The following is a 144,179-nucleotide window of genomic DNA, read 5'->3' as shown; positions in this document are numbered from 1 at the left end:
ACCACGCTTCTCTTCATTCATCTTTAAAGGAGGAGTAACTGAAGATGCTTCTGTTGGAACTTCTGTGATTGCACTGACTGCCCTGGATGAGGATTCTGGGAGAGATGGGGAGGTGCAGTACTTCATTAAAGATGGCAGTGGGCTAGGATTCTTCAGCATAGAGGAGGAAACAGGTACAGGGACAAAGAAAAAATACACACACACACAAAGTAGTACTGAGGGTGCATTGGATTTCAAACCTGGAAAAAATGCTTGCTCAATATGACACATTGTAATTATCAAGCCATAAGGTCATGCATGAGTTTAAGTCCTACCTAAAGATACATAATCTGTCCAGGAACATACCCGTCCAATGTGCTGTCTCAGAAAACATCCACATCTGCTGTGTGAAATTTAAACATCTCATGGCATTAATAAAACAACTGCTTGCTAGTACTGGCCAAAATTTAGCTTCTGAACCAAGAAGCATATTTCTCTGCTGAGCATGGGGTTGGGATGTCTTAAAAAAAACATATGTTGTTGAAGTGTCGGCAGATTTGAATTTGTCAGAACTGACTGAGGGTATTCATTTTGGCCTTAAGGGTTACATTTCATATTTTCAAAGAATGTGGTATTTGCTGCAGCTTGGTAGAATTAGTGTAATGTTGTAAATTAGCATTACCAGTACCTGAAGAGCAGAAGCATGCTTTAAGTGTCTTGAGACTAATTGTTTCTTTTTACTCCTCCTGCTTTGCAGGGATAATCCGGACCGCGGTCACCTTGGACCGGGAGTCCATCCCTCACTACTGGCTTACGGTTTATGCGACAGACCTGGGTTCTGTGCCTCTGGTCTCCTGGACTGAGGTTTTCATTGAAGTAATGGACGTCAACGATAACTCTCCAGTGCTATCCTTGCCTGTTTACTATGCCTCCGTTCTGGAGAACTCCCCCAAGGACATGTCCATTCTACGAGTTGAGGCCAGCGACCCTGATTTCAGCTCTGAGGGAAAACTTTCTTTTCACATCACAGATACCCAGCGCGCGTTTTTCACAATAAACCCCAAGACAGGTAAGACTAACAGAAAAAAAAAAAAAGAAACTCTGAGTGGATTTTAATTTGGTTTTGTATCTGTTACAGTGTTGTTAGTCAAGTGTTACTCTGTTTTCTTTCAACATATCTTTTAATATGTCTAATGTCTTTTAGTACTTACAGGTCCAGTAACTATCTTTCAAATACCCCCCCCCCCCCACCCCTGACGTGGATTGTAATTTGGGTTTTGATCGGTACAGTCGTTGTTAGTCAAGATGTTACTCTGTTTTATTTCAAGCATATCTTAATATTGTTATGGTCTTTTAGTTACTTACAGGTGCAGTAACTTATCTTTTCAAATACCCCCCCCCCCCCCCCCCCCCCCCCCCCCCCCCCCAAACCCCCCACCCCCCCCCCCCCCCCCCCCCCCCCCCCCCCCCCCCCCCCCCCCCCCCCCCCCCCCCCCCACCCCCCCCCCCCCTTCCCCCCCCCCCCCCCCCCCCCCCCGCCCCCCCCCCCCCCCCCCCCCCCAAACAAATAATGAAAAACCTACCTGACCTCTTATAAAGAATACAAACAGATGAGGACTGTTTTAAACAGCCATGACAAAGCTGCTTTCATGCTTCTTGCTCTTGAAATGGCTTGGCTATGTTCACTGAATGCAGGTGTTGCCCTCTGTGAACAGAACAAGAGTAATTTAGATTAATGACACAAAGGTAGAGTCGGGACAGGTAGATTTAGCAGGGGTCTCCTTTTTTTGGATCACACAGCCAAGCTCTTACAGTGACTCACTTCCTTCAGCCTCATCTATAGAAAGGAATGGGAATCTGTATACAATTTGGGGAGCGTTTTGTAATATAAGCACAACATAATTTTTATTCTACATTCTTATTTGTTTGTTTGAATGATTATTTTTATTTTTTTACATCGGGGATTATTTGCTGTTCACAAAAGAATCCAAAAACACTAATCTGCGTGAATTTTGAAATTTTCACCTGAGATTAATTCTAGCATTACATTTGTTTTGCTTGTTTGGGGGACTCTGTTGCTAATTGAAAACCTGAAGTGGGTATCGTTCTTGGGTTAAAAGAAATAATACGTGATAATTTGGAAACTACAAGGAAATGGTCTGAAAACAATTCTCACTGAAGAAACTGAAGATTAAAAAGTTACTCCTGGTTTACTTAGAGAGGGCTAACCACCTCTCCTGTACTTCAGTGGATGCTAGTTCAGCCTGCCAAATCAATGCTGAATTAAGCAATACTGCAGGTCTAAACTTGTTCCTCTCTGAGCCTACACAGTTTCTTTAAGACTTTGCTTATTTAAACAGCTCCACCCAGGCCAACACTGGAAGATTAAGCAGAAAAATTAATATTGCTATAGTGTCAGAAAAGACAAATTACAAAGCGCTACACATCACCATTAACATAATCTACAGTACAGAATGCATAGTGACAGCTTCCTGCTAAATAAGGCAATGTTAAAAAAGCACCAAGTACATGATTATAAAATGTGCTGAGAGCGCAGAGTTTATACCATTTAGACTGCCGTCCTCAACTGGTTATTTTGAGATTTTTACACTATATTTGACATGGATTGAAATTGTCAGTATTGCACTGATGTACGTCGTGTAGACACTGGAATTAGTGCAGTCAAGGAAGAGCTTTTTTTATTTTGTTGCCTTCTTTGAAGTGGCCTAGCTCAAATTTGCAAACCATTTGGAGCCAAGTGATATTCCTGAAGCTGCACAAGTCAAATGAAATAAATAAATAATTTGAATACATGTTATACTAATATTCACTGTGTCTCCTCTCTCGTGGATTATCATCTTCTTCACTGTGCATTTTAATTACGGTGATGACTCTTTCCTGATACCATTCAGACATTTAGAAAAGTGCATCCCGGTTTGAAACTGTGTTATGCTCTGTAGTAGACAATACGTGATGCAAAATCCTCCTCTGTGTGTGTGTGTGTGTGTGTGTGTGTGTGTGTGTGTGTGTGTGTGTGTGTGTGTGTGTGTGTGTGTGTGTGTGTGTGTGTGTGTGTGTGTGAGTTTCAAAGGAAGTTTACAAAGTTGTTGAAACATTGTAGAAAAAAAAGAAACATTACGTTGTCAGATTCCAAGTTGTGTTGGCAACGGTTTTGAACTGCAACCAAATTATACAGCAGTGGCTCTGTGTGGGTTTTTGTTGGGGCTATTCAAAGTGAATGGCTGTTGCAGTGTGGCTACTGCAGCTTTTATTCACATTTGAGCAAGACAAAATAATGAACACTCTTTCTAACAGATCTTCAATGGTAAAACAGCATAGCAGTGCTCTTAAAGAAGGGTCTCCCAGTGCATGCAACATGTGGTGTGTTTTCTAGAAGGGTTTCTTTAGGGTAATTCTGTGTTGTTATAATGGTGTTCCCTAAAAGTATTTTGCTGCAGGGACAGTGAATGTTATTTTGGTTCATAGCTCTACAGGGTCTATGCTCCAACAGCCTCCCCTGTGTTCAGCTTGCCCCAGGTGTTCTTTGAGATCTGCTAATGCAGGGCTGATTTCACTACCGCTGAATTGATTTTCATCAGTATCCAAGCATTCTTGAAGGTACACACTCCTGCCTTTGGAATGTCTTTCCCAGGGCATTTGAAGAACCTGATCCTCCCTCAGTTTAAATCTAGATTAAAATGTACTTGACATCTGGATTTTATATCAAATGTTATTTGGTCCTCAAGTAAAGTTCACTGGGATAAGTTTGCATGAACGGCATGAAAGTTATTGTTGACATTTAGAGTAAAAACATTTATGCAACAAGCCATAAAAAAATGAGGGTCATGTGTCAAAATAAAGAAAAAAAGCTATATGCAATTAATTCAGACAAGTTACCATAATCCACCCTGAGGTTCATAAACAGATTCATTTAATTAATTTGCAAAGAATACTATTTGTTTACTACCCAGCAGAATAATGCATTCTGCTTTATCAACCCTAGAAATGTTTTCTAGAATGAAGCCTCATGCCCAGATGGAGACAAACTTTAGAAATGGATTCTAGAAAGAAGCTGAGAAAATACAAGAAACAATGTTGCATTAGCTAATTAATGCTGATACATCTCTCAAACCTCTCATTGTAGGAATATGCTTCTGATAAACCTTTAACAACCAAAGAACACTACAACACTGTACACATATTCTCCTGTATGTCTAGCCAAATTCTCTAGACTCATTAGTCTCTGTTCTGTCAAACATACTGAGGTAGAAAAATATTTGCAAACATGTTCACTGTAAAGTACCATCGTAAAAGAAAGCAAGGCTTTGTAAAAGCATGACCCCCCATCAGCCTGGTAAAGAACATGACCTTGTGCAGAATCAGTGCACGGTAATGGACGCAGGTATACAACAAATGACTTGTGTAAAGAGCTGAGCTCTGATTAAAAGGTTTGAATAGATCATTACCAGTTGTGTCTGTAACTGCATGACCGTGAGATTATCATTCTCATTATTATTTGTTATCTATTCGGTTTGCATGCTATGTGTCTTGGCCTCTATCCTGTGTGACCTTATCAGTTCCTTTGCCCAGAAAAAGTTTAATGAACTGGGGCCCTTTGTCTGCTGGCTCTGTGTCAGAAGACCTCCCACATGGTGGGGACTTCCATCACCATAGTTCCTGCTTGTCATGTCTTATTGCGTAATTAATCCTGATCTGTTGACCTGTGGGCTTGTAACGGATGGGCTTGTGTTGTTCTTGCATCCCTACAGGTGTGATCAGCAGCACGGCACTCCTGCTGGATCGAGAAGAGCGAGAAGAGCACATCCTAGAGGTGTGGGCTGCTTTTGTTTAATAAAAAAAAAAAAAGCTCTGAAAGAAAGAATACCCTTTTCTCTGTGACCAACCGAGCCAGTACAGACACATCAGCAAAATATCTTACATTCTTTTCAAAATAAAATAAAGAGCTACAAAATGATTGCAGATCTGCTGTACATGAAACTTTATAATATGCCAAAGTATTTAATATAGTATTGTCATAAAGGAATCCAGGAGTTTTAGGTGATGTTGTTATATAGCAAAAGTATATCATCACAGTCCTCTTTTAAAAGTAAAAATCTCACAATGCTGTATTTAAATTAATCTGTCATCTAAGGATGCTATTTCCTATTCCCCTGTGGTCTTAACAACTGTTGCTGTCCCTTTTCTAAACTTTTTTCTTTAATAGGTTGTTAGGTCAAATATTTAATAAACACATCAATGAGATGTAGAACTGACTGACGTGCTATCCAGTGAATATCTTCTGTTCTATCCAGGTTGTAGTGGATGACAATGGCAGGCCTCCATTGCAGTCGACCGCCACTGTTGTCATCCAGGTGCTGGATGTGAACGATCAGACCCCCCGCTTCACCCACAAGCTCTCCACCGTGAGGCTCCCAGCGCGCCATGGAGTCACGGAGCCAGAAGCGCTATACAGGATGATCGCTCAAGACCAGGACCAGGGTTCGAATGCTGAGATCACCTACAGCCTGGCAGAAGACAGCGAGAAAACAAAATTCACAATCCACCCTGACTCTGGCACGGTGTGGTCCAGGAGCAATTTCTTACCCGGGGAATACAACATCCTAACGGTACAGAACTATCCCGTTCAGTTAGTTTGTTAGTGTCCATTCAATGCAATACAGTATGGATTGACACTTACAAAATACATAAGAACATAAGAACTTAAGAAAGTTTACAAACGAGAGGAGGCCATTCGTTCCGTCTTGCTCGTTTGGTTGTTAGTAGCTTATTGATCCCAGAATCTCATCAAGGAGCTTCTTGAAGGATCCCAGGGTGTCAGTTTCAACAACATTACTGGAGAGTTGATTCCAGACCCTCACGATTCTCTGTGTAAAAAAGTGCCTCCTATTTTCTGCTCTGAATGCCCCTTTGTCTAATCTCCATTTGTGACCCCTGGTCCTTGTTTCTTTTTTCAGGTCGAAAAAGTCTCTTGGGTCGACATTGTCAATACTGAATGCTTGAATTAGGTTGCCACATAGTCTTCTTTGTTCAAGACTGAATAGATTCAATTCTTTTAGCCTGTCGGTATATGACATGCCTTTTAAACCCAGAATAATTCTGGTCACTCTTCTTTGCACTCTTTCTAGAGCAGCAATATCTTTTTTATAGCGAGGTGACCAGAACTGAACACAATATTCAAGATGAGGTCTTATTAATGCATTGTACAGTTTTAACATTACTTCCCTTGATTTAAATTCAACACTTTTCACAATGTATCCGAGCATCTTGTTGGCTTTTTTATAGCTTCCCCACATTGTCTAGATGAAGACATTTCTAAGTCAACAAAAACTCCTAGGTCTTTTTCATAGAGTCCTTCTTTAATTTCAGTATCTCCCAAATTATATTTATAATGCACATTTTTATTTCCTGTGTGCAGTACCTTACACTTTTCTCTATTAAATGTAATTTGTCATGTGTCTGCCCAGTTCTGGCTCTTGTCTAGATCATTTTGAATGACTTTTGCTGCTGCAACAGTGTTTGCCACTCCTCCTATTTTTGTGTCATCTGCGAATTTAACAAGTTTGCTTACTATACCAGAATCTAAATCATTACTATAGATTAGGAATAGCAGAGGACCTAATACTGATCCCTGTGGTACTCCACTGGTTACCACACTCCATTCTGAGGTTTCTCCTCTAATCAGTACTTTCTGTTTTCTACATGTTAACCACTGCCTAATCCATGTACATGTGTTTTCTTGAATCCCTACTGCGTTCAGTTTGAGAATTAATCTTTTATGCGGGAAAAAGCTTTCTGGAAATCTAAATAAACCATGTCATATGCTTTGCAATTATCCATTATCAATGTTGCATCCTCAAAAAAAATCAAGCAGGTTAGTTAGACATGATCTCCCTTTCCTAAAACCATGTTAACTGTCTCCCAGGATACTGTTACCATATAGGTAATTTTCCATTTTGGATCGTATTACAGTTTCCATAAGTTTTCCTATAATAGAAGTCAGGCTTATTGGTCTGCAGTTACCTGGTTCAGTTTTGTTTCCCTTTTTGTGAATCGGTATTACGTTTGCAATTTTCCAGTCTGTCGGTACAACCCCTGTGTCAAGAGAATGTTGCATGATCTTGGTTAGCAGTTTGTAAATAACTTCTTTCATTTCTTTGAGTACTATTGGGAGGATCTCATCTGGCCCAGGGGATTTGTTTATTTTAAGAGCTCCTAGTCCCTTTAACACTTCTGCCTCGGTTATGCTAAAGTTATTTAAAACTGGATAGGAACAGATATTGTCCATATCCTCCTTTGTAAAAACTTGTGAAAAGTAATAATTTAATATATTTGCTTTTTTCTTCATCTAAGATTTTGCCATTTGTATCTCTTAGACATTTAACCTCCTCTTTGAATGTTCTCATGTGGTTGTAATATTGGAAAAACATTTTTGAATTGGTTTTAGCCCCCTTAGCAATGTTCATTTCTATTTCTCTCTTGGCCTTTCTAACTTCCTTTTTGACTTGCGTTTGCAGTTCCATGTACTCTTTCTTTGTGCTTTGTTACCACAGAGTATCATATGTGTTAAAAAAAAACATTAAAGGATGTTTTGGATAATTCTGCATGGTAGTTATATTAATTGTAAGGTTGCTTTTAGTATTGAAATTCGTAAGCCATAACAACCATCTTCTTACCATTAAAAATATTATTCTTTACCGTGACTTCCTATTGATTACATGACATTCATTGACATTGTATTTTACCATAAAAAATAATTTCTTATAAATAATCTCCAATCAGATAAAAGCCACTGATGGTGGAAGCCCAGCCAAGTCCTCAACTGCCCGGCTTCATATCGAATGGGTTCCTAAGCCAGCCCCTTCCTCAGAGCCATTAGCTTTTGATGAGCCCCACTTTAACTTCGCTGTGATGGAAACAGACCCTGTGACTCACATGGTGGGGATAATCAGCACAGATATCTCACAGAGCCTGCTCTGGTTCGATATTACAGGTAAGAAAAATTAATGTATTTATGCCTAAGCGTGCAGGCTTGTTCGTTCATGGCTGTCAAAACAGTGGATGAGAAAAGATAATGATAAAGCCTTCTGTTGACTTACAAGCAGTAGATAACATAAGCCTTCAGTGCACAACAATGGGTCCTTTTCACAAAGCTTAAACTTGTGAGTTATTTAAAGTCTGCTTTTATGAATAAAATCTAGTTTAATATTCACTAAACTGTTCTTTATAAACAGTCCAGAAAATAATTATGAATATCAAACAGAATTGTATGCAATAAAATTGTTTTTTTTAACACAGAGAAAAAAAACACAGATACACAGAACTTGTGAGGTAAAGCTTTGTGAATAATACCCTCATAATGTTGAATACATGGGGTACCACATTTTAAAGGTGAGAGTTAAGCAGCTAAAAAGACTTAGAACCGTGCTTCAGCATGTTTTTCCCAGTGCAGGTAACCTGACCTGAAAGTTGAGATGACCAACTTTTACAAACTAAAATCTGCTTAACTGATATGGCAATGAAAACGCACAATGTAAAGTTCTTAGGAGGAATTGCTACTCTTTCTACACCTTCACACACAGAGAGGTTTACAGGCCGGGGGAGGGGGGCTGAAGGTGAAGGTATGGAATCTGCCGAAGGCGGAACATAACATATTTCAGCCAGTGACAACCCAATGGTGCAAAAAAAGGGTCCTGCCATGAAAGAAAAGAGGGCAAGGTCTTGTTTTCTTTCAGCATTTAACAATCTGAGAGTGCTTGTCAAACAACAGCAGAAGGGTTATTTAGGGGTTCTGGTTTAACCTGCTTTTACCAAGCTTAGCTAAATTCTGATTAGTGTAGGCATTGCTCATTTTGCAGCTCAAAACCTCTCTCACTCCTTAATCCACTGTTTAAGGAGCGACATCAAAAATAAATATTGTGGGTAACATGCTCCTCCATGAATATACTCGCTTCTCACCATAATTTTAAAGGAAAGCAAACTGTGAAGTTACAAACCTAGTAAGAAGAAATAACTGTATTTCTGAACAAAAATTCAGGAGGATTGGTTTTCGAAAAGTTTACCTTCCTCTTATTTTTTTCATAGTCAAACAAGCATATGGTGTAAGTCAATTATAGGAAAACAGAACATTTCAAAATCATCACTGAAACCACTTATTCATGATCTATCTGCTATTACAGTATTAACACTTTAAGTTGATTTCCTGATATGGGTCAAGTGTCCCAGATTTGTTACTTACTAAGGCTGCCAGTTATATATTTCTACGGAAAAGAAAAAAAAAAATCACAGTTTAATTTTCTATCACCAGTCTGAAAAGGGGGTGGGGGGGGGGGGGGGGGGGGGTCTTCTCTTCTTTAAAATAGAAAGCAAAAGGCATCAGGGGCTGATCTCTTAATGCACACCATCTGGTGGAGGAAGTGTGACATCATCCCCCACAGTGAGCAACGTCTGTTTGGATTACTGTGCCGCCAAATGTCTCCCCCGAAACAATTCTGCTTTCCTGTGGCTCACTAACAAGGAGGGAGTCTTTTAGCTGAGACCTTTCGAATCTGACAGAGACAAAAGGGGCCTATGAGATACCCATGTGTGGCTGGTCTCCATGGAGACAAGGCGAGGTGTGAGAACTGCAATAAGGGAGACAGCTTTAACCAGCCTCCTCTTTTTATAGGTGGTGACAGCGAGCAGGAGTTTGACATTGAGAAAAACAGTGGGAGCATTGTTATTGCCAGACCCCTGAATGCAGGAAGGAGGTCAAACTACAATCTGACTGTGAGAGCTACAGATGGAACCAAAACTATTAAAACCCAGGTAACCTACCACAGTAAAAAATAGATCTTCTGTATACTGTAAAATGGAATATAAAGCATTCCGCCACAGTTCTCATAGAAAGGTATCTTTCGCAATACAAAAATGAGTTAAGCGTTTGCAAATCCAGCTAGTAATTTTGTGTTATTGTGTATGCAATGTTTATGTCACATAAAACTCCTCAGGTTGTTTTACTAAATAATCAGGAGCTTATTCACACATTATCTGATGAAGTTGCTCCCTCTGTGTGCACAGTCACAATAAAATATGAAATGCTGTCTGTCTATTTGCACTGCACTGTGTCCTTTAGAAAGGTTTCAGTAGCAGAAACCCACATTATCTTTGTGTTGGCAGGCGTATATTCGTGTAGTGGACATCAATGAGCACCGCCCCCAGTTCCTTAAGAGCCAATGCGAGGTGAGGGTTCCGGAAGACACACCCTCTTGGAAGGAGATCCTCCAGATGAGTGCGACAGATGCGGATGGGAGCAACAGGCTGGTCTACACCATACACAGCAGTGTGGATCCATCCAGCCTCAAGCACTTTCAGCTGAATCCCAGCAGTGGAACCCTGTTTACCACAGCAACACTGGACTATGAGACCCTGTCTATTCACACTCTTATAGTGATGGTAGGTTCTTGTTTCGACGCAAAGTCATTTTAGTAGGAGGCCTAGCGAGGAGACAGTTTTATAATTAAGATGTTTTATTGAGGTTAAATTAAAGACAGAGGGGTTATAATTACTCACTTCAAATTACAGCAATACAATATTCAGTCTGTTCTAATGGAACTTCAGCTCCCATTCATTCCAACAAGCTTTTCAGATGAGAGTGAGAAAGATAACAGTACTGTACCAGTAATGAGTAATACAAATAAATGCATATTAAACTTCTAAAAGGTATGGCCAGTGAATGCAAATTGAACCACGTATCTCACATTTAAAACCAATGCTCTACCCACTTCCTTTAAAGCAGAAAGTCATCATTTAAATGGCATCTATTGGCATTTTTCTGTTAAGCAATTGTTTGCTGAACACATTTTGCAGTCTCTGTATCATTTTTCTAAGCTTGTCTCTCTTTGTGTTTCATTTTATTTAGGGAAGAGTGAAAACAGCTCTTCGCATGACCACACTTCTTTTTTTTTTTCTCAATGTTTCCAGGTGAGAGACCAGGAGGTCCCCATTAAAAGGAACTTTGTGAAGGTTATTGTGTACGTAGAAGACTGCAATGACCACCCTCCTAGCTTCATGAGCTCTCGGTATGAAGGGAGTGTGCTCAATTTAGCTGCTGTTGGTACAGAAGTTGTACAAGTTAAGGCTATGGATAAGGACAAAGGAAACAATGCAGAAATGATCTACACTTTTCACTCAGGTAAGATAGATCGTTTAGCAAAGAGGTCAAGCAGACTGGATAATCCAGGCCATTTATAGTAAAGGGACAGCCCTTTGCAAATATTTGCAAAACTTTAATCCCAAACATAACACATTCACGTATGCTCAAACCATTCCATCAGTGAATTAGACTTTAAATTAAACCACAGAAATGCAAACTTTAACACAGAAGAAAAATTAATTGGCACGCCATGCCTTTGGGGAGTTATCAAGTTATTTATTTAAATGGTAAGATATGCTGTGGTAGCCCTTTTCTGAAGATTGCATGCAATCACTGAGTGACTTACTTCTGTACAGCACAGGTCTAGATTGCTGTCTCTTGCATTAAAAGAAATTCAATCCGGCTTCCATCTATTGCATTCAGGGAATGAGCATGTGGGATAAGCACATTTTGTTTGCTCAATTTAAATTGTACATCCATACCTGCTTACTTTTTTCTCTTTTGACTGATATTCTACTTGTAAAATGCAACCTTACCTTTTGAAGGATATTTAACAGATGGTGTGACTATTGCTCCACTGAGTAGACAGAATATGTGCATACCTGTTGTGTTCAGAGGGGAATCAGAGGGAGATATACAAAGACAGGATTAGGTTTAGTGATTATTCCATGTAGCGTTTAATGATTAAGAGAACTGATACTGTGTGATATTATGCTTGATATTAACATATTGGGTCTCAATTACTAATATAAAATGACTTTGTTTTTTTTTTTAATTTCTATTGCAGGAAATACAGAGGGTGCTTTCAGCATTGACGCAGAATCTGGAAAAATAACTGTAGCTAAGCTACTAGATCAACTCTCACAAGAACGTTACCACCTTACAGTGAAGGCAACCGACCAGGGGTTTCCTCAACTTAGTGACCTCACCACTGTTAACATTCAGGTTAAACTCTCAGACTACACACCTCCCAAGTTCTCAATGAGGGAATATTTTGCAGAAATCAGTGAAGCCGCCAATATTGGATCACCTGTTATCACACTGTCAGCCACCAGCCCTACAACAGTCAGTTATGAAATTAAAGACGGAAACCCCAATGGGACTTTTCAGGTCAACTACTATTCCGGTGTCCTCACTATCCAAAAGTCTCTGGATTTTGAGAATGCCTTTTCTTATCAGCTCCGCATAAGAGCGGCCAACCTTGCAGGATCCTTTGCAGAGGCTGTTGTTTTTGTGTACGTTATTGATGAGAATGATAATGCACCTGCTTTTCTCCAGTCCGAGTTTACAGGTCAAATCAGTGAGTCCGTTCACTTGAATAGCATGGTGATGGGTAACAAAAACACGCCGCTGGTCATTAAAGCTACTGATGCAGACAAGGAATCTAGTGCTCTGCTGGTCTATAAGATCCTTGAACCAGAGGCACAGAAGTATTTTAGAATAGAACCCAGCATGGGGACCCTTGCTACTGTAGCCAGTATTGACTTTGAAGTGATTCCAGTGTTTCATTTCACTGTGCAAGTTCATGATTCTGGGACACCCTCATTGTATGCAGACAAACCGACGCGGGTCACTGTCCATGTCCTTAATGTTAACGACTGTCCTCCCAAATTTGCAGAACACCTTTATGAATCATCTCTCCATCTACCCGCTTTCTTTGGAATAGAAGTTGTAAAAGTAGCAGCAGTAGATGTAGATTCAGATGTGACTTACAGTATCATTGAAGGCAATCTGCACAGCGCCTTCACTATAAATCCAACCACTGGCCTCATCTCAGTAAACAACGCTTCCAACCTCAGACCAAACTATCAGCTGATGGTCAAGGCTTCTGACGGCTTGTACAAAGACACAGCCCTTGTTAAGATTAATTTCACCGATATCACAGCAAGCGGTCTTGGGTTTGAACAAAAAGCCTACACAGCCTCTGTTTTGGAGAACAGCACAGCGATTCAAACTTTAGCTGTAGTCAGAGCATCAGGAAATTATCTGAATGAACCCCTGTTCTACTCAATATTAAACTCTGCTGGATGGTTCCGGATAGTCCAGACTTCTGGGGTTCTACAGACAACAGGAGTTCCATTTGACAGGGAGCAGAAAGATTTGTATGATGTGGTTGTTCAAGTGAGGGACACCAGAAAACCTGCAAGAGTAGCACACACCCATGTGAAAGTTTACATAGAGGACATCAATGACAACGCACCAGAATTTGTGAATTTACCTTACTCCATGGCTATCCAGGAAGATGCAGAACCAGGTGATGTACTCTTCCAAGTCACATCAGTCGACAAAGACCTAGGGGACAATAAGGCAGTTGTTTATTCACTAGCTGATGACTTTGCATTCTTCAGGATTGACCCTTACCTTGGGGATGTATCTCTTCGGAGGCCATTTGACTTTGAGACCTTGAATGCATATGAGCTTACAGTGATAGCTGCGGATAGAGGTGAACCTCCACTGATCTCTGAGGCAGAGCTTGTTATAACTGTGCGGAACAAGTCCAATCCAATATTCCAGAGTCTTCATTATGGTTTGAAAGTACCCGAAAATATCTCACCTTACACCACTCTTTTGCACATCCAGGCAAGGAATCCAGAAGGGTTCCGAGTGATTTACAATCTGGTTGAAGAAAATGCATCAAGAACCTTTAACATAGACTTTAAGAGTGGCATTCTCAGCGTCACAGACTTCTTGGACTATGAGACTCAGACCCAGCATGTCTTGACAGTAAGGGCAACAGATGCCGTGATGGGAACCTTCTCAGAGGCCACAGTAGAGATAGAAGTAGAAGATATCAACGATAATCCTCCACTGTTTCAGAAGATGGTCTACACTGCTGAAATATTTGAAGGATCGCCTATTGGGACTTCTGTCTTACAGGTACATGCTTCAGATAAAGACTCTGGAAGAAATAAAGCTGTTACTTATGAAATAAACAGCTCGGAATTCTTTGATATAGATGCTCTTAGCGGCCAGATTGTGACAACACAGGAGCTAGATTATGAGACCACCCACCAGTTCCATTTGAAAGTCAAAGCCTTGGATAACGGTGTGCCTCCAATGGCCAGTGAAGCTTTGGTTATTGTGAACGTTTCTGATGAGAATGATAACCCTCCTGAATTCACCCAGCCTCAGTACAAAGCTACACTCAGTGAAATGGCTACTTGTGGCCAAATTGTCATCAAGGTCCAGGCCTCAGATCCAGATGCTGTAGATGCCAACAACCTGGAGTATGTTATATTTTCCGGTAATGATGACAGGCATTTTGCAATAAATAAGACCTCTGGAATAATCTCTTTTTCCAATGTGTGCAAGAGAAGCCTGGATCCGTTCTACAACCTCACAATCTCTGTTTCAGATGGGGTGTTTAAGAAATCTGCTCCAGTAAACATAGACATGATGACAGCTAACAAGCACAGTCCATACTTTGACCAAAGTATATATGAGGCTGAGTTGGCTGAGAATGCTGAGGTGGGGACCCAGGTTATTAGGCTTGCTGCCATAGACCCCGATGCTGGGCCTTATGGCAGTGTTGATTACACAATCATCAACATGTTTGCTGAAGAAAAGTTTTCAATAGACAGCAAAGGTCAGATAGTGACATCCCATGCTCTGGACAGGGAAAATCTTACAGAGAGGGTCATTGCAATTAAGGTTATGGCAAAGGATGGAGGTGGGAAAGTAGCTTTTTGCACTGTTAAAATTATACTGACTGATGAGAATGACAACGCACCCCAGTTTAAAGCCTCAGAGTATCACGTCTCCATTCAGTCAAATGTAAGCAAGGGCTCGCCAATCATTCAGATAATGGCTTATGATGCAGATGAAGGCACGAATGCAGATGTCACTTACTTTGTTGATGAAGCAGAGGAAGTTACAGAAGAGGTTATTGAAATCAATCCTTTCACTGGGGTAGTTACTACCAAGGAAAGTCTTGTCGGTCTAGAAAACAAGATCTTTAATTTCAAGGTGAAAGCTCAAGATGGGGGATCTCCTCATTATCACGCCAGCGTGCCAGTTCAAGTCCAGGTTGTCCCTTCAGAGGTTCCTCTGCCACGGTTCTCTGAGCCTTTGTACACATTCTCAGCAGCTGAAGATCTCCCCACTGGCTCAGAGATAGGGTCAGTGAGGGCTGATGCTAACGAGCCAGTGATTTACAGCTTGGTGGAAGGGAACACTGTGGAAAGCAATAAAGAGAGGGTCTTTGCCCTGGACAAAGAAAGCGGAGCTCTACTGATCCAGAAGAACATTGACCATGAGAAGACCAAGTGGTATCAAATTGATGTGATGGCCAACTGCAACAATAATGGCACTGACGTAGCTTCCCTGGTGTCGGTGAGTATCCAAATTCAAGATGTCAATGACAACCAACCCATGTTTGAAGCTAACCCCTACAAGGCCTTCCTGGTGGAGAACATGCCCGCTGGAACCACCGTCATTAAGGTCACTGCCAATGACCCTGACACTGAAACCAATGGAGAGGTGACGTACAGGCTGGAACCTGAAACTGACAACGTCAGCGAGGTGTTCACCATCGACAGCGAGAGTGGGTGGATCACCTCTTTGAAAGAAACTGACTGCGAGTCGAGGGAGCTCTACAGGTTCTATGTGGTTGCCACAGACCATGGTGGGAAGGTGAAGCTGTCCTCCTCAACTCTGGTGGAAATTTCCATCACTGACGAGAATGATAACCCTCCACAGTTTACTGAAGACGTCTACAAGGGAGCTGTGGTTGAAAACAGCCAGCCTGGTCACGTCATTACTGCACTGAGCACGAGGGATGCAGATGTGTCAGAGGACAACAGGCAGATGACCTGTTACATTACAGGTGAGCCAAATTATATGGTCCATATATCCCACATGGCCAGTTTGGTATAATAGGCATACTAATATGGTAACTGTATTAATTGACCACATACCATGTCATTAAGGGATATTATATTTAGTTCTTGGTAATCTGCATACTGCACAGTAACTGTCTTTAAGAATGAGATGTTATCTTCACATGAAAAATACAACCTTAAAGGAATACTGATGTTATCAGTCACATATGCTTTGATATGATTCACCAAATTTTGTTAAAAGGTGTTACAATTACATTTGTCAAATGCATATGAATACCCAAGGCTTTTGAAGCATTATGCTATAAAAATCACAAAAAAAAAAAAAAAAAAACATATGCGTGAGAGTATATTTGATATGGTTCTTATCACATGCTGTATCAAAATAACTACAAGATTTGAAGATTTGAAGATTTTATATAGTATACGTTCATATAATATATGGTGGCAGTAATTGCATAAGAAGCTTTATGGGAAAAGTGATGTGTCAATAGTAAAAAATGATATTGCTAAGTGCTGCTTAAGAATAACTTTAAAAAATAAGCTTCTACTAAATATTATCACAAACGAATTGACCCCCCGTCCACCCAAGTGTTTGGCTGTTCCAACCGTACTGGCCCACGTCGTAGTCCGCATGCGACCGCTGTGACAGAAGCATCACAGACGAGTACGTAGTACGTTCAGCACTGGTACGTTCAAAGGCATATGGAAGAGTCTGTTACTGCGATGAGGCTCCGTCGGATGACGCGTACGAACGTGCAGATCTCCGATCCCTTCACCCTCCTGCTCACCTCCGCGCTCTGGAGAGTCCGTTCCGAACTATGTCGTAACTATCGTCTCTTTCGAAAGGTCCCTTCGTTTTCATAGACATGTGACTGCCACGTCTCCGTGATCTGAATCGTTGTCCTAGAATAATGCTCACCTGTTGGTGCCACTCAAATCCGCTGATGAATCTAATCCCTCCCGCGAGTGTAGACAGAATCCGTGCGCAGACCGGACTCTGTTACTAACTCGTACGTGTACGACGAAAAAGTTTGAATCTAACTAAGTCAAAACCGATGACGTAACGTCATATGTATCACTTCTTGCTATAGTTGTAATGTAGTGTGATGAATCCATCTCTGCTTTGTCTATTTTGTCAGGGATATGTTTGTTGTTCATTCTTATATTAAGGGTTTTTTTTCCCTTGTTGCATCATTCCTTGTTGAATATAATTAATGTGTTTAAATTAGATATTTGGACACGATTTCTGATAGATTTTTATTTTATTTTTGCTTTATAGTTTTTTCAGCTGTTCTTGGTGTTCTCCCCGACAGCGTATGAATTGATAGACATTATAGTTAATTCCAACATTCCATCAGCATATCTTAGAGAGAGATAAAGTATGAAAATCGAGTCCCTATACAATACACCTCGTCCAACAGTAGTGGACGAATATAGATTCGCACAATCCTGTGTCCCTGTGGAACCACGTGAAGTAAGGTACGCTTATTCTGAATGCGCACAACTATAATTTAATCTATATAACGTCTGTGCTACGCATCTCAATTATAATACCAATAAAAACAAACTATCTAAAAAAGAAGCCGACGGAGACACCCGCTGTCACCACTACGTATCGGATTCTGAATCGATCTATCTTCTGACAACTAGAAAATTAATATGATTTATTTTTTTTTAGCAGATGTATTCTTGTTTATACGTGTGTATAATAAGGATCTAATAGCACTGTACCGAACGAGTCACATAACCATTGTGTCCGTGTCTCAACGATAGCTGAAGATTATTAACGTCTTAGATAAACATCGTATAATGTAAGTCACGTAAGTATGTAAAGGAAACTATAATATCTAATTTATACACAGGATACGAGTGCTACTGTTAAATTTACAGAGTTCAAAAAGTGTGTAGTAGGTCTTACTGATTAACGAAACTCCACTCGAAGTTAGACATTTTCAGCTTATCCAGTTCTTCTGCTACGTAACATCGTAAATTTTTTGAGGTCAGCATTACGTAGTAATGTATGGAGTTATAGGCTAAAATTGTCCTGTTAGTTAATAGCGATTAGCTAAAGAGTCACACAGTTATAATAGCGTATGAATGAAAACGAAGCGTACAACGCACCCAAAGTCACACCAACATGTGTCTCGCGCACAGCGGACTTCTACGTTGGTCGTACAAAGGTTTGCGTTGAGCGGATTCTTCATAGGCACGGTTCATGCGGGCCCTACGTCGCCGTCCGGTACCCGTCAGCACGTGCATGGGTTGTGAGAAGTCCACGGGCCGGACGTCTCGTCTGTCGCCAACGTCAGAGCTATGGGGCCCTGCTCAGTCCAGGCTGAAGGGCATCAGACAAGTCTTTCCGGAGCCATACAAAAGTTCTTCAAGTCCACTCTATTAAAGTTCTAGACTATACCACGACGTTAAAGTACCACAAGCCTTTGTGGGCTGTAAGATTCAGGACAGGGCGCAATAAGTAGAGGATAAGGCGAGGGAATAAGGAAGGCTGTCTCTAGACATATCACTATATCTATATCATCCATATAATAGAGTACTCAATCATCAGATATATATCATATATACATATACTATCCCATCACTATACTCTATCATACAACACAACATACCCATCCAGTTTATCATTAAAATATAATAACTACAAACGCGTAGAGACACCTCTTCAAACCATTGAAAAGTACATTCTCTCACTTAGCTTATATATATATATATACTCCACGATATCCTATATCTACTTATATGATCTCACGATCTGATGAGCTATATATCTCATCTATATATATCATACGTATTTTCACGACACGAGACACCGCATATACATAAACAAAATATAGAGGATTAGAAGAAACATTAACAATTACATTACAATAGCATTATTATTGAAAGCATAGTAACTTTTGAGCAGTAACAGCATATGCAATGTATTGGATATGTTTTAGAGGGTATGTAAGGTGTGGTAGGGAGTCTGGCCACACACAAGCACATTAACGAAAGGTGGGTTTGGTTGTGAAAAGCTACAGTACTAATCTTTGTTAAGATTTCCTCAACAATGGGTATTAAGATGCGTTAGTGACCAAACCCCCAAGCAGGAGTAGTTAGAGGCTTGTTTAAACCGGTGTCAGTTTAAAGACTTAAGACAGATTCAAGGGAAAGTGAAATATCAACTTAGAACGAATATCTGGGATTTCAAAGTAAAAACAGAAATAATCTATCAGACATGCAAAAAACACTTTTAAAAGTTTCAAAATAACGCTGTAATGTTTGGACACCAGCCATACACGATATACAAATTATATTCAGAGGACATGGAAACACCTTGAAGGGGAAGTCCATTTTGTTGTTATATTTAGACCACAAATGGTTCCAATCTTTCATTTAAAATCTTTATTTTTAATGTCACAGGAGGGCTGTATACACTGGCTGCCTTGGATCGTGAGCAGGAAATGGAATATGACCTGGTTGTGAAGGCGACAGATGGGGGCGGTCGGTCCTGCCAGACAGACATTCTTTTGGCCATCAAAGATGTGAATGACAACCCCCCAAAATTCTCTAGCAATCACTATGTGGTCACTGTTTTTGACAACACAACAGTGAAAACACCCATTGCTGTTGTCAATGCTAAAGACCCAGATTCTGGTAAGTGAAATTGGGTTCTTCTTACAATGCAATGACCGAGACTACACTCTACCGGGGTCCGGTGGGTAGCCTCTCAAGCCTTGCCAGACAGCTGCATCCTTCTGGCCCCACCTGTCAAAGATTGTTCGTGACACCCCCAAATAATTCAGCTACTGCGGTAACACTCCAACTGTCCGATCGTCCCGCCCAGACCTTCACGTTTACACCCAAGAAGGACATGTGGAAGCGACCTGAAAACACCATCCAGTTCCTGAGTCCGTCTATACATTCTAAAACTAGAGAAAAAAGAAAAACCCCAGCCAATGGGGGGGGGGGGGGGGGTAAGATGTGATGGGGGGGGGGTGACTGGCACAAATTCAAATGGACCAGTTAGCTCATACACAAGTACCACTTAAACGTGTGATTGCACCCACTTTGAATCTGTATGTGAGGTATGCACACAATAATAACGTTATCCATTACGTCGCATTTCACGAGGGGCTAAGACCATGGCTGTCCACCCAAAGAAGCTGTCACGTCTACGTGGTAAACAAAAGTTCCAGGTTGAAGGTGTATACAGTTCTCGGGTCAATTAACAAATCGGACAGACCAATGATATTTTCACATTGTTACCTGCAACGATAGTTAACAAGGTCTTTTAAAAGCCCAATGTGATGGTTCTGCTACAACCCCTTTCTTAATTGTCACCATAGTAATAAACAGGTGTCTATGCGATTCCAATGTTGTCTGTTCGTGTAATCCGCTAGGTCCGTTAAATGGTGTATAAAACAAAAAAAAGTCCTGTTTAAATTCACCCATGGTCACCGCTCAAGTTTTGTTTGTCATTTAATTATTGTTCCATACTTCGACATCAAAGTAATCCATAATTCCCGAACGGTGCTCGTGGTGAATACAGTCCCGTTACAGTTCACCCACACATAACAGTGTTGTTACTATTATTGTCCAATGTCAAGTTGGGTGGTATTGTTGTATGTGCGCTCTAGTGCTCGTGGTAAATACAGTTCTGTAGTGCAAACAGTGTAGTGCAGTGTTGTTGATCTGGGTGTAATGCTGGCATATGGCAACAGCTCCAGATAGTGTTAGCCATCAAAATAATTATAAACAATATTATTGTCAGGCCATCCAGTCCAGGACACTCTGTTCCCTTTACACTGTGGCCTCTCAGGTTGGAAAGGAGATCTAACACAAATAATCATCTCTGTCACAAGATATATACCCAAGGTTATTTATTTAGGTGTCTGACAAATTGACCTGCTACCCCAGTGCATTACAGTCAGAGGAATATACAGTATACTTTATATTGATACCAGAGGCAAAGGTCTAGCTACTTAAATGAAGTTACATTCTGTGTAATGATTTGGGGTGATCCTACAGTTAGCTTGCATGACTTACAATGAGCTGGTCATGGTGCAGTTGCTATCAGTTAGTCATTTTAAAAAATGAACAGTTAGTCATGTTTTAATGTGCTAAACTTGTTACAACAAAAGCATGCCTACACAATGCAAGTTGCCAATGTTTTGTAATACTGGCTTGCAACGTAAATTGTAAAAACTATTTCACAGCTATTATATTCTCATTATGATTGTAGTCTGTCAGAATGAAATCACTTAGAAATGGACCAGTCATTGACAGGCCATGTAGGTTTACAGACACTTTTGTTTTTTTGTTTCTCGTAAGTGGTTCCTTCCAGCAAGTCTATGCAAGTCCTGAGCACTGGCATATATAATATATATATATATATATATATATATATATATATATATATATATATATATATATATATATATATATATATATATATTCGGAGGAGCGGCTAAAATATTTGAAAAACGTAGCAAAACTAAACATTCCCTAAACCAGGTCATGCTCAAACCGCAAGGGGCCTCTTTCACTACTTAAGACAACATCCACTTCACTGGCTACATTGATTGATATCATTTCGCTAATTGGTGCTCTTAAAGACCTCAGAACACTTCGCAGTCGTGCCTGAGATAAGGCGGTTTGCTTTGGGGTGTGTGTTTTTGAGTGTCTATGTGGCTAACAGGAACACAGAAATGTGTGTTTAAGAATCCCTGGAAAACGCTCCAGTCTAGTCAAATCAAATGGATGGTTTGTGTGTGTTTGTGTGTGTGTGTGTGTGTGTGTGTGTGAATTTGCTAAGAAGAGCCCTACAAAACTCACTCTGGGCAATGTTATTAGTAGTAAATCTTAATTGCAATCGGAAGAAAACACTAGTGTAAACTAGAAAAATGCCAAGCAATCCATCAATCCTGTGCCTGTGGCTGACAAGTGTTGATTTGATTATGATTCTTTTTAAACTTTCGCAGGTTTAAATATTTCCCTGAGGATAACTAGGACATAATCGCAGCTGCCTGCAGCTCCTTGTAGAATGTGTGGGGGTGTAGTGATTTGCTCCTCTTTACTGTACTTTATTACACTTTGATATGCTATGAAACATTAAAAAAGGTAATCTACTGTGATTGATGCACCTGTCTTGTACCATTCTCTGATTAAACTGTGCCTTTTTCTCATGTTTTACACATGTTTTATCTAATTGTATCATGTAAGCAACAGCAGTAAAGTACAGTTTCTAATTCTTGTCCTTACAGGTATAAACTCAGAGGTGATGTATTCCCTCATAGACTCTGCTGGAGACTACTTCTCAATTGATGAATTCTCTGGGATTCTTCGGCTGGAGAAGACCCTGTCTGATGAACCCCAGTCCACCTTTGACCTGAAGGTGAAAGCCAATGACCTGGGCCTGCCCCGTTACCTGTCCTCCCTCACAACGGTGACTGTGAATGTAGTGGACTTGAGTGACTACATCCCGGTATTCCTGCACAGTGAATACACCACAGCCATCCCAGAAGGGTCTGCCCTGGGTGCGGAGGTGCTAAACGTCTTTGCGCTGACCCGGGACAGAGTGCAGAATGTGGCGATCCTTTATGACATAATCTCTGGGAACGAGCATGGCAAATTCTCCATCGATTCCAAAACTGGTGAGTGTTCAGAGATGGAAATAATACCTCTTTTGCACTGTCCAACTGAGCCAGCCCAGCACAGCAGCCTGGTTGTGTTTCCACTGCAGAGCCCAAGCCATGCAGCGTGCACATTTGTAGATGATGCAGTATTAAGAGGTGCTGTATTTGAGTTGAGAATGGAGAATCCAGAGGGTATAGTTGGGTCTATCTTCATTTGCCTTCATCGTATAATACTGAATACAACTAAAATGCAACAACAGCCTGATTACATGGTCTCTTTGAATGTTCTGCTGTCACCTGTGCGTACCATGTGATAGTGCCCTGCAGTAGAGCTTCTTGATTGGTGGATGGAGGTTCTGCAGTTTCTAGTGCACTTTAAGCATTATCCCTTTGAAATCACAAAACATAAAATTCCAATGAAACATGCTTCCAGGGTTACAGCAAATCACATTTTAAAAATCTTGTATTGCTTTTAGCGACAGAAGTTGAAAAGCAGGAATAAACCTCAATGAAATGAACAGCTTACTGGTGTGATTCTGCCAATGAGTTTCCGAAATTGCTGGTGTCAGTCTAGCAGATTTTGAGCCATGTTCTTTGTAACAAAAATAAATCCTATATAAACACACACACACACAACCGTCTGTGTTATTTTTGTTCATATAATTTGATATGCACTGCAGATGTTGTTTTTATGATATGGTATATATTTGTTGGCTTCTGCACAAATCTGCTATATTGCAAAAGTGAAAATAACTGAAAACAAGCCCTAGGAAAAAAAGAACACTTACAAAAAATCTCCAAAAGCAAAAGGGGAGTTTGAAAGAAAAACACAAGAAAGGCATTTGAAGACATTTGCTCTTTCATTTTTTGTTTGCTCCGTGAACAGAAAAGGGAAACGTTAACGACTTTGAGCTGAGTCTCACCAGTATTGTTTCTACATGACTTGACAGTTAAACAGTAAAAAAAAAGAAAAAAAAGAAAGGAACAATTACTTTTTTTTTTCTTAGCTCAGCTATTTGAACACTAGACATGCTGTTGCTTGCGCTGTAAGGGAGAATGGAGGGAGTGTTCAGTCAATTAACATTTAAAGGTAGATTGGTGGGCATTATGTAAGCAGTGGAAGATGAAGATTTGCAAGTGTATTTGAAGGGTGAAATTCTGCCTGTACTCACTGTACTGAGTATCAGGACTTATTTTAATGCCGGTACTGAGTACTCCTCCTTCAACCTTGTCTCAATCGGCACTGATTTCCAGAAAAAAAAAAAAAATTACAACTTTACTGTTTTATAACAACAACCTTATTATTCCTAGATATTACAATTTTGCATATCATTTATGATATAACAGCATTGCAAATCGTTATACTCCTGTTAGATTTAGATGTGATTGGAACAGGAAAGTGAAAGTAGTTTTTGTGTTGTTTAAATACGTTAGTAACGTACTTTATTTTAGGTTAGGTATTGTATTCAGTTCTAGCAATTTATATGATTGATTAGCCTATTAAGTTTGACCTGTTTACCTGTTCACGCCTGACTTGGATATTCTTATATTCCTCCTGTGCTGTACAGTACTGCTGTACTGCAGTGCGTTATTTGTACCTGTTGTGGCCTGAGGGATTGTATTGAAGAAGGTTGCTGTTTTTAAGTTTAGTCTTGTTTTATTTATAGCGACATGTACAAGAGAGATTGGCTGTCACCCCAAAGAAGACAGATAAAAAGACTTCCTTGCCTTAAATGCCCACATTTTTAAACACCTCTGTTTTGGGTTTTGTTTTGTTTTTAGTTTGTTCTCAAGGATTTAGTGTGCGTGGTGATAACTCTGCTTCACGGAGTAGAGTTATAGTTTCTAAAGAATACGGCAGTGGAAGGCAAGAGATTCAGTGCCTGGGGTCTAACAGGCTCTGCTATCATGCAATTCATCACAACTTTACCTGTGTCTTTTAATTCAGAGTGATACAGCAATGTTTTGACCAGCTGTCAATAGGTTCAAATATCAAAATGTGTCAGTTGATCCAGCAATATAACCTCCAGTACTACTGAGCACTCTTAGCACCCAGAACCCTCCTAAACAAAAAAGAGTTGCTGCCTCTTCGCTGGACTGCAATGTGAACGAAATGGAAGCTTCCCAGTGTAAAGCATTTGCAGCCGTTAGAGTGGAACATAAAACAAAAACAATGCTGGCATTCTAAGATCTGTCTGTTTGTTAGGCACTGTTTCCTTTTTACACACAGCAGGTGATGCATATGCATTTTGGCCCTGGCTCCTACCTATTTTGAACACACTTCATCCTATCTGCTTAAGTAAAGATTATATGGTGTTTAGTTGATTTAAGACTAGCTGGCAGATTTCCCATTTGTAAAAGGTTTCAAATAAGCTAGCAATTTAAAGAACTGCAGTCACTTTTACTGGCTCAAGTCCGTGAGTAGCAATGCAATCACAATTGCAACATTATGTTTTAGACACTATGAGAGCTGGTAAACGTTTCATTATAATTGGATGACTTCTCACTGAGCACCACTTTTATTGTCTTCACGCTGCTTATTGGGATTTCAAAAAAAATTCAATTTTCACTCCCTTTTTTCACCATTACAGTAGGTGTAGAAATTTTGACTGTACAATGGTGCAAAGTAACTGAACAAAATTTACGAAAGCAATTATTTTTAGCAGTACTGCAGAAGATAAGAACAGTTTTTATCATTGGTCGCAGAAGTATACAAATATATAATAATAATAATAATAATAATAATAATAATAATAATAATAAATAATAATAATAATAATAATAATGTATTGCCATGCATTTTGTATATAAGGCCATGATGATCTTTGACCATTTCCTCGCAGGTCTCTTGTCTGTGAACGGGACTCTGGACTTTGAACAGTGTACCGAGTACTACCTATCAGTGGAGGGTGTGAGAGAGGGGTCGTCCTCTCTCAGTGACATCACAATGGTCATCATTAACATCACTGACGTCAATGACAATCCACCCCGATTCAGCCAAGCAGTCTATAGCACTGAGGTGGCTGAGGACATTTCTCTGGGAAGCGTTGTCATCTTGGTAGGTTATGGGGTTAGTTACTGGCAGCTCTATCTGAAATGTAATTGATGAGTCAGAGATGATATTTATAACTGTTTCATTTCAATCATCTTTCTTATAGATTGTTGACTTGTTAGATTCTGCGGCTGGGGGGGTGAGATGAAGGGTGGGATTGGGAGGGGGGAGTATATGTTTTGCAAGTGTCTTTCTCTGCTTTTGTTGATGTGTTTGTTTATATGTAAAGTAAGTAATATAAATAAATAAATAAATAAATAAATAATGGGTGAAGTCAGACAGTAAATAATTACACACAGTATATAGTTCTTTCTAAAAGATGTTATAATGACAAAGGCATCATAATTCAGATTGAGTCCAAGGGTAGGAATCATTCTGCACACATTGCTCTCCTACTAGGGGCACTTCCAAAAAGAAATCCATTGCATGCCCTTCTGAATGTAGCTGTGACCTGCATTCCCTGATTATTTCAGGTTTCAGCTGACGACCTCGATGGGCCACTCAACAATCAGATCTACTATTCCATCGAGAGTGGGGACCCGCAGCAGCACTTCAGCATCGACCCAGAGAGTGGAGAGATCCGGCTCTCGCGACACCTCGACAGGGAGGAGGTGAGAACCCGAATGCAAAACTACTGCAGTCAGCAAGAGAATCAAGCATTTTCTTTCTCACCTAAATGGTATTGTTTCACAGAAAGAGTAAATGGTAAAGGGTCACAGAGTGACTGTATTTCATATTCCACCGTAATACATGTGATGGTGTACAGTATACAAAAAATAACCGCACCAGTGTAACTTGGTGGTGTCATGCATGTTAGAAATAGAGCAAATAGTCACTGAAAGGAAATGCCATTAGTAGCACTTTAGATAACAGGGTGCACATGACAGTGTAATAACTGAGTAACTACCATCTGGGTAACTATCCTATTCTTACATGGTAACTACATGTGGAATAAGTATGCAATTACTGTACGTGGCAATGTCCCCAATACTATAAAGTGTCACTGTACCATTTCTGTCTGAGCTACATTACCTTGTGTGAGTGACAGTGAACATGTCTTCTCTCTGCAGCTGTCCAGCTTCACTATGAAGGTGCGAGCCGAAGATAACGGAGCCCCCCCTCAGTTCAGCATTGCTACGGTGACTGTGAAGGTTTTGGATGTTAATGACAATCCACCCGTCTTCTTCCAGCTCAACTACAGCCTACTCATCCAGGTAGGGAATAGGATCAGCACTGCTCTAGTCATGAAGAGCATGGGTCAACTGGAAAAGGACAGCAGCACAGCATGGACTCTCTTGACCCTTGACCCTTGCAATTTTTCCAAGGGGACTGAGATCTAGAAATTGGCAGACTAAGTTTGAGCAACCATTGCTCCTGAATAATGTCTCTTGGTGGTGATGGCAGGTATGGCTTCTTTGCAGAACATTCACTCCTGGACTTTGTTTGATAATAGCAGGTTTACCACCTTTAACACATTATTCCTGAGCAAAAACATATATGAAAAGAGTGACAGAAAAAAAAAAGATGACCAGTTCAGTTGCTTCCATACCTTGCCTCTTCTTGAAGCCAGTGTCTATCCTTGCCTATTCATCTCAATGAACTCGGCATCACTGTTGATCAAGATTTGCTATTGAAATGTTTCTACATTTAAGTTGTTTGACTGGAGATTAAAAAAAGATTAAAAAAAACATTACACAGTGGCTATTTAAACAGATAAACTTGAATTATGATTAGGATTCTTGTAGAGATTTCAGATCGCTGCTGGCAGGTAAATGTACAACGACTATGCTAACCTCATGCTGAGTTAAATTAGGTGTTGTGTATCTGTATAAATCATTTAAGCTGAATGGAGCTATAGCAACAACAGTTATAACAGGTTTTTTTTTTTTTTTTTTTTGCTAGAATCCACTATTTGATACCTTTAGCGCCAGGTATTAGAATGACCCTGAGTTACAATATTTCCTGATACAATGCATTGACCTTTCTCTGCCATGCTTTGTACTTTGTACTGTATTAACTCTTTTTTTAGCTACAATTGTAGAAGTGCAGTAAACGTTATTTTCTGAGACAAAAACTTGTCCTTGTAATCTGACCTCCCAAATTGGTGATGTTGGCATTATGTGTGGAATGCAGCAGAGATGTATTTAATACATAGCACCAGCTGCAACTCTAGGATAATGCGTGTCAAGCGATCAAGCGCAAAGAGTCTTGCGGGGGATTGGTAAATGTTTAACCTGTGCCTTGCTGTTCTGTTACAGGAGAGATCCCCCGTGGGCAGCAGTGTGCTGAGGCTCATGGTGACCGATAGAGACACTCCCCCAAACGGTCCCCCCTTCTCCTTTCGCATCACTGCTGGGGACATTGGGAAGGAGTTCCAGATTGACAGCGAGGGGCTCCTGATGAGCGTGGCAATCCTGAGGAGGAGAACGAAGGAGGAGTACCTGCTGCAGGTGCAGGTGAGCGTTACCAGCTACACGCTGCTTCCAAAACAGAGCGCAGTGGGACGCCAAAGGGTCAAGACAAGTGACTCCCACAAACACCTATCCAAAGGAATTCAGGGGGACATACTGCACCTCTCAACTGTTTCATTCTATGAAACTCCTGGGGAGCCAGTCACCCTGCCTCCCTGTCCATCAGATACCCAGAACTGCATCTGTTTCGCATTTTTGCACAAGTCGCCTAGAAAAAAATAAACTTGATCAGCCATGATATATTATTGCCAAGGAGCTCAATGACAATATCCAGACATCCAAAGTCTCAAAAATGTTAAATATTAGTGGCATTAACAAAGACTTCTTTCTTTCTTACTTCTCTGTATGGCAATGCTGGGCTAACCAGTTTAAAAATGCTTTACAACAACATGTTAATAAGCTTCTCTTGTGATTTTTGAATTGATGATGAGGCAAGAGGCTATTTATTTAGTAAATCTGTTTGTCTTCTTTTTACAAAATTGGTTCCAATCACACACTGTTAAAAACTGAGGGGGGCAGTGTTTGTTTTATACTTATGATTGGGGTCTGGCTGAAGATGGCAGAAACGGAAATTAAAGTTAAACTGTGATATATGAAAAGAATAATTTATTTTTCAGTGTTATGTAACTGTAGAACATGCCATTATGAGCAGTAATCCTCAGCCATCACCCACATTACTGCTTGGAAACTGCTCAGGGCAATCAGCAGTCATTAGTAGCTCTACTGCTGGCTTTGAGGACATTGCGATTCCTCTTTGGAATAAAGTTCAGATTATTTTTTGTATGATTTTTCAAAAGAAAACAAACTGAGCTGCAACTGGCAATTCATTATTTAGATGACACAAACTTTACCAATGCTGGAATGTTTTCAAGAATTCACATGTTTCTTGATTCCAGAATTACTTTTAAAATTCCAAAACCGTTCCAAACAAAAGCTTCTATGAATGCAGTTTTCTGATCTTCTTCTCCCTGTATTCCCTTCAGGTGACAGATAGTGGCTACCCCCCTCTGTCCTCCTCCACTTTCATAAAGATTAGCATCATTGAGCAGAGCCAGTACCCACCTTCTGTGTTGCCCCTGGAAATCTTCATCACCACTGCCAACGACAACTTTTCAGGCAGAGTCCTCGGGAAAATCCACGCTACCGACCAAGACCTCCATGACGTGCTTTCGTACCAATTGCTTTCGGAATCGCCACCCAGCCACAGTTTCACGGTCAGCGCTGCGGATGGCAAGATCATTGCCAGCGACCTCCTGGAACCAGGCCAGTACACCCTGAACGTGAGCGTGACGGACGGGAAGTTCACAACCCCAGCCACGGTTCACATCTCCGTGTGGGGAGCCACGCAGCACGTGCTGGACCAGGGCGTCACCCTGAAGCTTACGGGGATGACGCCAGAGGAGTTTATCGTGGATCACTGGAGGAACGTGCAGAGGTATCTGGGAAACACCCTGGGGGTACAGAAGCAAGGCGTGCACATCGCTAGCTTGCAGCAGGAGCCGAACTCACTGGTCCTGGACGTGCTGCTGGTGCTGAAGCAGCGGGACAGTCCTGCAGCCAAAGCCCACCTCCTGACCTCGATGCTCCCACGCTCAGTCCAGGAGATCGAGGATTTGCTCGGCATGCAGATCACAAAGGTGAAGCATGGTTTATGCAAGGGGCCAAGCTGCCCACCGGCAGGCTGTAAGTCCACGGTTCGGATGGATGCACAGAGTGTCTCTACATACGCCACGGCGAGGATAAGCTTCATCACCCCTCAGCATGTCTGGGAAGTGGTCTGTTCTTGTAATGGTACGTTTTTTACGTTTTTTATACTTGTTCATAAAATGGGAATGATTACAAAAACAAGTGCATTAAATACAGGTTATATGATACTATTCATTACATGTCTATCCTAGGACTCTTAGATACTGTGATACTAGATACTAAGGTGAATTGTGGAAAAGAAATTACTTCATACATCTAGTTTTTCAAATAAACAAACAATGCCTACAAGCGATCTAGCGCAACCTCTGATTGCAGGTTTGTAAATGTCTTTGTTTTTTTTTTCCATTTCAGAGTCAGCTATCAGATTCTCCGGTAACAGCTATCTCCAGTACAAGTACCTGAACACATTGAAAAACAACCACCTCAGGCTGTCCCTGCGTCTAAAAACACACCAACTGCAGGGCATGGTCATGGCCACCAATGGGACTGACACGGGGGCACTGGAGGTGAGGATCTGCTGGGTTATTGGAATCAAAGAGCACACATGTAAAGGGGTCGGCCTTGGTCCTCTTCCCAGCATATTTATAGCCAGCTACCAGCACTAAACCTGTCTTTGGTCTGATCTTACCCTCCTCTCCCTATACCACGACTCAATTTTTCTCGACACACCTAGGGGTCCTCGTGGATCTGATTTTACCTTTTTTATTTATGTCCTCCCTTGATAACTTAATGATCATGGTGTCTTTTATGAAAAACTGTTTTTTACCATGTGCTCTCCCTTATTATAAAGCCTTTGTCGTCTATGGCCTAAATCTTTGCAGTCTCCTATTATATCATTATAATACTTACCTATTTAACTTACTTGCATGACGGTATCCCTTGTAACCACCAGAGAGATAACAAAATGCTGACTTTCATTGCAGAAGTCAGAGTAGTTGCCTGCTTTCTCTACAACCAGCATGCTGTATGCAAACATCCAAACCTGAATCCCAGCCAGCCAGACATGTAGTCCCCTAGCAAGTTCAGGAGCTTAATTAGCAAGGGCATGAAGAAACAGAAAAAAATATATATTGAAAAAACATAATTATGATGAAGGAAGCAAAGGGTATCTTACTGTATATTGAGCCCCATTCACTTTAATATCCACTAAACTAACTATAATTTGAAATTTAAAATGCATGACATCATTGATTGATGTGCAGTACCACACTGACCTTGAATAGACAATGACGCCTTTGCTTTCCCTTTGCTGGCTGGACAGAAACTCAAACATCTAGAGCCTTTTATTCAAGAGCCTGAAGTTCTGCATTCAGTATATCTGTGACTGTATGATTAATTATCTTTCAAAGACTCCCACGTGACACACAGCATGCATAAATATGGCCTGCAAATAAAAAGTTACTCAGGGGTTCAAGAGCCAAAGAGCCTTTTTGCATCAAAGTATATCTTTTGAGTTTATTTTCGTTGAGATCTATGAATAAATATATAAACTGTGATGGTCCCTGTCCTAACTTGCTTTTCTGTTTGTTTGCTGAAGTAGTGTAGTCTTGCAGACTTGAAAGAAGCCGCACGTCACAATACAGCAATGTGATCAGGATTTAGCAAGGCTAGAACAGCTGATGTTGACAACTTTGCCACCATTCCCTCCAGCATCGCAGAGCATTAAAACACCCAGGAAAGCGTGGACATGCTGATCCAAGCACAACCGAATAAATAGTGAATCCCAGAGTTATTTATATTAGAAAATATCAAGGTTGCCATAGGAACAGATTGCATGTTCTACTGATTACTGATTTAGATTTTCTTTAGGCGCATATGTAACGGGGTGGGGGCTGGGCACAGACTGTTGACCCCTCGCACTGCAAGCAATCATCTTGATCACCATGCAAAATAGATGCTCTCGTCTTGTACTTTTAGAGATTTTAACCTCCTCTCATCTCACCAGCAGTGGACAGGATAGCATCCATAATGGCAGTGTATCACACAACATTGCTCTGGTACACATACCTGGTCTTTTAAAGACACTTGTTAATAATGCTTTAATTCCCTTGAGCCCTACTGTGCTTCTGTGCAGGGTGCTAGAAAGCTGACTCAAACTCAGACTTACCAATCATCAGAGCCCCAGAATCGTTCTATGTGCCCAAAACATTGCTGTCTATTGATAGCTTGTGTAAATCATTTTAATGATGAAAAAATACAAGGACAATTTGAACTGTATCGGGAGAAAGCCATATCCAAGACTGACAGATAGGGGCATCTGTATTGCTAATGGGTTGATGTGGATTGAGTAATCTGGTTAGGAGACAGGCTGGTTGTGTTTTTAATGAACTATTATCACGTGCTTTTGGAGTCTGAACACGTCTTTCCGAGTGCACTGGCAACAGGGGAAGAGTATTTCATTATTCAGACATTTAATGTCCCTGCCAAATAAGATCTCAATGAGTGCTGGGTGAAATGTTCAACACATAACATGAGGATGCCCTGAAGTCAAAGCTTCAATTACAAAGCAAAGCAGCGTAGGTCAGGAGAAAGGCTTGGATTCCTAATACTCATCTGGCTTCTTTACCGTTACATGCCTGCAACAATCCTCACGCCCCACATCGGTTGCCAAAAACAGCAGTTTTTCTTTAATTTTTCCCAGAAACTTCTTTTCTGCGTTTATTATTTGAGGTCACAATCATCTTGAATTTCAAGGCACTGACATTATCTGCGTACAAGGGTGACAGCGCTATACTCAGTCATGAAGTGACTAAAGAGATCATTGTAACTACAGTTATTAGTTAGGTTTGTTTCTTTGGTAACACTTTACATTAAGTGTCTCTAATTACTGTGTATTTACATAGTAGTTATTTAGTAAATACATGTGTGCTTACACATGATTACAATGTTATTATGCATAGTTACAACGTACTTAAAATGCTGTTTTGCTGTTTTCACATACAGTATGCTCCTAAGAAGTATTTTGTTTTTTGCACAGTGACACGTTTCTTTGATTTGATGGGTAGTGGCTTTATTTGAGTGCTGTTATTGCAAATGACAGTTTTGGAAGCTTTAGTAAAACATAAAAACACCTCAACGTGATTGATAATACATTTATGATTTTCGATTACTGTTATCAATAATAATAATAATAATAATAATAATAATAATAATAATAATAATAATAATAATAGTACCTACAGTAATGCCGGCTCTATAAAATATATAAAAGATTTTCCTGCACTCCATCTGAAAAAAAGTACAATTTATAAAACAAAGAACTGGTGTTCATTATGTTAGGAGGCAGCAGTCCTGCTAATACTTTTGTCTTTGTGTCATACCTTTCATCTAAACAGAACATTTTTTCAGAAATCTTGCATTTTGTTCAACTGGATTGATTTTTTTTTCTTTCCACTGCAGCTCAAGCACATGTTGAAATATCACACTGAATTCGATTTTCCTTTTACAACTCTCCACATTCCAGTAATTCATTGTGTTCTGAGGAAACTGCACCAGCCCTCTCTTATTGTCTTTCTAAATGCATCAACCCCAACAACATGAACACACTTTCTATTCTAGACCCTGGAACACATAAGTAGATTTACAAATAAAATAGGCAGAGTGGAAAACGAGTGCTGAGGGCGATGGTCTCGATCAATAGCATATGTTTATATATACACTTTAAACATGCTGAGAGGGTTTTTTTCTTATTTCTTGTGACATGATGCAAACCAATCTCAAAGTAACGTAAGCAGCAGGGTCTGGTTAACAGAAATATGTAGTCTGCAAGTTCTACTGCTCACATACAGTCTTCTCCTCTGTTGAACCCTGAGATCGCCTAAATCCGCACAATAGCAACTCTCTGCCTTCCACGCATGCACAAACACAAAGGCCCTGCACTAAACAAGTTGCTGCTTCTTTGGAAATGTTTGTGATCTGCTCTGTGATAGACTTTGCCTTTCTCCTGTCCTGTCCATACTCGTAATCACTGTGCGTCAGTCATCGAACTACACCAATTATTCCGCATTGATTGTTACAATTTGGCACTGCTTCAAAAACCACTGGGCTGTAATTTTATCTAGTCAATGGGCAGGGAGTTACAAACTAAAAACTGTTATTATTGATTGATAGTCCAGAAATGTTTACTAATATAGCAGCTCTGTTTGCTGTTGCTTTTAATGATTCATGTACGTCTGGTTTTTTAATGTCACGGTAAAGGTCATTTTGCATGCTTTGATAGAGACGATATCTTAAATATGTGATCACTTTGACAACGTTTTAAAAGCTTTTTCAACACTGTTTGCAGGTTATCAACGGTGAGCTCAAGTTTGAATACAGCTGTGGCAGAACCCCCCCTAAAACCCTGGGGGTGCGGAATGTGACTGTGTCCGACGGGCGCTGGCACCGGGTTCTCCTAGAGGTGAACGGGACGGTCCTGAGACTGAGCCTCAACAATATCCATTCCACCTCGATCACGCTGGCAGCACCCTGTCGACTGCTCCAGTCCCAAGGTTTTCTGGTGTTTGGGGGGCTTGTTCAGGCGCCCCCTGCTGACAGGAGCCAGCAGATTCAGGTCCAGCTGGGATTCAGGGGCTGCCTCGACGCACTCGAGCTCAATGGAGAAGCCATAAAGAGCATAGAGAAAGCAGGGGTGCAAATGCCTGGAGAGAGAAAGGTCTCAGGGATCTATCATTGCTGCTCCCAGTCAGAAAGCTGCACCAGTAACTCGTGCCGGAATGGAGGGACATGCCAGGATACTCCTACTGGAGGTAAGATCATAGGAAACCAACAAGCTTTGCTAATAGTAGGCTCATGTAGAGCAATTTAAAGGCAAGGGGGAATATTCCGGTTGACATTAGGCAGATTGAAACTTGGATTCTCTTAAGACTGAATTGAAATCTTTAGCTTTTCTAATGTGCTTTTATGTAACTGGTTGTGGCTGGAGTGTATTGCACCCCTGAGCTCTCTTGTTTTCTCAGTGCTCTGGGTTGCCATGCCGTGAAGGGCGCTATATAGAAATGTATTTGTGTTGTATTTGTGAAACAGAGAGTGCTCCAGTGTTTACTGGCTGGTTAGACAGGTTTTACTGCCTACTGTATACATCTCCCCGGCGGCGGTAATTAGCTGTTTTACTGTTCGGCTCGTTTAAGCATAGTTGTTTTTTTGTTTTTTTTGAGGTTGCAAACTAGCTGTTCTACTACCACTGGCATCTTTACAAAACACTGAAGTCCCTTTCTCAAAATCAAAGCCGTCCATCGCGCTGAATGCTGATTAGTTGACTAATTGCCAGAGAGGACAGGAACAATGAGGTGTTATGGTTTGTTTTCAGAGTTCCTGTGTAACTGCGCTCCACAATACTTTGGCTCTCGCTGTGAGATAGCAGACAACCCATGCCTGTCTAATCCCTGCTTGCATGGAAGGCAGTGTGTGCCAAGCAGCAAGGGTTACCTCTGCAACTGTCCACAGCCAGACACTAGAAACAGGTACAGTTCCAACTACTGTTTGCACATATTGTTAACCCATTGCACCAATGGAAATTATTGTTTTTGTAAAATATTTATACTGTAATTCTAGGAAAAATGTATTGGATTTGAGGTGTGATTTAGTCTACATTACTCTTGGATTTAGTTTAAAATGCATGAGCGATTTAAATATATATATATATATATATATATATATATATATATATATATATATATATATATATATATATATATATATATATATATATATACACACACACACACACACACATACATATATATTGTTTTTGACAGGTGTGAGGATTATGCTGACGTGTGCCACTCAAGCCCCTGTCCCAGCGGCTTTGATTGCAAGATCTCTAACACCACCTACCACTGCACTGAAACACTGCAGATAGAAATATCGAGCGACAATCAGTTAAGGGTGAGGGAGATTATCGAGATCTTCGCTGTCACCCTGGGAGTACTCATCCTCGTTGCCGTGTTTGTTTTCTCACGCAAACGTTACCTCCGGCAGAAAAAGCACAAGCCTATCAACATGCATGACCCTGACTGCTTATTCCAGCCCAATGTAGCCAAGAGCATGGACTGGAATGATCAGGAGCTTTCCCCCATTGAAATGAATGCAATGCCTGAGCCCCGGAACAACCTTGACCAGGAAACTGCCTTGACTCTGAAAGCCCGTGGGCAGCCTGACTTCACTCTAGGAGGGGGACAGACCCAGAAGCAACGGGGCACAGTGGTGTGCAGTGTGGCTCCAAACCTCCCGCCCCGGCCACCCTCCAGCTCTGACAACGAATCCGTCCTGAAAAACAATTGGGAGCTGGAGTACGATGGTGAGCTCGGTGCCTTCTCTGCATTGGGAATTGTTAAATGTTCTGTGCAGCTCCAATTACTGTGCTTTCCTTTAATGTTATAAATATAATAGCCTGCCCTGTTAGTTCCGGTCCAAGATTGTTTTCCTTGTGTGCCTGTCAGATCTTGACTGTGTCTGTCTCTCTTTCCCCCACAGTATATCCCGGGCACCCAGACTACTATTGCCCTCCTGTTATCAGAGAGTATGAGATTGTGGAGGAGCCCTACCCTCCGCCGCCCCCTGTCGATCCTCACCAAGTCGTTCAGTTTTCTGGCTTCCCCTTCCCCCTGGAGCGCTACGACAGACGGGCGCCTCTGCCACCCCGTTACAGCAACCAAAACCTGGACGACTTCCTGGGGCCCAACGGGCTCTCCCTAGCGGCCCCCCACTGCCCCAATGAGTACACTGCCATCAGCTACTACCCCACTGAGCTCTCCGAGGGGCTTGACAACCTAGCCGAGACAGGTTACCGTAGACTCAGCATGCGCCTCAGCGTGGCACAGCCCTCCTATGCAGACTGTGGCACCTCCCCACAAAACGTGGCCCCCATGCGCACACCGCGCAGCTACGAGGGCTCAGACATGGTGGAGAGCGACTACGGCAGCTGTGAGGAGGTCATGTTTTAACCCTCACCTTCCTTGGGTAAACCAGAATCTTGACTCCTGGTTAAAGATTGCATTAAATAAACAGAAGCACTGAAGACACATGGCACTGAAGTCCAAAAGACAAGTTCTTCCTCATCTTCTGAAGGCTCAGCCACACAGCTGATAGCTTTTTGTGGTTCAAAGGGACACACTTTTCATTCACAAGCAAGCAAAGAGCCCCCCGATAGAGTTTTATCCTACAAACTCATTGCCCTGTTTACAAGAAACAGTGATAGAGGCACCAACAGGACTCCTGATTATGATAACTTTCTTCATACAATCCATCCTGCCCAAAACAAAAAGGTTTTTAAGATCTCTGTGTTGGCTATACGTGTGCTGACTGTCTTGTATTTCAGTATCGTTGTTTTATAAATGTTCTAAATGAGTACGATAGCCTAGATAAGTCTCTGATTTGTATCAGCAGCCCTGAGATGTTCTGTTCCGTCCTTTATCTGCACTCTATCAGTGTTCTAAAGCTCTGCACACTATCATCCATTGCCTCCTATCAATCTGTCTGAGTCTAAGTGGTATACAGGTTGGAGCTGTGAATGATAGATTTGTGGTATGCTTAAAGGCAGTAAGAAAGGACTGGCTGCATTGTATTTCTTAGATGGTACCAGGTTTCTTTCCCCTTGGTATGAACATGGCAGGCCATGGCGTAGTAAAATGACGTGTTTGTAATATGTGCCACTTTGCATTGTCTTTACATGTTGTCGTTTTTTGTACTGTTTCTCTGGATTAAGGGTCTGCGTATGTGTTAATCTTATTTGCTTGTTTTTGTAGTTAAGAAATAATTTGATGTAAAAAGTTAACAAACTAAACACATGTTGACTTTTATAAACTGAGCCCTTTTAGCTCTTAAATATTTATTATGCTCCTTCGTTATTTCACGATTCCATAATCTGCAAGCATTTTATTTTGGTTATGTCATATGAAAAAGATTCTATTCCCATCAAAGTTTTGTTTACGAAATCAGAAAACATGTATCTGTTTTTCTTTCATGCAATTTTGAACGTGAAATATTTGACATTATCGAGTTTGAATACAAAAGCTGTTTAAAGTCATTTTGAATGAATGATTTATTAACATCAAAGTTTGTAAGGCTCCTGGGCCCATATTTTTAGAAGTCAGTCCCAAAAAAATTTATGCTCAAACAGCAAAATAGAAGATTTCAAAAAATGGAGCCCATTGACAATCTTAACCCACGTTAAGATTTAAGAATATGACTTCTGAGCTTCCAATATGACATATTTTCTGTATTTTTATCGAATGGTTTACTATAACTAAATAGAATTTGCGATGTCTGCTGCTTGATGCTTGAAAGACGTGATGTCATGATGTCAAAGTGAATCAATTAGAGCACTGAATGTGTCTCACTGGGGTAAAATAAGCCTTTTCATGTTTCCTTCTACCTTGTATTTCTAACCATGGTATTCTAACCACGCATGGCTACTTGCTAATAAGTACCATGGATACAGTATATAGAGAAAATCATTGTAGATTTCAATTGGACGCTTTTGTGACAGGCCAGATTTTTTTTTTTTTTCTTGGGAGCATGAGATGGAGCAACTGTTAATAAAAAAAAAGAGATTATACGGTGATTTTTTTGCAAAATGTTTTATTGTGTTTCTATCTTAATATGGGTTTCCCATGTTTACATTTTTGTTTCTCTTTAAGAGAACTGTATGATTTATATATATATATATATATATATATATATATATATATATATAATATATATATATATATATATATATATATATATATATATATACATATATATAAAGTCTACTTAGTTTTTTTTTTACTACAAGCCACAGCAGTGTTGTTTTGCTGCAGGGACCCTGTCGATGCAGATTAGTTCCACCAGAGGCCGACAAAGCAACTTTAAATTCACAAAACCGTCAAAGTACGTATACGCATTGAATCAATTTTGCTTGGCGCTCACCTGGGTTGTTTTAGTGCAACAGTATGAATATTTATGTCATGAACTTCATTCAGACTCACAGAAGGCGAAGATTGAAACAATATTGCTGCCAGAATCGAAGTATTAAATATGCAAGCACCACACGTGGCGTTTAACAGACATATATTGGCATTTGAACACAGATAATAATAATATCTGGCATGGTGGTTCCAACATTGATTGTTGATGTTTAGGTCTACTGTACTGCGCAGTCTTCACCAAACTGGGGTCAGAATGCCGGAAAGGTGTTCCGCATGTGTCTAGTCTCACAGCGCAGCAAGCGGATAAAATACCGCAGTGCCATCTGAAGATCGTCACCTGCTCACACCTGCAAGCTGGGCGTGTCTCTGTCCTCCAGGCTACAGTAACAGGATATGCTTTATTGCAGGAAATGTACTTTTATTCTCTCACACTCTTGCTATCACAGGGCCGCAGTCAACGTGCTATCCCCGTTGTCTTTCCCAGGGATGTATTAGCTGTTCGGGACTGTTTCACGCCCCACAGTTCACTGAGCTCGGAGCTACACTCAGCAGGGGACATCTTTAGGGAAAGTAAATTAATTGCTTGCACACACAAACTCCATCCACCGAGAAGCTCATGTCAGACCTGATGCATACGTATATGTATTTTTGCATTAAATGAATAGTAAGCATGAAGAAAATGTTTGAAGATCTCACAAATTACTTTGCTGACCGTTTTAGTTCCCCTTTTCATGCGCATTTCCACTTAACATATAGTGTATATAAGCAACTCCCATCATCCAGATCCGTAGCAGATGTTAATAAAACAAACTTTATTCTTGCATTATCAGAATAGTATTTTACTAACGCGTTTTGACGAACACATATCTGATGAACTAACTAACTAACTGGGCTCTGGACCATAGAGCATTGCATAACCCTGTAAACACATTGTCCTGTTGCAGTAGCAGAGCACAGCCCCCGCTCGCTCCAATATATACATACTTTTACTTTATTTCATTGGATTATAGTAAAACATATGTCCATCATTACATTAAACATATCTATTGGAAAAATCCTGCTGAGAGAATATGTTTAATGTTTTATAGCTAATGATGAACTGTTCACAAGGAAGAATATTCAACATGTGACAGAACTGGTCTTGACACAATTGCTTTTGAAGTGTAACTCGGACTAGCCCGAGGAATTAATCAAGTAAGCCAACAGCATTGTTTTAGTCGCTGCCAGAACCACCCAAACCAGACTATCTGTAACATTTAATGCAATGAGTTTCATGCCAGGGGCACCATTGGCACCCGGTCCCCTCCCCACCCACATACTGTACTATGTGTACGATTAATAATCTATTTAGAAACTGTAAACATACCAGTATATTGTATTACACCCAAAGGCTCTGAGCGCACACACCCCGCTGAAGACGATTTCCTTGTTGTTTTGAGTCCATTGATTTTTAATAGTTCTGGATTTTAACTTTGGCTGCGCACTGTGTTACCAGGACAGCTTATGTGAAAGAAACTGAGTATTTCATCACACCGATGAAAGCACAAGCTGTCTTCGACGCGATCTCCTGGACGCGGTCTTCTCGAGCGGTCACGCTTTTTCAGCAATTGTTTTGTTTATTTACATTTAAGAACCTGTTTGCTAACATGCTGATTAACGTTTATTTTGTGTTCCTGACTAGTTAATATAAACAAAAAAAAGGGAAAATAATGCATTTGTGAATTACCCTTATACAGAACCTCTTCATAGTATCTTGCCTGCTGCATGCTTGGGGCCATGCTTCAATACAATACACCGTACTACCTAGTCTCGTCAGATAATCAAGTGTATTTTTTATGCATGTGCATTGCATACAATTTGTGCCAACTTTAAAAATCGTATGATCATTTAGTCATTTACATTGAAATGAATGCTTAGCAAATATGTACTTCCAATGAAAATGCAATTTGCATCAAAATGTTTTCAAAGTGAAGGGAATGCATTAGGATGTTTATTTTACCTGCTAAACAAAGAAGCTAAAATGTACAGTATGCTATTGTTTCACCTGTTAATTGGTTTTCCCATACGCAATTGCTTTTATTCAGTTTCAGTTTACTTACTGTTGTCTTGCTTGTATACCAAGTGTGTTGAAAGATCGATATCATTCTATTTTCAGGTCAGTTTCTCTATCACAGAGCAAATCTTTTGACACATACTGACCAGGAAACTGGAGTTTTTCTACATCACACAGTACCTGACAGGGATTGCATTGGCGAAACCGCTAAACCAGTCATGTTCTAGACTGTGCTTATATCTGACATGGGCTTTTCTTTTTTTAGTCCTACTCATCTGAGCTAGATCAGTTACCCTTACATACTGGTCTACAACTTTTTAGATGTGTCCTGTGTCCTCGCGCACAAGGAAGGAATGGCATGGTAAGGCCAGCTCACAACATCGAGGGTAAAACGTTAACCCCTCATAAACATTAATGGGGTGGACATTAAATGTTCAGTGAGAGTGTTCCTGACAAGCCACGATGTCAGTACTCGATTGAGGTGTGAATCCAGTGTATCCATTCTAGAACTGTAGAGTTGGCAGAACACTTGCAGCAGTAGAGCAGCAGGCAGAGAGAACAGGGTGAAAGCACCCTCTTAGATGCCTGATTAATAATGCATTGGGTCAAAGCAAACCACATGGCTGGAAATGACCTTCGTCAGCAGCCACCACAGCCACTAAGGGCAGTTGCTTGGAACTGTGTTAGGTTTGATCCCCATGCACTTGAAACATTTCCAGCCACGGGGAGAATCATTGCACATCTACCGCCAAAAGTTTTGCATCAGCTAGAATTGCATAGTTGCAATTTGATTTTCAATGAGATACTCCTGCAAAGAAAAACGTTTGTAATTTAAACAATGTCAGGAACAGTTATTGGTAGGTGCCAGTGGATCCATAATGTAGCAATAGGTTTATAGCAGTATAATCAGTACTCAAACAGATTCAAATATTGCAATTGTCCCATTTAAACCTCCATGTTAATTTGTAGTTATTCTCAAATGTGACACAGATGTTTTTGGAAGTTGCAACATCGTTTCTAGATAATGTGCAGCTGATGCCACAAGTTTTGCATCACCCTATATAATTAATTCATTTCGCTAAAGTGGAATGAAACCTGCTGAATAATGTTACGTTAACATATTCAATTACATACTTTTGTATTTTTCCACATAAAATGAAAAAAAAGTGACATTTCGAAATTTAAGATGAAATACTGTACCACTGTTATGGCTTCTGATAGACCTTTGCGATATCATTTTGTAGTTTATTTGATTACTTGATGTTAAATAAAATATATAAATTATGTTCATATATGTTCGATTTATTTATTTATTTAATCCTAATATTCTAGATGATGCAAAATCTTTGGCCACAGCTGTAAACGAGAACACCCCTGGAATAGAGATGCTGCATCTTAATGACGCTGTCCTTCTGTCCCCTACAAATACTGGATCTGTACCAATACAGCAAACGATCTTTCAACAGATAACTGTTGACGCCTGTATCAACATAAATCCATTGTTCTTGTGTATTTAAAAGGGGAATTAAAAAGTCAAATCCGATTGAAACCATATCTGGTCACATGCATGTGGGCATGGATCCAAACCACGGTGGTAAAGTGATATTAAACTTGCTGAGCCTTTCCGTGTCAGAACAGGTTACTTACTGACTAATAGGAGAGAAAATAATTCAGATCATGAGTGCTTTGAGAACGGTAATCCATAGACTGCACCGAGTGCATTCTAAAGGGGAAAATCAACCAGAGTGATTGCTATCATTATTATCCTTACTAATACTAGTCGCAGCAGCATGTCCATTGCCTTTGTCAAATACAGGACAAACGTAAAACATGTTGTTAAAAAACAACACAAAACAACAAACGTTTTTTTTTAAAACTATCAGACTATTCACACCAATCCAAATGATTTAAAAGAGTTGTTTTAAATTATGAAATATGACATTTACTGAAACACGTGTTTTTAGTTGGTTAGAAGTATTTATAATTATGGGGTATATTATTTCATAATACAGTTTACAAACACTGAACTGTAATTCTGTTAGAATATAACAATTCCTGGCAATGAACTACATTTGTTTGATTAAAAAGAGAAGAGGAGACGGTGGTGTGTAGATCTACATATCCCGGACTGTTTATAAACCCAGTGCAAACCAGCAAAGAAAAACAAATATATACATTTCTTCGCACAATTTCTTCTGGATATCAGGACGCGAGTGGACTCCGGATTCCCTGGGTGGTAACTTTGCTGGCTACGGTTCTTATCACAACCATCGTGGTAGACATGTTAGGCAATCTGATGGTGATAATCTCGGTCTTCCGGAACAAGAAACTCAGGAAAGCAGGTAAAAACAACTTTTTTTTTGCTTCCTTTTAGTGCGCAATTGTACATCTTAGTTCTACACTTAGTTTAACCCATGTAATTAGCCAGCTGAAAATGTATACCTAAAGTAGTTCCAGACTTAAAGAAATACTTTTCTGTATTATTTATTTTTACAAGCAGCAAATCTGGATAGTCATTTGATGAACTGCCCCAGTCATTACACATTTGTAATGCAAATCCACTGATGTAGAACAACACGTTGCCCTCTGAGGACTGAGTGAAAGTGAAAGAGTTAAAATGACCACACACTCATGTGCTGTATACTGTACAGTATTCGTGATAGGAACTCCAAGCCCCCAGAGATGAAAGGATAGTGTATTAATCCGCCTTGCCTTTGTTTGATGCTCTGATAAGGGGTGACAGGGTTTAGCGAGAATCCTGAGACACTGCCTGGAATCCCTAACTTCCATTGATGTACAGTCTCTTGAGTCCTATATGAAGCTCCACAATACAGATCTTTTGAAGTATCCCCTTTAAGGGTGTTAATGGGTTCAGAAAGACTGCAGAGGTAGCCTGTAGTCATATGCAGAAGCAGGTGCAATAACAAAGGCAGCATGTTGATGTGCACTAACACCACAGCTTCAGCAGAACATGACTGAAGATGTGATGTATCTGTGTAGCTGCTACTACATAGCCAGCCTCTAGAGCACCCTCTTTGGGTGTCTTTTTAAGGACTATCTCATACCTAGTATGAGTATGATTCTTTTAGCAGAAAAGGCTGGACAGCTCCGCTCTCTACAGTATAAACAACAATAAGAAAATTTCATTGTCATCATGCATCTCATTGCTAGCTTTCCCAAGACTGGGTACAGTGTACGTCTATGGATAAAAGTTTTGCATCACTTAGAATTTTCTTAGGGTTGAGATTAAAAAAAACAAAAAAACAAAAAAAACCCCAACAACTATATAACATAATTTCAATATTTCATTGAACAGCAAAAGTCTACCGGAAGCCATAATAGTAGTACAGTATTTCATGTTAGATTTTGAAATGTCACATTTTTCAATTTGTCAGTTTTTTGTTAAGTATATGTAAAACTACAAAGTGGTATGTAACTCAATATGTTAACAATTTAAACATTAAGCAAAATCTGTTAATTCTATAGGACGATGCAAAACTTTTGGCCATAGCTGTATATGCTGTGCACTATGGTAAAACCGTAGCTGACTGTACCCACTAAAATACCTCAGTGATGCCACCTTTCCATAAAGATAGCATGTGCTTTGTTCTCTCAAGTTCCATTTATATCATCTCTGTAATCGGTCAGTCATTAGTTCCTCTGAAAGCTAAACAAAAGGAGAGACAACAAAAACAATTGACGTGTGATGGCCTTTTCAAATAGTTAACAGCAAATGGCTATAGCTCCTGTGCAGGTACCTCTGAAAAAGATCTTACCAATTTTTGGTAAATTGCAATTAACAATCCTCCTGTCTTTACAGCAATTCTGACAATGTAAAACAGAGAAAATAAAAAAAAAAGGTTTTAATTGGGCAGTCAACCAATAATCCTTTTTTTCTGTCTGCAAAGAAACACATGAGGTAACGATGAGATGCCAGTATAAACAAAGACACCACAACCCTGTCACATGGATCAAAATGTTAAAGACAATGGTTCGTGGAGATACATTAACCTCTGCCTGACCTCGGATAGCAAAGTCACAGCCATGGGTTTGATGGGTCTCAGATTTGTAAGTGTGAAAAAACTTTGTAAATGTAGGTGCACATTCCTGCCCAGCGAACACTGAGGTGTGCTGACAAGTTTCACATTATCAGATTAATAACAGTCCCACTGGAACGTGCAGATGCCAGAGGACTTTACACAGATTCTACAGCTGTATTTCCAAGGTATTATCTTTATGTCTGTGTTTTTTAATAAGCCTTTGTTTCTTTACCTTTCAGTCTGTGTGAATTTATTCCTAAAAGAGCAGGTCTTGACATTTTGGTACCATTTAACATCATGCTTCTTTTTTTTGGCATGTTTGTTCACATAGGTGGCTTATATACTACTGTGTAGTATATAAAACAAAAACATGATTGCATACAATATAGAACACTTTAACACACTATACAGCACACCTTTTCAATGATGAACAACCTGTATTTTAAACACAGTAATGATCCTAATAATATTAAAAAGGATATGCGTCATTTTCCTAACATTATGTCTGGAAGTTTGATTGAGTAGCATCATGGAATATAATTACAGTACAATAGAATCTCAGCTGTACGAACACCAAACTTGCAAACTGACCAGTCTACCCAACGCCTGACCTTTATCCAAAAGTATGCAATCACTCCACAGTTTGCACAAATATAATCTTTATTTTTATACATCACCTTTCATAGTGGACCACCATCACAAAACGCTTTACAAGATACGATACTATGGTGTATGAACTATGTATAAGCTGCAGAGTCACTTACAACGTCTCACCCAAAAGATAGAGCATAAGAAGGTTAAGTGACTTGCTTGGGGTCACATAACAAGTCAGTGTCTTAACTGGGATTTGACCTAGATACAAGCCTGTTTCTTTAACCACTAGACCACACAGACTCCAGTGCAACCAGATAGCCAGATAGGCAACCAGATAGGCACTCTTATGAAGAAGGACACTACTACAAACAAATGTATCCAGACAAAGGTGAGGCAGATTTCAAAGCAAGTTGGGCCCATTTTACTAGGAACATTTTACTGTAGTTTTAAACAAAGTTTAGGGTGTCGTGTACCCCCCCCCCCCCCCCCCCCCCCCCCCCCCCCCAAGACAAAGGAGTTGGGAGTCAAGGAACAACTGAAGAAACTATTCTTTTGGTTTAAAATAAAATTAAAATAGGTACTATCTTAACCCACATTTTTCATTGACATTAAATTTGATACGTTAAATTTCAATGTTATGTTATTTTGTACAATTTAAAGCCTTTCAAACTATAATAATATGAATATTGCATTACTAAGTTGGGTCCTTGTATTATTCACCAGATGAAAGGTGTTGATAACAGGTGTACACAGTCATTAAAACCGTGATAAAAGACCATTTCAGAGTTAGGTACAGCCCCCATTCCCATGGTGTTCATGACTCTGAAGTTCTATTGTAATCCACTGCTACATCATCCAGAACAGACAACTATATAGTTGCCTCCCAGAAAAGCTGAACACGTACAGCAGCTGTGCTGTATATTTCAATGAACAGAAAGGATGCACCATAGGCTGATCTGTTTAATAGGTCTTTACAACTGCCCTAGTTCTGTACAATGTGAAAGGTGTTAGCTTCCCAGCTTGAGTGCAATCAGGCAGTACTGTCAGAGGATTGCCGCTTCTTGTCGATTCAAGCTGCGAACACAGCCCAGCTCCTGACGCCCCTTAGCCACCTTGTCGGGGGAAATTAGCTCATTTTGAGTGACGTCTTGACATAGCCAATCAGATAACCCAGCCAAAGTCGGACAAAAGCTAACATAAAAAATGTGATACAGCATTTAATTGTTATGCTGATTATATTGATTTAAGCTGAAAATATTCCGACTATCTGTCTTGCTGACATTAAGCAATGGCTGCCAAAAAATTCAGATAAAATAGGTATGATGCTTTTGGGATTACAGAATCAACTAAATAATGTGAATCCATCTGATTTCACATTTGGTAGTTTCTCCTCTGAGCTGAAGGGTGAAATGAGAAATTTGGGTGTCATTTTTTATACAAATCTTTCATTCGAGCCACATCAGGAATGCAGCTAGCGTGTCTTTTTTTCATTTAAGAAATGTTGCTGAACTAAGATGTTCTCTTTGCAGAGAAACTGATGGAGCCTTTTATAACATCTAGGATTGATTATTGCAATGCTCTTTTCTCTGGTATTTCAAGTTGTGTTTTATCTCAATGCTGCTGCCGGAGTTTTATTTGATGTAAAATAAGAATGGTTTTCGTAACTATAAAATAACACTACTGAGCAGGAACATGGCCTGATTGAGTTCTCTAATAAGAGGGCTGTGTCCAGCTAACTTAAAATGGGGGTCTCTAAATGGTCTTTAATAACATGCAAACGAGAATAGCTCTCTAGCACATTTAGAGTGTTTTAATGTGACGAAAATACATTAGAAATAAAGACAGAGTAGCAAAGAAAACTATAATGAAGCAGTTATTGTAAAGCACAAGAATTTTACATGTACATAACTGAAGAGTCCAAACCAACCCTATAAGTCTTGACAGTATATGGTTATATAATACATATTTAGCTTGAAGCACGTTGCAAGTGCAGCACATCTCTGCTGCTCCTGCCATGTGTGAAATTGAGAATGGGGAAATAACTTCATGTCAAGTGCTGTTTCTCATCACTTTCTCTTTCCAAATCATTAAGCTGATTACAGTGCTGACCTGTTATGTAATTTCACTGAGGCACTGTGCAGCAATTGTATAATTCTTTCATTTTTTGTTTAAAAAATGAATACATAATTATTATGTGTGTGTTAAATTAACCCTCCGGTGTTCCGCGCAGCTCATTAAGAGTATGATTAACTCTCGAAACCTTGTCTGCTTTACATTTGTTTGAAAGGCGGTCTTCTAATCTGCTGCATCTTTGATATCCCTGCAGGACATGCCTTTGTGGTTAGTCTGGCTGTAGCAGACCTGGTGGTAGCCATTTATCCGTACCCTTTGGTTCTCTCTGCCATTTTCCGTGACGGCTGGAGCCTGGGCTACATCCACTGTCAGATCAGCGGTTTCCTGATGGGGCTGAGCGTTATTGGCTCCATCTTCAACATCACAGGCATCGCCATCAACCGCTACTGCTACATCTGCCACAGCCTCAAGTACAACAAGCTCTTCTCTAACAAGAACACCATCTGCTACGTCATCCTGGTGTGGGTCCTCACCATCCTGGCCATCATGCCGAACTGGTTCGTAGAGTCCCTGCAGTATGACCCCCGCGTCTACTCCTGCACCTTCGCGCAGTCCATCAGCTCACTCTACACAATCATCGTGGTGGTGGTCCACTTCATCCTGCCATTCAGCATCGTGACTTACTGCTACCTGCAGATCTGGATTCTGGTCATCCAGGTGAGGCGACGCGTCAAGCCAGACAACCGCCTCAAAATCAAGCCCCACGACATCCGGAACTTCCTGACAATGTTTGTGGTTTTCGTGCTGTTCGCCGTGTGTTGGGCACCACTCAATTTCATCGGGCTGTCGGTGGCCCTGAACCCAGGTCTGGGCCTCGTCATCCCAGAGTGGCTTTTCACTGTCAGCTACTTCATGGCTTACTTCAACAGTTGTCTCAATGCTGTTGTGTACGGGGTTCTGAACAAGAACTTCCGAAACGAGTACAAGAGAATCGTAAAGGCCATTATTAAGCTGCCTTGCTAAAAAAAAAAGTTAGAAAAAAACTATCCTGCAATTTTGTGAAAAGGAAACATTAAAAAGCAGCCATGTGTTGAGTGTAATTATAATGGACGATCATAGTTAAGAGCATGCTGAAACAAACCAAAAAAAAAAAACATTGACTGTAAATAAGAAAATACAGTATTTATGTCATGTTCTATTGTATCTTTTACCTGGTGTCATATATTTCAGTGCATTATGGGAACTTTGAACAACTTGTTTGTTATTTGGTCACCTGGCTGTTTTATGGTTGATATAAATAAACAGACAATCCTAAGTGTAAGGCTTATCAAGATGTAAAATTGTACTGACGTTTATATTCACCAAAAGCACCCCTCCCCCCCTCCCTCCTTACAACATGTTTCTACTGGTGTTGATTACAAACTCCATTTCAACCCACAAACCACAACAGAAATTACATTATAATTATATATTATAATGATATATATATATATTATATATATATATATATATATATATATATATATATAGTGCCAAAAGACATTCATTAGAACAACAATAAAAAAAGAAAAAGAAAAAAGCTAAAATTAGACAACATTTAAGCATTTTGAATCAACCATCCGAATTATTTTAAAACCACACTGAAATGGCTTAAGTGCTGCCCTTGTTCCAATCAGCACAAGGCAACTCCAGGCTCAATGAAACCAAAGTCTGATAGGGGATTCAGAAGTGATTAACTCTCTTTTGAAAGCTAAATCCCTCCAGTGTCTTTATCCCAGCCCTCCCGCTACACACGTTTCTGTGGTCTGCCTAGTTATTCTACCAAATGCCGAACTCCAGATAATGGAGATACAATTAATTTTCGATTTGTGTTTTAGCACCTTGGATTTATAAGGATAAAGCCATTCATACTGTAAGCTTTTTATGGCATTAAAACATTAGATTTAACATACAATTGATGTTGGCATATCCTTACAGGCAATACATCTTTAGTAGTATTTTTTTTTTTTTGCACTTTTAACATGCTTTTCCAATGGTTATTCTATGCATTTATCGTAGTTTACCATGTTTATTAATATGCTTTACCATACCTCTCTGTGCTTTACAATACAATTACACTGATTTATAAGAGATAACAATACCTTTAAATCAGTTCTAATCTGCATGGAAGTCATCCTTCTGCAAATGGTTGCCCTTTATAAAATTAGACTGAAAGTAGTTGAATATAACTAGATATTCACTTCTGTAATATAAAACTGCAGCATTGCTCAGTATATTTTTCTGACTTTAAGACCGCACTTAATAGAATTGCCAGTTTGCTGTGTTTATCCTCAGTCGGATTCATCAGATTCATATGTAAGGACTGACGGTGAGGTTCAGTGCATACTTGTAGTATTTATAAACATCAGACCTTACCTTTTTTTGCATAAATAATTGCATATCAAACAGATACAGCATCTGTATTACTAACTGCAAATCAGGAGAATCACAAAGAGTAACCTTTATGGTATATCCAAGTATTTATAGAGACTAAAAATGTAGTCAGGTAGAAAATAAAATAAAATCAGCCCAGCCTCCCAATCATGCAAATACAAAAATCCTTTTTTTATTGGCAAATGACATATCTTTAACTGGCAAACTAAAGCTCTGAGTGTGTGCCCCAAACAGCTAATGGCAAGTTCAGAGAAGGCACTTAAAACTTGATGACTATGGCTTCCCATATCAGGGGGTAGAAAAAGATCCTTTGACAGTGGATGCAGCAAAACATCCTAACTGATCCGAAGAATGGTATCCATCTACAAGTGTGAGAAACTGTGTATTCTGATCTTATTACCTTGACGTTGAAAAACTTAATTGAGTCTGCCGGAATCAGCTGCAAAGCCCTGAAAGAAACCACAACAAAATGAACCGGACTGTGAATTGCATTTCAACACAGCAGCACTGGAAAGTGACTTACAGGGCAGTTTCCCTACCCTACGTTTCATAGCGTGCTACAGGTCTGTCTTTTTAAATTTTTACCCTGTGAGAAATGCATGGTATAAATGTGTGTGTGACAGATATACATGTAATTACTGGAGAGCTTAGCCTCCCATTCACTTTCAGGTTTATCTGGGCTTTAGTGCAGAGAGTGACAGGCAGGACAGGCAGGTACAGTTTTCAGCACTTGAGAGCTCACAGACTCAATAGAAGGGGAAGTCCTTCAAGTCAGGATTAAGGTGTATAGGTGGAGCTTTGTGAAGAGACTATCATTGCCCTGGACTCAAGGGTATAAGAGTGTTTAAGTGGACATGTATAGCAAGTGGGACAGTACTAATCTGCACCCAACTCTGTAGCATTTACCTGCCCTCCCTGAGCAGATTTTGTAATTTAAGGATCAGTAAGTGCAAAGCAGGGTTCAAGGTAAATTGATGACAGTTAGTGTTCGAGAAGTGGATGCTAGTGTCAACCAGCAGACAGCCTTAAATGTTGGGACATTTAAAACAGCAGAGGGTGGATCTGAGTTCATCTGAGCATTTAGATTGTGTTTGGAAATTATTCTCTGCACAAGCTACAATGCATATTTTACAAATGACTGAAAGCTAGATTAAAAACCTGGACTGCTAAAGGCTCTGGGGCACAATCCAATAATGCACTTAGAAGTTCCCATAATGCATCATCTGTAAACTGGTTCCACAAAGGCTCCGACTAACCAAATTTTGATTGGTTCACCTGTCTACCATTTCTGCAAAGATCCTTGAAATTATTTTGCTGAAATGTGTAATTTAGTTTTTTCAACACTGGGCTTGCCATCTGTACTATACCGCGATAATCAACTGTATACATCTACTGCACTTATATCCACTTCAAACACTCAATTCAAAAACTCTTTTGATCAACCTATACCCTGTAGGAATAACACACACACACACACATATATATATATATATATATATATATATATATATATATATATATATATATATATATATATATATATATATCAGCAATCCCAGGAGGAACACAGACAGCGGATTGATGCAATCAATTGCTGTCAGATGCTCCAATAAAACATGTAGCTGTGGCTTATGTCAGCGGGGGAATAGGCTGATTAAATAAACTCCTAAGTCAAGTACACAAGCCATTTTGGCTAATGCTTTGATATTGAAAAATGAAGATGAGCCAATCAAAACCCTGATATTGTAGATCACCCAGGGAGGAGTTTGGAACATTGTTGCAACCATTGTATCAATGCCAAGAATGTTCAGATTTATAATATTAAAAAATAAAACAGCTAGAAGGTATCAAACCAACATATTTAAATGTTATACATTTATTTTAAATTAATCAAATTGTTAACTGCCTTTATCAGACTATAAGCTATGGCCCAGACCTCTTTGTAATATAAAGGTTTATCACAGCACACACACACAGAAACAAGACCTCAATTACTAATGTTCACCATGTTACTGTATATAATTAAACTAATCATTTAAAAAAAGTATATTGAATGTAAATATTCTAGTCACGCAAGGGCATAACGTACTTCTTTGACTTCCTTCTCAGGAACACTTACCAGCAATATTCTTTAATTGTACCATTCCCACCACCACCGTCTGTTCTCATTTCATGCTCAAAATAGTCTTTGCAATTCACCCTAAGCAAAATTAACCAAATAAGCTAAGAAGCTAAGGAAAGGAATATATTTTGCTGTCTTACTGCAGACATACACTTACTAGGAGATAAACTAGGGCACATTTATCAAGGGCTTTTACACCAAAATATCAAAAAACTAATAACAAACAATTAAGTCTTTAAATTAGTCATACAAGTTGTTTGCTACTTGCTTTGTCAACATATTACATCTCAGTGTAAAAACTTGAGAAAGATGACCGATGAGGGGAATATTTTAATTAACTCATATTTAACCTGTTTTCTGTTGCCTTTTCATTTTAAGGTTTCTACAATGAAAGATTGTGGTGAACTTAGCAGATCCAACAGTTATAGCTGAAAACGAGGCTGCATGTTGTCTGAAGACTTAAACAAGAACTTCAGCAATCTGCAGATATGACGTGTATATTTGGGAAGCCATGAAAGTGCAATTGCCTGCTTGTCTTGACCTAAAATGTTTGGTGTTGAATGGAGCACGATGGGACTGAATACTTACCAACTGCTACAAACAAATCCATCTTGCAGTTGCATTGATCAAAATTCATCAGTGACATCATTAGAAGATTCATTCAAGGAAGACCACACAGTGACATTAAAGATCTGAAGTTAATGCATACTTGTATTTATAGTTCACTTAGGCCATGGACATTACATTTCAACATCATCACCCTCTTCCCTTTTTTCAGGTTAATATTTGCAGCAGCGCCCTGCGGTACACATGCTCATCCAGAAAAGGTCTTGCAGTGTCATGACAACAAGGCGTCTTTGCTCTGTGTTTCTCTTTGGTTTTATTTCTAATGATATTCTATTAAACACGAGCAGTGTAAACAATGCTGTTTTGACTCTAGCAGACATACAGTAAGGGAATGTCTGATGGGCAGGTTTTGCATTGACATTCAGCCATTTTAAAAGTAGAGAAGCGTGAGCACAGAGCTACAGCAGCATGGCAGAAGCCTTGCTGAAAGGGCTGGGTGATTTAGACATGCCAAGCAGTATTAAACTACCTTGGATCAATCTGTCATTCCTAGTAAGCAGAACGGAGAGAGACAGGCAGTCACCGTGAACCTGAGAAACCAGGGAAGCGCTCACATAAACGATTAGACCCACAAGCAGTTTAGGGATCACAGAAAAGCCAATCCCATTGCAGTTAACTCAAACCGTCTAAGCCTACCATCTCTGGAAGTGATTACTTAATCGTGCCTGAGCTATGAAAAACATCAAAAACAGAAACAAAGCAGATACAATGTTTCAATGTCTTGATAAACGGTGACCCAATGTGAGTTATTGATCACATGATCTGATGAGTCAGGATTATACTAAGACCGTAGATAAATCCATTTGAATAAGAAGGGACAGAGTATGTGTTACCTGCTATTGTCAAAGTATATTGATGTAACCTATGATGCAAACAGAGAAGAAGGTAAGCAACAAGAGGTGTGTAAATGTGATGTTGGAGGGATGCTGTGAGGTGGGTAAATGTGATGATGAAAGGATGTGGAAATAGAGATTGGGAGAGATAATTGATTCCACATGTTTGTGTGTAGGTCTTCCTTGGAGTCGGGGACGTGCAATATTTTGAAAAATAATTTTTCTATATATATATATATATATATTATATATATCGATATATATATATATATATATATATATATATATATATATATATATATGGACAAATCATAATGTGATTTGATCATCTTTTGCTGGGAATCCACCATTAATTGGTGTTGGAAGATTATTATAAAGTAATTGAGTTCCAGGGAATATAACTCCCAATATCTCCATCCTGGTGTAGATTCAGCTTACTCATGCTACTATATTACAAACTAGAAAACACAAAAACTTGGTGGATGTTAAGTCTGAATTTTGCATCTGTACACTTGCAACTTACTTGATGCAGCCCTCCCTTTCCTAATTAAAACTGACATCTCTTGCATACGAACGATGCGTTGAGAGTCCCAGTTTAGCACTGAGCAGCGGGAAGTCTTTGCCTTTGTAAAGAGTGTCGTTCTGTTTTATTTATTTGAAGGCATTTGCAGAGGGTGTCTCGGAGCACTGCTGATTTCCACAGGGGCTTTGCTAGAGAGATGCTGGTGAGGGGGAGCTAAGCTTCTTATTGTGTCAAATCTTTCTGCACTATAATTGCCAGGTTGTTTGAGGCTGGATTACTTCGATGTGATGCGAACCCTGAGAAAGTGCAGAGCGGGGACCTTCACGGAATCCTAACAGCTCTGCTTTGCAATCATTAGAATGCGTTTTTATGCTGGCCAGAAAGTAGAAAGCAGCCCTCTTAAATCCTAATCCCCTGATTTGTCTCAGTTTCACACCTAATATGTGCTTAATGGGGCTGTTAAAGATCCAATGACTTTTGTCATAACCATTGTTAATTGCCAAGGAAAACCAGGCTGAGGAGCACAACCTGGGATTCCACGCAGTCATGATATTTTAAATTACATACCATACATGTTTTGTTGCTGGGTTATTTTTTTGGTAAATAAATTTGTAAGTCCTTGTGTGCTATTGGAGGAACTACAGTGCCCTGTGATCATTTAGGGTGTAGCCTCTATATTTTCAATACAATGCTGCCAAGAACAGAGACATTGTCCAGACTTGAGTGGCCTGCCCACATCAATGCACTAAAAGCACCCCTCTTTTTGATAACATGTTCATGAGCATGAGACAGAATGAATGTGTAATGGCTTGGGTATCCATCTGTTGCTATCTGAAACTGACAAAAGCAAAATTATTGTTCTCTGGGAATCTCAATCAATGCGTTTAAAACAAAATGAAATCCTTGTAGACTGGCAAGCTCTGACGTTTTAATGACAGGTTCCAGTGAAGAGGCCTTGCAGTGATAATTAAAATAAACATGAGCGTTCTCTGGTGATAGCTTAGAACAGGAGGTGTTGCCCTTGTCTGTGTAAATGCTGTTTTAGATCAAGCCCAGATAAATCAATCTCAGTCACGGGGGCACAGTCCCCAGCACCTCCCTAAGGATACAAGACATAACAATCAACTGTCTCAACAAAAGGAGGATGCATTTACTAGCATTATCACTGCCATCAAAAAGCATTCTGATTCTTGTCAATGAAAGAGGCGTATTATGCTGTTTGATATCTTAGGGTTTGTACTGTAGATGTTTACAGGTTTAGAAATAACAAACCAATCTGTAGCCTCTCCTAATACCACCCCCCTTGTCAAGTCTGATTGATTAGGGCTTGGAACCATTTGTTTTTCATGTCGATGTTATGAGTTGCTGTTCACTGTGATAGGATAGCGTCACGGCCAAGGCTGTTAACAGAGGAGGGAGAGACAATGTGCTGCAGTATAAAGTGGTGTTTTGCACAATTTTATTAATAAAACACAAACAAATAAGCAAGGTGCAGAGACACAAAATAAAAGGTTTCAACAAAACACTACAAATACTCCACTTACTCTTTCTGGCTGGGCAGTCGCCTTCACTAACACCCCTTCAAACTCCTTCTCCCAAACAAAGGATCTGACTTCCGTTTTACATCATGTGACTGGCACTTGATTTATGCCTAGCCATTCCACATTCCCCATCCCTGCCAAACTTCAATAAAAAATAATGAATCTTTATTTACAATCTCTACACACAGGCTTCTGTCCTGTCACACTCACCGATACAGTTTGTTGTATTTGCTGATACCAAGCAGTGTGTGCCAAACACATTGTGAATATTATGTTTAGTGCTACAGCAAAGCCAATCCAAAATACAGACTCTTTGTTTTGTAAGGGGTCCACAAAACTAAATCTAAAATACAGTCTGAACAACAGCTGGGTATGATGGGCAGTGCCTATGCTTTCATAGCACTGGGTTTTGCAACAGCTACTCCTCTCTTTGTTGAAATTTTGCCTCATGACAGACCCATTTGCTAGTTTTCTTCCTTCCCTGTTTGTTTAAACCATTTCCCCTGGAGAAACTCATTTAGATGACGAGTTTGTTTGAATTATTTTTCCCTGGGAGATCTCAAACTCAGTACCAGCAGGTCACAGTTAAATCATAAAATCTTGTGTTAATGAGACATTTTCTCCAGCTCATTACTGGCCAAAACCATTGTGTAATCTGTGGTCATTTATCTCTGCAGGGTATTACTGAATAATTAATTTGTTAGATAATGGCATTGATTGATTGTTGCTCCTTGTTGTTGGCTGTCATTGCCACAAGAAGGAATGACTGCTACCCACACCACTGTGCCAAGAGTCTGAATCAGTTAGAGGGACACATGCTATTAAATTAAATTATTACATTTTATTCTATACACTATTGTCAGATTTGTCCTTGCATAACTCAAAATTTTTAATTCTTGTAAAGTCAATATGAAGTGAATGGAATGAATAATAATAAGATAGGCATCCCAGTTAGTGAATAAAACAGCTAAATAAGGGAAGGGGGGCATTTTGCAGCGCCAAAAGCTAAATAAAACAGTAAGCTGCCATTAGAATTAAGGACAGTGGCTCATCCAGCAACTACCAGGTGGAGTCTAGGGGAGGTCACGCAATCAGGAGCTTGCTGTATTGAATCCCGGTGGTGCAGAAATTGAGATTTCAAAATGGCTCAAACTTTCACCAAAAACACTTTAATAACATTCATTTACTGAGACCTAGTTGAAATGTTCTCTTGTTTTGAATGATAAATTGCCTGCAATGTGCCAGCCCTCCTAATGACTAATATTAGAAGTGCCGCTTTCATTGTAAAGAGAAGATTGCCATGACTTGCAAAAACAAATCTCTAAAATTCTCCTCTTCGCTCTTCAGGGGCCACGGTTTTTAAAAAGGTACTCTCCTGACAGTGGTATGATCACAGTTCATTGTTGTGCAGGAATGTGTGAAGCCTGACCCGCGAGTAACCAGCTGCCTTGCTGCTTATTAAAACCAACTGAGCTGCAGGACAAATACCTTTTCAAATCCAGTGCTTCTGCATAACGATTCTTGTTTCATAATGTGCAACGTGTTTGATGTGGTCAGGTCGATGAGAAATGGAGCATAGGTACACACTGGCAAGACCCCTGCACAGCAGAATGGAATTGTTCCTGACACTCTGAAAGCAGCTGACCCAGGCGGTCTATGTGAGAGGAAAGCTGCAGCCTGACAGCCGAAGGATCACTCTGCCCATCAGTGCAGTCTCTCTGAGGTCTGCTAAGGAGCTCCTGGCTTTTCTGTGATCTCTTCTATGACTGGATATTCAGCATTGCTGTTCCAATCAGGAATGATTTGTTAAACATTAATGTCGTAAAACAATTAACTGTGTTAAAAACAAAACCATTAGAATAAAATATACAACAGAGTTATAGAGTTGAAAGAACACCCACCACCAAGCTTATAAAGTGTACATCCCATAACTGTGCAAAATGTAATACTTTTTTTTTATCCAACACTGGCGTTGTATACCCCTGCTGATCAGGATATATTCCAGGCAAATAAACATCAGTATATCTCAATCAAGAATTTTATATACATCTAAAAAATCTGCTAATCCAGTTGTGGTGAATCTTCAGATTTTCTTAAGCACAAGACAGAGTATTAGCTACTTTGGATATAAGGAGGTTACCGTCCACAATTGTATGTTTGTATGTATGTAACTATGTAAAAGCTGGCCCACCCAGTCCTGGTCTTTGTTCCAACCCTGTTATAAGTTGTTTAATTGAACCATTTAAACCTCCATCTGGAATTGTACATGTTAAACCTGGAGTGGAGCAGCCCTCCAGGACCGTGACTGGACACCCCAGAACTATGTCATAGTAAGATGATTTCAGATCAGAAAACCTGCTTAACCTGTTGTGATGAAGTGTGATGGTGACATTGGTTACAGGATGTTATTGAGAGGATGAGAATCTGTATATGGGAAGAAACTGTCTTACCATGCAGGTCACAGTGATGTTCTTTTTCAAATACCATTGTATATTTCCAGCCATTAAAGGGGGGCGGGGGGTGTGCATGTTACCATCATATTTGTTTCTTACATGTTTCGTCTCTTCAATAAGAAGATGGATAAGCAGAACTACATTTCTGACTGCCTATTTATCCTAGTCTGGAGAACAATTTGGGAGATGTCAAAATTGATTGAATTGTCAGATATGAAATGCTATAGTACCTGACTCAAACATACAAGCTTGTACTGGGAGGTCAGCTGGAAACACACAAACACAAAACAAGGCCAGGCGCTTGGTCAGCTGTTTGAGATAAATGGATGCTTAATCTTGGCTTGAATTTCTTTTCAACGTATTATTAACTGACAGGTCATTTAAGAAAAATACTGAAGTAAGCATTTTTTCCTTTCTAATGATCCACTTTGCAGTGTATATGCAGTACTTGAATGACTTTGAGTTTGAAAGGCAAGGCAAGACAAGGGTACTTCTTTGAAAAATCAGGATGCTGAGACAATCTTACAACACAAACAGCACAAAATTGGTTTCCTTTCTCTAGCACTGTTTCCAACAGGGAAAATATTGCTTAGGAAAAAGGACAATCATGTTAACATATTGTCCGAAAATGACACCATTTGGATGCAAGCTTTATTCATTTTAAACACCTTCATCAACAATAGCACTGCACATTGTACAGTGTTATTATTATTATTATTATTATTATTATTATTATTATTATTATTATTATATTATTATTATTATATAGTATACTACATTCATTTATGGTATACTGAATGAAAACGGATTATTAATGAACTTGAAAAAAAAAAATTAATTACTATATAGCATTGACAAATAAGAATGAGTGAGGAAGGCCTTATACAATCTTTAGCAATTACTTGGTAAGACTGTGAAAGGAACACATAAACTAGACTGTCTAAATAAGCAGTCCTCTCTCAGCATTCAAGTACAGAATGTGTTTTTCTTCTTCCTGTCACATAAAGTAGTTAAAGTAGTAGCTTATGGATAAATATAAAAAACAAACAAAGAAACAAACAAGGAATAATCTTCAATTAATGCAGAATTGAGTCCAGATACACATTCTAACACTTGCAGGTATACCAATTTTCTATCTAGATGTTGTTACAGTTTAAAAAGGGGTTACTGTCTCACATTCTGTTCAAGTGGACACTAAACCCTACAGTGTAAGAAACACTGCAATTTATACAGTATGTGAAGAAATGCCATTACAGAGACTACCTAAACTCCCAGGTTAATAGGATATGAGCTTAAAAATAACATACAAGGAAAACCACTCAACCAGAGATGATCAATCCTTTTGCACAGTGGTTTAAAAGCTTGTGTGCATGTAGCAATACAACCGCTTAATCACAGAGAGTGTGAGTCAGTATAAATTAAAGTGCATTGGTGTTTATGTATTCTGAAACCTTCTGGTTGTGAAGGGCATCTGAAACTCGTTGGAGCTCTCAGTCCAAGTGCAATGTCATCAAGGGTTAAAGCTTTGACGGTGAAAGAGGATTAAAACAAACTGGAGTTTTCATGTGGTGAGGATTCAAATGTCTCCCAGGTATTTATGGCTCCTCAGTCGGTTCTTGCTCAATCTCGTTCGGTTCTGGAAAAGCACAGTTATCTTCTGTAATGTTTTGTAACTGGAGTGGAGGCTGCTGGGCGTGAACCAGAGAACACACACACCTAACGAGAGCGTATTTACCACAATATAAAAGAGCCTGGCTCCTCTACGTTTGTGATATTAGAGCTTTTAATCCCATCTCATCTCACCAACCTGTGTTAGAATCAGTAAGGGCTGTGCATCGCACAATACTGCTCGATACATTCTTCCTTCCTTTGAACCTCAGCGACGAGCTGTAACCAGTGTATGCGATCCGGGTCATGGCAACAGTCTAACAGGGCAGAGGCTAGGAACCAGCAATCCCACACTGCCAGCGATTACTTATTTACTGCAAATGAGCTGGTCTCGTCTGCATTAGTGGATGCAGCTCTTTAAACTTCATCTGATCTTACCAACAGGGGGCAGAGTCCGTAAAAAAAAAAAAGTATTCTTCGTACTCAGGTTCACATCGTAGATCTATTTTTTTCTTTTGTTTCTTTTGAAGGCGTCGATATACACTGTGTTTGTCTTCCAGGATGTGCTCAAGATCCCTGTGGCAGAGAGATATTCTGTCCAGTTCTTTTTCACCAATAACCCATCTGTCCCTGAATACAGTTTGAGAAACGTGTCCTGTCTGTATTCTGTCACAAAGTCCTACATGATATTTTCTTAAGAGAACTTATTTCTGTTATCTGAATTCAAAGCTGCTTTTTAACTTCAATTTCGCCTGTTTTGTACTGCCTCAAAAAGCTTTGTGTACAGTATACTTCACTCAACCCCACAAAGAGACCCCTGGCATAAAACATTCTCAGCATCATCGAATTCAAAGGCAACATCTGACAATCTAAAAAGAAGGAGTCATGCAAGACCTCAAACCGACCCCTTAAAGGAGAGCTCCTGTTAAAAGTACTTGCTTAAAAGAAATAGCAGAATCATTAGAGAGTCCTCCTGCGAGGTACAGTACCCATAGAGACATCAAAGAGGAATGCAGACCTTGAGAAATAAGAATAATGATACGTACAAAGCGTCCTCCCACACGTTTCAGTCTGACGCTAGCCGTTCACAATTCTTTCTTAAAGAACAAGAAGAGAAAAGTCGTTTGGTCTTCTGTTTTCATATTCAGATACAGTCAATGAAGCTCTGGCCTTTCATTTCTTTCACTGACAATTTCATTAAAGCAGCTCCCCACACAGGGGAAAATAGGACTATGCTTGTGCTATTGTGCTCAAGACATCAGCTTCACGCAGTAGCCCCATTACTTCATATCAACCAGCATTTTCTCTCAAAGATTAGAGGAGGAGGCACCATTAACTGGGCCAAGATAGTCTACACATGACCTCTCGGGCTACAAAAAGTAAGGTTAGGTGTGAAGGAAAGCACATTAGTATATCCAAATACATTCTCAGAGCAATTTCAATTAATTTTTCCTTCATTTTGTGTGGCTGGTTGAGGTAGTTGGCAACTCAGTTGTCTAGCTTTATATCTGTAGTGGACTGTTGAATGTGTCTCATTAAAACAAAGGAGGATGACATGAATATACATGTGTATCATATTGCAATCCATTTTAATATTGTAATTATAAAAACAAATCTAAATCACTTCAGAGCTGGGCATTGGTATGGTTTCTTGTTCTAGCTTTGTGCACACCCTTGCAACCAACCAATTCTCAACAGTTTGAAAAGGTCAGAGAGCCCAATGAGCACTGAGCACATCAGAAACTAAAGGAAGAAACTTGAGGACAACCTTGTGAAAAAGCAGGAAATACAAAAACATAATGATTTAAATACTTTGTTGGAGCTTGCATGCGATTTCAGCCCATGCTTGGTAAATGTAGGAGGAGGGTACACATCATATTATCACAAAATGCAGAATACATATTCCACACACACACATATACACACACAACATGTTATATATATATATATATATATATATATCATATTATATATAATATATATATATATATAATATATATAATATATATTATACTGCAACATGTACAATACACCATGTAAAACAATTGAATTACTATAGGATTTATTTATTTGTTACTGTGTGCAATTGAAGGGTCCATTAATATTTGTTTGACAGTTCTTTATAATGCGAGTCACCCTATTCACTTACCTTCCATATATTTTCTTTCTACCGTAGGCACAGAGCGCATCCCTGTCAATATATCCCCTGCCCCTGAATGACTGCTGTGTGGCGATGCATCCCTCAGTGCTGACTGCCAATATGATGTTGAGAAGCATGGCTCAAACCAGTCCATTGGGACTGCTAACCCGTCATTTAAGTGGCTTCTTCTGGTTGCTGAATTTAAACGCAGTCACAAAAATAACATGGTTTGTTTCTGCCTACATATCATCCCCACCATATGTTAGGTCTTCAAAAAGAATAACTATTTGACAGAAGCAGTAGACACAAAAACAAAAAATGTTTTGCAAAGTGTGTCTTTTTGAAAGACGACACAACCTGTAAATGGTTCTAGGTGAGAAACTACTAATTGCAATTGCTCAGAAACTATTGTGTTGCTTACAGTAGTTGTTCGGTTCTAGGTTTGAAAAATAATAGACATTTTTGGCCTTTTGAGGAGCAGGAATAAATTACTGACTGGCTGAAAGGAAACATTCCATCCATTCTTTGCCTGAGTAAGCATGGCAAACAAGGATCACTGTGGAAACAACATGAGAGAAAAATACAGAACACACATAGATGATACAGCAAGATAACACAAGAGGGATTCCATAACAAGAAAAAAATATATTAAAACCAAAACTCCTGGAGTCCATCCTTCCTGATCTGTGTAGTGTTTACTGCATGTATTATCTTTAGTTATTGAGTTTGCTCAGCTTAGCGCTTCTTGAGAACCTCATTGAAAGCTTTAATGAAATGTTAAAGTCACATGCAGCTTGATGCCCCAGTGATATTATTCCAAAGAGCAGTTCAGTTTTAATAATGCCCACCTCAGACACCCCAGTGATATTATTCCAAAGAGAAGTTCAGTTTTAATAATGCCCACCTCAGACACGGCTCAGGAAAAAGCCTGAGGTGGCATTGCCTGTGGTGGCTTGGTAGAAAATGAATAGGATAGTTAACTGGGGAGTCACGTGAATGTTATGAATACAGGCTATAGGGTTGGCAAGGGCTTCAACGCCACACAGGTTTGAAAAACAATATATTTAAAAAAGGGACATTGACATCCCTTTAAATGGGAGTAAAGTTTCTGCAACACAATCATTCCTTTCATTCCTTTGCAATCCCACTGGCCTCATTAAAATGGCCTTCCCATGGGACTGAAGGCAAGCTTAATCTGACCTATGATCACCATCACATTTGATTAGTAATTAGTCACTAGATGGCATGGAAGCAAGCTTGAAAACATGTTCCTGTCTCTGGCTCTGCAGGCAATGAGCCATTACAGATGGCTATACATTCACTTATTGCCACTTGAGGTTCGAATCATGGGAATGGGAGGTCGGTTAGTGATCCTGGTTATCCCAGAGATGAACACTCAAATTGTCAGCTTCATCACAAGCGAGATCTGACTCTATTAGACAAAATAAGCCATCAAAGACAGGAAACATTTCCAAAGCAATAGGCCCCATGGCAGAATAATCATTCTCTTTGAAACCAAGAGTTACAGCACAACATATGAAGCACATTTAAAGCAGTGAATGTCCCCAAATTGACCCCAGGTTTAGAAGGAAAAAAAAAAAAAAAAAAAAAAAACATCTTTAAAAGTTCTATTGCTCTGGACAGTTTCCCTCATTTCTCTCACTTTTTATGAAGCTGACACAATTACAGCAGTGATGAGGTAGATGATACTGCTGCTTGTCCAAATCAAAAGGAAAATGGGAATTAAAAAAACAATCTTCTTTTCCCTTTGAGCACTGTTTGTCATTTTACCACTCAACAATAGCGTGCTTAAACGTGTCACGAACACTTTCATTTTCTGAAGATAGTTTCTACTTACTTTAGCAATTTAGTCTACACCTGACGGTTCTGCCTGCCTTGTGGGAGAGGTATTGAGAATAAGTAATCTGCTAGTGGATTTTCAGAAAGTTTTCATATTCTCTCACTTCATTTAAACAGTGCAATATTAAAAATCTTAAACACGGTACATTAAAGTCGCTAAGATCCAGTGGAAAAAACAACCAAATCTTTCCATTCGTCAAGAAGTACTGTGTGTCCCTGTGAAACTGCTGCATTCTTTGATTCTGCAGTTCTTAAAAGGCATCTTGCTGGGAAAGCTAGAACTGTTCTTAAGAGCTTCAGACATTGCGTCCTTTGTGAACTCTGTAAAACCTTGGTGCTGATCTTTCGGTGCCTCCACTTGCCAGGTTTCATTGCTCGGTCTTTCCGCAACTGCAGCACAAAATGACAAAGTGCTTTTATAACCAGTTAAATTAAAAGAGGTAAAATGGCAACACATACCCAAGGCTCAAGAATCTAGTACTGTATGCTTTATCAGATTATCTTAAAACAATACATGACCTGTCGACATAGTGAAGTACAGTAAAGCGCACAATTAAGTAGATATTGTATTGGATATATTGTTAAATTAATATATAAATCTAATAACACAAGCAATTAGTGAACTCCGTCTTTCATTGCACACTGGGGATTTCAGCATTACCACTAGAAAAATAAAACATAAAAACGAACAAAAAAACTGTGTTCACAAATGCTCATTTAATTATTTTGTAAACAAAAACACAGAACTCAAACGTATCTTCCAAGTACAATGTTCTTTATCTTAATCTCATCATTACGAGCATAAAAATGCAAAAATTAAATATATATATATATATATATATATATATATATATATATATATATATATATATATATATATATATATATATAAAGTAAGTTTCTAATTATTATAATGCCACTTACTCGTGAATGAAAACATGAAATAACAGTACTGGGGGGGGGGGGGGGGGGCCTGGTCAGGACACAATGTACTGAGACTCAGATGTGCCGGGCCCTCCCCCACAACCCGTCCAGGGTGAACTCAAAGAGTCAGAGGAGGGGGGTCTCTATTGTGTGGTTCATTAATTCCGTTGTCAGCGTTTGTCCGATTTCACGTGTTATAATATGTAGGTCTAAGGACAGATAAATATAGATTCTTAAGGTGTATTCATTGCACAATATTATACATCCAGATTACTTTCTATTTTTCTTATATAGGACATGTGTACAATTTGACAAGTAGTTATGTATTAGTTATGTATGTTTTATACATCCAGGCGCTTTAAATTGTTGTTTTTTTATATTTTGTATCATGGTGTCAGTGTTATCTCTGTTTTGAACGCATTTAAAAATTAATTATATTAAATAAGTCAATGCAAACACAACTAAAAGGAAAAAGAGTGTGCGTACCCACAAAAAACAAAAAATGGACAGACAGATTATGACCTCCATGATCACAAGCGGATCTTTCTTTGTACCAATGTAGGAGATTCTCCAACTCAAGCCCCTTGCCAGGGATCTGCACCCCCTGCTCCTAACAATGCCCATTAGCAGTATAAGAGGCAGACACAGCATGCCACTTCAGTGGTTTCAATGTACAATACGACTGCTTGGCCACAGTACCTGATGAATAGACTAACATATGTTTGTAGGTAAATTTTGGTTAGAAAATGTCGATAGCCTTACTAAAACGCCTAAAACTCAAATGAAACCTTTCCTCTGCAACGAGAAGAAATATACATTTACATGCTAACAAAAATAAACAAACTGGATCCCAGTATCCTCAGCTCTAAATTCTGCGATGCAGAATTGAAACAGTGTTTCCTGTAAAACCTATACTCCCTTTATCACAGGGTGTCAAGCTCAAGGCCTGCAGGCCAAATATGGCCCTGGGAGGTACTTTATCCGGCCCCCAGAAAAGTTCCTTCAATACAGTGTAATTTGGCCCGGCCCAGTTTGAGTCAATTGGGTTATTACACGTAAGAACTCCAAATCCCATCAGCCATCACAAAAGTAGCGGGAAGCTCAGAACTAAAGAAACAGAAGACAGCGAGAGACAGCCAATCATATCTCGTGCTTAGTGCTTAAGGAGTGTTTTCCGTTAGACACTGTAGCCTACTGGCCGTCAAAAACGATAATAACTCTCAAAATGGCCAAGAAAAGTAGATAAGGCAGGTAGACTGTTTCAGGAAAGATGAGAGTCTCAATATTTATTTGTAGAGCAGCAAGAAAACCCATTTGCTTGGCATGTAAGGGAAGTATTGCAGTGGTGAAATAATTCAAGGCGCCACTATGAAATGAAACATAAAGAAAAATATAGCGCATCTGAAGGAAAGCAAAGGCAAGAAAATCTGGCCGAATTAAAAAGAACCCTTGATTTACAGCAGAACATGTTTAAAAAGGCAAAAAGTGAAAGTGATGCGGCAGTAAAGGCAAGGTACCTTGTGTTAGAGCTAATCGCAAAGTTGTCAAAGCACTTTTCTGAGGGTGCTTTTGTAAAAGACTGCATGCTTAAAGTCGCAGTCTGTCCTGAGAAAAAGCGTGGGTTTTCCAATGTCAGTCTTCCAAGAAGTACCGTGGCTGAAAGACTGGATGACCTGGCTACCGATCTTCAAGAGAGCTCACTGAAAAAGCAAGCGATTTCGTAGCCTTTTCTCTTGCTGTTGACGAGAGCACAGATATTACTGATACTGCTGCATTATCTATTTTTATTCGGGGTGTTGATGCAGACTTCACTATTACCCATGAGCTTTTGGATGTTGCAGCTATGCACCTCACTAGCACAGCAAACAATATATTTCAACAGCTTGAGAAGTGTGTGCGCAACATGTAATTACAGTGGGAGAAATTAGTTTTAACAACAGACGGAGTGTCTCCCATGTGTGAAGGCTATGTTTGAGACTGTCTTGGCAGAGCATTTTTACCCGTTCCTTCCATCCACATTCAGGCTGCACGCGTCATGTCACTGTCTGGCAGCACGTACTTCTGTGTACAGCTATTTTCACTGATGAAGATGAATAAATCCGCTCAAAGATCTCGCCTGAATGACAAGCATCTACACTCTGTGCTAAAGATTGTGAATTCCGATATTGACAAGCTTGTCTCACGAGAAAGGTGCCAGATTTCATATAAAATACATGTGTATGTATTAAAAACTGTGAATATAAACATGCCTTTTCTATATCACCTATTAAAATGCATATGTATATGTAAAAGGCGTGCATTTTGTGGTCCGCGAATCAAATGTTAAATTAAGATATGGCCCTTGGTAAAATTGAGTTTGACACCCCTGCTTTATCATGAAGAACAGTGATGGTTCATCTTTACAGAAGAAACACAAAAACAGACACACAGCACAATTTACATAAAAAAAACTAAAGCATCTTACTATAAAAAAAAAAAAAAACAACAAGGAATGCAAATACACAGAGGTTTACTTTAGTGTGCGATCAAAACACACCACAACGACAACACTGCAGTACATTTGGCATGCAGTGAAGAGATGAGCATGGCACCCCCTGATCTACAGAAAGGCAGGATTACAATTGCATCCTCAGAGTTTCAGGCACTTTCCTCCTGCCTGTCTGATTTAGCTTTCGTGTAGGATATACATCACACCTCTGGCTGTCTAGAGCAGTGTTTCCCAAATCTGTTCCTGGAGGCACACTGTGCCTGCTGGTTTTCTTTCCAACACAGCTTAATTGAACCTTTCATTCAACTAATAAAGCGATTAACTGGGCATTTTCCCATTATTTTCAAGCTCTTTGTTGATACAGTCCAATTAAGCAATTGAGCGCTGCGTTGGAACGAAAACCAGCAAAGAGTGTGCTGCCAGGAACAGGGTTGGGAAACACTGGTCTAGAGCTTATTCACAGAAGTATCAGTCTGGTTTATCTTACAAGATGCTGGCCTGACGTGTCATTTTCAATTTGATTGTTTCTAAGAGTAAAACTCAACTGATTATTATTTCAAAAGACCCTAATATTATATTGCACTTTGAAGTCAAAACCTTTTGAAGTTATATTAACGCTGATTTTTATACAGAAGATGACACTGATTAGTCTAAACAGGGAGATTGTTTCAATAAAAAACGTTCAGGTCAGTAAATAAAAAAAACAAACAAACTTAAACATTTAAAAAAAAAAAAATGATGAATGATGTTTTCTAGACATGGCATTTTAAATCTCCAATGACAACCCTTTTAAAAGATAAGCCATCAGGTCTAATCCAGAGGGAGCTTGAAAACCTGACACTGCCCGGATTAGTGCACTCCGGGCTGAGTTCCATTGAGTGCGTCTCTGGCAGAATTCCGCAGCACGATTTGCTCAATGGAGACATAGGTCCCGGCCACGAAGCCCACCAGGCCGATGATGCTGATGAGGAAGTTCTTGCAGATGACCCCCCAGGGCAGCCCCTCGCTGTGGAAGGTCAGGATCTCCAAAAGGGGAGGGAAGATGAGAGCCAGGGCACTGCTGCTGACGGAGCCCACCAGAGAGATGACGAGATCAAGCTCTGGAACCAGGATAGCTAGGACACCTGAAGAGTGAAGCGCACACACACACACAGTTACTGGAGAATAACACAGCTAGCGGATTGCTCTTTATTTCCTTTATAGTACAGTATGGAATATCACAAACCCAGTGCTGTACAAACTACAACCCTTTCCGATCAGTTTCAACGTATTGCAACTGCATGGTGCGATACTGCTTTGCAATCACAGTTTATCTAGACCTTTAAGGCAACGCATCTTGCAGCTATGTGCTACTTCAGATTAACTATAGTTCAGAACAGATTTAAACAAGTGGAAGAGAACAGACAACTGCAATCTTGCATTAGAGGATAAAATGGGTTAGCATTGGGGAAAAGACTGTGTGAGAGAGATGCCAACTCTGTCACATTCTCAGTGAGACATTAATAAATGCAGACTACAAAGACAGACAAGCGGAGAGGACTAGCGGACAAGAGCAGTGTCATGTTAAAATAAAAAAGGCAGAATAGTGAAATTTAAGATAGTTAATATTATCCATCAACCTGTTTTTTATGCTAAAACAATTAAGCCAGAAAAAAAGAATTATTAAAATAAATAAACAAGAAGCTCAAGGACTTATTTGATAAATGTAAAGTCATGTATAAGAAAAGATACACTTCTTTAATAATTGTAATGTCATGCGCAATGTCAGAAAATGTTGTGGAGCCATAAAACATGAAAGAAACAAAAAGGTAGTTCATATATATATATATATAATATATATATATATATATAGTATATATATATATATATATATATATATATATATATATATAATTATATATAAATTATAAATTAGTTCTAACCATTGATCTTCACATTTTTTTTTTTTTTTTTTTAATGCAAAACAAGAGAAAGATCAAAACTGTACAACCAAACCTGACCAAGGATGGTCCACCACCCAATGAACATCCAGCCAATGGCAGGCCAGTGGTTGAAAACAGCTCATTGATGAAAGAGGCCAAAGGAGGCTGACAAGAATTGTGCAGAGCAACAGACGGACTACAGTTAGCCAACTGACAGTCCAGTACAACACTGGTGCCGAAAGACCCATAAAAGAATGCACAACTCGTCGTACCTTCACAGGAATGGGGTATGGCAGCCGATGACCTAACAGAGTTCCACTTCTTTCAGCAAAACACCAGAAACTGCGTGTTTTGCTGAGGAAAAGTGGGCTAAGGAACGAAAACACTGGACACTGGAGGATTGGAAAAACATTGCCTGGTCTGATGAACCCCGGTTCCTGTTGTTTCACGGTGATGGGTATGGAGAAAACCACAAATACATGCATCCATCATGCCGCAAGTTAACATTGAAGGCTGGTGGTGGTGGTGGTGTGATGGTGTGGGGTGCGTTTTCATGGCACACAATAGGCCCCTTGATAAAAGTGGAGCAACATTTGAATGCCACAAGATATCTGAACATCACTGCCAATCAGGTGCATCCCTTCATAGCAGCAGTGTATCCATCTGCTAACGGATTTTTTCAGCAGGATAATGCCCCATGCCACAAGGCTAGGATTGTCCAGGAATGGTTCCACAAACATGACAGTGAATTCAGCTTACTGCAGTGGCCTGCCTAGTCACCAGATCTCAATCTAATTGAGCATCTGTGGGATGAGATGGAATGAGCTATTCGGAGTAGCGATCCACTACCAGCCAACTTGACACAACTGTGGGAAGCATTGGAGTCAACATGGGCCAGCATCCCAGCGGACGCCAGTAAACAATTCTGGTAACACTATACTTTACTATATCTATCTCTGGCTGCAGAGAAAAAACACACTTTCTGACCATATGATGCTGTTAGCGCTCAAGTGTGTAGATGTGTGTCCACGTGTTTCAGGATTACAAGAAATGCCGGGCAATGCCACAGAATGAACAAGGAATGGAATGATTCACATGAGCAATCAATGTCAAGACCCATGCTGATTACCATCTCTGACAGGCATGACAAAATCCTGTATATATTGAAAAAAAAAAAAAAAAAAAACAGGAGATAGAATACAATCAAATACAAAATCTTAATGAAGTCTAAACCAGGAACCGTTATTGCAGTCCTTTATCTCTGAATGAACACTTGTAGCACTTAAACTTTCTTTAAAAATGGAATCAGAAGACATGGAATCTCGAAATGGAATGATGATCCAATACGGTTTTGTATTTTCTTCAAACAGCAGCGACAGGAATGAATGCCATCCCTTACCACTGCGGTCAGCAGTTCTTCAGTCAGCACTCCAGCTCTTAGAAACGCAAATTGAATCATAGCCTTGTTTATTTAGCTCTGGAATTTTCTAGTGGAATGTAGTGGGCTCTACAAACTGTTCAGGTTTATTAATGTATTTTCTCGTGTTTCTAATGGAAAACTATGGGATACCACTTCATTTACTGTGTTGACATGGCAGTGGTTACCATGCTCAGTGCCACCATTGTAAAGCAATAGTACCCATACTGAAGAGTACAGAAATCGGCAGTGCCATCACACTCAGACTCAGTGGGATTATTCTAATGACACTACATTATTGATTACACGGTGTGTGCAGAATAGACAATAAAGACTGGAAAATAAAAGGACAATTCCACAGCCAGTTGCTGTTACCATATATATATATATATATATATATATATATATATATATATATATATATATATATATATATATATATATAGACACACACACAGTGCCTTGCAAAAGTATTCAGACCCCTGAGCAATTCTCTCATATTACTGAATTACAAATGGTACACTGATATTTAGTTCAGTTCGATATTTTATTTTAAAACACTTAAACTCAAAATCAATTATTGTAAGGTGACATTGGTTTTATGTTGGGAAATATTTTTAAGAAAAATATAAAACTGAAATATCTTGCTTGCATAAGTATTCAACCCCCACACATTAATAGTTTTAGCAGACTGAAGCAGATTCTTTTGCAGTATTTTCCTGTATTTTGCTCCATCCATTCTTCCTTCAGTTGTAACAAGATGTCCAGTCCCTGCTGATGAGAAACATCCCCACAGCATGATGCTGCCACCACCATAATTCACTGTAGAGATGGTGTGTCTTGAGGCATGGGCAGTGTTAGGTTTGTGCCACACATAGCGCTTTGAGTTTTGGCCAAAAAGCTCTATCTTGGTCTCATCTGACCATAAAACCTTTTCCCACATTGCATACAGGCCAGTGTTATGCAGAGCTCTTGATATGGTTGACTGGTGCACCATTACCACTCCCAGCCACTGAACTCTGTAGCTCCTTCAAAGTGATTGTTGGCCTCTCTGGCTTCTCTCACAAGTCTCCTTCTTGTTTGAGTGCTGAGTTTTGAGGGATGGCCTTTTCTTGGCAGTGCCTGGGTGTTGTGATGCAGCTTCCACTTCCTGATTATTGATCAAACTGCGCTCACTGGGATATCCAAACACTTGGATATTATTTTGTACCCTTTCCCTAATCTATGCATTTGTATTACTTTATCTCTAACTTCTGTAGAATGTTCTTTGGTCTTCATTTTCCTTCAGATTCACAGCCTTACCAGTGATCCTTCAACAGTGGGGTTTTTATCCAGAAAATGTGACAGCAACTTTAATGGTTCACAGGTGGAGGCCAATGGTAAGGTAACTGTCCTCGTTAGGGCAATTTCTTTCATCGGTGCAAACTAGGAGCTTCCATAGCACAGGGGTTGAATACTTATGCAAGCAATATTTTTCAGATTTTAATTTTTCTTAAAACCAATGTCACCATACAATCACTGATTCTGAGTTTCCGTGTTTAAAAATAAAATATCAAACAAATAAATTTCAATGTACCATTTGTAATTTGGTAATATGAGAGAATTGGTCAGGAGTCTGAATACTTCTGCAAGGCACTGTGTGTGTGTGTGTGTATATATATATATATATATATATATATATATACATACATATACATATATATACATATACATATATACACATTTATATATATACATATATATATATATATGATAGAGAAAGAGTATATATTTATGAATCATTCTTGCAGGGTATGTAACTCTGAACATTCTCTATAGACTTTAGAAACTACAGCAATCAAACAAAACAAATACAAAATTAAAATGAATAGAGCAGACCGCTCCATTTAAGTGTACACTGCCTATTATGGGTGATTGCTTTTCCCCACTTAAAATAATGCTTTCTATATCGCAAATGGAAAAGTACAAAATCTTCCGAGAACTGCCACACATCTACAGTGTCCTTTGAAAAGGTTTAACAGGCTCATGTTTTAAAGCAGCAACTGTTTGACAATTACAGTGCACCATTTAAAAAGCTCTTATTTTTTAAATAATAAATGCATTCCAATTTTAAGAGAACATTTATGCTGGTATACCATGCCTGCAATAGCTGTCTGCAGGGCACAGAAACACGTTCTCACGTCATTCTGCTCTTTAAATCTAAGTTTCAGAGTGTCACAAGACAGGCAGCAAATTAGGACATGCTCACAATCAAGGTTCAATCAGTCAGGGTATCTTTTACATCCTTTTTAGAGGCCTTGTTTTGAATGCTTAATAATGAGCATGGTGAACTCCATAAATAACCACGTTTCAAAAGCATAAATGGAATAAGCATTTAAAAAGCATGTTGTTACTTAATCTTTTACTCTTTTGTAAGCATTACTGTGGTATTTGAACAGCGTAATGATAACAACTGCATGGCACAACCTGGGAGGCAGGGTCACAATGATTCTACAGCAAGGTTAACTCAACAGGCTTATCACTGGGCATTTAGGCATTTCTATTCAACCGTGTTACAACATTTTCTCTGCATGATATCCAGCTATTCTTCTTGTGGAGACAGTCCTGAAATCAATTAAATGCTCTGCAGGTACTTGTCTTTAAAAACTCAACAACTGACTTATGCAAGGATGACACAGGAGTTCCGTTAGCTGCGTCAGTGTGTCTGCTCTGCATAGTGCACGTTGCCTGAAATGGTTGCCAGAGAATTTGGGCATGCCTCGACTTTAATGCTGCAAGTTAAACTAGTGCATGCTTCCCCGACATAACAATTTAACTGCATATTATATGAACAAATATTCTGTTTTCTACATGCTAAACATCATAAGACGTTTTGTAGAAGCATAAACCTTCAATATGCACACTAACACTTTATTGGAACGGTTTATACAAAGAACATGATTAGAGATTTATTTTGGCAGTGAGTTTGGACTGACACTTGTGAGGTGCAAGTTCTCTTACGTTTTAATGAAGGTAAAACTTTTTTTTTTTTTTTTTAGTGAAGTAGACACACATTTTTCTAGGGCCTTCACCAGTGCTACTTGAATCAATTCAACATCAGGGCATGTAGTAATCAATCCCCTGCAAGGGAAGTTATGTTCTTGTTGTTACTGAGGCATGCTAGGCCTGTGAAAAAAAGCCTGTGTGAAATACTCTGTGCTTTGCACAGTGTGTGTGCCGGTAATACACAGCGGTGCTCCGTTGTGCAATCAAAGGGAATGCCATTCACTTTCTGCACAAAGCAACTTAAAAGAAAGAACATGTAGACTAGCTGACCACTTATCTAACAGACTTTAATCAGATGCCATTCTGAGTAATGTCACAAGAATGTTTCAGGATATTGTGGGTTTTCTTTTGTTCCATCAAAAGGCCAAACAAACAAACAAACAAACAAACAAACAAAACAAATAAATACAATTGAAATAGTATGACATGTGTTTTTTTCATTCTCATTTTCAAAATATGTACATAAATAAATAAACAAATATAAGAACAGATTCTATCAGACAGTTAATTTCCATGCTTTTTAAATTACATCTGCTGCATCAGCCTCTAACGAGTTTTTAGCCCTTACCCAATATTTCTAAAGGAACAGCAATTCTTCACAGGGTTCAGTTTTTACTTCTGCTGGTAATTAGAGGCTTTTTTTTTTTTTTTACATCCAGCACATCGAGCCACAATACAGTTTGTGAAGGCCCACCAGCAGGTATTTCTGGCTCCAAAGATACCGTTCAGTTTGATTGATGGAAACCTCATTTGTATTTACTGCGCTGTTCACTTCTGTTAACTTGTACAGGAAAGCCGGTATGAAGAGACAGCTGTTTGCTATGAACAGCACTGCAGTCCAAACAGTATATAAGAACATAAGAAAGTTTACAAACGAGAGGAGGCCATTCGGCCCATCTTGCTCGTTTGGTTGTTAATAGCTTATTGATCCCAGAATCTCATCATTGAAGGATTGCCAATTTTAAAGCTGCATTGGTCTGTGTCAGATCAGGATTTGGAATATAGTCCTCAGAGTAAAAGCAGAGGCATTGGTATTGGCATTGGCAGTCCAGCATGCTGTGACTGGATACAGTGCTGTTCAGGAATTCAAATTCCCTTTTAGACATTAAAAAACGCCGACCCATTTTAAGAAGAGCTGCTTTAACCCTGCAGACCCAGTTAAATGACAGGTCAGCGACTTCAGCTTTAAATCCTGCAAAATAAAGTCAAATCATTCCATTTCTACATACCCCATACATATAGACTGCTTGTATTTCTTTGGATTTCCTTTGGCATCATGGGCAAGTGACTTGTAGGAGACACAGCGATTGTAAGGGAGCTAAAAGGCTGCTGGGAGAGGTTTTGGAAATATCATGCTTCCCATGAAGGTGTGGTTCCTTCTGAAACAACAGTTTCACATAATGCATTGATCTATTGTTTTTTGGTCCTTCATTGGCAAAGCAATTACACATGATAGGTCAGTCTAAATCACACTGCTACAACACCACCGAGCATCACATATAAACAGCTAATCAAGCATGCACCGGGCCAAAAGAAAAGGAGCTCTGCTTCTAACATACTGTACCCTCCTATCCATGCCACTTCTAAAAGCTGACCAAAATACAAATAAACAGCAATGATTTACCAATAACAGGAGTATACGATAACACTGTGTAACAAAAACATTTTTTTTTTTTTGTTCCTGGGTAGTAAGTGTTATTTCCTAATTGCTTATGCCTCAAAAGTATAGAACATGGCTACTATTCTCCACAAACTTTGCTTTTGTGACCAGGACAGTGATATTTCAAAATATCACAATTTCCAATGGGAAAATGGGCAAATGTGTGTCTTTTCGTTCACATAAAGTCAGAAAAAAACAACCTATGAATCCAAATTAACATGTATTTATACTAAAGTAATACAAAAATGACTACAAAAGATTTAGAAGTGAGTAGTTTTTCGAGATTTACAATTATACTGTAAATACAGGCATAAGCAATTAGGAAATAACACTTACTACCCAGGAACAAAAATTGTGTTACATAGTATAATATACTTAAAAGATTTGGACCCACTGCTGCACCTGAAGTTAAAACTGTAAAGGCACTGACAAACTTCCAAATGGTCTGACGTTTCAAGAAAGATATTCACTTTCCAATGTCTATGAGCAAAAATATGACCAGAAAACACCATGATCTCATAATTATAAATGATTGCTGTTAGGCAATGAACAGGATTTTAAGACCCGCACATTTAATTTAATTATCATCATCGTGACAATAAAAGCAATAATAATGAAAGTAGAAAAAGGTGAGAAAATAAAATCTATGTGTTAATGCTTTAAAGTGCTAACAAAAGCTAATCACCTGTAATTACCAAGAATTATCCCAATTTTCTTTTCACAAACTGGGAACTAGATAATCTGCTGCCCATGGAAATTAACGTGTCTCTTCAAATCGCTTCAAGTCAACCCCAGATGCAGATTCAAAAATAGCTTTACAAAGTTCTACATCTTTGCAGAACCTTCAACCAACTTCTGAGCAAAAATAACAATGCATGCAACAGTACTGTAACTTTCCAAGTAATAACAATAACAAAATAAAATTACAATTATGCCGTGTTCCAATAACGGTAAATAAAATAAGAGAATCTTAGTCTAAAATATATCAGTACACCATAAAGCAATGCTGTCTTAAGCACAGACACAAAGCAATATAAAAAGCTCAGTAAGTACGACACATGAGATTAAAGGTCTGCAGCCCACTGGAATACTTTCAATAGCCTGAGTGAACAGGCAGCATCCATCATAGGACAAAGCAAGAGTCAGTTCTGATACACATCAGACAGGGAGGAAAAAAAAGGGTTATTCTTCAGAAACAATACTGATGCCGATTACTGCAGTAACAATATGCATATAAGATGCAGGGTACAGGGAATGCAAATAGGTTGCATGTCCAGTGTTTCCCTTAAAAAAAAACAAAAAAAAAAAAAACCTGTTCCATTCCAGAGACAAGACAGAAAATTGTGTCTATACTCTTTACATGTCAAATTACAGCAAGAATTCAGCATTCCAAACTAGAACGTTACACGACTGAGTATAGTCAACAACATCCTTCAATTGAAACAGGCATTACAGATCCTGACATTGCTGGGAAAAAAAATGCTCAACAAAGCATAACATCAGGCTATTTTTATGTATTCTACAAACACATTTCTAATTAAGTTGTTGCCTTTCTGCATAGGTAATCAGTGGTGAAAGTCAAAGACTAGTCACAGATCTCTCCATGGGAAATTAACCCTTTAAGTCCTGCCTTATCTTGGCGCTTTATGTTAACTTATGCCGTTGCAAATCATGTTGTTATAAGGAATTTTAACAAACCATATAACTTTCATAAGCTGTCAGTATCTAAATCTTTAAAAGGGCAAAACCTTATTTGTTATTTGTTTTATCAAAAGGACCTGGTCATCTAAGATGAGCTGCTGTATGTAAAAGAATTTATCCAAAACCACTTGTTCTACAGGTCAAAACAATGTCACTACAATCTTCAGAAAGATTTTTTACTAAGGATTGCATTCCCTATTTGTCTTTTTTTTCCCCCACACAATACAGAGTGCAGCAATGCAAAGGTCTGATCTCCAAACTAAAGTTTAGAATCTCATTCAGCTTTCAGTTCTTGGTCTTAGTGAAAAAGAGAAAAAAAAAAAAAAAATACTTTTGCCTGCTTAAAGTGCTTCTCTGATCTGGCCATGGCACCTCTTAAAAATGTATCTTGCAGTGGAAACCTTTCAAGTGCTGTCACAGTATGTTTATAGATTCAGAATATTGCTTTAGGCGGGTTTTCCTCTGAATCTGCAATGTCTTTCCCTTCCACTGGCTCTTCGTCTGCCTGTCTGTGAAGTCCTCAGATGCTGACATTGCATGGATTGTAAATACTACTGCCACTTTACAGTTTGGTTGATGGGTGAAACAGACAACACTAAATTCAAGTCAAAGTTTACCACAGGGGTGCATAGTCATCCTAACTTTTAGTATTCAAAAGGTTTTTCCTATCTAATTGCATCTCAGCAGGAGTAACTATAGTCTTTTGGGCTAGCTCTCTCATCTGGGTTTTCATTAAGCAGGATTGGACTAGACCCTCTCTGTTTATTCCTGGTTTTGGTTCTCTCTCACACACTGTGCTGAAAAGGTTGATCATGGCAGATAAACGGTTAGGGAGGATATGTGACCGGTGGATACACGACGGATCACTGTAGTGATAAACTGCATCATGGATGCAACTGGGAATTCTCACATTGTCAAACACAGAGCCCTCTACTAATCCAGGCCACTGTTATTCAATTCATCCAAATGGTGGTGGGTGGAATCTAAAAAAAAACCTTACAAAGTACATTTAGTACAGGTAACCCTTGAGTAAAAATGCAAAACTTCAAATCTGCGTTCTTCTACTATTTGCATTTAAACTAACATCCCTGTAATTTAAGACAGTATAGCAATAACAATATATTGACTTGGAAGTTTCCTTGACAAATGTCTATGCTTCTCTGAAAGTACGAAGCAATCACATTTTTCAATGTGCCTCTGCGCGTCTGAGAAAATGTAATTTTCAAAATATAAATTCACGTAGAAAATAGCACCGTTGCCAACAAATTGGTTTGAACAACTAATATGTGCTGCTGCTCTGTATTCCATCTGGAAGGTCGTCCTTTGGAAAGAGTTCTTATCCTGGTCTTGTTCCATCAGGCTGGATTAAAGGCATCTGTTACACTCCCTGTTTACACTACTGTCATTGCAATATTTAAAGGAATCAGTAACTCTGATCCTTCAGCTCAGGATATGTGTTGCTTTAGCTGATGTTTAACTTGTATTAACAGCCCCATTGATGCAGGCATTAACCCAATAAGCACCGACATTATGTATGCAAAGTACTTCAGTAGTATTTAGGGTTATTCTGTGTATATATTATATTTTTATTGGGGTTGCTATTGAGCTGAGACACAATGCATTACATTATCCATGGGAGGATTACTCCACAGATGCCTTGACAGTTGAAGGGTTAAACACTAATGGCCTTGAATATTATACAAGCTAATGCTTAAAATGGCTATCATATTTACTAGAAGGAAGTTGACAAGCAAGGTTGCTTCTAAACTCTAAATGCATGTACAGTAACATACTTATTTTATTGTAGCATCAGGCCAGTGGAATCCCATGTTAACCATGTCAGGTTCTGGAAGGGTTATTTTACTTTTGATCCCTACCATCAGGTATTAAGCAGCCACCATCGGTTAAAGTACAGGGCTTGCAACCAGAAGGTCACTGGTTCACATCCCACATCTGCCACTGACTGACTCACTGTGTGACCCTGAGCAAGTCACTTAACCTCTTGTGCTCCATCCAGAGGATGAGATGTTAAATCCATGTCCTATTGTAAGTGACTGCATATAATGCACAGTTCACAGCCTACCTCTGTAGAGTGCTTTGTGATGGTGGTCCACTATGAAAGGCACTGTATAAAAATAAAGATATTATTAAAAATAAAGATATTATTATTATTAATGCAACATTGCTTTAAGTCTGAAAATCCATAACCTTGGGAAGGTTTTCCTACTATTGCAGTTGACTATGGATGAAACACGGAAATCACATCAAAGACAGAACTGATCCCTGAATCAAATCACAGCAGCGAAGGTCCTGCAGGGGCAAAGGTCAAAATGAACAGCACAGGTAGTGCTGAGCAAAATCCAAACACATCAATTAAGAACATAAGAAAGTTTACAAACGAGAGGAAGCCATTCGGCCCATCTTGCTCATTTGGTTGTTAGTAGCTTATTGATCCCAGAATCTCACCAAGCAGCTTCTTGAAGGATCCCAGTGCGTCAGCTTCATTAGAGCGACGGCAGCTTAGAGAGCTACATCGACTAGTTCCCTCATTAAAACGGGTCTGTCAGTTGTGAAGTAGCAGGTGTACATTAGTTAAGTGTCTGCTCAGAAGAAGCACAGACTGGGAGGAGATGAGCATCGTTTGCCCCTAATAGAAGCCAGTCTCTTCAGCGTGAGGCTGACATCGAAAGTGAAACATGATGCAGAGGTTTTGCAAAAACCTGCTTTTACAGCCTTGGTGCCCCAGTAAGACAGTAAAAATGTCAGTTCCCCAGATGAGAGGAAAATAACCCTCTGTGGCAAAGTGGCTGCTGATAGTGAACAGGTGTGCAGCAGGTGCGGTGCTGGTGTAATAATCCAAAGAAACCAACAGACAACAAAGTACAGGTGAAATGGTTTGTTGAATTATTTATTTATAATCCAAGGGTCTGATGACAAGACAGTAAATAATAACGAGCTTGCAGTACACAACCATGTGTACTGCACAGTACTGAAAAAGGGTTGCGGTCCCGTAGATAATACGCACAGTACTTAAACACACACAATTAGACGCACACATGATCACCAGTGCAAAGTGAGTGCTCTCAGTGCTTGTGCTGCAGTACAATATAATATGTGCTTTATTTGTGAACGACAGTGCTAACAATGTTAATCGTGACTGAAGTGCAGTGTTGATCCGGTTTGTGCTGGCCCTTGGCGACAGCTCCGAATTTGTGTTTAGCTAAAAAAGTTCAAGGGGGTGTAGATTTTCTATAGGCATTGTGCACAGATGAACCCGTTATAGATCACCTTGCTTAACATCATACCCCATTTATTATCACAATTTTTCAGAAACCACGTGCCATGCATCCATTCTTTGAAAAACTACCTCTCAATATCATCTCACAAACCTGCTTATTGTCAACTCTCAGTCTAAAGTCTCCACTTAATTTGCAACGATATACTCTGGTCTCGGTTTCTGTGCTGCGCTTCAAATACTAGCTAGGGTTAAGTTTGTCAGCTCTGTTTAAGATTTTAAAGCTCTAATCAAGTTCCCCCTGCCAATACTTATTTGTTCAAGGATAAATACATCTCTCTCCAATGCCACTACATCCTTGTGGTGTGAGTCACAGAACGTTGTTGGTTCAGCCTTGTAGAAATTGCAGCAGAGCAGCAGCAGAGCCCAAGCTAAACCTCTAAAACTAGTGAAAGCCTCTAGCCATTCTCTCTGAGAATAATAATTAAGAGTACTTCAAACATTAACAGCAGGCAGCGAAAATTGAGATCTCTTCGGAATAGGCACTTGTTTCTTTGCTTGTATCTATGCAAAAAAAAAAGAAAATAAAAAAAAAAAAAATGGGAGGTCCTTAACCTGCAGGGGACTGATCACAGATTGTGAGCTGAAACAACCAGTACATCAATACTGTATTTTGTTACATGGACAGTAGACTTTTAGATTTGAACCCAGCACAATAACGGTTTTCTTTTTCCTTTAATAAGAAAAAAAATAAATATAAAAAAGCATAAAGTCTTACTGGCACAAGAAAAGCATGTTCTCAAAACAGGTACAAATTGGATGTGCACTTCCCATTTCCCCAATCTATAGGTAATGCAGGCGATATCCTGTAGTACTGCATAGCATAAAGTGCATGTTGCAACTAGCAGTCTCTCAATTTGGCAATTAAATAAGTGGAACTGACTCACGAGTCACTGTGGCAGAGCACAGCTCTGCTCTTTAGAAATTGGCAGGGATGGGGTTAAATTCCCCTACCTGCCTGGGTTCATTGTGTTCAGGTGGCTGGGGTTGATTAGATGATTAGTTTAATTAACGATCAATCAGCACCCAGCCACCTGACATAAAAGGAGGCCTCTGCTTCCCATTAAAGAGGAGGGAGTTGAGGAAGCAGGTTGGTGGTTTGTTGTGGTATTTTTTGAAAGTTTGAAAGTTTTGAATCCAGTGAAGGCATTGCCCAGCCTGGAAACCTTTATTTTTGTGAATTTTGTTTTTTTGTTTTATTTGTGTTTAAAGATTTTTTGTTTTGCCCTTGTGCACCTGTATTTTTGTTTATTTATAATAAAATTAGTTTTTTTAACTACAAAAAAAAAAAAAAAAAAAAAAAAAAAAAAAAAACAAAAATAAAGGTTTCCAGGCTGGGCAATGCCTTCACTGGATTCAAAACTTTCAAACTTTCAAAAATACCACAACAAACCACCAACCTGCTTCCTCAACTCCCTCCTCTTTAATGGGAAGCAGAGGCCTCCTTTTATGTCAGGTGGCTGGTTGATTGTTAATTAAACTAATCATCTAATCAACCCCAGCCACCTGAACACAATGAACCCAGGCAGGTAGGGGAATTTAACCCCATCCCTGCCAATTTCTAAAGAGCAGAGCTGTGCTCTGCCACAGTCACACTCAATTTGTATTTAACAACAGAGATAGCACGCTATATCAATATGCTGCCAATTCTGCCTTCAGTCTGGGATCCAATTAGAACTGCTGACAGACAGCCAGACCAGAGCGCTCCTCAGCAGGACCACGCAGGTAAGAGCAGACATGTTGAAAGCAGGATCCAGAGCCGGCAGTGGAATCCAGCTGCAGGGCAGCCCCTGGCTGCACTAACCAGCTCGTCAGCAAGGGCAGGGTCTGTAACCAGCGGTCCCCAGAGCTAAACCCAGAGACAGGGAAGCACACAGTCTGCTCCATAGAGTCTGGATAAGCGTTCAATCTTGTTTTTCATTCAGTTTGTTTTACTATTTGAATTACTAGCAAATTAAAGCTTTGGTGAAGGATAGTCCATCACAATCCCTTATTTTATGAGACAACTGGATCAAAAGTAAACCAATAAAAGCCAGGTATGCCAAACTGAAAAAATGCTAAATAAAAATCTTACAATACATCTATCAATACATTCCACTAGATTGAGAGGCCAATCATGGTGGGAATCATTTCTGTGATATAATATTAGTTTTGGCATGCTTTATATAGCTAATACTTAATCTCACAAAGGAAACAGTAGCAGGAAGCGATAAACACATGCACTAGAATTAAAAGCTTCATCTTAGTTTAATCCAGCCAGCTGGCATAATTAACTTCTTATGAAGTCTGAAGTTTAACGCTGAGGCTGCAACTTTATTAAGCATCCTTTATTATGCATCCATCTCTTCTGAGAATCGCTTTAGCAAGCCTCCGCAATAGAGCCATAATGTCCTAGTGTCTCACTCTCTCAATGGACACAACATGAAGGGGTCTTGGGACACATTCTCAATGCACTCACCTCACTCAAAGCTTGGTAATTAAAAGGCAAAACATGTATTCTTATAGAACTAAAAAAAAAAAAAAAAAAAAAAAAAAAAAAAAAGAGATGGATAGAAAGAATTATCCCCCCCCCAGATTTCAAAACCCATCTGCTAAAGTCTTGTTCACAGCTGGTAGGATGTGTAATGGCCTAAGCACAGTCTCATGCGAACGCTTTAGAAACTACACTGTTCATGGTAAGGATTAGGACCAGACGGACTCCGGGTGAACTTTATTGCCATCACCTACCTGCTATTTGAAAAGAATCTCAACAGTGGCAAATCTAAATTGTTTTTGCGGTAAAAGGTGGCACTAGCCCAAATACGCAAAACAATGACTGCATCAGGTATGGAGAAAGGAAGAATCGACAATATTAAAATGGAATAATTTGAAATGGTCATTTTAGTTATTTTCTCTGTCCTTTGGCGTCAATGAACAAAAACTACAGTTGTAGCAGATTACACTGCAGGGAATATTTATTTTGCTGAAGCTTCCCTGTGTGATTCGTCAGGGGCACTAGTTCCATTAGCAGCTACTGTATACCTGTCACATTTTAAAACCTCACTGCAAATATTGATCATCCCTCAGCACTTGATGAAGAACAAGTCAATAATCTTCCATACTTTCAAAGAGATATAAATTATTTGTTATTAACGCCAAACAGCATCCCTGTGTTCTCAAGGGAAGGTGTCAGCACATGCACTCACACGTATGCACTGTGAACCATATGGGAATCAGAGTGCTTAAAAGAACATTACCACACTCACACATCTTCAGTCTAGTCAAAGACACCCTGTCAGTTCCGTACTTTACGGGGGGGGGGGGGGGGGGGGGGGGATTCTATCGAGTTCAAGTGACTGGTGTATTCTTCATATTTTCTAATAGCCTCCCATTTGACAGAGACTCATGTTTTCTTCAGGCACAGCTATCTTATTATTTCTACTTTTCAGTAGAAAGTGGGGATAATCACCCTATTTGACTGATGCATTAGGTTATCAGACCTGAACACTGCAGCACAAGAAATTAGGACTAGACATGTGTGTCCTAAAACATCCAGCTTCACTTGTCTGCTCAATTCCCAATATATCACTTCAGAACAGGCTGTAGCGCACAAACACACACATTATTTTTATTGTTCAGAAAATAATCTTTACTTCCTTGGAGTTGCATAAAAGTCACATTACAGTGGTTATGTATTTTTGGTACAGAAAGGATCTTAATTTTAAAGCAACGGAAGCAGCAAAGCCATTGCAAGATGTTAAGAGTATGTTTGTGTTTGATGTTGTATGTGTGTTATTGTTGGTGTGGATATAGTGGTGCACGGGGTATAAATTGGGCTATGTAGCACGAATGATTTTAAATGTATATTTGTATTTAGGCACAGGGATTGCACAATCACTTCACGTGCAGATAAAATCAATCAATCAATCTGTGTATTATGTGTGCATGGGGATTGCACAAATTAGTTCACGCGCTGGGATTCAAGTGAATGATTAATTAGCAATTGAATCCTGGCACAGCTGTATATACAGATGCACAAATCACTCACTCAGGGTTTGTGTGTTCGGTAGTGGAGAACGGGAGTAGAGAGAGGAGACAAAAGAACGAAAATAATTGATACTCGTTCTAGAAGCACCAGCACCATACTTGTTGCTTCGTGTCTGTTTTGTTTGTCTGTTTATTTTGGCCAATGCGCAGTTTTGTTTTTTGTTTTGTGAAAGTATTTTGTTTATTTAAAATCTTTCATTTAATAAAACACGCCGTAGCGTCTCAGTTTCACCCGCAGTTGCCTTGTGTGTTGTGGATTAATTTCCTGGCCTGACATCACCATCAGTCATCCTGTTCACAACGAGTCATTGAACTCACTGAAACTAGACCATGTATGTAACATGCACTTATCCCCCGCAAAGCTATACAATCAAAGTACACAGCAGGCTAACCTCAATACTTTCCTCCAGTCATCCACTACAGCCTTACTGAAACTATTACTGAACCAAATACACATGCAATCTGTGTGGACGGCTTAACACCGTCATTACCATCATCATTCTTATGAGTGCTTGTGAAGCCCATGCACATTCAAATCAATAGCTCAGCACATTCACTATAGGAATTCCTACATACACATTAGTTACTTCTTGCTATTATTTTCCTTTTAGACAGAAAAGGTAGAGTGGGGCAATTGCTTTGCAAATTGGGCTATTACTCAAATAACCTCTGTTGTATGTTCAAGATTGTCCTGTTTTCAATGAGCTACCATTATCATTGTCCATGTAGAAGTAAAACATACTGTCCATTCTTCACTGGTTCAGCAAATTGCTTTACCAATTTCTTGAATCCAAGTGTTCTTATGGCTCACTTTTCTTTTTTAAGGTTAATTATATTGCAATAAGTCTTACTAGAACATATTAGCAATACTCATAACAACAAAAATGATTTTTTTTTTCTATTAGAAAAATGGGTCAGAGTAAATGTGCATGAAACCAACCGATTATCAGCTTTTCATTATCTGTGTGGAACAAGAAAAATTATTTGTTCATTTTCTACAACCTTTGCCAGGCGCTAGCTAATAATCCTACTTGTGCAAAAACATTTCAAAATAACACTTTTTGTTATTTTCCAAACGTACATCTTTGTACACATGGAAACAGTAGGGATTTCATTCAAACTCTCAATACCAGTGTGTTCAACACCTTTGCAGAAAGTGATGAATTCAAACTGCAGTATAAAAAATAAAGTATGAAGCAAAATAACTATCTGCAAAAATACATTTTAAAAACCCTCCAATGCCCAAGATAAAGCAACGGCGAACGGATACGCAGAGTAAAACATATTTTAAAGTTTATCAATCACAGTTAATTTTGTTTTCTTCTGATTTCTTTTGAAAACTAAACCTGGAGCAGTGTTATAAACACAATAACACCCTGTAACTGCAATATAACACTCACCTCCCCAGCGTACCTGGGGGCAGGCGTTACCCCAGCACAAGACACAGCCTTGTGTGTGTTATTTCTTAAAGAACATGGAACGAATGACATGCCGGTTACTTTGCAATGAAGAGGGTTTTGGATAATACGGTGTAGCTCTGGAGGTGTGAAGCTCTGCGATCTCACAACTCATTAGCACTGTATTATCACTCTGTTCTGGGAAGCACTCCTGCTGAGCACGCTGTTCCAGGGATTGTTACACTCTCCTTCTACAATGGCCGTACAAAACTAGAACAGGCCCACTAAGAAGATGACATTGATGTTGTAAACACAACTCAGCTACCTATTTTAAATCTGAACAGGGTTGCAAATCCTGTAAATACCGGATATGACCAGGATCAGGTAAATTGAAACTGTTTTTTTTTTTTTTTTTTTTTTTTAATGGTTTTATTTTATAGTACTGTTTTTATGATTGTTTTAAGTGTTTCTTGTCCTGTTTGAATGATCTGCCTCTTTTTGACACTGACTTTACAATGTTGTTTCTTGACTCTTCTCTTGCCAGGACCCTCTTGCAAATGAATGTTAAATGGTTAAAGAAATACATTTGAAATTTGGAGTTAGTATAGCTTTTCAGTTTCACTGAAAATCATTTTGTGTCCAATGTTGTAAATGAGCTGATAAAATATTGGTTTCACTGGAAACACTAAAATGTTTTTTTTTTTTTTTTTTTTTTTTACCTCTTTACACACTCAGACCTGTTACCATATAACACACCAGATATAAAGCAGGGGAATGCTGTAAATCAAAAGACTTGACTGCCCCAGAATGGGTGAGTTTGATGCATACTCGGGATGCAATTTAAAGGAATTCTGTTCAATGCAAAAAACAAACGTATTTCTATATTGAGCACTCAGCGGCAGCCACAAGAGTTACCTTGGATTTCAAACAGTATTCTAACCCCTAATCCCCTTAAGAGACACTTAAAAGGCTTATATAAGGGATTCTTCAGGTCACTGTGTACACTAAACATCAATTGATCTGAGAGACATTTGCACTCAATAGACAATGCGTCTCACGTCTATCATCAATCAGAGCTGTGGATGTAGCAGCAATATCTCTTGCCACTTCCTCTCACTGTGCTTATCCTAGTGATCAGGCTTTGAGTGGACATGCCAGGCCATTTAATTACATAAACATTACTCTGTTTTCAATCATTTACATTTCCCTAATATTTAATTTCTTAATATTGTATTCTATGCCTTTGTAGTTTCTTCTTAGATCTTGGTCTCTGGGCTACCTAGCCAATGACCTTATACATGTCATGACTGAAATGAGCAGATGTTTCAGCCATTACTGATGCTTGTTTGTGGAGATGGAGTGATGTAGTACTGGCAGCATTTTTGCTTTAGATGAACATATTGGTGTATACTATATAGATTCTTGTTGATTTTCATACATTACTTACAGGTCAAGGTGACAAGTGCTGCACGGACGGCAAGGTCAGCTGCCCACGCCCATCGTTCCTCCAACCGGGCAACTACTCGTGGGATCAAGATTTCAGCAGGCACGTAGAACTGCAGGGCATAGGTGATGAAAATCCCAAAGCTGTAGAGGATTTTTACTGCCTGATACAGCCTAGAAACAGACAGATTTACAAACAGACTTAGTATTTTTAACAACCTGCTGTATCAACTGTAATGAAATGCAATGCCACAAGTAACAGGCAAGGTAAATATTTATATATCGGTACTGAATATAAAAAAAGAATATGAATATGGTGTGCAGTGTTTCAGAAGTTTGCAAACACAGGTGATTTCATTACATTACAGCAGAGGAAACCACAGTTTCCAGTATGTGAATGCTGAGGATTACACAGAGCAGCAGAAGGGTAAGTACAGAGCAGGGCTAAAGGAAAGGAAGAAAAAATAAAGAAATACATCTCTCAAGGAATATAGTAACAGATACAAGGTGGATAACTAGCTGCAGAATGCGGCAGCTCTGCCCTTTAAGAATAAGCAGAAAGCAGATAATGAAAACCACAATCAATTTTTCAATTTGAAGGGGGTACATGGATTAAAATCAATGTTCTGTACTAGGGAAACTCCAGTAAGAAACAGTGCAGTGGTATTTGGCACACACTAATCCAAGTTGCCAAGCGAAACGTATCCCATAACTTTGACACAAACTTATATATAGTCTACAGCAGGGGTGGCCAACCTTGGTCCTGGACAGCTGCAGGGTCTTCTGGTTTTCATTCCACTGAGTTCTCAATTATTTAATTGAACCAATTATTTTCTTAAATCGGCAACACAAACATTTTCCCCAGGTCTTTAGCCATTGATGATTTAAAAATACCCAGGAAACCTGCACGGCTGTGGCTCTCCAGGACTAAGGCTGGAAGCCCCTGTTTAGGAAGCTGTCAGTAAAGCTACAATAATTGGCGCTATGCCCAGCTAGCTGTAGGCAGTATTCAGCAGATAGTACTGATACTGCATGCCTGTTTACCTTCAGAACCGGATTTAAAACTGCCTTTATAAAAAATAGCACTTTGGCAACAAAAGTGCAAAGGCTATAGCTGGAGGTTCCCAACTTCTATTAAAGGGAGGAAAGCGCTTCATTTATTTCCATGCCAACTGACTCTTCTGTGTCTCCGCCTACATGGTTCTTGAGGTTCCCAGCTGTAAAACAACTAACTGATGCTTAACTGCCGTTCCATAGGAATATGTTCACAGTATATTGAATAACCTCCACAACAACTTGATGACTGGCTCTCTACCTGTACATACATCACCACCAGAGAAATAACCTACTCCCTACTGCAAGTGGCTCATGTAACATCAATCAGCTCGGTGTACTCAAATACCCTAGAACTGCATGAATGATCAGTTTCAACTGTGCTAACATTCAAGAAAGACACAACCAGGCTCCTGGGTAGAAATACAAATCTTTCATCTATCTGCTATTCCAATTACATATATTTAATTAGAAAAAGAGAAGACAGCAGCCTGTCCCCTTCAAGGCTGAAGAGAGGAGACTTTGAAGTCAAAGGGAATTTATTTAATATGAAATTGTGTTGTTTACACATCAGAGTTAAAAAAAAGAGTTAGACAAAAAAAGTATGTTAATACACCATCGTCCTGGTGAGCAACTTAAATTGAAAGCCAACAGCAGGATTGGATTAAACTGAATCCTTAATGAGTCTTTCCATAAAGACTGGAGACAGCGTTAATACTGCCCGAGATAAATTCTCACAGCAGTAGGTACAGCGTCTCTGATTGGATTTCTGTTTTTATGTGAAAAGTCACAAGATCCTGGAGACGTCCTTTAAAACCTACTGGCTCTTCTCAACACTGATTACATCAACTATTTTACCTCTTTTGTATTATCTGCATGTTACGATGTCCCTATGTCCTTTGTCACTTGGTATGGAGTTAACCAATGTATTCTTTTTGTCACAGGGGACACGTGGTTACATCAGAGTAATGCTTACATTCCAGTGTTCCAGATAAACTTGGAGGTCCAACATGATCCTCTGAGCTCTACTGTGGCCACAGAGGTGCTAAGACTTTAGATGATATTTCACAACCACACCATCATGCTGTGTCTTGTGAATGAGATAGCATATAAAAAGAAGCATTTCAAAATTTAAAATGGAAAGAAAGTGGCATTTCAAATAAGAGAAAAGAGATAATAGTGACCAGCAGTTTGGCAGGTTTAACGTGATGCTCGCTCCGATGCCGTCTCCAAAGCAGAGGTATCCCAGCGTTCCCAAGCTGATATACAGGCAGGTTACAATCGCCATGCCCAAGTACAGAACCTTGTGGAACGATCGAGGCGTCTTCATCTTATTTTCAAGAGGGAGCACCTAAAAATCGAAGGACAGTAACCAGCAGGATGAATACTGGGAACTTTTTTTTTTTATGTGATTAGCAAATAGGTTGTAAATAAACTCCTTTTTTACCTTTATGGAATAGATTTTAAGTCCCAAGTGTCCTTCATGACCACTCTGTGAAGTTTTTTTTTTTTAAATTACAAAACCATGAATGACTTACCACGCCGATGCCTTCAAATGCAAATATGGCCGTGCCAAAGAAGAGAGGGTAGTTCTTTAATTCGCCCAATAACGGTAACGCAACAGGAAATGGGATATTCTGAAAGGGACAAAGGTCGATAAGAAAAAGAACAAGTACAGTATGTCAGTAACATACATCCCTCGCCACAGTCGTCCATGCAGAAAAAGTGGGAAAAAAACAAACAAACAGTAACTACTAATACACCCAGGTCAACAATGAAGCAGTCAAGTTTCACAAATTTAACTGGGGACTGCAATTTTAAAGCCGCAGCCAGTCTTTGTTACAAGAGTACCATCTCTCACTTGGCCTTCATGAACAATGTACACCCACAGTGGTCATGTTTTCAAGGCTTTAGCAGTGGTGCACACTTGAATATTGATTATTAAAAGCAACAGTAGCTGTGTCCACTTCAGGGCCAGTTAAAAAGCCCATACCAAGGACATAATAAGTTGCAATAGGGAAGAGGTAACAGGTCTCTAATAACTACACCATGAGAGATGTGGCATCTCTTGGCTTGTACTACATAAGTGAAAGTGAATCACTGCAATGCAGAATCAGAGCTAAGCAGCTGTAGCAAAGTCACCACGTCTCAGTTGCCGAGGTCTGGATTCTTGCACAAACCAGTCATTAACTAAACACAGTTCTAATGCATACGTTTACCGTGAATGCATCCAACTGTACTACTGATAGTCAAATGGAAACTTACAAGAAATTGTTCTGAGTTACCAGGGAAAGCCTGGGTTTCCTACTTCGTGCATATGGTTTCCTTTGCAGTGTATAATTACATGTATTATAAGAACTCCTGGTTACAGCAGAATTGTAATGGAATTAATATATATGACTAAAGTACAAAATTACATTTCATAGTAAATACCTAGGGACAAAATGCACAGGCAACATGTTTATGGATACCCACCCATACGATGTAGTTATAGATCATGCCTAGACTGATAATCATGGCGAGGTTTGCAAGCATTGAGAAAGGGGCCAGGTACTTCAAGTTTCGGATGAACACCAGCAGAATAATAAACGGCAAAAAACACAGCATGTACAGCCGGGAGTCAAAGGTGCTGGTCATCACAACCGTCTGGTTTAAATGACAGTCTGCGGTCGTTCCATTTGCCGATTCTATGACCTTCAAAAGAAATATAGACACAGCCATCAAGGTTTGCGGTGCATTTGTCAATTCCACTTTCAAATAACAAAACAACTATGCTAATTAAAACATAGGTTTCAGCTAATGTCCCCATCACTGTTACAAAACCAACTAGTATTTAATAAACAAATACATATTGTTTGTCATTCAAATAACTGAAATAATAAGGTTAGTAGAAGACATATTTAGGGTGAGGCCCCTGTATAGAATAAGTAAACCAAAGAGTCTTTTTTTTTTTTTTTTTTTTTTTTTTACAAAACTATGATGCCAGCTCAGCAGGCCAAGAGCACTGCTGACCACAGGAACTGTACCCAACCTGACTAGGAGGACTGTGTTCATCAAAAACATAGCAGCAGAGGCCAAGGTGTGAAACAGAACACTGTGCAAACAGGTCTGTCTTACTGATGGCTTTCAGAAACGCTTTCATGTTGATTGTGTGTGCGTGCATAGCTGTGTGGAAGAAAAGAAAGGCAATATATAGCCTTTTCACTTCACTCCCATGATCGTGAAGACAACTGGAATAGTTTGAGTTTAAGAATTGTCAGTTTTCTCAAGAAAGTGGAGCAGAGGAAATATCTTATGGATCTGCAGTTACAGAAAGGAATTGCTGAGATTTACATTGAAGAACACAGAATGTGTAGATATACTGTACTTTCTTAAAGGAAAAACCACAAATCAAAATTCTAAACTGAATAATAAATAAAACAAAGTGTTTATGAACACCTTTATTAAATGCTTATTCTGTGGTTTATTTCTGGTTTGGTAATGTAATCAGTGCGGTTTTCCTTTCTGAAAGAGGTGAGCTACTTGGAGTAAAGCTTTGAGAATATAGACCCATGTGTCTTAAAAGTAAGAAAGTCCATTTAAAAAATTAAATAATAATAAAAAAAAAACAGCAATACGTGTGTATAGAGGAGGAAAAATAAATCTTACCTGTTTGATGTTGTCAGAGAGAAAGACAAAATACACACAGCAAAAGCCCAACTGAGTGACCATCAAAAAGGCATTAACCACTCGCCTGGAGGCAGAAAGAGGGTAGAAGATGAACAATACATCACAGATTCGTTCAGAAGAGTTTGCTGTGGTTTTTGCGTGTGCGTTTGTTTTATATGGGGTATGACTGGATGTTGCACAGAAACATTTTAAAAGGAGAAAGGAAGGAAGCCAAAGCAAGAACGTCTTGCAGGTTATAAAGATTACAAAGTTCTCCGCATACACATTCATCTCATGCATTCTTTTTTTTTTAAGTTTCTTTTCACAAAAAATTCTTAGTTACAGCCTTTCACCCAAACAGGCTAATAGCTGCGTTTGATGTATGAAGTAAAAAGTAAGCAATTGCTTGTTTGTTTTGTTTTGAATAACTGTTCATGTTCTGCCATAATAACTCCTGCATACCCCCCACCTCCTTCTATTCCATATCTTACCTTCCCCAGATTGCATGTCTTTGCAGCCAGGGTACTGGCCCCACCTCCAAGCCATATTGCATACAATTACCATAGTCCAGGAAAGGCTTTCTCATCCTAATACAGAAAGAAGAAGAAAAATGAAGAAGAAGAATATGAAAAGGAAGAGGGAAGAAGGAGATTATGCAGAAAGGGGAATAAGAAATAAGGGAAATTACTTTTTTTATTTTGACCAAAAAGATAGAAAGATAGATACAGACAGACAGACAGACAGACAGACAGACAGACAGATAGATAGATAGATAGATAGATAGAGTCAAATAAACAGCTGGAATGAATAGTTCACAATATGCTCTGGAAAGTCTAGTAGAAAGTTCCATGCATTGCTTGAACAGCTGTAATAATTTAGGATGAAAGGGTGACATCTAGTGGAAGCAATAAATACTGTTCATTAAACAACTAAAACACCGTCTACAGAAAAAAAAAGCAAAAGACCTACCTACTAAATTTAGGAAATCCTTACAACCACCCAACTAGACTCTTATGCACATGGCCACTACACTATATGGTATAAAACCATATGGCGATGTCCTGGCATTGCAAGGCCTACATCACAGAATACCGTATAGAAGTGGCATCACACTACTGATTCTGACTAAATATATGAATAGTACCCTGGACAACCTTCTGCAACAATAGAGAACCATACTTGGAAGCTGAGATCAAATGTTTAAATTTTGCATTTGGAAACAGAATATAAATGTGTAGGATCAATAGATTTGCATTGTGTAAGAGATGGAAAACTGCTACACAACTGGGGGATATAAATCTCCTCCCTGAAACTGAAACTGCAGACTAACTCGTTTGAACTCGTTTGATGTGGCCCAACTCAGCCAGCCAGCACGGGACTGCACAATGCAGAAAAACCACTGTAAATGAAGAACAGCGGCCAATATGAGAACAGGAACAGAAAGACATGTGCAGCAACTGTGCCGGTGGGCAGCAGCAGAAACACAAGCACTCACCTGCCACTGAGATAATGAGAACATTTCACCAGAATGTCCATGCAGTGAACTGCAATGCCACCCATTAGGAGCAGACTTATAGGTCCCAACTACAAAAAAAAATAAAAATAAAATTTACAATTGCAACAAAGCAGTGCTTTTAAAGGGTTTTCTCTTTAAGCTGCAGTGTGACAATGGTGTGCAGGGGTTTTGACGTCTGACAGGCAGGATTGCAGGACTTGGTACTGAGAACAAAGATTGTACCTAAATGTGTGAATTGGATAAACATGTATCCACTACTTCAGGACATGCATGGAGTTTTAATGGGTTCAAGTAAACAATTTAGAACAGGTTTGGAACAAAGACAAGGAGTGGAAGGACTGCCTTTGGACACACCTGGTTTAAGTAGTCTGTAACACTGACCTGGAGGTCAATCCGAGTATGATTTTACCTCCATGAACAGTTTAGTCTGCGAGATGTAGAGCACGAAGCAAAAGGAAAGAATAACGTTGGTATTCTGTGGCATGCTTTGCATGGCTGCAGATAATTACATGTGGTATTTATTAATTGTGTCAGGTTGATTTGTAAATGGAATTGCACAGCCCGTGTGAGGAATCACCCTGGTCTGACCAGGGCATACTGCCTATCTTCCTCTGAATGTTCTGGCGGAAGTTTAAAGTCTATGCTCTGAGGAACACTTTGCAAATATGTACTTTCTGTTGCCGAATATTCATAGGACTACAGGATGCAAGTACACAAATAAGGAATCCACCTTCAAATGCAAGCATGTTAAAGATCAGAGGTAGCTTGGGCATACTAAATAAAAACGGAAAAATCTTATAGACGTCTTATTCTAACTTAACAGGTCATAGTTTGTTGTATATGGCAGCATCAGCCCCCTAACAGGGGAGACGGCAGTGAAAAGGGGCCCCAATCCTGCCATGAGGTTTAGAAACGGGATCTCTAGGAGGTTTGGAGAGCAGTGAAACACAGCGCCACTGCCACATATCTCTTACCACAAGCCCTGCATTCTTCACAGCCAGAGGAAGTCCCAGCAGTCCTGTGCCAATGTTGCCTTTCAGCAAGTGGATCAGGGTTTGAATGAAACTGAAATAAAAACCAGGTGATCAGCACTGACAATGTAAAAGCAACAGAACCCTCCCTGACCTACTGCATTTCCTCTACTTATGTTATTCTTACCAATGCATTAGGCAGAAAACTTCTTGTAATAAAAGCCCATGAGACGCATTTTAATTTGGTCATGTTATCAAGATGTAGTACTTCTAGGTAACAGTTTAAAGCAGGGATAGCCAAAGTTAGTTCTTCCACTCCTGGATTTTGTTCCAACCCTGTTCTAAATTATTTAATTAAACCTCCATCCAGACCTTGAAATAGTTAATTATCTAATTTCACCTGTGAAACCCGGAGTGGAATGACCCTCCAGGACCACGATTGAACGCCCCTAGTTCAGAATTTAAATGTTTAAAAGTGTTTAACATTTAGAATTTTTGCCTCAATGTTTAAGCACTGTCAAACATACGCATGTATTGTTTATACGGTGGGAGGTTTACAATGCAAGGTTACGTATTCATATTTATTTAAAGTCGTGTCCTATACAGCACACATATAGTCTCCTCTACACCAGTGTTGTGGAGTATCATAAAAAAAGCAACAGCAATCTTCTCATGGTGGCTTTTTTGACTGATTACAAAAATCCACACAATTTTAAATGTTGAAGTTGAAACATATAGAGAATTGAACTGAATCCAACATCCCTATTTAGGTGATCTAATCAAGTACCAGCAAGCTGTATACAGAACACCAGTAAAACATCTAATTTAGGGAGTCAATTCAAAGATGCAGTGCAGCTTTTAATAGCTCAGCTACTCAGGTGTCAAGAGCCCTATAACCGACATGAATAATAAGTAGTGAAAAGTCTTGACACAAATGCTAAAGGTTTGAGTATACAGCTTACCTAATTAACCACAAGCTAGAACTCAAGAAAAAAAAGTAGGTCACTGTGACCTAGTTTTTGATAACTTCCATTTTTTGCATTACACAATACAACACACACACACACATTATATATATATATATATATATATATATATATATATATATATATATATATATATATATTATATATATATATATATATATATATATATATATATATATATATATATATATATATATATATATATATATATAATCTGATTCTAGCTTTAGTATGCTAGTGCACTAGTCAAATACCGGATCGGCTTTTCAAGCCAGTTACCCTGGAGACAGCAATCAGACAAATATTAGTGTTCACGATACAGCTAAACTATTCAGACACAATTTATAACCAATGCAATTTGGCACAGTACTATTGCAAGCTGTGGAAGGGTGGCGTCACAGCCCAGACTGGTTACCCTCAGGAAGCAGACTCAGAAACAGTAGCTGTGCAGTATAAGCGCAAGAGCGCAAATTTATTAACAAAAACAAACCGGGTTCAACCAACAGAACAACTATACAAACAAAAAGAAACATGCAACCGCTATTCCAGTGCTTTAGTTGTGAGCATACCCTGCTACTCATAGCTTTTACCACCCTGCTACTCACATACTACTTTATACCATGTGGTTGAGACCTGGATGATGCTCAATCATTCAGTCAAGACCCAGCCTCATCCTACAGGTGTATTCCGGAGGGATGGAATTAACCCCATCACTGCCAAACAAAATAAAACCACACCCACAGTATTTACCTGTGCAGACTCCCACCCTACCACACAAGCAGTCACACAGCCCTACAAAGATAATTCAGTTCTGTCCCTCAAGTGTGCACTGTAAACCCGCAGATGCTTTGCTATTATTTTTTTTCGGAAAGTCTCATCACGTAATCCAGTACGTAAAGCTATAATTAAATAACAGTGACAAACAGCAGGACAAGCCCCATAAACACCAGCTGCCTGCACAATGCTACACTGAGAAACAGGATTGCAAAAATGTTTATCACAAGGAACCTTTCTGAACAATATTTCACCACCAAGATCCTTGATTGAGCATTGATTTTGCAATTACTAAATACAACATAACCTTGAACAGGCAGAGTCCAATCTTGAGTCTTAAAATGCATATATTTTTTTTTTTTTTTTTTAGAAACAAATTACTTGTTGGCCTAGTTTGTTGCTCAAGAAATTCTAAACAATAAAATAAAATAAAGTGGGTAAACTAGACACTCACTTTGGTCCACAAGTTCAATAGTATTACTCAAGCCTAATATTTTGACTTCTAATTACTTCAATTAATTAATCTATTCAATGGCATCGAGATCAAATCAATTAATTTAACTCTTCATAACTGACAGTTTCAAAAAATAATATAAAAAACACTTGACAGTACCTACAGGAATTGCTTTTCTTATCCGTCTGCATTTTGCCTCATTGTTTCCAATCTTAACTCTGGTATGGCTTCAACATCTCAATCTACCTTTTAAAATATTGCCAACCCTCTATTGGACTAGGAAGGCTGAAATAACCAATGACCCTTTCTTAACCAAAATGTGCATGCATTAGAAATTTCAAAGACCTATATTAGCACTAATCTGCGACTACCTAATGTTATTTATTTTCGGTAAAATAATCCAATATTAGTCCTGATCAGGGTCTATGAAACCAGCTGTGCAAGAATGAAAACACTGAAGCTCTAACCTGATGTTCAAGCCAGTTAAAGTCAATGAATGATAATCCAGAGATCTGCATATCACTTTTGTCCTTCTTATTATAAAACACGTAAAACACAGTGCAGCAGATAAACTGTGGAAACACACCATGTTCCTATTTCTGTACTAAACGCGGTAATGGTTGTTTACTTTGTTGCACCTTTGTTCTATGATCGCTCCTGGTTTGAGTACACAGTACTTACGACTTTACACGGTCAGAAGCTAAATGAATAAATGAAAAATATATTGACATTTGTTGATTTGAGCCAATAGATCTCTCTACACTACAAAATCACCAGATTTATTTTATGCACAAATGTCAACTCGATATAAAAGAAGCAGAAAAACAAACAGATCTACGGGGGAAAGAGGCTGCCAATAATAAGAGCTCTAGCTCACAGCTAGGTATAACATTCCTCGTTGTTTCTCACTGAACTGAAGCATGTGGAGACAGTGAACCAGCCTAAATCAGAGCTGCAGTATGTGGAGACAGTGAACCAGCCTAAATCAGAGCTGCAGTATGTGGAGACGGTGAACCAACCTAAATCAGAGCTGCAGTATGTGGAGACGGTGAACCAACCTAAATCAGAGCTGCAGTATGTGGAGACAGTGAACCAGCCTAAATCAGAGCTGCAGTATGTGGAGACAGTGAACCAGCCTAAATCAGAACCCTTTCTCTTCCATGCTCTAGCAGCCTCCTTACGTTGTTCCCGTTTTCTCTCCCAGCCTCGTATACTCATCCTGGGGTTCTTCAGGGCCTGGAGACCGGTCCGGGGTGAGAGAGGTCTCCTCCGTAGGGCTGTTCACTCGGCTGCTATTAGACATTGTGACTGAAAGAAAGAAAAAAGAAAGAAAGAAAGACACACTTACACTTTGTGAACGTACTGACTGCACAATGATCACTATACATTTAGTTCTAGGGATGGCAGTGCATCATAGGGTGTACATGCTAAAACCAAAATTATTTCATTATAATAAAGCAACGACAAAAAGTTACAACATTTTTAATGGCCAGACTCAATTGCTACGTGCAATAAAAAGAGATTACAGGTAATATTGTCTGAAGGCTTACCTAGTCGAAGGCTCCTCTCACTCAGTGTCTTCTGCAGTCCTATAGAAGCTCCCACATAGAGTAAATGAGTCTGTAACAGACAGAAGTCAGAAAACATTTCCATTATTAGGTATGATATGCAGAGCCCCAAACATTTAACAGTGTGTAGAAGAAATTGTCATGCTCTTGGTTCAATAAGGACCAAACAATACAATCCATTGAACTCTCTGCTCTCCTTCAACAATCTATGTTATGCAAAGCAGACATTTCCATCTCAGAATTCATGATGAAGTGTTCCAGGTTAAAGCCCCTAGCACTGCAACATCTGCTAAATCAACACAAATTAAGATTTGCAGTGTGGTCTCAACCTTGTGCCTACATAAATGTAATAGGGATGTGCAGAAAATGCAAACACAGCGGTACTGTGTGCTTATGTAAAATCCTATTCAAAAAAGCACAAGTACAGTGTATAGAACAGTGGTTAGTTTTATAATACAGTGATCTCTTATAGAAGGGTCATGGTTAGGGCTGAAGTCATTGTATATTGCATCTTGTTCTTAATTGTAATTCTTGGTATGTATTTTTTGTATACAACTGTAAGTCATCCTGGGTAAGGGTGCCTGCTAATAAATAAATAAATAAATAAATAAATAAATAAATAAAAATGTGCATGTAATAGGAAAGACCATGCAGATACAGAACATTAATCTTCAGACATTTCTGGTCTGAGTTACATCATCCACACTCACAGCCTTTTCTCATGCGTCTGTGACCTAAAATCGCATTGGGTCAGAGTGGAGCTGCATAGCTTTTATAGCTGTCTGTGCCCTGCGCATTAATCTGTGACAGAGGTATGAACCAACCGCTGGTAGCTATTGCAACATATGCACTCCTGACTTTGTATTGTTATCTTTTTATTTGTTCATTATTATGCAGTACCCTAATGGTACAGTATGTTATCTACACTGATCAACAGTTCTCGTGTAACTAAGCAAGGCTCATATCTTGCATCACAGATGTGATTAAATACAGAGAGCTATGGCAATAGTACTCAACCTGATGACCCATGTTATCTACACCTCTGAATTAACCTTCCTTTGCACTTTTGCATTGTGCAAATTAGAAAATCTCCTTTTCTGTTCCAGAGGTAATTGTGCATTACAGATTGCAAAACAATTAGAGTGCAAGCAGGACATAATTAAAATGATCACTGTTACTTTATCTTGCTGTAATAAGCGAAATGTACACATTATAAGAGACAATAGCTCTACCAGTGTGCTTATCAGAGTTTCCTTTAGGTATTGAACAGTGACTCATAGCCTACAGTATTAAGAGCCATACAGCACACTCATAAATCCATGTACTGTAAATCTTATATTTTCGAATAAATCTAAGAAATCATGTAAAAATTACAAAATTAAAAAGGAATAAACATCACTAAAGCGACTTTTGTGCATAAAGTAATGGTACTGTTGTTTGAATTTCAAGCAGTGGGATCAGGTGACATCCCGGGAATCACGCGATTTTAAAACATATTTCTTCCCACAAACTTGCCACACAACCATATTCCACTCAATTTGCAGATTGAGTACTTGTAGCGCACAGTGCATTACTTAAACGGTCATAAACAAATCTAGTTTAAAAAAAAAAAAAAAAAAAGTACAAACTTTTTCTTCAGCAAACAAGCAGTGCTTTCAAATACAGTATATGCATATATTACTTAAATAACTAAAATACGCATCTGCTCACAGCTGTGCTTGGATTAAAGATCTCGTTATCTGCATTGTCACCACACAGGCTCACAAATTCATTGCTTTTGGTGCTTCTGGAAATTGTCAAAAAGACAAGGAACAAGGCTCTGAATGCGGTTCGGAATACTGATGAATAAACTGATAATTACACCTGTAACACAAGCAAAGTATCTATAAATACTCAGCACATGGTGATGGGTTTTTAAATATCACAGGACTGCATAGTTTAATTTACTGTAAATTAATATTTCTAGTATACAGTACTGGCTTAAATTAAATACCAAGTTTTATACAAGATAGTAGTAGCAGCTTTTTAGGTTTGTTTTATTTATGTATGTATATTTATAATTAAATCCAGGTAGGTTAAATACTTTTTTTTTTTTTTTTTTTTTTTTTTTTTAACTTTCCCCACAATGCATCATGTGCGCCTACTGGCGGTACTAGTGTATGTGAGCACTGAAAATGAAAGGTGTTTGTGATTGCAGAAATAAACAGCGCACGTTCAAATCGCAATATCTTCCAACACATCGATAATATAAACTCTAGTGTATTTGCGCATCAAATACCCAAACCACACAAACATATGCATGTGTAACCACTCACACAGGAATACCGCTGCACTGTGTGTAGCTCTGATAGCATACATTACCATACCAGTTAGTCAGTGACAACCCGAAACACCGGCATTCTGCTTATGTATTTTCCCTGATGCTCTGTAGCCTGGTCAAATATGTAAAAACTTGTGCAGTTTACACCGTTGCCTTGACCGCTTAAAAAAAAAAAAAAAAAAAATAGACAATTACCTATTTCTTCTTTCTGACAGCTTTTGTCACACCATAGTATTGCTTTGTAAATGTCCACTGCGGAACTGTGGTGTCAACAGATTCTAAAGACGAGTTTATTGAGCAGAATTAGAGAGCAGCACTTCCTCTATATCACATGATTTCCACTCCCAATGTGGCTCTTTATTGGTTTCGTCACAAACACTTACTTCCTTGGATATTGTTGCTACGCGGTTCTAAACAATATGGCGCTGAAACTCTTTCAAATACAGATTAACAACACTATGTAACATGATTTTTGTTCCTGGGTAGTAAGTGTTATTTCCTAATTGCTTATGCCTCAAAAGTATAGAAAATGGCTATTATTCCCCACAAACTTTGCTTTTGTGACCAGGACAGTGATATTTTGAAATGTACCTATTTCCAATGAGAAAACAAGCGCATTTGTGTCTTTTCGTTCACATAAAGTCAGAAAAAAACAACATATGAATCCAAATTAACATGTATTTATACTAAAGTAATACAAAAATGACTACAAAAGATTTAAAAGTGAGTAGTTTTTCGAGATTTACGATTATACTGTAAATCACTTTCACGAATCAGCCCCCAAATGTAGTCTCCCATCATGCTCTCGTTATACTGCACTTGGTAGCGGCGTTCAAAGTCCAGTATATCCAGGTGGAAGCGCTCGCCTTGCTCCTCTGAGTACGCTCCAATGTTCTCCTTGAATTTATCAAGATGAGCATCAAAGATATGGACTTTGAGGGACATCATACAGCCCATTGTGCCGTAATTCTTCACCAAAGTCTCAACCAGCTCCACATAGTTTTCTGCTTTGTGATTGCCCAGGAAGCCCCGAACCAGTGCGACAAAGCTGTATCAAGCCGCTTTCTCCTTACTAGTGACCTTCTTGGGGAATTCATTGCACTCCAGGATCTTTTTTATCTGTGGTCTGACGAAGACACCGGCTTTAACCTTTGCCTCAGACAGCTTAGGGAAGAAGTCTTGAAGGTACTTGAAGGCTGCAGACTCCTTATCTAGAGCTCTGACAAACTGTTTCATAAGGCCCAATTTGATGTGCAGTTGTGGCATCAGCACCTTCCGGGGGTCCACCAGTGGCTCCCACTTGATGTTGTTCCTCCCCACAGAGAACTCGGTCCTCTGTGGCCAGTCCCGCCTGTGGTAGTGCACCTTGGTATCCCTGCTGTCCCAAAGGCAAAAATAGCAGGGAAACTTGGTAAAACCGCCTTGGAGACCCATCAGAAATGCCACCATTTTGAAGTCTCCTATGACCTCCCAGCCATACTCATCATACTTCAAGGCGACCAGCAAGGTCTTGATGCTGTTGTAATCCTCTTTGAGGTGCATCGAGTGAGCCAGGGGAAGAGGCGGGTACTTGTTACCATTATGGAGCAGCACGGCTTTGAGGCCACTTACCCCCACAGAGGAGACCAATGCAAAGGCACATATTACAAACATATGTATTTAAAACTGGTTGATTTCATTTGTGTCGTCCACATACAAAAAATAATAAATTAAATGTGATACAGTGCCAAATGTATTTTCTATTAGAAAGTTAAGAAATTCAACCATTCGATTACCAGCGACACCCAGTGGCGAAAAAGCTCAGTGCAACCATTATCAGGAGGCGAGTCAGTGTAACGCGAGAGAGTACAGGTACAAAAGTACAAAAAATATATATTTGTGTATTTATTTTTTTGGCAGAGGAATTGCGTTTGGTTTTGGAGAGATAGTTCTTATAATCTGTTATTACAGCATTTAGAAACTAACTGGCCATTGTGTATATACTTAAATAATAAACTCTATAGCCCTGCGTTTACGTGTCGAAATTATTGTGGAATTGATAGATTGTCCCTTAAATATATGGCGTTGCTGCAGAAATGTTTCTTACTGAGAGAAGACGACTTGCCACAGACTGTAAAACCAAGTACTTGGGCGTATTACACTACATTTTAAAACATGACCGTAAGTATAAAATAAACAAATAATGAGATCTTCATAACAATTTTGCAGATTACAGTAAATATGCTACATAATACGCTGTTGTTGAGTTATTCCACATCTGAGCCTTGATGGTTTCCAGTGTGCAAAATAGGCACAATAAAACGAAACTGCATTCCTTTGAAATCCCGGAACAATATGGGAACAATATGTATTGATACTAATTTCATAAATGGTCATAATGCCTGGATTAGCCGGTTAACTGCGTTTAGCCACGGAACTGACTGTCTTTTTTCAATGCAAGCGAATTAAGGAGGCGCCCAGTCGAGGATAGGCAGCCTTACTGCTTTACGTCTCATTTCACGTTTTTACCAAATGTACTACATGTTTGTTTTTTTGACAGAAACACGAGTTCTTTGTTGATATGACCTGTGAAGGCTGCTCCGGTGCTGTAACCCGTGTCCTTAATAAACTCGGGGGTGAGTTCTGCACAGCATATTGCATTGTCATCAGTATTATTTTAGATATATTACCGATGGACACCTACAGCAACAGAACTGATTGTTCTTGAGAATCTGCTTACTCGAGGGTCAGTATTTAAATGAGGGTATAAACAATTACAGTTCACCTTTAAACAGCAATACCCTGTGTTTGTGGGTATAGTTTTGACTTGTTTTTCTGAAAGTGTTCAAATGTTTGCTTGTATTTTCCTACAGTCTTCTAAAGTGAATTATTTGTTCATTGTGTTTTTTTTGTTTTTTGTTTTTTGTTTTTTGTTTTTTTTTCCCTACTGAGCCCTCTAATGTTACAACCCGATAAAAATAATAAAGCAGGGGCAGGAGGCTTGTAGGCATCCCTACATAAACATTTAGAGTTCTTGTGTTCTCAGTTTTACAGATTCTATTCCCCTTTTCAGAGAAAAGCTGCACATTCTTGAACTACATAACATCTGAAACGCTTCTCTTTTTTTTTTTTCTTGTACACCAGTATGGAATAAAATGCAATACCGAAACATGTATTACAGGGTGTCTTCCCCCGGCAGTTTGCCGCAGATGGAGAGTAATTATGTTACCACTTTAATAAGAGGCAGCATTCTTCTTGAAGAGTCATATTCTGACACTTTATTTCTCTGCAGGTGTCCAGTTCGACATTGACCTGCCCAACAAGAAGGTTTTTATTGAGTCAGAGCACAGCGTGGACCTGCTTCTGGAAACACTGAAGAAGACTGGGAAAAATGCCACATATGTCGGTGCTAAATAGAAAACCGTGTCATGAAAGAAATTAGGTAAAAACAATGGAGTGGAATAGTTTACTCTGAAGACCTGATAATGAAAGCAACTATTTTTATTTCGTTTTTATTTAGTATTATTTAATGGAGAAGTCATATGAGCTGTAGGTGTCTTGTTAATGAGGATGTCCCAGGGGTAACCGTCACATACAAGCAGACAGCAAACACACGCAGTCTCACAATCCCTGTAATATTGTATTTGACTTCACATCCTGTGCAATCACATGGCAGGTTCAAATGATCGGGTAACAATCCGAGTAATTCAGGGGGCGGGGAAAGCAAACACATTCCTTGCAACTTTGCACAGTAGGCTGTTAAGATTATTTGTTTAGTTGGAGCCCCTCGAGTTCTGGTACCGTGCCTGTGTTTCCTCTTTAGGGCACGTCAGCGTACACCCCCAAAAATAGAATGTTCAAGGATGGCAACGGCACATGGTTCCATTAGAAAGTTGGTTCAATTATCAAGCAACAGTCACAGCTACGGAGGGTAGAGCCTAAAAGCTATTATGAACCATGAAAACATTGCGTTTTTAAAAATAAAAAAATGAAATCATGTATGCTATACTAGTAACAGTTTGTTAGCCCCACCCAGGTATGCGACTCCGTTGGGAACTGAAGGAAAATGAGCAGCAACATCAAATCAAACCTGCAAACGCTGTGGAAATCATAGGAGCCTGTCGTTTTCTGTGCTTTGGGCAACCATTAGAATTTTTTATTTTTGGAAGGGGGAAAAAAAAAGCTGTACCATTTAACTCCATCAGCCTTTAATGTAATGCCACTATACCGTGTATATGTCTATGTTCCGATTCAATTAAACTGTGTACCGTTGCATTGTGCATGAAATGAAAGGAGTTAATCAATTTGAAAACATTTCTTATGTTCTTCTGCCAATCCCCAGCCATAGGGATATACAGTAGGGGTGTGCAAATTCTGAGATCTTCCAAACAGAACCCTTTTAACAAGTTTTTAAGTTGTTCGGTATTAACCCATTCAGTGCCATTGTCCTCATTTGATGACAGGTTACTTTGTAATTTTTTGGAGAATTGGTCACTTTTCCAAATTGCCACATTTTTCAATCCCACTGTTGTCAGTTAGAGAGAAAATACGCTCCTCTTTAAAAACACCTCAGGGAAAATAAAGACATGAATGTGATTCACTGGAAATCCTGAGACTAGTTTGCCCAACAAGTTATTTTCTCCTGTTAAAAATACTGAAATACATTGCTGCGGTTTTTGAGTTTTTTGGTAAGCTTTGTCTTGGAAGTAGTGTGGAGTGTATTATGTGGCAGGCTGCTGATGTAACACTATGAATGGGACACTGCAGTAGGGGAGAGGCTGTTAAAAAAATGCCTCTCTCTCAATCTCTCTCTCTTTACATCCCACAGTGGGGAGGAAACCATGAACACGCCCTGTATAAGTGGCTGTCAAGCAGAGTCTTGCTGCAGTTAGTTTAAACTTACATTAGTGGACAATCAAAGGACAACTCAGACTAAAGGAAGCTCCCTAAATACTTTAAAATACAGACTGCAATGTAGTATTTAAAGTATATTATAGGGCAGGAGTGGCCAATCCTGGCCCTGGAGAGCCGCAGGGTCTTCTGGTTTTCATTCCACCGAGTTCTCAATTACTTAATTGAGCCAATTATTTTCTTAACTGAACCAATTATTTTCTTAATTGGTCAACACTAACGTGTTTCCTAGGTCTTTGGCCACTGATGATATAGAGAGACTCAGAAAACCTGCAGGACTGTGGCTCTCCAGAACCGGGATTAGCCACACCTGTCCTTGATACAGAAATTAATGATGTGTCGCAGACTACCAGGATAACTGAAATGTGTCTTAACTGTCTAATAGACAAAGAAAAGGAGATGTGTTACCTTTTATTGGACTGACTAAACAAAAATTAATCACAAGCTTTCAAGACCTCAAAAGTCTTTTCTTCAATTATAATTGCTTTAAAGTAACAAAAAAATAATTCTCTTCACATATCACATCTCCTTTTCTTTGTCTATCATCTCTGGATTAATACAGCTACCACTTCATCTGTGAACGTTTTAACTGTAAAGTCCATATAACATTTCTGTTTTTTTTTTCTTTGTTAATTTATTTGTTTTGAAGAATATGGCTGTGCCAGCAACATTCTGACCTTTTACTTTGAATGACTTTGAATGGGCAGATTTGAAGATACAAAACTTCTATATATGTATGATAATTATATGTGCAAAAAAAGATTTAAACAGAACACACACACATGCATTTGCCTAAACAAAAGAACAATGCATTGCAATGGGAATGTGAGATACATTTGCCTTACTATAGAGAAAATACCTACTTCACAATTGTCAATAGAATTATTTTTAATGTATACATTCATCTATACAGTAGTATCATTCTCTTGCACAGTGGAAAAATAAAATGCAAAATAATACATCTGGATATGATCAATGTGCGATGAGACATGAACACCACTATGTATCACTAATGCATGTTGTTACAAACAGGGTGACAGGATGAAGTTAGCAAGCACTCAGGACACACAAAGTCATGGTTCTATTTCTGTTTTAGTCAGACAGAGCAGGTAACGGTCAATACAACAGTTTTCTTACCAACAGTGAAATTGTACCGCTATTACAGGGTGCTTCTACGGAGTATTCAATAGCATTTTAATACTACATGATGTGTGGCTTATTTACCAAAGTTCACCAACTGCCATAATACATGTGATTGTCACCAGAGTCTTTTAAAGCGCTTCACAAAAATTAACACAGTATGGTTTAGCTGTCAACTGGTTTCACAACCCTAGTTGGCACCAGTTGAGTTAAGTTTCACACTCACTTTCCAGAGCACGAAGAGGCAACCTTCTGCAGAAGTTAGAATATAGCCTGGAACACAAAAACTAACCAACATACAGGAAAATCATGCACATAAAAAACAAAAAAAATTAAAAAGCTGTTGCATTTAGGGTTGCCACCTCTGAGGAATACTGGGAGCTCTGACAAAGAGCTTCTAAAGACAATAAACTGTCTTTAGAAATCCTGCTTTCATCCGCTAGGAAACGCTGATAATATTATTCACAGCCAATACATATTGTTGCTTCTATTGCAGTAATATTGTATCATGACTTATCTAACTTGTGCTGAATTTACAGTAGTGGCACCCAATGTCCTGGGAAGGCATATTGAATTCCTGGAAACACCTTCCTGAAAACCAGGACGATCCAGGGAAAACAGGGACAGATGGCAACCCTAGTTGCACTAGTGAGAGAATTTTTTTTTTTTTTATGGCATGCTTATTGCTTGTTTTATGCTTAGCTTTGTGAATGGCAGTCTGTGTCTCAGGGAGAGTTGATGTGATACATGGCCAGTTCTGATGTTTTTTCGACAGTGGTGGCAGGCTCTATGGTCGTGGCAACCCGGACAAGCCCCAAAGCCACATTCACACCCAGGGCGTAGATCAGGGTGGCACAACAGATGTAAAAGGACCAGCCCAGATTATGCAGCAGATAAGGGTCCTGCAACACCAGGGTCGCCAAGAAACAGGTCAGAGCGCTTACACAAAACAAAGCTGCAAGAGAGAAGATGTTTAGAAGCAGCACACCAGTACTAGTGTGCCCCAAATATTTGGCTTGATCAGGCAGGACTGAGGGCTAGGTTCCCCAGTGCTATTTACTTCAATTCTTTATTCACATGATTCTTTTCAGAAAATAAATGTTATATATATGTATGTCTTGCAATAGATATTACAAAGCATAGTGTGTTGGCACCCTTTTATGACCTAAACCAAACTTGCATGGCTTTTCATTTTGTTCTTGTATTATGGCTTATACATATATATATATATATATATATATATATATATATATATATATATATATATATATATATATATATATATATATATATATATATACATCAGTTACGAAAAACAAAAGGAAACCACTGAAGACTGCTTGTAAGCCCCCTTGAATTCGATGTTTGAGTAGTTTACTTCTGGTTTGGCAACTTGGTTGTGCCAATGGCATTTGGGAGTAAAGAGCTTGGAGAATTTAACCCCTAAATGGCTAAACCACTCAAAGTGCTATATGCAATTTTAGTGGTATTGCCATTGCTGGTGTATATTCATTTAGAGAGAGAGTTTCCCATGGGTACCTGCCAGGATGCTGAGGATGAGTGCAGTGGTGGCTCTCTTCCCTTGACACAGAGCTGGTCTGATAGTGAACAGACTGATGAAGGAAAGCAGAGACGAGGCAGACAGAAACATCCAGGACAGGCTGCTGGTACCTGTATGATAAAACAATACAGCCGTAACCTACTGATACATACTGCAGCTAATGACCCTGATACAGAATTCCAGTATACATGAGCATGACTACTAAAGAACCCCGAATCAGCAATGGCTTGCCCATGTGTAAAGGTATAGGTGTAAAGGCGTGTCATGCTTTGTACAACCCCTGTTGAGACATCATATGGAAACATAATAAAATCATCTTAATATCTAAAATGTAGTTCGCCCCCTGTTTTAAAGTAGTATCGTCAATACTGTTTATATAGTGTTTGTTTAACTGCCTAGTTGAGAGCAGTTAGTAACATCCTGTGTTAATTACATATTATTATTATTATTATTATTATTATTATTATTATTATTATTATTATTATTATTATTATTATTACTAATAAAACATAAAAGTAAATTATGGCAAGAAGCGCACCTGTTCCAAGCTAGAACTATAAGAAACTAAAGTCAATTTGACACACATTTTGGCTGGTGCCTTTTATCAGTGTACCAGTCTCCACCAATTAGAATCATTATCACAATCATCATCATCAAAGTTACTGAACATGTACAGCACAGATATGTATGCAATGGGAGGAATGCTCACCCATCCAGGCGGAAACTGTAACACAACTGGAGAAGCCCTCATAGGCGTTACAAAGAACAAACAGCCCCTGGCTGATCCCTTCTGTGTACACCAGCCACTGTGGAGCACAGAGAGATATTGTGTACAGGACGAGCTGCCCAGAGACCAGGGTTACCATCAGCGTCACTGGGTTCTTCATTTTAGACAGGACCTTGGAATCAGAATGCAACCTCTTCCTACACTTTCTGTTTTTTTTATTTCCGTTCTGATTTCTGCAGCTGAGTCATTACCAGTACTCTGCACCTCCTCTTGTACCTCTTTGAGTTGATACTCGTGTATCGATCCTCTTAGTCACTGTAGTTTGTTCCTTTTAGCACAGTTCCTCAGAGGTCCATCTTCACTGTGTATTGCTTCCTTTCTAATATCCTGTGTATTTGATGCAGTAATAAAATGACCCCTTATGCTTGGAGAGTTGCATGCATTTCTTCCTCTCTCAGATTTAATGAGCTGTCTTCCTTATGTGTTGTGTTAGTCTTTCACTCGGCTTCCTTTAGCTTGATAGTTTTGTTGGTCTCTGTTCCTTGCTGGTGACTTTTATGAATCAAACTTAACGGCTAACAACTGTGCTAAAAATCTTCAGCAGGTTACCAACCAATGCATGTTCATGGAACTAATGAGGGTCCAGCTCAAGCTTCCCTGATGATCCCTGCTCTGAACACGATATGAACGTTTCTTCCGACTTCAACACCGAGGTCATTCATCTGAGCAGCAGAACACAAGCTCCGTGAAGGACAGTGTCCTGCACTCTGCATCCCACAGCTCACACTGTTTCAGGTAACACTCTGGCCTTGGTAAATATAGTTCAGACTAGTATCTTTAACTGTAAACAAAAGAGACAAAAGGAACTCCTTGCCGTCATTGTAGTCAATTTTTAACACTTCATTCAATATCCAAACATAGCACAATGCATTATCAGGTAATGGCGTGACAGTTTTGTTTGAGATGCAAATACGGTTTAAAAATGAATCCACAGCTTCCAGAGAAAATATTTGTCTTACGATGTTTGTTTCTGATAATAAATCGCACATGATTTTTTTTTTTTTACCTAAGTCTTACAAAAGCAAGATCACAAAATGCTCTTTATGGAAAATATGTCTGAAAAGTCTGAAGAAGAGACTCCCTTGGGCATAATTCACAACTGTTTATAATAGCAATGAAAAACTTTAGTGTCACCTAGTGTACAGCTATATGTACTGGCATCAATGGACAAAAGGTATCTGTTGTGCACAGGAGCAGCCAACATGAGCATCTAAATTCAGATCTACAACCAGCTGTTTATTGTCAGGATAAATGCATGATGCTATTCACTATCTGAAGCCAAACAGAAACACGAAACAAAAAGAAATACAATCTGTCACTTCTTTGCACATTATGGTGAACGTATTGACGATAACATGGAGGTTCAGGAGTGTTTTCTCAAGGATACACTTCCTGCACACCGGTGTTCTTTCTGTTTCCAGGATGGGACAATGAAACAGAGAGAGATAAGACCAGCAAGTGTCCAAACTGTGAAGCCTGCTGCTAATCCACCATTGAAAAAGCTGGAAAAAAAGAGAGTATAATATCTTGAAACTGATAATTCAGCATTGATTCGGCACAATGGGGTTCATTCCACGGATTTCAGTAGATTGTCCTAGAAGTGAAATGCGTCACAAGTGACAATCAAAACAATACACAGGTTTCAATACACACAGTACAGTACATGCTTTCTGCTGGCAAATCAGATCATTGCCACTGCTTTCTCATATTTATCCAATGCCATCCCAATGTCTCTCTTTTCAAAAAGGATAGCAGCTGAAAGCTTTATCACTCGTTGCCCCAAGCAAGATGCATAGCTCTTTTGCATTGTGATTAAGACTCTCACTTGCTGTGCGTGGGGTTGTCGGTTTGCGCCCAGCCAGCACCCTGTTACACAAGCATCATTCACATTCTGGGCTCATTCTTATCCTTCTCTAGAAAGAGCTGGGGATATTTCTCATGCAGTGGCTGTGAACTGGCTGCCTTCAAGCATTCCTGTCAGGATATATCAAAGACTGGCCCTCCAGTCTGCTGCCACTGAGGGGATGGATGTGGGAGCTGAATGAAGTGTGAGTGCAGTGCTGTTGCCTAGCGCTTCCTTGCTGTGCCCCCCACAGTAGACTCTACACACTAGGAATGTGGGATCTTGGCTGTGGGCTTGCTCTGCATTTGCTGATTTGAAACTCACAGTGTTGAGAAACAAACACACTGCAACTGCACAGGAAGCAAATGTAAATATAGCAGAATGTTTCTTTCTTTGCCAGCTGCTGAATAAGGCTCACATTTTGGCATAAGCACAGCGCTGAGGATTCCTTGCCCTAGCTTATAGCTTGTAGTGCAGTGACTATTTCTACTACAATGTAATTATTATGAGAGCTCTAGTTATTGTTACATGTTGCCTGCTTTCTGTACAGTTCTAAAAGCACTGAAGCTGTGCTGTGGTGTGCGATGAATTCTGCGGGCCTGCTTATGCTTCAGTAACTTGTCTCACCTCCAGGAGGCAGTGTTATCTTGCACAGAGGGTTTGCATGTTTAGTAGGGTATTTTATAGTGGCATTACAATTCCATTACCTCATTGCATTCATGAACATTCTGCCGCAGTCTGCAACGTATAAAGAGATGTTGTCCCACTAGTTACAACAGGCAGTGCCATTCTTAATACAACTCCGCGGACCTGTTTGCTCCCTGCTTTGGGGAGTAACCATGAATGGGCCTCCAGAAGGAATCTGTTACCATAGAAACTGACCAGGTTTTTGACAAGTCACAGCTCTTTGGTGCAGGGAATGAACTGCTCTAACAATGTTCTGTTTAATCTGCATTAAAACTAAATCCATCTCACATAATGACATGGAAAAATGACATGGGTATGGCACTTTCTGATAAATGTTTGCATATAGAAGCTTCAGCAGAAATGCTAAAAATAAAAAGATCTGCTCTTTTGAGAGTGTAGATGTCAGCTGTGAGGTACTTGGTGGTTGTATCATTTGGCAGGGATGTGTATAGAAGCTGAACCACAGACAGATCCATGATAGACCACATCATCCTTTAAGAAAAACAAGGTTTCACTTACCAACCCTTTAGCCCCATGGCAATCACAGAACTAAATAAGTATGCAGCCATTATGCTGTAATATAAAGCAATGCAGTCATACGAAGCAATAGGAACACGTGGTATCCTTTTGTGGTATAATCTCAATGCTTCATAATTCCTGAGCTAATTGTATAGAACCAGATGGCATTGAAAGTTAAAACAATGAACAGGGTAAACAGGCTATGGCTATCAATGACTCAGTCAGAAGTGATACCCATTCTGATACACTGATTGTTGATTTTGAGGGGTAAGATTTAGTAAGGCAGAGCCTCCTGTCAGGGACCGAGGCGAGACTAGTACTAACACGCATTTACACTCATGTAAACTGTAATCTCACTGGCATGAATACACATGTGGCAGTTTGCACTGGTGTAATCACACAACAGACAGGCGTTTTGGGATTATATCTTTGTAAGCAGGGTAACTATTATTTGGCTGTAGTGTGAAAAAAAAGTATTTTGTATTTTTTGTTGCTGTGGTGTGCTATTTTACAGTTTGTGTACCAACAAACTGTTTTTGTGCAAGTTTTGCATTGTAGACTAAAGTGTTTAAACGGCTAAATATATACTATCACAAGATACTGATATTCAACTTGAGCACCAAACACATGCACACGCACACGCATGAGCACACACACACACACACACACACACACGCGCGCACACACACACATATATAACTTACATTCAGGTCAAGTACTTTAATCACATGACTCATTAACAGCTGTTATTACCCAGAGAGTAATTCAGTTGGATATTTCTAAACCCACACAGCCTTCATATGAACTATAAACTGTTTACCCTTCAAGTTTTTAGCATCTCTACTTTAGACAATTCATTATTTTTACTCTGTCTGTATTCACGCATTGGAAAAACACATTGGTTAAACCACAGCATTTCTTGACGACACATACCAGATGCCTTTCTCTAATAAACACACACCAGGCTCCCTCACCCTGACAGCTTGCATTCCATGTTTAACCTCAGGGAGCTCTTCTAAAAGTTTCCATAATAAAAGCATAGCAAAGTGTAATAAAGCACAGTGAAATCGTAGCAAAGCCAGAGAGATATAGTAAAGCATATTAAAAAAAACCAAGGCAAAGCATAGTAATCTATGGTACAAACATTAAAAGGGCATGGGGAAACTGCAAAAAATGCAGTGCAAAAATACTGTGGTAAACTTTTACAAGGGAATGTGCAGAACAAACGATTCCAATAACAATGCAGAGCATGTATCACTCTGTTATTGAAATTGAAGCTTGAAGTCTCAAGGCCAATTAATGATGGTTTTGCAGCTCACTGTCCAGGCTGGAACAGCAGCAGGAGACAGTGAGACTGTACTGACATATCCCTGTCTCAATGTTTATGCATTTCACTTTTGCCACATGCACCTAAGCGAGTCAATGCACATCTGTTAGGACAATACAAGGTGTCTTTGTGCACGTTTGTAAGGTAACTGTATCCATTATCTTAGGCTTCTGAAGGTCAGGGTAGTAAAAAATATTGCAGGCATTATCTATTGCAAGTTTGCACCATTTAGTTTTGTAAGGTGATCACCTTAATTGTAATTCTGTTTGCAGTGATATCAGGTATACCAGCACATGATGTAACCTCCTGGGGTTCTAGGTACTTTTCCAGTCAGCAAAATTGTACGGGAGCTGTTGTATCTGGAGGTATTCTGTAATTTCAATTTTGGTTTTCCTAATGGTGCTTTCAGTTCAATCCCATCTCTATAATAATCTCTATAATAAGAACATGATTTCCAGTCTCATTAGCCACAGTGATTTCATCAGTACCTCTGGTAGTAGTATGAAGTTGAATGTTTTGAGCATTAGGACAGCAGCCTGCAGGTGTGCATATTTCAAACTTGTGTGGCTTCACCTGCTGTAGCCACAGGTCTGGGTTATTTCCAGTCTCGTTAAAAGAAGCCCACAGGCATCAAGCTGCTTAGCAGTGGAAGCAGGACCCCTTCCTAACTATTCCTTTCTTACTAACAATTACACTACACATTTTTAGATATTTATTATGATCTTCCTGTTTACATTCTAGTTCCTGTAGTAATCAGTGCGTCTGGAGCCTGGAAAGCTTGGGCACCATTTACAAGTGTCTTAGCTGAGGGAACACAAAGCCACTTTTTCAGGAAAAGTGGCTTTAAATCTGGTTTCACGAGACCAGGAGACCTAGTTTGAGGCAACCTGCTGTATCAAACCCCAAGTCTCCCCTGGTGTGCCATGAAATGCCTGGAAACCTAGTCTCTTGAAGGGGGTCTGACATCAAATGCATAAAACCTACTCTAGGGCAGACCTCCTTGATTTGAATGTATTTTATTGTATGTAGTAAAATGTGGTTGAGCACCATTGTTAAAGTCACAGTATTTAGATCCGTCCCTTTTTATATCTTTAACATAGACCCACAGCATCTTCTCCAGGACTCAACATGATAAAGGGTTTCCTGGTGGCCTAGAGAGGTAGACCGTTGTTCAGCCATGATTGTAAGGCAGTGTTCAGCTCCTCCACATGTTGAAGGGGTTGCTATGGAAACTTATCAAACAGTAGGGCTTGTAAGCTTGTACAGCTGGCATTGAGAGAGAGAAAGAGGGAGAGAAAGAGAAAGAGAAAGAACTAGAAAGGGAGAGTTTGTTAGTTTAATTGTTTGTTCTTTTATACAAAATTGCTGAACAGGCAGACATCTCGTAATATTTTACTCTTTTTGGATCATTATAATTATAATTGTAAGTATTATAGTTCAGCTTTACCAGGCAAGACAGAGTTTATGTAATTATTACACTGTGTAACAACATTTTTTATTTTTTTTATTTTTTTTTTGTTCCTGGGTAGTAAGTGTTATTTCCTAATTGCTTATGCCTCAAAAGTATAGAAAATGGCTATTATTCCCCACAAACTTTGCTTTTGTGACCAGGACAGTGATATTTCAAAATATCACAATTTCCAATGGGAAAATGGGCAAATGTGTGTCTTTTCGTTCACATAAAGTCAGAAAAAAACAACCTATGAATCCAAATTAACATGTATTTATACTAAAGTAATACAAAGATGACTACAAAAGATTTAGAAGTGAGTAGTTTTTCGAGATTTACAATTATACTGTAAATACTGTAAAAATTTGTAAATCTCAAAAAACTACAAAAATTGTGTTACATAGTGTTATCAGTATAGATAATATTATTGAACATGTTCATTGATATGCCTTACCATACCTTGCTATTCTTTACAATGCTTGCCTATGCTTTACCATGCTTTCACTGTGCTTTATTACACTTTGCTATGCTTTTACTATGGTAAACTTTTATTGGGGGATGACCTGCTTTCCTCTGACTGCCCTCCATCTTAACACACATGCAATGAGCACATGGCAAAAGTATTTTCAAATACTATATATTCAAATACTGTACATCTGCAACAGCTGCTGACAAAATAATGCACTTCAGTTAAAATGTGCAGTAGATGTAAATCTACGTACAACAAATTAAAATACAAACAGGTTTGAAATTATTAGTCTGCCTATTGTAACACACACAAAAAAAAAATAATATTAGTTCCAGATCGGGTGTCATGTACTGTATAACATATCTAGTAAAACAGCAGGCCATTGTTACATTCTTATAGAATCTTAGCCACCCCAGAGTTCTGTTGGCAATGCAGATGTTTTTACACACTGACCTCCAGTTAGTTATAATGAAAACAAAATGGAAACTGTGGCAGACTGGAAACCCTCCGCACCCACCTGGCGCGTCACTGAGACAGCATGCTATTAACGACAGTAATTACTGTACAGAGAGCACCTGCCAAGGCCTACGGGTTCCCATGGATACACTTACAAGATGAAGGAAGGTAGAAGGGGAAGCCAGAACACTCCACAAACACCACCCGCTGCCAATTTGCAAAAAGATAAAATAGAGACAGAGAAAACACTGATATAACAACACTATGAAGGGAACAGTCTGTATGCCCAGTGGCTATAAGGTCTAGCTAGATACTGGGGCCATTTTATTGTTTTCCAAATAGTGAAAACCTACTTCGACAAATGCTGGCTATATTCATACAATAACATTACCTTTGAGCAAGTATTACACAGAAGAGTGATGCTGATATCAAGCACAGCAGCACTGTTCATTTACATTACCAGCAACAGTACAGTAAATTCCATTGAACCCTCAATTCATCAGAGGGGGAAAAACAAGTAAGACAAACTAAACAAGAGCCCTTCACAAAGTAATAACAGATTAGAGAGAAACACAGCCCACACCTACCTCTTGTATCTCACACCCTGCAAGTATATCCATTAAAGGCAGCTCAAGGGTAGCACTTATTCAATGCTGCTAGGGTTACAGCTGAGGAGCCATAAGAACTCTGTCTGGGACACTTCAAAGAGGAGGCCTTTCATTTCTCAGCTGCTCAAAAACTGAGGAGATTTAGTTTTAAACCTCCACGGTCTCTCAAAGATTGAATACATTCTCTCTGGAGGTGATCCCAAAAATTTTAACCTGAGTGCAATGAGACTTTTGATGCACATTGATCAAGCCACGTAAGACTTGGTTCGATTAGATTATTTGTCCATGCAGAAAATGGGTTGAGTTATAAAGTTATGAATCTGAAAGTTAGAAGGGAGTTAACTTTGTGGTAATTGTAAAAATTAAAAAAAAAGAAAGAAAGAAAGAAAGAAAGAAAGAAAGAAAGAAAGAAAGAAAGAAAGAAAGAAAGAAAGAAAATGTAATCAAAGTCAACCTGGATTTGAATGACCCATCTAGGGAACCAGGCTAAAAATGATCATTATGTACAAGTTTCTTTCCAGACAAGTAACACTGGAAATATGAAAGCATTCTCCAGAGTGATTCTTTAAACCAGTTTTAAGCCTCATTTTAAAGTTTGTAGTTAAACTGCTGGGATGAGGAGATGGGGGGGGTGAGGTAACGAGTTAAAGTACAACAGGGCATAAACAAGTTTATTTTGTACATGTATATCCTGGGATATGGTGGTAATCCGCAGTAAAAGGGTTCTCTCCTCATTGATACACTTCTGCTTTGTCAAGACATGCTGTTTAAAAAACTGACGCTTCCACGTGTACAGAAAAAGAGAGCAGTTATAATTAACTGTTCTTTTTTTTCATTTGGTTCTGCGTAATGTACAGGCTGCAGTGGGAAGAGCCACTGTTGCCACGTTGCAGTCTTCTTTAAAAAAAAAAAAAAATATCCAGATGTTTTTGTTCTTACAAGTGAAGTTCCAGTAACAAGGCATTATTAATTCATCTGCTGCTGTCTGGCCTTGGTGACGCTTGTCTTCGTGGCTGTGCTGTGTGGAATCTTGATTTACCTATACATTGTTGAGGCCTCAAACTCATTCTATTGCTAAACACACTGGGTCTTTTAAAACAAACGCTGTTTACAAACCGCTGATATTGACAGAATCCAAAGTATTTTAAGATGGAAATAAACTTTGACCTAACTGTGTACGTAGATGAGGATAGTTCAATAGAGGAATTTCAAACAGCTCTTTGCAAAATAAACTGATGTGGAGACAGCACTTCAGCTAAAATGATCATTTCGAGATATATCTATTGCATTTGAAGACATCTTTATTTTATTTTGACATTGTCATGCTGCCTGTTTATGACATGCTAGGCACGCGTATATATATATATATATATATATATATAGATATGACTGAGATGTATAATATCTATATATATATATAAGGATACTGACTCTAATGTTATAATTGGTTTAACACTGAGATAAGCTTTCACATCATAGGTTAGCCAATCAGTGACTGATTGGGGACCCCTAAACTGACTGCTTAGATGTCTTTTTTTTTTTTTTTTTAAATCTGTTACCCAGTATTTTTACTGGCGGCTGGATGCTTGGTCAACCCACAATAGAGGGGGCTGATCCTGCCCACAGTCAACTGCAGTCAAACTTCTGAAAGCTGTTCTGGAACCATCAGATTCCTCCTGCCCCTCAAACAGTCAGCTGCTTCGAATTCGCTTCTCGTCGTAACTGAGGTAAGAGAACTTTTAAAACAACCTCCAAACTTCTAAACGTTCGTTCTTTACATTTTATACATAGGGTGGCGTTGCTAACGAACAAGAGTGCTTGCATATAATTCATATTAATTGCGCAAGTCTCTTCAAAAAGTTTCTGCGCGCTGATTTCGTTTTGTTTAATTTGAAATTTGTTCAACTTTACTACATTTTTTTGTTGTTGTTGCTTTGTTTAATTGTTTTTCAACTTCATTTCCGCTAGACGTGTGCACTCCTTAACATTAACATTGACAAAGTTTAAACCTTTTCTGGTAATGACTTATTTGATCAAAGGGATCGTTTTAAATAAAGTAATTTTATTCACTTATTTTTCTACGGTTTTTTTCCCCGTTGTCTGTGGATGTGTTTTTTTTTTTTTTTTGGCGGGGGGGGTGGAGTGGTGGTGGTGGTGGTGGTGAATGAACGTGCCGTTGTTTTGTTAAATTGGAGATTTGACATTGTCCCGAAGAAATTTCCGATAATGTTAACATTCGTGGCAACATAAGCGTTGTTGATGATTTTTTAAATTTTTATTTTAAATTGCAACAGTGATTTGTAAACTGCCATTTAATACAGATAGCTAGAAGTGAGCACGTTTCAAATCTGCTTGTATAGATGCTTTGAACTGTGGTGCAGAATAGCTGAAACATGAAAGGGTTAACTGCATTGTGGAACTATTGTCTGCCACATAGGCAGTTGTGACCACAAGTGGGGGCAGGGGTTTGGGGTGGGGACTGTGGACTTTTCAACTTCGAAAAACCCTCCCCACACAGTAAACCCTCCCCATTACTGGCTTCCGATGGAATGCCTGCTTCTCCCAGCATTGCAGTTTCAAGTTATCCGGATTGTATACTTTTATATTTTGAATATAGAAATGTCCTCGAAATTGTGAAAACCATTTCCCAAAGGGTTTATTCACCTTCATTGGACAACCGATATATATATATATATTATATATATTAGATATATATATATATATATATATATATATATATATATATATATATATATATAGGCAACTGTAACATATATATTGTATCCTTGTTGTGATTTGCAACAAAAGTTTTTAACTGGTCAGTTGCCTGCAGTCTTGTCTAGCAAGTAATCATAAATATGTATTTCTGATATTTGAATATTCCAAGGACACTGTAAATTACCCTTCTCATGTTAGTCCATGTAACAGAATCATAAGAACAAAAGACTGTTATTGGGGAGAACCTACTAACTGATGTTTTTAGGTCAAATAGCAGTATCCACATTGGCAAACAAAGTGGTTAGGAAATTAATTGCCCTGCTCAGATAAAAGAGAAATCACCCTGTGGATTTAAAAAAAAAAAAAAAAATAAATAAATTGTAAAGCGCTTGAGCCTCCTCACAAAGACACGGTCACAGGCTGACTGCTGTGAGAGTTGGAAAAAATAAAGCAAGAATTATATTTGGCATGGAGCCTGTTTGGATTTCACAGACTTTTTATTTTATTTTGTTTTGTGAGAATGAATTGCATTTCAGTTTGTTTCTATGAAGAACCACTCAGATTGCCACTGGGAGGGGTAGTACAAAAGCATTAGTCACTTTGCTGTGAGACTTCTCCTGCAAGTACAATATTTGTTTTGTACATCTTGTCTGATGTATACTGCAGGCTGTATAGTATGAATGCATTGCAAAGTAAGTAACGTGTTGCATGAGATTTTACATCAGCTAGAAACAAACATTCAAATTACAAGTGATTCAAACACTGGACTTTCCACTAGAGTGTGGGACAGCTCTGTAGCTGTCTGCTACCTTACAAAATAGCTCTTAATCATATTTTAAAGCTGCCCATTAATTGCATTGAATGGATGTAGCCTGGCATGTGGCCACACAGCTTTGGCTTGTCTGACCATTGGTGTTTATTAGCATAGCGTACTTCCAAATCAAGTACCCTGGGAAAAGGGAGTTCTTTTAGGCTTTAAATTTTCTTTTCGGTAAGTTTCAGTTAGAGCTGGTTTTTTTTCTGTAATTTACTCAGAGCTAAATAAATTCCAAACTACATAGTCTCAGAAGATGATGCTTATTAGTGAACACACGCTGCATTACACAAAATGTGCTTTCCGTGCTCCAAAGCAAACATCACCTCTGGAGAAAGACAGACAGGATTCCTTGTGTGTGAAGTCCGAAGCATTGTCCGTTCACTTCCACACGAGCCCTCTTCAAAGAGAGCAGCACCGCTGACCTTGCATCCGGAGCAAGGCCCTTTTGTTGGCTTCCAACAAAAACAAGAAACGGAGGAAAAAGCCTGCTTGTGCCTGGTACCACTGAGTGGCCAAAAAATACAGTCTGACTACCTGTTCCACCCAGTTCCATTGGATTTGCCTTTTCTAAATAAAAGCTGTGTGTTGGGTTATGCTATGTCTGCTCAGAAATCCACGGCATGTATTATTATTAATAATAATAATATTAATTAGTAGTAGTATTTAAGTCCATATTGTCCAGAAATGACATCACAAAATGTTTCTTTAATGTGCTGCATCCTTTTCTGAGAATGAAATGTTAATGCGTTCCAAATTTCCCTTCACTATGTTAATAAAACACTATCTTTAATAATTATAATATATATATATATATATATATATATATATATATATATATATATATATATATATATATATATGTATGTATGTATAAATGTGTATGTTCTATGTAAGTAACATAGAACAATATATTGTCTAAATACATACAGTACAGGTGGATTGACAGGACTGTATTCTTTGTGACACTTTACTGCAGTGATTAATTAAAAGCTACACAAACAAACCGTTTCTCAGTTGTGAGTCTTAAAAAAAGTGCTTAGGCCATGGTGGCCAAGGATATACTTTCTTCCAGGAAGGTGTGGTTTTATGACAAATGGCTCCGTTATTGGGTCTCTTCTTATAGCCCTGGGCTGTGAAGGTTTAGCACTCGCATACAGCACTAGTTGCTAAAGTGAGATCATAGCTGGTGAAAATTAATGGGTGGTAACTGACACGCCCTTACAGAAGCATTATTCATCTGATATGGTGCATGACTGGGGAACCTAAACTGTCTCTTATGGCACTTGATGGAACAAAAACACTTTTCGATAAGTTTAATTCACTTTGTCTTGATGCACGTTCTGCTCTACATTACAGAGGACTTGTTTGCAGAAAATCGTTTTTAAGTGGCAGACATTTTGTGTGTTTCTTTTGATTTCCCTACCCACAGTTCAGAAAAACATAGAGAAAACAAACTTGTTATGAATGGACTTGGACTGCTTTGGTCCTGTAGGTGTCTAATTGTCTGATTAGCTGGAATTGTAATTTTCATTTTTTAAAGGTGTACCACAGAGACACACATAAACATACATCAACAAGCTTGACCAAATAAATGTCAACAGAAAAAAACAGATTTGTTTGACCTCTGTTAGGGACAAGCCAGAAGTATTGATTGAAAGGCTATTGTGGTGGATTAACTTCTGCCCCATAAGTTGCAGATTCTACAGGGGCAACCCAGGCAAGTGCACAAAGAAATAGATTTGTCAACAAACGTCTTGAAATAACACAGTTCCAAAAACATTCAGTTTGAAGGCAGTTGGAATTCCTGGAGTGAATCGTGGAGACTGAGCAATGTGGTAACTTGGGGAGGTCAGGGGTCAGGTGCCTTAGCCAGCCAGTTGGCTTCATCTCATTTGTAAAATGTGTTGACGTCCTCCTTTGCAGTCACAGCAGCTCCAAACAAACGGTGACAACTTAGTTTTACTTTTATCCATAAAATACAAATAATGAGATTGCACCAAATGAACTTCTTTTTATAATTAATCTCCATGCCTTATCAGTAACATTTCAGTTTTACTCAAAGAGCCCTTCTGTATTAGAAAGGATGAAACGGGACCCTCTTCCACAGTGCTTCTTGACCGAGGCTGAGGGCTGGAGGCATTGCTAAGAAGTTGGAAGTCAATGAATCAATCTTCAGATAGACAATAAAGATAAAGGTTCTTTGATAGCTGTGTGCATTGATGCAGTAGAAGAGATTATTAGTAGGGATTTAGAGAAGAAAGAGGGGGAATACGGGAATTGATTCAGTCTTGGGACAGAGTATCTTATGTGAAGTTTATCAGTAATTGCCCTTCTTTTCACAGAATCAGTACAGAAAATATCACCATGCAGTTGTAAGTTCAGAAGTGCCAAATCATGTTGGAGTTTTTGTTTTGTATCATTTTCTACCTGCCTGTAGCAATACTAGAAGCACTGCTGGTGTGATTTTGCAGTTTAAAGTCTAGTGGTGACCATTGGAGTGAACATTCAAATATACAGCAACACGCAAAAGTATTGATATTTTGATGACAGCACAGTATGGATGAAATGAGGTTCCACCAGGATCAGACTGTTGAAATGAATTAGTGTGGCAGCATATGTCCATACTTGGAGAGAGTTATTTAAATCTATTGAGGATTTGCAGTTCATTGAAAGATCCATCAAATCTGTGCTACTTCTCAACACACGTCTCGGGGTAGTGACAGATTTGCAGTTAATGCTATGAGCATTACAAATTTCTTCTTGTCAAATCAGTGTTCATTGGAGGGAAGCACAGAGGGAGGTAGGAGTGCACAGGGTAGTGTGATTCATGTAATGTAGGCTCCATCTGAAGGACCTGTTTGGTGTATTTGCATCAGTCTGGTCTGCATGTCACAGAGACTCCAAAGACATTCATATTGCCAATAAACACAAAGGTACAGTATAAGGCTTAGATTATCACCCACGAAGCTGGAGTTGAGGAAGGCCAGTGTGCCCCTTTGGCTTCTAAAATATTTTTTTGTTGTCTCCTTCCTTTGTAGGTTGAGATAGAACATGCAGGTTTGGATTGTCTTCCTCCTGTGCCTCGGTGGCAAAGCCCTGGCTGCTCCTGTAAGTATCCACCCCCACACTAGACTCCTTTGCACCTCCAGAGACAAGCAGATAGGAGAGAGAAAGACACTGCACTGGCACAGGGGAACAGTTTGTCAAGACTGTGACATTCAGACTCCGAGTCTACATCAGAAAGATTGATGCAAAGTTAATGAGCAAAACATCAATTTGACCAAACTGCTCGGTTGTGGGGGGACATGTTTTTATGTTTCCGTTGCTTCTATCAGTACCTACAGTGTATGCCTTGTTAGTCTGGATCACCAAAATAAACTGACTGTGGAGTTCATTCAGAGTACAGCTGCCAGTGAGTTCAGAGAGGGGAATGTTTAACATGGAGGTTGTGAATGGAGGATCCGCTTGCTTTCCCAAATGTGACGAATGTTTGCACAGACGTTTGTTACAAGAAGTTATTCTGCAGTATTCATAGTATAATACTCTATGCTGCAACCTGGGGATGATTTTGTATCAGGTTTTCTATTGTAATCCCTCTACATATCTTTCTGGGTTTGTTTGTATGGCTGTGTCTAGAGTATCCATTTTGCCACAGTGATTGCTGACATTGATCTTTTGTTTGATCACAGGCTACTGAGGATGAGGTCATCGATGAGGTGCTGGAGGTATGTCACATACATGGTTGGGGTTTGCCAATCTCACACCAGTGCATTCCAGTCTAGGGTTATATTGAGTCCCTTAATTAGTACATTAAGTAATGTGTGGTTTTTATTGCTTCCAGATGTGCAGAAACGATTAAAAAATATGTAATATAATAAGTTTCCTCCAGGATGATTAATTTCCCTCAGTGGCTGATAGTTAATATAGATTACAGTTTCGTTCTTTTGCTTGGAATAGTTGGAGAGCATGTGGTTTATGCGTGCAAGTCTTAACAGTACCTTCTTTCTCTGGTATCAAAGCGATCAAGGTTAAGAAAAGGCTGCATGTCCCCAAACCTTTTAGAAGTCCCATCTCCTTGCCTTGCCCTTTCCTTTATTACCTGTGATAAGAATTCTGTTTCTAAAGCTCGTTTTCCCCTTTTTAAATCTTAATGCCTTCACGTTTTATATTTTAAGTTAATCAACACCCATCTCTAACTCTAGGAGCTGCCAGTGGGCTCAAACCCAGTCCAGGTGGAGACCGGAGAGTTCGATGAAGCCATTGAAGTTATAGAGGAGATCCCCTCTGAGAGTGAGTAGAGAGAGCTGTGTGCACGAGCCAGGGTCCCTGTTTAGAGCCTTGCTATCCTTGAATTGGAGTATACACTCTGGAATGTCTTCTCGGTTGCCCTAAAGCAAGAATTCTGCCTGCCGTTTGTCAGTTTTATTTTACACAAAAAAAATCAACTACAGTGTTTTTAAGAAGAGTTGTGCTATAAAATGGAGTTCGAGAAGTTGCCCAACCAAAAAACTTTGGGGGGGGGGGGGGGGGGGGGGGGGATATATGTGCATTTTAAAATAGATACATATGGGGAACCTTAACACGCACACATTGACTGCAGGGGAATAACAATCCTGTCTTTGTTTGTTTTTAGACCCCTGTCTGAACCACCACTGCAAGAAGGGCAAGGTGTGCGAAGTGGACGAGAGCAACACGCCCATGTGTGTTTGCCAGGACCCCTCCACCTGCCCCGCTAGCACTGCCGAGTTCGAGCATGTGAGTCCCCGTGCCCCCCCCCCCCCTTCAATCAAATACCTTTAATATCAGTGGAGTGGTGGTGAGACTGCACAATGCATCATTAATATCAGTGGAGTGGTGGTGAGACTGCACAATGCCTCAGCCCTGCAATGCTCAGAATATATTATTCAGTGTATATCTTTCCCAGGTCTGCGGCACTGACAACAAGACCTACGACTCTTCCTGCCACTTCTTCGCCACCAAGTGTGCCCTGGAAGGCACCAAGAAGGGACACAAGCTGCACCTGGACTACATCGGACCCTGCAAGTGTAAGTAAGGGAAGCACTCTGGGGCAGGTGAATGCCTATTACAATTCCTTAAGGAACGGGGGTTCCAATAGAAAAGGAGCAGATGCCTTGAGTTAAGCACTAACCTGCGCTGCAGCAGCAGCTGGAGGCAGTGATTGATGTGTGAATGGAAAGGCTCCATTCACAGGTTTAAACACAGAGCAGAACAAGCCAGAACTTGCCCCCCCCCCCCCCCCCCTCCCTTTTAACCTTGATAATAAAACATATAATCTCGGCATTCCATTATCCAGTGCAGTGGAAGGGAAGGAGTTTAAGGAGCGACTGGAGCTCGTCAGGCTAAAATTGAATGCCTGCAGAAAGCCACTACGTAACTGGAGAATAAGCAAAAAATGCATCTGTTTCTGAGCTTCAGTAAGCACAGAGTGCAGTTTTATTTATAGCCACACCCTGCCCAGGCAGCTGGCTTGTGATTTATGACTTTGCTGTAGGAAGGCAGATTTAGGAACCAAATTGCTTGTTTTCATAAGCCTCCTTTGCTGGTTGTAGTTTTTCTGGGGGGGAAAAAAAAATATACGCTGTGTCTAAATAATTCTAAGGGAACCCTAGATACAGAAGTGGCTTTTAATAATTTTTTTTGTTAATAAGATTTAGTGGTTAGTGATTTTTATATACATGTTTTTCTTTTTTTCCTTTCTTTATTTGCACAGTCATCGCTCCCTGCATTGACAACGAGCTGAGTGAGTTCCCCCTGCGCATGAGGGACTGGCTGAAGAACGTCCTGGTGTCCCTATATGAGCACGATGAGGACAACAACATGCTGAGCGAGAAGCAGAAACTCAGGGTGAGTCTCCCCCTGTGCCTGTAACACATGAGGTACCTTTACTCTACAACATGGCAGTGCAACACAAGTCAGATACTGAAGGGTGGTGACAGACAAATAGCTTGCAACAGTGGGGCTTGGGCTAACTGAAATGATATTTTGGAAGTGGGATTTTATGATTTTTAGTTTAGAATGCAATTTTAAGTTTCTGTTTCTGAAAAGAGCCTCTGTCACTCTTCTGCCTCCACAGTGCAGCACAATGTGCATGTTGATGAGCTTGTGCGCTAACTGTCTGTCTGTCTCCTGGTTGCGTTCTACTGCAGGTGAAGAAGATCTACGAGAACCAGAAGCGCCTGCAGGCTGGTGAACACTCCCTGGACCTGCTGGCCCACGACTTTGAGAAGAACTACAACATGTACATCTTCCCAGTGCACTGGCAGTTTGGACAGCTGGACCAGCACCCCATTGATGGGTAGGTGGTAGCGCTGCACGGCTTCTTGTGCATCAGGCACCTCCGGAAAGGGAAGGCAACTGAGCGTGATGGTGTTTGTGTTCCAGATACCTGTCCCACACTGAGCTGGCTCCTCTCCGCGCTCCACTCATCCCAATGGAGCATTGCACCACCCGCTTCTTCGACCAGTGCGACACTGACAATGACAAGTACATCGCCCTGGAGGAATGGGCTGGCTGCTTCGGCCTCAAGGAGCGTGAGTATCCACAGGCAACAACCACCATCTAAACCAAGCTAATCCCTACCGTACAATAATGTGTACATTATGTTAGTTACCCAATAGAAGACTCTTGCAATTGAGTACATTAAAACTAAAAATAAAATCACTCGGGGGGGGGGCTTCAAATGTGTATTTATCCATGCAAGAAATAAAATCTATTTTTTTTTTTTATAGTATCTTTGTACTGGGTTAACAAAATGTACTTTTATAACTATTTACTATTTTCCTATGCAGTGTTCGTTAGTGTAATAAGGTGAAACTAAGAGTTTGTATCTTTCTGTTTCTCTTGCAGAGGACGTTGACAAAGACCTTGTCATCTAAACCCAGCTAATCACGGACACTCTGTTTTTTTTTTACTTGGGCAAGGTGCTAATCCTTAGATGCTAAACCACAGTACCGGTGCTAATCTCTCATTTTATAAACCTACCTGTACCACTAAAAAACACAGGCATGCGTCCGAGTATAAATCACAAAACTAACTGAAGTACCTTTTAGTTGTGTCAAAAAAAGATAGTAGAAATGTAACCCAGGCCATTAACCCTTAATAAAGAGTATGCCGGTGAGGTAGAGTTTGTGTGACCAAGCTTTGTGAAGTGTCCTTATCCTGACAGGTGGACCATGTATGTTGTGAGATGGAGGGTTTGTGAGATGATGTTTTAATATACTATATGGGTAATATGTCTGATTCCAACAGGGCTTGAATTTAAGTACAATTTGGCATAAGCAAAGATTTAAAATGTTACTCAAATAAAGTTTTTAAATGTCTTTTTCCCTGCTTTTAAACTATTATTTTATTGCTTTTGCGCTTTAATTTGGGATGGCATCACAAACTTTCTGCTTTTCTTGTTTTGGTGTAGGTTTTTTTGTAAGTTTGGGCTTTTTTTTTTTTTAAATTTTGATTTTCTCGGTTTTTTGTTTTTGTATTCATCTATTAAATTTGAGCCCTGCTTTGTGTGTGTCAAGACTGCATTTATTTTTATTTTATTTTATTTTATCCGAAGGGCATGTTGAGTGTTTTTAAAAATAAATAAAAAGGAAAAATAAATTTGAATGAAATGAGGGTTGAATCTCGCAGGTTGAGAATTTTTCTACCTCTTAAATGTTCTCAACTTTTTTTTTTTTTTTGCCACAGTGTGAGCATTCTACAAGTCTCAACTTCAATAAAAAGGATTTAAAAAAGACTAATGCTTTGCATGCATCTTAAATATGCGAGTCGTCTTTATTCATCAAGTATTTGTTTTCCTTTTAGCATTAGCTGTGTTATCACTGGTCTCTCAGTTCTTGTATTGTACTACTATTTCTTGTAAATCTATTTAAAACTGAGTAGCTCGTCCTGAAGTGGCTTAAATTCGCAGCGAAAGCTAAAAAGTATTTGACTCTCCATGTATTATTAGACTTACAAGAAAGTGAGGCTGTTCTGTATCTTGAAATTCAAGGTCTATGCAAACCTTACCAAATGATCAAATTTGAAATGACAATACAGTGGCACTACAAAGACAGTTCAATGGCTCGCTCTTCTAAGGGCACTTCTGGCACCTATCGGCTCTCTTAGGTGCTTTGTAGGCATCGCTTTACTTGCAGTTAAACATTAGACACAGACAATGACTTCTAATCAAAATGAATGTCAAAGACTTATGAGTTTTTCCTTGCTATTTCTGCTATTGCACTGACCAAAGAGAAAATGCATAGAGTGCCGAAGTGTGAAGGTTTTGCAACCATTTGACTGGAATGGGTTTGTTCATTAACAGGAGACATCATCTTTTTACTGGTCAATACCATGTAGCAGACAAAGTGAGTGTACACATATGGTTTCAGTTTTACACAGACTGCAACCTAAGCTCTTTCAAAAGCCAGCGACTTAATTTAACATGACCAGCAATTAGAGGTTTTCTTAAATGGTACATTTACTGGCCTATTTTAAAAACCAACCCACTCTGTTGACAAGTTACAGACTCAGTAAGAGCAGGAACGGGTAGTGTTTCCAGTCTGCTGGCAGAGTAAGAAAGAGCATTCAGGCTCAAGGGTTTGCTAGAAACTTCTATTTGCCCCAGAAGAAGGATATGGTACATGCAAACATCTGTCTAGACAGAACAGGTGTGGACAAGTACATAGGTGCAAGTACTATGCACATGTGCTAATTACATTAGTCATTTGTATTTTTTTTTTTGCAATTTAAAGGTTTTACACTGATTATTATAAATGTATCAAGCATTTAACATCATGTATCATGTATGCAACAATATATTCATTTATGATTTCATAACTTGCTACTGAGTCTTATGAGTTTCAAGTCCATGTGAAATTCCATCATTGATCAGACCCACAAACTGGGGTGTCTTTCACTCCGAGCTGGAATAAGTTAAGTCAGTTATGTTGTTACTCTGTAGGCTCATGGCAGCACTCCCTCACAACAAACTAAGAATTGTAATGACTGATACTATTGACGCAAAGTATAAAAGGCTGAATTGTCACCAAGCGTTTTCCATGGCAATACAGCTTCCATTGCTTTGCCAAAGTCATTTCTTGTCTAGAGGAGAATACATGAATGCTGGGTATATTACAACAAGGTTTAGCTAAATTACATTTTGTAAACTCACTGAATCTCACCCTGTTTAATTAGATTCAGTACCAGACAATTGACGCTGGTTATAAGGTTCTTCTATAAAAACAACTGCTAGGTTAAACAGTTAAGACAAAGCAAGCCTATGACGCTATTCCCTCATGAAGACAGAGGGGGAAGACAGTATCTTTCCAGCTCAAGCCAAATACTGCAAATAAATAAGCAGCACAAATATAACTCCTACTGCTGACGTCATCTAATGAACGTAATCGCTTTACATCTGCTTTCACCTGCTCTCTGTCAAAAATGTAATCACATTTCCATGGCACGCACAGACACAGTGAATGCTTTTAACTGTGGACAAATAGAGACATGGCCTCAGCACTTGAAATAATCAGTTTATGGATACATACCAACTGACAAGAACCTTGGAAGAATCAAAATGCTGATGTTTTGTTTTGGGTTTTTTCCACAAAAGGGATGCTTTTCTTTCTATCCTGGCAGTTGTGTGATAAAACCACCCTTAATAAAACAAAACACGGGGCCTGGTTGATTTCAGGAGACAAGCCTCAGAAGATGGTTGGTATCAATTTACATCTCTTTCCACTCACCAGAGCCCACACATGGGAATGGAGTCTTTGTCTTACATTTCTATGATAAAAAAAAAAAACTAAAAGGAAATCAATGGTTTCCTAAACTGTTTGTGGGAATGATGGATATCTATTTTTGCTAATGCTGTCCTGAAGAAAAAAATAAAAAAACAAAAAAAACAGTCAGAATCCCATATCCAAAACTTACTGGTAAATTTGGAAATAATAAAAAAATAATAATTACAAACATTTTGACTGTTTTTCTTACTGTCATATTACCCATATCTTATTATTCCCAAGTTTCATACATTTTGATTAAAACCAACATTTACCATGGTGTGCTAGACATCTTCAGGACTGAGTGGCATAACAACACGTGCAAGCACTGAACACTTCCATCAGAGTCCAGTCTAGTGCCAGCACAATCACAGCCGGTAGTTTACAGGCACGGCAAAGCAATCCCAAGAGTTTAGCCTGCTGTGAAGACTGTGAGACCCGGTCACCAGCTGCACCTTCACAGCCTGATACTCCCAGCCAGGAATTTGACACCATAAAAGGCCAAGCCAGGAAAACAAGCAGCAGCAGCAGCAGCAGCAGCCCCCACCCGGAGAGAGGAGAGCTATCCCTGCAACTGACGCAGTGAGAGTAAAGCCAGCAAAACATGTAAGCTGCACCAATAAAATAGCTTTATAAAGAGCATTCCATCGGCTCGACACTCTGCAATCCTCCACACTTCCACATTCAAGACACAATCCACACTAAAAAAGTGTGTAGTTACCATGGCATCAAAAGCCTGTAAGTACCTCCACTGTTTGTTTTCAAGTACATTTTCCCTTGGCAAAGGTACGTTAAACATACCGAAAACAATAGGAAGCTGGTAGTGTTAAATATAGAGTAAAGGGATTTTAATAAATTCAATGACAAAGTCTTTCTTAATGTCATCAATGTTGAAGATGGACACTGTTCATTTAATATTGTCAGGGAATAAAAGCACTGTCATTGGTTGGAAGATGGATCCCCTGTTTGGTATCAGGTGTCCATACTGTACCACTTTAAAGCAGTTTATATCCAGCCCCATTGTAGAATGGAGGCCTCAATGAAAATGCCCCCCCCCCCCCCCCCCCCCCTTCTTGAGTAAGGTGAGTGAAGTCATGGGAAAGTTGAGTTGCAGACACAACAGCAGTGTGGAGTGAAGTCACTCAAGGGAGAATTCAGCTGGGCTAGATAAGAAACAGCTCATTTAAAGGCACAGTGTCCCCTGTAGTTTAAAAACTAGTTTGTAAATATCTCAAAGGGAGGGAAGTCCAGTGTGAAAGGAGTTTGTTTGGTTTTTTCAAGCGGACACACCATTAAATCACAGCAACAACTCTGCTTGACAGAGGCCCGGGGCTGAAAGGGTTCAGGTCTTCAGAGCTGTGCAAAATCTCTGTCTCTGCCATTACTTGAAAATGTAATAACTGCTTTTTTGTCTGCTTACACTCTGGGTTATAACAGAGTGATGCAGTAGCAGGCATCAAGTATCTGCAAAAAGAGGTCACATTTGTGTCCTGTTCAACTTGCCATTTATGTATGCAGTGATTGTGTGATGTGGTCATGTGGTCAAGGCTAGGGTGACAGTACCAAACTCATTTGCAGTGATTCAAACCCAGATCCCCAGAGGTATAAGACAGGAGAGTCTAGTGAATAACCCTACTGCGTCAGCTGGTGTTCTGGGATCCAGGGTGTTCAGTTTGAGGGCGGGGAAGGCTATCAGAAAAAGATGTAGAGTTCCCTCTAGTGGACAATCACAATGAAAGCACCCTATTCACTAACACCCCTGTGCTTCAGGTCAGGCGTGACAGTATCACTTACAATTGATAGATTTCTCCCTTTTGTTTCACCTAAAGATGAATTGTAATAAGCCCATCTGTACAGTCCTCTCCATAGAGTGGTTTAGCAAATGTGACAATGTCTGATTTTCAATTAAAACTGAGGATGTTCAGTACATAATATGGTATCTATTATTTTAGCTAATATGCTTCAGGGACCAGGGCAGCTTCTAGGCAACCAGAAACGGTCTGGTGAGCTCGGGGTATGTGAGGGAAGAAGGGTGAACAGTGCATTGCAGTAATAAGGCACCAAAAGGTATGAAGGATAACTGACTTGCACAACAGCACACCACAGAGCTATTGAAGGCTGTGTGTGTGTGTGTGTGTGTGTGTAGTTGATTAGCCCAGAAGAGATACTTAACTGATGTCATTAGTGCTGCTGCTAGGGTTCGGCTGTAGTTGCTTGCTGATGCGATGGCTAGGTCTGTCTGTTGGGTGGGTGGGTGAGTCCTTTTTAAAGAAGTGGCAGGTTTGGAGTATATTGGCGGCGAATGTTAATATCGCTAGCATTTACCACTCAGCTTGGACTGGCTAAGATAACAAAATACTAACAAAAAATAAATAAATGCTGATGTTCTGGACTTAGATTCCAAAGAATTCAGACAGGCAGGTCTACTTTTTATTTTTGTAAACTTTGTATTGCCATTTCAGCAGGCAATACAATTCTAAACTGTTCATATTTACGATAGTAGTAATAATAATAATAATAATAATAATAATAATAATAATAATAATAATTTTGTATATACAAAAAAGGAACTCCTGTCACTTTAAAAGTTCGACTTGACTGGTCATGTCTGTCAGACTGAGCCCTCCAGTCTAACTGGTCGGCAGGGTCACCTAACATAGAGAGTCCCGCCCAGCTCCTTAAAGGGTTTCCCAGTGTGTTTCACAGGGGCTCACTGACGGATCAATCAAACATGAAACTGAGACCGCCTCCTCACTACCCACCGTGGGGATCGGGCACTCACTGGTCTGAAGAGCTTCCATCAAAAGCGTAAATCCGCCCACACCAAAGCGTGCTTAGACTGATTCTCCGTAATGCCAATGAAATTAATGGGTTTTTATGTTAAGAAGTGTTGATTGGCTAAGACGCCGTTCATCTGAGATAAACTATCGGGTTCTTCTGTGCGAGGTTAGCCAATGGTTTAGGATCATCGGAAGAATATGTACACACCGATTGGCTACTAGTGATTGTCTGTTGATTTTAACCTGTGTGATTGGTTCCAAAGTGTAGGTGGTTGTCTACTGATTGGAGACCATGGCAAACTCTTAGGTTGTCTGTCCATTATATGAACGAGCCGGTAAGAGCACGCTGTGAAGTTGCTGGCTAGGCAAGGCGTTTGGCTAGTTGTTGTGTAATCATAAAATAACTAATATTATTATTAACAAAACATTAATAAACCAGTAACACACGTTTAATCTACAGGTAAGACCAATTAAATGTGTGTGTGTGTGTATATATATATATGTATATATGTATATATATATGCAACTTATGTTAGCTAACCTCTTTGTTCGTACGAGTTTGCTGGATGGAATTATGGAATTTTTAATTATGGAATTATTAAATAAGGAGTTTAATTTTACGTGTAATATTATACAGTTTTTGCCGTTGAGCGGACAATTCTGCTTACTTTTGACTACCTTTATCTTCGTAAATTAGGTGCTTTTGTTCGCGTTTAAATCAAATTTAAAGTAAACTAAGGGCTGTAGTAGCGGTGTAGTAAGTAATGTCAGGATTGATAAAACTGTCTTCTGAATGTAAAATGTTAACGATTAGATATTTGGGCCCAATTCAGCTCTTTCTGCAATATTAGTATCGATCGGTACATATTGTATTTCTAAGGATGATTGGGTTGATTTTAAGCACTTTATTTATTTTTTGAACACAGGGCTCCAATTAAACTATGCATGACCGCTTGCTTGAATCCTTGATCTACTTCCGTTTTTAGCAAGGCCTAGCTTTTGATGGGGACGTGGGGTCTGAGCTACACCTGACCTGGAAAAGTTGTCATGACTGTTTTAATACGACTGTATAACGCGCGTTTGCCCTTGGTTTGCACTGACGATACGCCTATTAACATACGCGGCAATGTGTCGTACAATTAATTACCTTGCAGTTAACACAATTGAGTGTGGGGTTATTGCAGTCCAATTGGTTTGAAAGAAGCCTGGATGGTTATTTTTGCTATACCGGTAGAGAAACTGGTTACTTGGAGGTGGCTAAACCTGTCGGCCTTCATTGAATTTCATGCAAAACCGGCAAATTGTAGTTTGCCTATATTTAACCATAATTAAATACCGCAGTCCTAAGTGCATGGTTAGCTATCTAAGGGTTTTTTTTTTTTTTTTTTGAAAGCCATGTGTTTTGCATTTCCTTGTGTCCTTTGTTTACTAGTACTGGCCAGTAAAGCAGTATGAGCAAAAAATACATATCGAACTGTTTGAACCTCTTGCGGTTTTTCTATTTGTTGTCCTGGTCAAATTAGACATGTAGTCATTTGGAAAATCTCGTTCATTTATATTTAGTACTGCTGCCGCTGCAGTCAGATTTAAGGTGCGTTTCAAATGCTTTATCATACTACCGTGTGACACTAGTTGATGCGGCTGCGCAGTAAAGGGCAGTTTGTCTACGAAATCCTGATCGCACGTTTTGCTCATTGAAGTCATCACGATCTACAGTACAATTTAGTGATGTGATTTTGTGTTTTTTTCTTTTTGGCAAGTCGGTGAATACGTACCCGGGGTTAGATCCTTACTGGTCTTGAAATAAAAGGTTATACACTTAAGTTGGACTAAAGCTTCATCTTTTGGCCTTAACTATTTGATTTGATAATTCCATGCAGTACATTTCTCCACCCCACCTCTGCTTGTTTTCCAGTGGGTGGTATTGATGTCCAGCATTTGGTTGAAGAGGTTGCTCTGTTCCGGTTACTGGCATTGATAATTCCATATTAGGGCTGTTGATTCATGCAAAGGGGTGGATGGATTCGGATCGTGTTCTGATCTATAGGTCTGCTGTTAAACCCTGCTTTTAGGTATTCGATTTGTTTGTACACTTGAAAGTTATGTTTTCTTTTTTAAAGCCTGCCTCATTTGTCATGGATCAGAAACAAGATTTGTGTGCATTAATTGAGCAGATGGTGAGGGCTCACCCCAGCAGGTGGAGTTTGCAGGCAATCTAATCCAGTTGCTGCCCCTTGTGCAGCTATATTGCAAAAAGCAATATTGCTGTTCTAGAAAGTGCAAAGAGCAACCATAATTCAGTTTATAAGGCATGTTTATATATATATATATATATATATATATATATATATATATATATATATATATATATATATATATAGGCTAAAATAATTGAATCTGTTCAGTCTTGAACAAAGAAGACTACGCTGCGATCTGATTCAAGCATTCAAAATTCTAAAAGGTATTGACAAAGTTGACCCAAGGGACTTTTCTGGACCTGGAAAAAGAAACAAGGACCAGGGGTCACAAATGTAGATTAGATAAAGGGGCATTCAAAACACAAAACAGGAGGCTGTTTTATTTATTTATTTTTACACAGAATCTCCAAGAAGCTGCTTGATAGTCTAGGATCAATAAGCTACTAACCTCCAAATGAGGATGGGCCAAATGGCTGCCTCTCTCGTTTTTGTAAGCTCTTATATTGTTGGCAGTATTCAGATCGCCAGTGAGGATGTGGTCTAGGTGCTCGTCATTGCAATAGAGATTTCAGAGGTTCTGCTCAGGGCTGGCTTGTGTACTGCATTTCTAAGATGAGAGCATTTATAATCTGCTCCTAATACTGTCACCAACCTGGTTCATATTTGCTTTAAAGGGGTAGAAGGTATGCAACTGGAGCAGAAGCAGTACAGCAGGCTTGATTGCAATGGCACATGCATGTCCAAACATTTTACTCCTTGTAGGGCGAGGTTTCTTTGCTAGTTTAGTATAATGTGTTTGAGGGTTTAATAAAAAAGTGTGTGTGTGTGTATATATATATATATATATATATATATATATATATATATATATATATATATATATATATATATATATATATATAGATATATATATATAGATATAGTCAGAATTTGAGTTAATCAATTGTTTTCTGGGGTGTCCACATTTCTTTCCATGGAAATCTAATTACATTTTGGACTTTATTTATTTTGACTCTTTGTAACCCCTGTTTACAGCCTGTGTGGTTTATAGTGAGTTATATTGAAATCCACATTTGCACAATTGTTACAGCTTAAAATAAAACCAGTTAACTGTAAATTGTGTGTGTATATGGGTAGAGATCAGTTTCAGTGTGTTTCTTATATTTTTACTTTTTGGCAGCAACCAGTTGTGAACGTGGTATTACATTTTTTTTTTTGTTCTTTCCAGCTGTCCAAAGAAATGGTGATGGAGAAGCCAAGTGCCCTGCTGGTTGGGCGGGAGTTTGTCAGACAGTACTACACCCTTTTGAACCAGGCACCAGACTACCTGCACAGGTAATGCACCTTTTCTGCTTCTAATCTGGGGAAAATGAAACTGGGGAGTGTTTTTCACTGTTTGTTCAAAACTAACAAACCTATAACTTTTGTTAAACAGTCCAGAGCAAGAGCTGCACAGACTTTTGGGCTGGACTTTTAGATTTAAATGTTCTTAATATTTCTAGCAACTGCTTGGGTTTTCTTTTTTAAATTGTAATAAAGTAGTTGCTGTTAATTGTTTTGCAGGTTTTATGGGAAGAATTCCTCTTATGTCCATGGTGGTCTGGACAGCAGTGGAAAACCTGCTGAGGCTGTTCATGGACAAGCCGTAAGTATATGCAGTGTTGAATCAAACTCTTCCTGAACTCCCAATCTGTATGGAAACTGCATTTTTATATTTTATTGATGTACTTCATCTAATGTGTGTTTTTAGGAAATTCACAAGAAGGTGATGTCCTTGAGCTTCCGAGATTGCCACACAAAGATCCGCCACGTGGATGCCCATGCCTCTCTGAATGATGGGGTTGTGGTTCAAGTGATGGGAGAGCTTTCCAACAACATGCAGCCCATGAGGAGGTTCATGCAGACTTTTGTGCTGGCACCTGAGGTAAGGGGTAGCTTTATGATGGCCAAAGGATGTTTAGGCAATTTTTATATATTTTTTTTTGTTTGGTCTAACTTTTTTTTATTAATTTATCCATTTTAGGGTACTGTTGCAAACAAGTTCTACGTTCACAATGACATTTTCCGCTACCAGGATGAGGTCTTCGGGGATTCAGACACTGAACTTCCTGAGGGTAAGGGGTCCTTGCTGTACTGTTGAAAGCTTTCTGTTTCACTATCTGAAAAGCAAGATGCATAGTTGCAGACAGCAACTGGTTATATCTGATAACTTCGACCATTCACTAGACAACTGTGTTGAAGGGCGTAAATGGTTGACTTGATGGTGTCTGTTTCAGAGTCGGAAGAGGAAGTGGAGGAGCCAGAAGACAGACCCCACTCCCCAGATGTAGTCCAGGACGACTCGTACTATCAGCAGCCTGCCAGGTGATTGCTACTGTACAAGTAGTTGGGGGGCATGGTGGAACTTTGACAGATGTTAAGTACCTGAGAAATATGTATCTAATAATTCAAAGTAGATCTTGTAAGAAACTTTGCCTAACCTTGATAAATGCAGTGTTCCTTTGTCGGTACTAACTGAAGTAATTATCTTAGTCATGAATTGGAAGAGCATTTGGAAGAACAGCATATGACGCCGGAACCCGAACCGGAACCTGAGCCAGAACTTGCTGTAGAAGAACTGAAAATAGAACCTGCAGTGGAGGAGGAACCCTGTGCAGTGGAGCATATTGAGAAGTGTCCATCTCCAACGCCTGCAGATCCTGCACCTACTATACAAGAGGACTCCAGGGTAAGATGCTCTCCACTGAATGTTCCAGTGTTAAGAATAAGTGCACTGCATATAGCTAGTGCACTCTGTCAATCCTACTGTATAAGAAAGCATTCTCGTATAGTCAATTTGTAGTCTTGAACATGAAATGAAAACCTTAAACTACTTTAACATCCTGAAGCTTAATGTGAAATCCATTTACATCTCCAGCTCAAGATATTAAAGCTCACAGATGTCTTTTTTTTAATGCGGGACAAGTCCTGTTTGATGTATTTCTATTCTAATCTGTATCCATTTCTTTAGGTATTCTCATGGGCATCTGTCACCAGTAAGAATCTTCCCCCTAGTGGGGTGGCCCCAGTCTCTGGAATTCCACCTCATGTAGTCAAAGCTCCTATGGCACAGGTAAGGATTTGCCTCATCCGACTGTAGTGTTTTTACAGTCTCCTCAGTAGAGCTACACTCGTTTTTGATTTGAAGAGCTTCACAGCAAGCAGGTGGCAGACCGGCTAATGTCAAAGGTTTTCATTTATCTAAATTGCCATTCCAATTGGTGGTTTTCGGTGATTGTTCTCTACAAAGCTGTCGGCTCTTGGCCTCTATGGAGAGCGGCATGCAGCACAAATTCAAGATGCTGTCTTTTGCGATTTCTGTTGCTTGCTTGGAGAACTCAATGTCAAGAATCTGCTTGTGCAGCTCTACTCGTGTTGCACCTTCCTGGTGACCTGTGTCTGTAGACAATGCCCACGTATGGAGAAGGTGCTAACCACTATCATTCTTTAATATAATATTTACAGTACTTTAAATATTAGTCAGGATTATTTTCTGGACTGCTTTTTAATTTTTATTAAAACAACAACTCTGCATTGAGGTACCCATTGCAAATTGGCTATTGTAGGCTGTATATCTAATTTTGTTTGAAATGTGTGGTTTCAGTCAGAATTGTTACAAGCATTGTGGATTACTCTCTTGGTTTTTATAAGCAAAGTGTTATATAGACATTTTAATTGTCATTTTCAGCCAAGAGTGGAGCCAAAACCCGAAACACAAACTACAGCACAACGACCCCAGAGAGACCAGAGGGTAAGGGAGCAGAGGCCGGGTGCGCCAATCCACAGGGCTCCACGACCAGGTACTTGCTGCATGTCTCTGACACTAAATTAGGCGTCAATGTTGCACAAACTTAGTTGTGCCAACATTGAAAATTTTCTTTACTCTTTATTCTTATCTGTTTTTCAGTTCGTGAAGGAGAACAGGGTGAAGCAGAAGTGCGTCGTGTGGTGAGGTATCCAGACAGTCATCAGCTCTTTGTGGGTAACCTACCCCATGATGCTGACAAGGCAGAGCTGAAGGACTTCTTTGAAGGTCAGTTAAAGTGCTTTTTTTTTTTCTTAAATGCAGTTTTTCCATCCACTCTGACCTTTTTCATTTAACTTTGTCATTTGCACTCCCCAACAGTGGTAGATGGCCTGTAAATTTTTTTTTTTGTATGGGTTTTTATTTTGCAGGTTATGGTAATGTGGTAGAACTGCGAATCAACAGTGGGGGCAAGCTGCCCAACTTTGGATTTGTGGTGTTTGATGATCCTGAGCCTGTGCAAAAAATTCTCGCCAACAAGGTATGGTAACTGCTTTTAAAGTGAGGAAACTGGTTTATTAGCCAATACAAAGTTGTTTTACAGTGACCCCTTGTGGATTTTTAGAATTGCTTCTATTACAGTACATTTAAAAGAGCACCTCTTAAACACCCTCTTTCCTGTAGAAGTAGCCTGTAATTTCCTTTGCCTCAAATCTTAAGATATTAAAGAAAATAAGTAAAGCTGTCTTAAACATGTTTAATCTTTTCCTCCATTGGAAACTGCTTGCTGTAGATCTGTTGAGCAGGCTATTGGGAATACATCTGTATTCTAAAATGTGTATTTGGGGGCGGGATTGAAAATGTATCAAAGCAATTTATCATATTTCAGCCGATCAAATTCCGAGGAGACGTGCGCCTGAATGTTGAAGAGAAGAAAACTCGTGCCGCACGGGAAGGTGACCGGCGGGATATTCGACCCAGGGGGCCTGGAGGTCCACGTGACAAGTTTAGCGGAGGAGTCAGGGGACCGCCATCCAGAGGGGGGGTAATGTCACAGAAACCCAGCTTTGGAGCGGGACGGGGTGCTGGACCCAGTGAAGGCCGCTACATGGGACCTCGCCAGTGAAGACTAAGTTCCACGACTGCAGGCCTGTTTGTCATAACAGCGGCACAGCTGGTTTTCCAGTTCATGTGATCTTGTGATTTTTTTATTTCTTTTCAGCTTTGGGTTTGTTCTGGATTCTGTTTTAAGAACAGCATTTATTTGTTTCTCCATTTTACTGTTTTTAAGTCTTGTTCAGAACTTTTATTTTGTAACAGTGCTACTTGAATTGAAAAAAGTCCAGAGACTGGTTTTAGTGTGCTCTCCCTGTTTCTTAAAGGAACGTGTCTTTACTTCTCAATCCTAGTGCATTGCTGAAAACCTATTGGCTTTTAAAATTGGACATTTGTATTGCTGCGGAGCCACTAAATTAGCATCCTTTTAGAATGAACTCTTGGTTTAATCATGGTTGTCTCACAAGGGTTGTGAAATCTGTTGGAGCTGAATAGTGTTCCTACTCAACATTTGGATGGTTCCTTCTGCACTGCGCTCACACCAGAAGTGTTAATTTGTAATCTGAGTAAAAATAATATATATGGACTATCAGATGTCCTGCTTTTAACCACTTTCTGTAGACCTAGTTCAATGGTGTGAAATATGTGGGTTTTTTTTGTTTTTTTTTTGTTCTGGATTAAATAAAACAGGTTTCTTAAGATTTCAAAAGGGAGATGGCTTTTATTTTGTATTGTAAAAACAAATTGTTGTGCCTTCTATTTATCTCATTCCAGTCTTTGCAAAGTTGTACAAAATAAAGTGTAGATTTGCTTTATCAATACTCTTGTGTAACGTGTTCTTGTCAGGTCTTCTGGGATGGGCTTCAGCATTAGAGCTGCCAATTTGAAATGTCTAGCAGGCCTCCATCATGGTCATCCCCAGTCTAGGAGTAGTCCTGCAGCTGCTTTGCTCTATGGGGGGGTTTATTGAAATTGATTTTGCTATCCTGATACTTGCAGCTGGTAACTGCAGCGCTTAATGAAGTAGTTCAGTTGTGTTCGGATGGACAATAAATCTGTTGTCCAGCAAATTGGGGATTGGGCGAAGGTTTAGCAGGGTGATTGGAGCAAGGAGAAACATTCTCAAACCTTTTGGAAACCTTGCCTTCTCCACGATTGAATAGCTTATACCTCTGGTTTTTCAAGTTTGTGTTAATCTCTGCCAAAGGTATGTATGGGAGTAAGATGTTTTATTGCACCACATTTTTTATTTCATCGATGGATTCAAAAATAGGCAAGATTTACATAAACATCCCACAAGTTCTGTGGTGCCCCACATGTTGCTGTGCTTGGGATTGTTGTACTGAAGTCAAGCTGACAGTAAAACAGTTGAGCTGGTGCTTCCAATTAAAGATTGAAATGCAGAACATCTGCATTTGTGCAATAATAACCAGGCAGCAGATGTTATGGACGGATCTTTTGGCAATAATGAGCCTGAACCGAAGGTTTTTATTAGCCCCACATCACTTTAAATTTTCAAATGCTTTAAAAATAGTTGCATCCTAATTATGATTGTTCGTGAAACATTAGTGCATCACTAAATGCATCAGACTGCAACTAATATTAGGGCTTCGATTCTTGTGAATAACATTGAAAGGGCTACAGTCTTGTGGACAGTGTTTGTGTACACAGCAAAGCTCCCCTGTCTTGCATCTACAGTATACATTCTTTGACAACATTCCTATTAAGTCATGGTTCTAGTAAGTTCTGAAGATCACGTTTGTTGGAAATGTTTGTATCTCTCCATACCTCTTAAGGTCATGAAATGGTAAATAGGTGGCAGCCCCTAATTGTTCAATTTGAAAAAGGGATGAGAGTATAGATCTTGATTATTATTTTATGGAATCATTTACAGTAGTCTTTGTAGGCAGTAGTGTAAATACATTAGTATTGCTTTGCTGATGGGAGATGTCTGTACTTAGCTTTGATGAAACAAGGAAAGCATAATTGGTTCAAAAGTAATTAGCGGCTGCCATTGCACAGGTTTAAAATTCTGCAAGGCAAACAATTTCACTGCAGTGTTTTACAATGATTAACAAAGGAGACACTTAACAGCCACCTTTGCAGCACACACACTGCACAATCTAATGGGAAGATTTGTAGAATTCAAGAGATCATCTGACACAGTAAGTTCTACTGAGGACAGCACAATACCATCACACCTGCACTGTAAATGATCAAATACCTGAACAGTTTGCTGAGCTGGCAGGCACATACATTAAAGAAATGAATTAGCTATGGCGATGCCAAACAGCTCCCCACCCCTTTGTGATGTTTCATTGTTTAGCTGGCACAGATATTTTGCCAGCCTTATGCTGGTTTGCTTACAATAAAACAGTTGCTGAGTTTAATTAAAAAAAAAACAAGTGTTCTGTATTGCTAACCCCTGGCACTTGTGATTTTTACTTTAATTTGCAATAACATTGAACATACTCACCCTCAACTGGTGAAGCTGAGAGAGAGGGCCCATTCTTCTCTAAATAAAGAATTTGTGCAAAATTGATGCTATTTGTCAAACTGTACATCACTATGCCACTGGGACCCTCTCAGCCCAGCTCCTCATTTTGATTCCTACCCTGTCTCTTCTGTATGTTCCTCACTCTGCAACCTGCAGGGCTAGCAGCAGTGGGGTTTGTTTTGTTTTGTTTTGCTGTTCTAGGGCTTTTGCATTTTCTGGCACAGAGAAACTTAACTGTTAACTGGAGGTTATCAAAGAAACAGTGGTGCAGGGGTTCTGAAGCTTTGTCTTTTACAGAAGGGGAGCCTTGTACGTTGCCTCGTACCCCTTCTTCCGTGCTTCATAATCCACTACTACAATTGGAAAGCTGTGTGGCTGAGAGCCTGCCCACTCAATGGAAATGAGGCTGAGGACTGATCCAGCCTCCTGATACCGAAACAGGATGCTGCAGTGAGCCAACGTTCAATATATTTGATGAAAACAGGAGGGAACAAGGCTTGTGAGGGGATGCTGGGTCTTCAGACTTCCCAAACAATCCAATTATAAAGTGAGATGATTTTCCATTTGGGCAGACTAGCTGAGCTGCTAGACATAAGCAAGTACTGCCTGGACTGCTGGACACTTAAGAGTTACACATTACAGCTCCACACTGTAAAATGAGTCACGGTGTCCTAATATCATTAGTCAACTGTAGGATTGCTACCAAAGCAATTTCAGTAGCCCTCCCTAAAACCCTCTTGGGAAAAAGGGGTAGGTTGAACTCACTGAGACAGAAGCTTTATTTACAAGGGGGTCCAAACCAATAATAATGTAAGTAATATAAATATATACTGTGTGTGTGTGTGTGTATGTGTGTGTGTATATATATATATATATATATATATATATATATATATATATATATATATAGTAATAATAGGAACACATGGTCTTTTAAAATTAATTAATTTAAAAAAAAAAGTCACAATACTTCTGTAATTCCTGTGGGATGTCTTCAGAGCCTGAAGCATAAAGTTCAAATATTAAGCCCCCATGAAAGAGAAACATGTTTATTGTGTGTGTTTAGTTACAATAGTGTAAAGCAGTTAAACTGTGTTTGAGGTTATTTTTTTGGAATTTAACTACTGAACTGTAACTATGGTAATTTAACTATTGAACTGTAACTACATTAATTCTTCCCATCATTTGTCATCCCCTTTAATCAGGGCCAGGCTTTTTGACATACAGTATTATCTGCCACTGTTACGATCATTAATACAGACCTTCTTATCAATTTAAAACAGTATTTGTATAGCTGATCTTCACCATAGCATTTCCCTGAATGTTTCTTTGATCTATGAGGTTTAAACAGCTGGCATCCACTGCCATTAGGAAAGATTGTGAGTCCTGCACTCATAGAGACAGGCAGATGGATCAATGGTAGAGGTACAGCTAGCCCACCCAGACATTGATTCTTATTAGGCTGAAGCTTGCTCAGGCAAGCCTGAGATGGCGATATTTTTCCACGATCTTTCATTAAGTTTTGTCCTTCCCACCCATGACAGCTTGGAACAGAGATGATGGTATTTTGGAGAGTCCATAAATTCAATACAGTGCTATTGCAGCCAGTATTTTCTAGCAATTGCTTAGTTCTGGACATTTTTTTTATGCAGTCCTTGTAAAAAAAAAAAAAAAAAAAAAAAGGAACACGTCTCAGCTAATGCCAAATTCCACTTATAAGAAGGATTAGAACCCGAACAAATACAAATGACTGAGCACCAGAAACAAGGTACAGGCTAAAAAAAAGAGAAATAATTTTTCAGAAAACTTTTAATTTCAATTAGAATTGGCATTATGACATAATTCAATAAATATTTGTTATATACAGTTAAAGCAGAAATTGTACATTCCCTTTTTCCTCATACTTTTTATTTCATTTTTAAATTTTTTTACAAGCCACAGTTAAATGTCAGAAATTGTCTTACATTCACTTTTTATATGAACTCTTTGCATTTTTCATTCTTTAAATTTTTTTACCAAGCCATGTATATTCTATTAATTATATAGTATATGATTATTATATAAGTAAAATCTATATAAAATATCTATTATATATATATATAAGTATACTCATTATGAGTCATTGCAAATATGATTTTTTTTTTTTTTTTTTAAGGTTTATAAGTCAAAATAAAAAGGAAGTGTATATTGGCCAGTACCAAAGGACCCAGTGTATTTAGTGGGGCACTTGAAAAGTACAATTATAATCTGCACTTTGTGCCAACATACTACAGAAGCAAAGTAAAGGCCACACCAATTTGTGCAAAAAAATTAAGTGTTTTTTTTTTTCGTTTTTTTTTTTAATAACATACAGAAACCTCAAAACATCCTTTTGTTTTTGTTGTTTTCCAGACCACCCCACTAGTGACTCCCAGCTGTTTCTTTCTATGGCTGTCCATATTGGAAGGCAATTTCATTAAAGTCTGTTCAGTTTCCAAGATTTCTTCAGGTTATCGTTTCTTTTTTGCAGTTCATTTCCCAAAAGAAGTAAAATCAAACACACACACAGACATGCGTCTT

At 39.2% G+C, this 144,179-nt stretch overlaps 7 protein-coding genes across 7 annotated transcripts in view; 6 read left to right on the top strand and 1 right to left on the bottom strand.

Annotated features, from left to right (window-relative positions):
* Positions 1-16,021, top strand: part of LOC121324087 (protocadherin Fat 2-like) — a 25,198-nt gene extending 9,177 nt beyond the window's left edge. The window contains exons 2-10 of the mRNA XM_041265550.1: positions 1-173; positions 737-1,048; positions 4,749-4,810; positions 5,292-5,606; positions 7,780-7,990; positions 9,665-9,804; positions 10,156-10,431; positions 10,960-11,170; positions 11,919-16,021. The exon at positions 1-173 is cut by the window's left edge and continues 3,123 nt beyond it. Coding sequence (XP_041121484.1) covers positions 1-173; positions 737-1,048; positions 4,749-4,810; positions 5,292-5,606; positions 7,780-7,990; positions 9,665-9,804; positions 10,156-10,431; positions 10,960-11,170; positions 11,919-16,006 — 5,788 coding nt within the window. The 3' untranslated portion in view covers positions 16,007-16,021. The remainder of the gene's footprint in view (positions 174-736; positions 1,049-4,748; positions 4,811-5,291; positions 5,607-7,779; positions 7,991-9,664; positions 9,805-10,155; positions 10,432-10,959; positions 11,171-11,918) is intronic.
* A 674-nt stretch (positions 16,022-16,695) lies between these two features.
* On the top strand, positions 16,696-36,462 carry LOC121324879 (protocadherin Fat 2-like). The gene is made up of 12 exons (XM_041267083.1): positions 16,696-16,795; positions 19,390-19,623; positions 22,233-22,622; positions 25,448-25,662; positions 26,130-26,267; positions 26,727-26,870; positions 27,915-28,112; positions 29,111-29,918; positions 30,186-30,340; positions 34,120-34,582; positions 35,143-35,296; positions 36,309-36,462. The coding sequence occupies exons 1-12, from the start codon at positions 16,696-16,698 to the stop codon at positions 36,358-36,360; spliced, it is 3,051 nt and encodes a 1,016-aa protein (XP_041123017.1). The 3' UTR covers positions 36,361-36,462.
* A 172-nt stretch (positions 36,463-36,634) lies between these two features.
* On the top strand, positions 36,635-48,580 carry LOC121324878 (melatonin receptor type 1A-like). The gene is made up of 3 exons (XM_041267082.1): positions 36,635-36,758; positions 42,941-43,138; positions 47,757-48,580. The coding sequence occupies exons 1-3, from the start codon at positions 36,635-36,637 to the stop codon at positions 48,524-48,526; spliced, it is 1,092 nt and encodes a 363-aa protein (XP_041123016.1). The 3' UTR covers positions 48,527-48,580.
* Positions 48,581-66,422: 17,842 nt separating this feature from the next.
* Positions 66,423-100,577, bottom strand: LOC121324690 (proton-coupled amino acid transporter 1-like). Its single transcript, XM_041266808.1, has 12 exons — positions 100,447-100,577; positions 97,914-97,983; positions 97,545-97,671; positions 94,153-94,243; positions 93,158-93,246; positions 92,154-92,249; positions 91,663-91,747; positions 90,490-90,708; positions 89,553-89,651; positions 89,199-89,365; positions 86,966-87,135; positions 66,423-68,179 (listed from the first exon to the last, which is right to left on the bottom strand). Exons 3-12 carry the CDS (start codon positions 97,664-97,666, stop codon positions 67,905-67,907), a joined length of 1,413 nt encoding a protein of 470 aa, XP_041122742.1. The 5' UTR covers positions 97,667-97,671; positions 97,914-97,983; positions 100,447-100,577; the 3' UTR covers positions 66,423-67,904.
* Positions 100,578-102,082: 1,505 nt separating this feature from the next.
* Positions 102,083-104,910, top strand: LOC121324702 (copper transport protein ATOX1-like). Its single transcript, XM_041266823.1, has 3 exons — positions 102,083-102,411; positions 102,791-102,866; positions 103,523-104,910. Exons 1-3 carry the CDS (start codon positions 102,406-102,408, stop codon positions 103,645-103,647), a joined length of 207 nt encoding a protein of 68 aa, XP_041122757.1. The 5' UTR covers positions 102,083-102,405; the 3' UTR covers positions 103,648-104,910.
* A 12,701-nt stretch (positions 104,911-117,611) lies between these two features.
* LOC121324485 (SPARC-like) lies at positions 117,612-127,046 on the top strand. Its single transcript, XM_041266428.1, has 10 exons — positions 117,612-117,715; positions 122,562-122,631; positions 123,213-123,248; positions 123,726-123,813; positions 124,157-124,278; positions 124,448-124,568; positions 125,255-125,388; positions 125,691-125,839; positions 125,926-126,074; positions 126,391-127,046. The coding sequence occupies exons 2-10, from the start codon at positions 122,575-122,577 to the stop codon at positions 126,417-126,419; spliced, it is 885 nt and encodes a 294-aa protein (XP_041122362.1). The 5' UTR covers positions 117,612-117,715; positions 122,562-122,574; the 3' UTR covers positions 126,420-127,046.
* Positions 127,047-132,405: 5,359 nt separating this feature from the next.
* On the top strand, positions 132,406-139,938 carry LOC121324692 (ras GTPase-activating protein-binding protein 1-like). The gene is made up of 12 exons (XM_041266811.1): positions 132,406-132,545; positions 135,512-135,618; positions 135,847-135,928; positions 136,034-136,207; positions 136,307-136,397; positions 136,560-136,647; positions 136,816-137,011; positions 137,294-137,395; positions 138,011-138,122; positions 138,230-138,355; positions 138,499-138,608; positions 138,957-139,938. Exons 2-12 carry the CDS (start codon positions 135,524-135,526, stop codon positions 139,191-139,193), a joined length of 1,413 nt encoding a protein of 470 aa, XP_041122745.1. The 5' UTR covers positions 132,406-132,545; positions 135,512-135,523; the 3' UTR covers positions 139,194-139,938.
* Positions 139,939-144,179: the final 4,241 nt, after the last annotated feature.

Source organism: Polyodon spathula, chromosome 12 (assembly GCF_017654505.1).
Source record: "Polyodon spathula isolate WHYD16114869_AA chromosome 12, ASM1765450v1, whole genome shotgun sequence".
In the NCBI taxonomy this organism is placed as follows: Eukaryota; Metazoa; Chordata; class Actinopteri; order Acipenseriformes; family Polyodontidae; genus Polyodon; species Polyodon spathula.
This window is presented reverse-complemented; position numbering and strand designations above follow the sequence as displayed.

What these genes read in the sequence shown, in the direction of transcription:
- LOC121324702 (XM_041266823.1), top strand. An exon ending in TGTCCTTAATAAACTCGGGG is followed by an intron (nt 102,867 to 103,522) that starts GTGAGTTCTGCA and finishes ATTTCTCTGCAG; the next exon opens with GTGTCCAGTTCGACATTGAC.
- LOC121324690 (XM_041266808.1), bottom strand. Translation starts at nt 97,666, where the DNA reads ATGTCTAATAGCAGCCGAGTGAACAGCCCTACGGAGGAGACCTCTCTC. An exon ending in TCTCTGACAACATCAAACAG is followed by an intron (nt 90,709 to 91,662) that starts GTAAGATTTATT and finishes TTTCTTTTGAAG; the next exon opens with GTCATAGAATCGGCAAATGG. An exon ending in AGCACTTGTCACCTTGACCT is followed by an intron (nt 68,180 to 86,965) that starts GTAAGTAATGTA and finishes TTCACTCTTCAG; the next exon opens with GTGTCCTAGCTATCCTGGTT.
- LOC121324878 (XM_041267082.1), top strand. Translation starts at nt 36,635, where the DNA reads ATGCGCCTCAGCGTGGCACAGCCCTCCTATGCAGACTGTGGCACCTCC. An exon ending in GGAGAGCGACTACGGCAGCT is followed by an intron (nt 36,759 to 42,940) that starts GTGAGGAGGTCA and finishes TTATAAACCCAG; the next exon opens with TGCAAACCAGCAAAGAAAAA. An exon ending in CAAGAAACTCAGGAAAGCAG is followed by an intron (nt 43,139 to 47,756) that starts GTAAAAACAACT and finishes ATATCCCTGCAG; the next exon opens with GACATGCCTTTGTGGTTAGT.
- LOC121324692 (XM_041266811.1), top strand. Translation starts at nt 135,524, where the DNA reads ATGGTGATGGAGAAGCCAAGTGCCCTGCTGGTTGGGCGGGAGTTTGTC. An exon ending in CTTTTGTGCTGGCACCTGAG is followed by an intron (nt 136,208 to 136,306) that starts GTAAGGGGTAGC and finishes TATCCATTTTAG; the next exon opens with GGTACTGTTGCAAACAAGTT. An exon ending in AAAAAATTCTCGCCAACAAG is followed by an intron (nt 138,609 to 138,956) that starts GTATGGTAACTG and finishes ATCATATTTCAG; the next exon opens with CCGATCAAATTCCGAGGAGA.
- LOC121324879 (XM_041267083.1), top strand. Translation starts at nt 16,696, where the DNA reads ATGAGGCTCCGTCGGATGACGCGTACGAACGTGCAGATCTCCGATCCC. An exon ending in CTCCATCGATTCCAAAACTG is followed by an intron (nt 22,623 to 25,447) that starts GTGAGTGTTCAG and finishes ATTTCCTCGCAG; the next exon opens with GTCTCTTGTCTGTGAACGGG. An exon ending in GACACCTCGACAGGGAGGAG is followed by an intron (nt 26,268 to 26,726) that starts GTGAGAACCCGA and finishes TTCTCTCTGCAG; the next exon opens with CTGTCCAGCTTCACTATGAA.
- LOC121324485 (XM_041266428.1), top strand. Translation starts at nt 122,575, where the DNA reads ATGCAGGTTTGGATTGTCTTCCTCCTGTGCCTCGGTGGCAAAGCCCTG. An exon ending in AGAGGAGATCCCCTCTGAGA is followed by an intron (nt 123,814 to 124,156) that starts GTGAGTAGAGAG and finishes GTTTGTTTTTAG; the next exon opens with ACCCCTGTCTGAACCACCAC. An exon ending in CTGCTTCGGCCTCAAGGAGC is followed by an intron (nt 126,075 to 126,390) that starts GTGAGTATCCAC and finishes TTTCTCTTGCAG; the next exon opens with AGGACGTTGACAAAGACCTT.